At 41.3% G+C, this 121896-nt stretch overlaps 3 protein-coding genes across 3 annotated transcripts; 2 read left to right on the forward strand and 1 right to left on the reverse strand.

Moving 5' to 3' along the window:
- Window positions 1-2423: 2423 nt before the first annotated feature.
- CAP2 (cyclase associated actin cytoskeleton regulatory protein 2) lies at window positions 2424-65936 on the forward strand. The gene is made up of 13 exons (XM_032182958.1): window positions 2424-2533; window positions 13598-13722; window positions 17297-17397; window positions 32103-32180; window positions 44106-44249; window positions 44482-44567; window positions 46313-46418; window positions 56799-56988; window positions 57837-58012; window positions 59239-59362; window positions 59578-59660; window positions 62719-62859; window positions 64407-65936. Exons 2-13 carry the CDS (start codon window positions 13599-13601, stop codon window positions 64488-64490), a joined length of 1437 nt encoding a protein of 478 aa, XP_032038849.1. The 5' UTR covers window positions 2424-2533; window position 13598; the 3' UTR covers window positions 64491-65936.
- A 5684-nt stretch (window positions 65937-71620) lies between these two features.
- Window positions 71621-77656, forward strand: FAM8A1 (family with sequence similarity 8 member A1). Its single transcript, XM_032181057.1, has 6 exons — window positions 71621-71857; window positions 71978-72062; window positions 74382-74502; window positions 75731-75854; window positions 76074-76213; window positions 76537-77656. The coding sequence occupies exons 1-6, from the start codon at window positions 71621-71623 to the stop codon at window positions 76679-76681; spliced, it is 852 nt and encodes a 283-aa protein (XP_032036948.1). The 3' UTR covers window positions 76682-77656.
- Window positions 77657-79209: 1553 nt separating this feature from the next.
- On the reverse strand, window positions 79210-120926 carry NUP153 (nucleoporin 153). Its single transcript, XM_032181058.1, has 24 exons — window positions 120798-120926; window positions 108135-108348; window positions 105844-106092; window positions 104499-104638; window positions 104294-104416; window positions 102026-102136; window positions 101850-101888; window positions 101688-101741; window positions 99307-99465; window positions 98120-98172; window positions 95237-95402; window positions 93144-93603; window positions 92710-93038; window positions 92134-92274; window positions 91392-91484; window positions 91039-91126; window positions 90596-90730; window positions 88740-89351; window positions 87546-87740; window positions 86182-87027; window positions 84159-84524; window positions 82189-82461; window positions 80760-80919; window positions 79210-80292 (listed from the first exon to the last, which is right to left on the reverse strand). Exons 1-24 carry the CDS (start codon window positions 120855-120857, stop codon window positions 80208-80210), a joined length of 5151 nt encoding a protein of 1716 aa, XP_032036949.1. The 5' UTR covers window positions 120858-120926; the 3' UTR covers window positions 79210-80207.
- Between the last annotated feature and the right edge of the window lie 970 nt (window positions 120927-121896).

The following is a 121896-nucleotide window of genomic DNA, read 5'->3' on the forward strand; positions in this document are numbered from 1 at the left end:
AAATACTGGCATTAATTTATTTTCTACATATAAACCCAAGCCATTATACGAATGCATTGTTAGACTGAAGGAAAAGTACTCAGCACTGAAATCTGATATTCTAGGCTTCCCTTGCTGAGTGTTGCACTTGATGTCAACACCAAGCAGTTTTAAAACACGTTTTTATTGCTGTCCAAGCCTTTTTAAAAAAAAAATTTTTGGATGGGTTAGAGCAATAGCATGTCATCTACTCAGTATTTTTACACATTCAATGTTTTGCAAAGTCCGAAATTTGCACATCTCTCATTTTTTTGTTCTCTTTAGGGGGCTGTTGTTAGGCTAGAGTTAAGGCTACAAAGTTCTTTATAGAACAACTGCCTTTTGAGATTGCCCTTATTTATAGAGAAACTGAAGTGGGCAAGGCTCGCTTCTCTAATACCTTGTTTTCAGGACCTACATCTTACATCTCTACTTGCTGCTGTGTTTCCTCTGTATTATGAGGTCGTTTTACAATTACAGAAGCTCCTGCTTTTCCCTTCTTGCTAAATTTATTACTACTTGTGCTCCCTTTATCTTAGTCTTAGCCTTTGACATTTGCCAGCATTCCCCTGGGGAAGTGAAAAGAGCAAAAGAACTTGATTGTTTGGTGTAGCTCCTATGCTTGAAGAACGCACTAGAAGACGTCAGGAGGGAAGATGTGCTACAGGGAATTTACTTTAGATACGCAGGGCATTTGCCAGTTTGGTAGCCTCATAAACAGTTCCATCCAAAGAAAATGCCCAGTTGTTTTCCCCTCCTTTTTATGTGCATGTGATGTGGAAGAATGACGTAGAGTGCTTGACTGTGCTCTTACAGTAAGAACTTCTAAAACTTTTCTTAAGTTAATGACGTTTTCCTCAAATTAAATTGGTATTCTGCAGAAATCTGATGGCATTTACCATCCCAAACTTTCTGTTTATGACACTGACACTACACAGGTGTTGGGATGTGTTTTTTTTTTGTTGTTTTGTTTTTGTTTTTTTCCTCTGAGTACTATGGAATACGGACCTTGAGCTTTAATTCAGTCATTCCAATGTTTCTTTATCCTTTTGGGTTTCCTTTCCAGAAGGAGATCCCTGGGCTTGTTTATTGCTTCTGGGCTTGTTTATTGCTTCTCTTAAGCAGTTGCTGTGTTCTGTGCATTTCTGCGATCAGGTCTTCAGTTCCTGTGCTGTTCTGTTGATTTTGTCTGGCTTTCTATACATGCCAAGGAGAAGTAATTCCTCTTACTGCATGCAGGAGGCTGCAGCACCGATTTCTTCCAACTTCTGGTGCCAGTTACATTGTCCACACTAGTGAATTTTGATCCTAGATTGATCCTTGCAGTCATCTTGCTTTTGCTTATTGCTTTCTACGCATCTCATTTCTGTACAGATGTACTGAGGTCTACGAGTTGCTATGGCTATGGTGTCCTTGTTAAAATACAATCTTCTTCATTCCCTGTTTAACAGAGGCATAATTAGAACAAATGCTTACATTTCATATTTTACAGTGCTGTTGTCAAGTCATCATAAGTGAAACATACTTTTTTTTCTAAAATAAACTATGGATTTGATAGAGCAAATTGTCACCAATTTTTGCACAGCCACATGGTTGACTTGGGAAAATGCATGTGGTCTTTTTTTTAAAATTATTGACTAATGAGTCCTTTTCCATTGCAAGAGCAAACAGTTTCTTTAAAGGCTGTGAATTCATGGTCTTCTCCCCAGGCGTCTGTGCAGAAAGTCAGCTCAGCAGTACTCGGAGGTGAAGCAGCTTTCATTTCAGGTGGATGATCAGACGGCCCTTGGGACGGTGTGGTGATGAGCACCACCTAATTGCAAAACCCACGAGCTTCCGTTCGGCTTGCAGCCCACAGAGCCTGACAAACGAGGCCTAGGCACCGAGAAGCCCCAATTTGGTGGCTGTACCGAAGGCGACAGCCACCCCACCATGGGCACAGCTGTTGGGCTGGCCCAATGTGGCCAGGTTTGGAGAAGGCAGCGGATGGTCTCGGTGCACGCCTGGCTCACCAAGCGAGGGGTTCGTGGGTGCCCTTGCCCGGGGTGCCCGTGCCTGCTCCTCCGTGATGCTGCTCCGCTGCCATTTCCTCGCAGGCGCTGTGCCGCCGCCGAGAGACACCTCAGCCTTTCCCTCTCCCTCCATTTTCACACTCCACCCACTTCTTGCTTGCTTTCTCCATCTCTGTCACCGTCTCTCGCTCTGGACCTGTCTTTATTTGGCACTCCCGGAAGCCGCTGGGCATTTCTCTCGCTGCCTGCCCGGGCAGCTGATGTGCCTGACTGACTGACACCGGCTCCCGCTGAGGACGAGGAGGAGGAGGAGGAGAAGGAGGAGGAGAAGAAGGAGGAGGAGGAGGAGGAGGGAGAGCAGCGGCGAGGAGAGGCGAGGCGAGACGAGGCGAGGGAGGGGGGGAGCGAGTGACCGGCTACGGATTGTCATTGCAGAGAGGAGGGGAAAAAAAAAAAAAAAAAAAGAGAGAGAGAGAGAGAGGCTGCACGGGTCATCAAAACAGGTAATTGAAGAGCAGCGAGGGGCGGGATGCGGGGGGCCGGGCGGCGGCGGACATTTTGTGGGGCGAGGAGGGGACGCCCCGAGGCTGCGGCCGGGCTCGGGGCTGGGGCAGCGCCCTCGGGAGAGGCCTCGGCGGTGCCTCCGGCTCGGGCCCGAGCAGGCACAGCGAAGTCATGGCAGGGCGAGAAAACGCCGAGGAAAACGGCAGAGCCGCCCCCGGGGCTGTGCCCAGACCCCTCGGTCTTTGGGCAGCCTCGGGTGGCTCCCCGAGGGGTGCCCCTGACAGGCTGTGGAAACGCCCCTCTGCTCGTTGGTGTGGACCCGGCTGTGTCAAGTGATGCAGGGCTTTGAAGTCTCTTCGTCAGCGTAAGATGAGCTGATTTTGGTGGAGGCAGCTGGCGAGCGGGGCTCCGAAGTGCTTGCTCCTTGCACGCCCAAAGCCGGGGGTGTGTGGCGGGGGTGGCGGGGGAGGGAGCCCGCTGAGGAGCACCCAGGCGTCGCTCCGAGGAAAGCACGGGGTTAAACAGCATCCTAGGGAGAAAGAGCCGAAGAAATAACATATATACACTTATATTCATGTATGCACATGCATAAGGGATTCTGCAAATACAGAAGGACGTTCTGGGGGAGCAGGAGGAAGACAGAAATGAAGAATTGTGAAGCTGAGATGCTGCATTTTGCACTAAGTTGGCCTTTGGAAGGAGTACTCGCTCCCCCAGAGGCTCAGCCAGCACAAAGCCAAGAAGAACTTGTCGTGACCCCACCTAAAAATGCAAAATCTGCCTTTTGCTTTGAAGATTGCTAGTGCTCTGTGTCTTAGCAGATCGACAGTGATGATTTTCATCATGTAAAACTCAGATTTCATAATGAGTAGGGGCAATCTTAAAAACAAAGACTATTTGGGGAAAAAAAAAAAAAAAAAAAAAAAAAAGAAAAGAAAAAAGTGGCTTTATATGCATTACCTAAGTGTGGTTGTTTTCAAATGATGGAAAATATTTTCAGGAAAAAAAAAATCCTACAAAGAGGCCAGTCCATTGGGAAATGATTTGAAGGAGTCTGTTTTGCAGAGGAGCAGGGTGGAATCAATACTTCAGATTTTAATTATTTTTTTCTAAGTCTGACAAATGTGGCAATGGTTGATGGACTATTGTGTTTCATTGTTCTGTGAAGCTGCAGGCAGAAAAACAGGCCTACTTCGGAAATGTAACTTTAAAAATTATTTAGAATAGGAAAAGCATTAGGCAGAATGAGTTGAAACTCAACACAGAATTCTCAAAGCTGCCCTTTTAAGACTTAAATGATAGTTAGCTTTCCCAATTTTATGCAGATTTAATCCTATCATTTCCTTTTAGTTGCTTACTATGCAAATGATTATAAACTGTCTTCCGATTCTGTACATTTTCAAAACAAGGATTTCATAACACTGATTGGTTCTATTTCGAGCAAATCTGCACAAGAAGAAAAGCAATATACCTCCTGTAGCAAAGCCTGCTACATTGAATGATAGGACCTTTTCGGTCGTGGTCATAACAAAAATGTTAGTCTTCAGAATATTCTTAGGATTCCTCTGCTTCTTCCCTCCTAAATGAATGCTGCTGAGATGTGGAAGGTGGAGAGGCACAACTCCAAATGTAATGAATAAAATATGTTTTCTCAATTAAATAAAAATAAAGAGGATGTGCATTATTTACTATTACAGTAGAGCAAATGTATGACATGTTTTCATTATTCTTTGTCACCTATGGTGCTTGCCTCAGTGGAAAAAAATGATTCCTTATATGCCATAAAGAGGTACGTCAAGATATATATAATCTTAGCAAGAGTACTAAGATTACATATATTGAAAAAACTCTGTATCATTAGATTTTCTAATCTCAGTGTATAATCTATGTTAGCCATTTAAAATACCAAGGGGAGCCTAAACTAGAAGCAAACAAGCAAACAAACAAAAAACTATAGAATTAGCATTCCCACAGTACTAAAATTCATGGGAATTGGAATTAGCAGGTATTAGAAAAAGAAGTACAGTGCAGCAAGGAGGGCTGGAAGCAGAAGAGCTGTGTTCAGCTCCCAACCTTGACGTTGACTTGCAACATTACCTGGAGCAAGTCACACAATCTTTCCATGTTCCCATCTGTAGCCTGTCAGGGACAGTAACATTGTGAGAGGTTTGAACATGAGAGAGAAAAACAGCAAACAACCAAGTATCTTTAAAAATATTCCTTGTTGTCCTGCATGTGTTTTAACATTGTGTGCAACAGCAGCAAACTCAATAGTTGCAGTTGCTGTCTTCTAGAGCATCTGACTTGATGAAAGAGAAAATTCTTTAACATCATGCTTACAGGGCAAAAACAAACAAATGCCTCCAGTAAATCAGGTGTAAATTACTTCAGTTATTCAGACTGCTGTTTTATTATGAACTGGTTAAAAGATTTTGCTTGATTAAGCACTCTCAAAATATATTAAAAAAAATAATTCCTTTCTCAAAAAATTTAAGTACATCTTTTGAAATAGGGAGAGCAATTGGGAAATTGTCATCAGTGTCATTTTTGTGAGGTATACAGACAGCTCTAGTTGCTCTCATATTTTCAAAAAATGAGTAATTTTGGCAGATGCGGTTTACTGACTCTCCAAATAAGAAATGGTCTGAACTTGAAAGGCTCAAATATTCTTGGAGAGTGTTACTGATAGAACTATGTCAGAATATCAACACCTTCACTAAGCAGTGTACATTGAAATGACAAAACCACACATGAGCGCAACTGCATCTATGGCAGAGATTCTGCTGATTCAGCTAGTTCAGCAAGGGAAAGAGGTTTTGTTTTTGTTTTTGTTTTTTAAACCTCTCTAACTTTTGTCACCATGATAGCAAGACTGTATGGCACACTTATGGCCTCAGTCCGCGTTCTTAGTACTGTTGTCTTCGTTTCACCTGTGTAGGTTCAGGTATGCTATGTCAAACCTCGGGGTGTTTTTATTACCAAAAAAGGTGCCATTGAAACTTGCTGTGTCTGACCCACGTGTTTCAGAGAAGAACACAGTAGAGGAATGGCTTGTAAAATCCAAAACACCAGCAGCACTATGCTGGGAATCAAAGGCTTAATTATTTTTTGGGGGGTGTATATTAAGAAGACAGGTAAATGGTCAAGTCCCTAACTGCATAGTGTCTTATTTTTCCAAGAAGATGTGCTGAGATCTTGTTCGTGAAAGCTGTATCTTCTATTATTTTAAATAGTTAATTAATTGCTTTCTGGAAGGAATGCAGAGAATGATTTACATTTCCATGTGTAACCTGTCATTGTTTACAGAGAAGAAATAGTTGAATAACTCAGCTAACAGCTCTGGGTCCTCTAAAGCAACCAGCACAGAAGAGGCTAACATAAGCACCTAAGATGGGTCTAATTTGATCTTTCTGAGCTTCAGGATACCTCACACTAAACAGGAGGGATAAATAGCTGAATGTCTCGACTCTTGTGAGTGAGCAAGGTTGCATGGGCCTTATACTTAGGGCCTCTCAGTAGTAACCAGGTTAGAGCAGGAAATAGAAAGGTCTTTTTTAGTAGCAGGTGGCCCATTTCATCCTCAATCAGAAGCACAGGCACAATCCATTGTGTTGCTAACAGTGCTGCACAATCAGTGGCCTGAATTTTAGAATGGGAGATGGGCCAAGGCCTTGAGTTGTTGCAATCAGTGAAGATCACAGACGAAGCCACGGCAGCTGCAGAGCAAAGGGAGTATGCAGATGGCTCAAAGTTTGCTTCGGCCCTCAGGGCTGCTGTCGTGCTGGAAGAAGGGCCACGGGCTGCAGGCTGAGCCATGAGACCATCAGACCATAGTCCTGAGATCATAATTGCAGCAGGACATTCTGGTAGGAACAAGAACGGTAGCTAACCTGGCTGAAATTAAGCCCAACTATTCCGACATCTGACAGATGTCCACTGACATTTCAATTTGTAGTACTCTTTGCTGCTGTTGTTTCATTTCGCGTGATTGTTTGCATCAGAGTGACTTCCTTTGCACGGCCAGAGGAATGTTTCCTCTGACTTTCAAATTCAATCTGAGATACGCTCAAGTAATGGATGCGTTCCAGAGTTGACCTGTCACGCCTACTCTTGCAGGTATAAATGAGAAATACCTGTTGGATAGAAGGGATTATCCTTCAACATTGATGGTGAAGAAAATCCCTGATAATCAGAAAGTCAGAAGTTCAGGCTTTGGAGCAGTATGGATCTGCATGCAAACTAGGATGTGGTGGTGTTCCGAAAGGCCAGGCTGCCAGCAGACAAAACTGTTACTAACCCTGGCACTGAATAACTCAGCAGTCTCATTTTTTTCTGAAAAAAAACATTTCATAATTTGTGTTTTTAGTTTGAAACACTGCCTGTTTACTTTTAACTTTCTGCATTCGCTTTTCTCCTGCCACATCTCAGAAGTACGGCAAGACGATGCAAGGTTTTGTGCTTTGTGGAGTTTACCCTTTTGGGCAGTGCAAATTCAATTTGGTTGGAACCATAGCGTAAAGAATCTCACTGTTCAGTCATTATGAACTGAACTGAAGCACTTTAATAAAATCAATGCCTGCACGCAGTGTTTTCTCTGTTCAGCAAGGCAGTCTGCTTACATACAGTAATTGGACTTGTGACAGGTAATTAAATGGCTTGTAAGGTCTTTAGGATGCTTGATTACATGAAAAGCACTGTGCTAATACATAGTAAATGAGGTGGCTAAGAACACTGTGTATCTGTCGATTGGAGAGGCACAAAAAATTACACTTCATTGGAGGGAAAGAAGGAAATAAGACAAAGGACTATGAGCAGTGGAAACATGAAGAGGGAGCATAAAAAGAACAGGAGAATGTACTGAGAAACTGGGTTGCCTTGGTTATTTTAAGTCAATCATGCTTACACAGGCTGTCAAACCTTGACTGCTTCAGTCTATCATTAAATAATGAATTTGTTCTTTGTGATCACAAAATTGGTAAGACAGCCAGAATTATTCAGCAAGGGATGGGAGCTCTTCACAGAACTTACATATAATTAGCAGTGAACTGATATTCCAGGAGGTACTAAACACATACATGAACACATGACATATTTTAAAGAATTCATATTACATTATCAGAGGCCTAACCACGGTCCATGCTATTATTACATTGACTTGTAAGCACACAGCTTGACACGTGCAATTGCTCACCCGTAATTATGGGACTAAAATGGGTTGTGATAAGAAATATAAAGTACGTCAACAGTCTTAGGGGTACTTGTCAAAATAGAGATTATTTTACAAAGCAGTTCTGTAATATTTTTAAAATAGTGGGATACAAAAATGCTCCATTCCTCTCCTGCCTGTTTATTTTTGTAGACAACAGCTTGATCGCTGGGAGAGAGAGAAGCAGGGGAAGAGCCAGAAGATAAGCAGAAAAGTGTGTTTTGTGGTACCAATAGCATAAAGCCAAAGGAAAAACTTAGTTAAATGGAGGAGGGACAGCATGAACCTGCTTTTTCCTCTTCTACACAAAAATATTTTTTTGCTAACAAAAAATAATCCTTTAATAACACAAAGGGTATGCTAAAGACAGAAGTCTACAGACAAGGTAATGTAGGTAGCACACTTTTGCACATAGCAACAGACTCATTTCTAGTATATTAATGGTTTTAACACATACATTGAGCTACAGGCAGAAGTGTTTTATGATGAATATGCTAGAGCCAGCCAAGACTTCAAACCAACTAATCAGTCAAAATGGCACAACCAACCACAAAAGGCTGATGTCACCCGTTTTTGTCCACTCTTCCAGCTTTTGTCCCTTTTAACCGAAACCCAAAAGTTTTCAGAATTCTAAGAACCATTAAATATACAATATTATATCTTTTACTGGGAAAAAATAAGAGAAATTCAACCTATACGTGAGAGCTTTACAAAGGAGCTTGTAGCAGATCTAGGGACAAAACAAGAAAAAAGGGTCACCAAAAGCTCTAATTTGTCCCCTGAATCATTCTCCTCATGCAGGCCTTTTCTGAGAGGTCTTCTGGTTTAATACAATTTGACATCACTTTGACAAGCCTCTGTTTACATTCCTCCCATACAGCCAATGGGAAACAAAACACGAGCCATACAAGGTAACGTTTCTGTCTACCAACACACTTTCTTCTAGCCAATGCTCCCTTGCTCTGCAGTCTCCACCCAAAATCATTTATGGCAATAACCCAAATAGCTGGCCACGCAGCTGATAACAGGCTGCGTCTGAGTTCCTCCTGGGAATGAGCAGCCCCTGAGATGCCAAGCCCATAGGTTTTCATCGTTTGGACTAGAATGGTGTGCAGCAGGAATTTAGCTCTCATGCCCCAGGTAGCAAAAAGGCTGCCAGCTTAACTCGGCTTGGAGCTGGTACACACATTTGAATGACATTGCAGGAAAGCCAGCCAGCTGTGCCTCAAACTGCCTTTTTTTTTTTTTTCTTTCTACTTTTTCAGAAATAAAGTGCTGTAAGATGTTTTTGTTATCTGAGGGGATGTTCAAGAATGTGCATGCATTTCCCCTCCCTTGATACATATTGTGCAGAAGAACTGAGAGGAGACAGCATTTTGGATCTATAAGATACTCGAAACTGGCTTCAAGACAGTACCAGCTGGCAGTCTGGGGTTTCATATATTTTGTTTATTGCATATCTCAGTAGCAATTTATTAAGACTATGAGAGAAAGCACAAGTACTGGCTGCTGTACTTTCAAGAATAAGATTGTGTTTTTTCAAGCAGTGTAGGAATGCTAGATACAATAAAAATACCAAATTGCTGCCTGTGTAGGCAACTGCCCTTCTTTGGAATAGAGAAGAAACGCAAAATCTAACCTGTAGCATCTCGGATGATGAGAATGAGTCAGGTCAGGCTTCATTTTTTCAGATGCCAAGTGGATTTGAAAGGACTGGTTCTTAGAAAGAAAAAAAAAAAAAAAAGAAAAAAGAACAAATCACTTCTTTTTCTTCTAAATTGAAAGAATACTAGGAATAAAAACAAACAATGAAATCTCATACTATCTTTTGATGACGTTTGTCAGAATACCATACTTTACAGGGTGGCACCATTCCTGTGTTCAAACCTGTCATTTTTACATGCCTGACAAGTCATCATCTCTTTTGTTTATTTTTTTCCCTTATGCTTCTAGCCTGTTTTTCCCTTTGGGCTCATTACAGCTTGTATCTCCTTGACACAGAGCAATATGGTCTTCTGCCGTAAGTTACAAGCAGTGATAACAAGCATAGTACCTGTATGTTTTGGCTTCCAGTTTGACTGCTATTTGGGATGGATGTGTCAGGCAATTTAGTCTATTGACTAGTTTTTTCCCCTGATAATTGATAAATGGTGCTTTAAGACAGATGCCAAACTAGGGAGAAAAGCAGTGCTGTTCTCCCAGGGCCTGTCTATAAAAAGTCTGCTTTTTGGTCTTCATTGTGCTCCTCCTCACTTCTTGGGGGGGAAGAAATGACAGGTGGCTGTATTGCCACATGCCTGTAGCACCCCCAGAAAAGATACCACCAACAGTAAACTGGGCATTTCTACGGATCCTCCTTATTTTTTGTGTTCAAGAGACAGTTAGTAATGCCAACATTTAAGTAATTATCATTAGATGTGATTTAACACCTTTCCTAGCTCTTAGCCGACCTTATTTTCAGTGAAGAACATTGTGCTTCTCCACCCAGGATCACGCTGGAGTTGAAGCAGTGTTGTTCTTAACTCCTTACAGGTAGTCAGCATCAGCTCCATGGAAAGGTATATGATTAACCTTGATAATCCACATCAAGATCAAAGCTTTAACTAAAATCCTGGTGGAAACAAGATAGAGAATCTGTCCTGATGTAAAACTGTGCTTTATGGAAGTGGAGGCATCCCACAGATGTATTTACATCCTCTTTACTTTTTATTAACATGCAAAGATTTTATCTGGCACTGTAAATAGACTGGTCTTATTATTTATTTATAACATAAGCTCTGATGCTACATCACACAGACAGTATCTTCGCGGAGTCAAGCTGTACCAAATGTGTTCTGACTCCTTTTGAGCTGTGGGTTTGTAGTATCAGTTTCACCACGCATGGTGGAGTGGGGAATGATAACTAATCAGAGGGACTCTGAATACAGGCCAAGAAAATGCTGAAGGCTGTCCTAATATGAGTCAGATATGTGAATCCCCAAGTACAGGCAAAGATGTCAATGTTTAGGCTGAGAATGGCTCGAGAGATTTGTCATGCTATTGCTCAGTGGAGTCTTTATTTCAGATCAGTAACATTAATGTCAGTCTTGTTTGCAAGAAACCTAGCTGGCTGATGGTAAAGCAAAGTGTAAATGTAAGGTTATTGGATGTATGACCAATTTACTCTTTAAGTCTTATATATAGTAATGGCAAAAGTGTACTTGTACTTTATTCCTACACAGGATAACTGCACGTATCCTGCACACATGGATAAAAATGTCCATGGGGTTATTAAATCAAGTCATTCCCTTGAGCTTCTGACACCGTAACCCATATTTTCAGCATCTTACAGAGGGCACTTTCTTGGGTGGAGCATTACAAGTCTGATCCATTGCTGTTTGTTTGTAAGATTAGTCCAAGTGCATGTAGTCAAGTCAGAGTTGGATCCTTCGACAGGCAAAAGCAGGCTAAAGAGGCAAACAAGGAGCAGCTCTTCCAAAGAAGTTCTGTGCATGTCATCAATTAAACTTTTAGGGCAGATGGAAGCTAACATAGTTACCAGCCAGACCATGTCTTCAAGTAAAGACAAACAGGAAACGTACTGGAAATATACTTTGAAATACTAATGAAAAGAATTGACTGTTAGTATGCTTCATTAGACCAGCCTGACTTTAGACTGCTTTAAAACATAACTTTTAAAACAGGCATGTTTTTAAGCCTATACATAGTAGGGTACAATGTGAAAAGAATATGCCCATAATACTTTTGAGGAATAAGAGTGCTTTGTTTTAAGAAAAGGTTTAATAGTCTCAGAAAAGTTTACATGTTTCAGAAGCTCTCTTGACACCTTCATATCACCCCTTGCCAAGATACCTGCAACCTTACAAAAAGTTTTTTGTTGTTGTTGTTGTTGTTTGTTTGTTTGTTTTTTGAGAATTCATTGATTTTTCAAACAGAACAGAGTACATTTTCAATATAAGCAGAAGAGACCCCCCTCTGAATTTTGGACAGTGTTTATATGCACAATGCTTAATGTCATCCCCCTTTGGGGGTTTGCTTTTTTATTTAATGTAAATAGAAAAAAAAAAAAAAAAGCATAAACTCCAGACAAAACTTTCTCATGAGAATGGTTCTCCTGAGACTTTCTCATTGTAAAATCTTCTGTTCCGCTCTTAGGTCAAACTCACACCCCCTTATATTTATAGGGTAAAATCTGAAGGTCCCACCTCGTTTGACAGAGGGCATGACTCACTGAGAGAGCTCTGCATGTGTATCCAGAATCCTAGTAGCTTGTCTCACATTTAAATTTTCAAAATAAAAATGATTATTTATATTCTTTAGGATTATTAATACTGATTTGGAAAACAAAAGTCCTCTTTTTATATTACCCTACTTTAAATAATAACATTTAGATTTTCTCCCCAGGGTAAGGGGACGCTGAAGCAGCGTTGCTTGCTTTGGTTGCTAGTGCTGCGCAGCGTTGCACAGGTTATTGCAATCCAGTATTACCCTTGGCTACCTCAACAATACCATCACTTTTAACAGGCTGTTCATTAGCAGCTGATGCATTTACACATATATTCCAGGCATGCCTAACCTTTCTGACTGTACAAGCCAAACACCGATGTCCAGTGCCTGACAGCGACAGGGCAGGGACCACAGAGCTGCTACCTGCCAGCTTCCCCTGTCTGGGGATGCCGATTCCCCCGTGGTCCCCACTTCCACACCACCCTAGAGCTGGGCAGGGGACACAAGCCTTCATGTGGGAGCTCTGCTTGAGCTCCCACGAGGATCACGCTCATCAAGGTCACCACCAGCCCCTTGCTGCACGTCGCTCAGCAGAATAAAACACAACCTTAAGTGAGGAACATGGATGTTCAGCTCGCTATATGAAACACCGGGGGGGTTAAACATAGCTTTCTCTTCGCTTATGTAACTGTTTCTCAGTCTGTAGTGTGTAGAGCGCTGTGTTCCCTGAGATGCTGGCCGGTGTTCAAAAGTGTCAGTGCCTACACTTCCTGGCATGGAAGAAAACAGATAATCACATTGTGGGGCAATGTAAGGATGTGTGAGTTGTTCAAAATTTAGCCACGTTTCTGTTTCATTTTTCATCAAGAATTACTGTTGCAGCACTGCATAAGTAGGCCCTGGCTTTTCTTGGCTTTTTTTTTTTTTTTTTTTTTTTTTTTTTTTTCCCCAAAGGTTAATTAGTGCTCGATTTAAAAAGCTTGAGAAACACTGATTCATATCAGGTACTTTCATAAGGAAAAAAAAATTAAGTGATAGGAAATCACATCAGAAGAACAAAGAGGAAACCTTTGTGGCTTCTTGTGTAGTCATTTAATAAAGTGACTAAATCTTACGGCAAAACATGAAAGACCCAGACAAATTTCAGCACATACCTTTAGAAAAATCAGGAGGTATATGTTTAAGGTCTGGCTTCCAGTCAAGTATTAATTAAGTCTGTATTTTTGCCCCAGTAAATGGCTGATGCAAATCGCTGTAGGGATAAGTTTCTACCAAATACATTTATAAACAGTAGAGGCATCTCAGTACCTGATTAGGAGTATCCACGTATGTTTTGCACAAACTGCCCAAATGCAGGCTGCCCAGAGCTACACAGCAGTGGTTTGTATCTGCTATTTACAATGAAAACCATGGGATGACCACTGATCGTATCCCTTCTTGTCACAGGAGCAAGTCCCCCAATGTCAGCTGCTTCCCTGCAACTGTTTATAAGCCAGAAGGACAATATTTAAAACCCATGAGCTTTGCCATGAAAGCTGATAAAGCCACCAGATGAGCAGAACCGTGACATGAAGCGTGGATATTCCTCAAAGGGAGCTAACCCTGTTTTTGTCCTGAATGATTTTTTCAGAATGGCAGAGACTCATGGCTTGATGGAGAGACTGGAGAAGGCAGTGACTCGACTTGAATCACTATTTTCAGATTCACATAGCTCTGGTGGAATGGAGTGTGATGCCATTAACGGTGTCAATGGAAGTAAGTCTGCTTTTTTGAGGTACCACCTCCTTCTGTTGTTAAAAGTCAGCTTGTAAGAAGAGCAGGTGTTTTTCTTCTAAGCATGATTATAAATTGAAATAGCCTAGAAAATGCATGATTTGTCTCGTCTCTTAAATATACCCTCCATATTTCAAGCTTTATTGCACTTTCCATTTTAGCATTTATATTGTAGATAACTCACAAGATGAAAATGTCTGCTTGAGCCCAGTTAGCAGTAGAAATGAGACAACCCAAAAATTTACAGCATAAATATTCCTGAAGTCACTGATATAAACACCGAGTTTATTTTCCAACTCTCTGAATTTCACAGTGCAGACCAGCATCATTTAATTGATTAACATCCTTACTCAAATAGGAGTTTGTTCATAAGCACTTGCTCACTAAGGGCTGCTACACATCCTTGGCCTTACTTTGATCTCTCTTGAGCTGTCCCTTCTCAAGTGGATCTCCCAAGCACTGCATTGGAGATACATGAAAGAAATGTCTTCATTTATTCACGTCATACCACCAAATCATATTTTTTACTCCCTTTTTATTTTTGTTGTTCCTGCAACTAACAGGCTAAATAACCTTATAAATGCGTCAATTCTGATGTTGACTGAATAGATGTACCCTTTCCTTTCTCAAGAGCTGTTATTTTTTGGTTGTTTTGTTTTGTTTTTTTTTTTACCCACAGTCCCTGCATATATCCCTTTCTTAACTTCATGTCCTTCACTTTCCATATTCCTCAGCCCTTCCCTGCCTTCTCCAGAGCAGAGCGCATCCCAGTGTGGGCTCAGCTGCTGTACAAGTGGCTGACATCTTCTTTACTGGCAGAAGCAAGCTACTGGATGTCAGCTGCTTTATCACAACTGTATGCCAGCCCTCGCCCAGCAAGACATGTGAGGGACCTTCCCCCAGCTCCCTGTGCCGTAGGCCTACGTGCTGCCAGTTGCTGTGGAGCAGCTGACTTCAAGCAGTGCGTTTCTGTGGCAGCTTCCAGCAGGCTTCCCAGAGCAGATGAGCTGGCTGGTCAGAGTAAGCTTCAGTGATAAAATGTGTACAGTCTGGAGAACATCTAGACAGCTAGTAAACCTTAGCAAGCTCATGGAGAAACACAATCCATGTACAAGTTAACAAATAAATCAATCACCAGAGGGAAGCTCACATTTTCTTAAAAACATAGGCAATCCTATAATGAACCCGTTTGGGTGAATCTCTGTACTAATCCAGAGCTCAGAATTGCAGAATCAGGGCTGCTATTACAAAAAGAGATCAACTCACCATGTCAGGTGCCCTCATGAAAATTACTATATCCTTGCCCTAGCCTAAGGGCTGGATAAGGTGAAGAACTTCACCCCCCCCCCTCCCAAGGGGAGCAGAGCCTTAAATCCAGATCCTCAGAAGAAACTGACTGATGAATGTTGTAGGAATGAGATTATAAAACACACCCGCTGGGAGAAACAGCAGCAGAAACTGATATGAGCAGCACCACAGGGCACTTCCCAGCCTGTACCACATCTCCAGGCTGAGCTGGCTCACCTGGGGACTCGGGAACCAGCTGTTGCTGATGCAGGTAGGAAGGACAGCAGCAGTTCTTCAGTTTGGATGATGGATGCACACAGACTGCCACAAACGTAATTCTCTATGCCTGTATTACTGTGTCTCGGGAGAGGTTCAGTCAGTCTCCACAGCAATTGCAGAGCCATCAGTCTTACAGAACAGGTCGCTCTTTCTTTTCCTACTTTAAAACTGACTCTATGCCAAAGAGTGTGACATTTTTTAAGTTTGTAGAGGAAACAGATATGCTGCTTTCTTCTACCGTGCCCCCTCCCACCAAAAGACCATTCCATAACTGGAAGCATTACAAAAAGCAAGCTTGCCTTGTTTATTAATACGTTTTTGGAAACAACAAAATAGTGGGGAGCATGGGAGGAATGTACCTTTACTTGTTTCCTACAATGGCAAGATTGCAAACAAATCATTCAATTGCTCTGCGCAGCCCACTATAGTAAATTCTCCTGGGAGTTAGCTGTATTGAATAGCAAAAAACAGCACAGTTGCTTTCTAGTTTTGCATAGCACAATTGCCATTTGGTGAACTGCTATTTAGAAGTCTGACCTAAAGGAAAAGGTTACAATGATTCTCTTGGAGACACACACAGATTTTGACAAAGAAGGCAAATGGGCTTTGGAAAGCATCTCCACAACTAAAACCTTTTGTACGCTAGGTCATTCGAGGGGTTTACACACAAACACTTAATATGGAAGAAAGCCCAGAAATTCCTCAGAATTAAAGGTGAGTGACATCAAGGGAACAAAAGGAGCCTTGAAATCCCGCCTAGCTGTCTAACTACAGTGTGTTTTTTTTTCACACAGGCCATTGCAAACTCCAATTGCCAAAGCCTTTCTTTTTTCTGTCAAGGAGCCAGATGACTCTTATGAAATAAAGAGGGCTTTCAAGATTATGAATTTGGACACAATTGTCATATAGTGCCAAAAGGTTAAAGCAAACTCTCTGGAGAAAGCCTGGTACCTCTTCAGAGCAGCCTTTAGGCTTCATTAAGGAGGGAGAGAGGCTGGGAAGAATATTAACCTTGGTCTCTCAGATCCTACAGATGCCATAAATTCACACATGCATTGCTCATGCTGGACCTGGTACAGGTTCTGAGGCATAGACTTGACGATATGTCAGGGAGGAAGGAGTGGGCTGGAAAGCATCCAAGGAAAGATTATTTTGCTATCTTAAACATTATCACATAAAGCCATGTAGAAAGCTAGTTACGTAAGAAACTGAGTCTCATCCTAGTCTTCTGATTGTCCGCTCGATCAGGAAACTGCTCTGTATACCATACAGAACACAGCATCTTTACTCCTCCGTCAGTATATATAGCACATACATAATCAGGAGGATGTGCTAGCTACAAGAACTCTTTGAGCCTTCCTTCTTCGAGGACAGTTTTATAAGGTCACACAACAAAGTAAGGAAATTACAATACCACATCTCACTGCATCAATTGACTGTCAGTCGATTGACAAGGCTCTACCTTGCTGGCAATCAAATGACTTGTTAATGACTGCCAAACAATACAGTGAGTTGCAGGAATGGGTGGATGGTATAAAAATAGTTGTTCAGTAAAGAGCAAATTCTTTTTAGGGGATGGTATTTGTTTTATGTACAGTAATACGATTTTGTTATGACAATCACCCTTGTCGGGCCAGTAGGGCTTTGAAGGGCTGGGAAATATTTAGTATAGCACCTGTTATTTTAATACAAAAGAGGCTTCTTACTTACAGTATACAAAGACAATTCCCTTCATGCTCCTTGCCAGGTTATACCCTGGAGCAGGTGGTTTGTTTTTCTTTCTTTCTATTTAGAAAAACAATCATTATGCATCATTTTTCACTGATTTTCACCAATTGCACAAACCAACGAGTAAAGCAGAAATTAAGTCAAAGTAATTTTCCCTGGTTCTATGGTATTTCTCCTCCATGTACTACACAGGAAGAATATAGAAGCTGTATACATGATGTGCTTTTTGAGCCCATTCTAAGGGAATGCTCTTCTCCTGCAGGCATAGCACCCTATGTCGAAGCGTTTGATAGGCTGCTGAATGGAAGTGTTGCTGAGTTTCTCAGGTACAGCAAGATTCTTGAAGGTGATGTGAAGACACATGTGAGTATTACTCAAATTTTCCACCCACGGTATAAATGTACAAGTCTTGGAAACTGTGGGACCAGCCTTGATGGCTGAGTAGAGGAGAATTTTAACAGCAGTTCTCTGAATGATTAGTCCTTGAAAACACAGGCATAACACACTGAGGGCATTTGGTTGGGGAAGGACTTCTGGATTCATAAGAGGCTGCCCCTCTTCTACAGCACCAAAGGCTTAAGATTATAGCATGCAAAATATATCAATGTTCTCAGTTGCAAGCAATTTGAATTGTCCTGTTGGCTGCTAAGGTTCCTTTGCAGAACAGGAATGTAGTTAAGAACATGAGTCAGCAATTGAGCAACAAACAATAGGAAGAAATGATGAAATTAATTTTATTTTTTTTTTCATTTTATTTTTAAGCCTGCCTTCTGTAAACTTGGTGGTAGAAGGACAAATATGGACTCATTTTACCACAGTTCCCAAAGCTTACCAGTATAGGTTTTGCCAAAAAAACACCCATAAAAGATACCCACAGGGTCAGTTTGAGCTAGGTCTGAGTGTGAAGCTTTTGACATTATCTAATGGATCCCTGCAGTCAGGCCCATCTCCATGTGTGTTCATGATTTCCCAGTTCCTTGCAGCTGCTGCCCCGCGTAACAAGCAGTGCAGCCAGAAAAGCATGCAGCCCTGCAAGCTGCTGGGATTGAAAGGACAGCATAAGTACTTTGCAAGACAGCCAAAGCAACCAATTTGTTCACAGAGCAAGAGCTGTGAACTGTCTGAACTGTGTTTTGTCTATGGTGTTAAAAGTTCTTGTGAGTAGGGTAGAGATTCTGAGCTGGTTAGGCCTGAAGATCTAGAGGGAGTAAGGAGAATGGATGGTTCTAGAGGATCCCTGTGTTTTTAAGGAAATGCTGGATTTCCTTTTTTTTTGTAAAAGGAAATTATACGTAAAAAAGTCTTTTTACATTAACAGCTATTCTATAAGCTGCTATGTATGTACTTTGCTCTTAAAATAAATAAGAGGAAAATTAATAAACTGGGGAAACAATCCCTATACACCTAACAGAGCAGAGAACAGATCCCTGGAAGGATCTGTCCTAGCCTTGGTCATGAAGTTCATTAAGCACCATTATTTTGCAGTTGATTTCTCAACAGTTTAAAACCAATATACAGAAGTAGCCTTGGTACTGCACCCCAACACAAAGCAATGAAAAAGTTCACATTTAACATTGTAAATGACTAAACCCTCTGTAATTTACAGTATCTATAAATGTTTAAATCAGTAAATGTATTAATTTGCACATTTGTCACTATTTGACATTTATAATTGAGTCCATATAAAATAATATGTATAATTTATCTGCCATGTCTGTGGATAGTCCCCAGCATATTGTTGATGATAGTGTAATGCAAACCATAATAAGGAGCAAGTATTAGGACTACAAGATTATACATAAATGACTTTCCTTTACATAAAGGAACTGGTGATTCTGATTGCAGCCTATTAAATATTCTGAAATCTTAGATCCCGAATTTACAGCACGAAGCAGACCGTGGATGCCTTATGCTCATACTTATCACTGCAGCAACATCTGTGCTTTACCTTAACAAGTGGAACAAGGAGTATTTTTCTTCTGGGTGTCTTATAGACCATGTGTCCTCAGCATTATACTTGCAGCTGCTGTCTCTGCCACATAATTAGCTGAAGGGAAGGTTGTATTTTATTTCAGAAAACACCTGTTGCCTAGAAAACCTCACATACCTGACTGAGCAGAATGGTAATATGAGTGAAAGAGCGACTTTATATTATGCTACAGATATAAGGGATTTAACATGATGTGTTTCGTGCTGATTGCTGTAGGGATTGTGCGGTTTGTGTTTCTGATGAAAGGAAGAACACAGCCATAACTCGTATCTGTTGTGCGCCCCACGCCTGTTCTTTCAGCATGCTGAAATAGTCTATTGAAAGAGAACAAAAATAAAAAAGAAAACTAACAGCTAGCTCCTGGCTCCATGCAGCACAGTGGATTTTACAAAGATTAGTTTATCAAAGAAGTGTTCTGCTTAGACTCAGTCTTGAGAGCAACATATTTCTCATTCAAATTACAGTACAATGCTGAAGCTCTGAGGTCAACTGCATGAAAGAAACTAACCACTTTTTAAACGACAGATAAAATGGCTAGCCTTTTTACGTAGTCTACTGAAAACAAATTATCCTTAATGGCTAGGACGAGATCCCTTTCCTGTTCTATCACTGTGGGATAAAAATGTGGTGATTATATGGGTGTTTCTGTGGCATACAGAAATGCCCCTAGAGGCGCAGAGTTTATGAAGGACCTGTATACTGTCTGTGCCATAACAACAGAGCATGTGAAGTTGCTGAATAGTGAGCATGGCCAGGACTGCTGCCAACCAGCTGTCCTTGGCCTGACATACCAGTGCCTCGGAGGCTGTCACCAACTATTACAGGTTAGAACAGCCCTGAAGCTGATGGACCATGTGTGCCAACACTGGACCATTCTTCTCTCAAAATGAGGGAATTCAAAAGCAGTAAAACATAGACTGCGGGCCTACAGCATAGACAGTTCCCTCGTAACCAGCAGATATGATAGCAGTGGCTGATTGCTAGACCACAGAGATACAAGTCCTATCATTATTTGCCCTGATGCATCCACCGCTACAGAAAATGAGCTGAGGATGATGGCGAGCTGCCTGAGGAAGACAGTCTACCTTCAGATTGTGTCCCAGTGGGAACACTGGGCAGGCAGATTTGATGGGCTCTTTGGCATGACAAAGCATAGCAAGCAGGATTTCAGAAGAGTAAGAACAGGTTTTTGTGATGTGTTTATGATGAGCTTCTATGCATTGTTTTTGTTTTTGTGGTATCTCAAGTGATGGGACACTTTGGCTCGAGTTCGAACAATGTACCAGATGAGACATAATGATAAGAAGAGAATGTACTAGTTCTACAAGAAAAAGACAGATAACATAAAATTTCCATATTATAGTGTTGCATGTGATATGGAACAGAGAAGAATTACAGCCTCCCTGTCAAACACATGCACTAATACTTGCCTTTTTATTATTGTTTATTTGTAAGAATCTTCTAATCTCCAAACCCCAGCAGTTCAAAGAACAGATTGACTGGGTGATTCAGTTATACTCCCTTTTCTCTCATCCAAGCTATTTAGCTAGGAAAGGTAAACCAGAGAAACATTGACATCTTTCTCCTCCCCCCTACCATCAAATTCCAGCTGCTGAAATGCAGAGCTCAGACAGACAACCAACTACATCATGTAGCATAGATTGAAGCACTCAGGAATACAAAGGCTGTTGGTTAGCTTGTTCCTTACGGGGAGAGAGTGAAGATACAACTCAATTACCTGTATGACCATGCAAACAACATGCCAGGGGAGCAGCAATTAACAGAACTGTATCCCACCTGTAGGGATTCTCTGTGTACATCCACTGATCTGTTTCCATTGTGAGCAGAGGAAGCAGTGTTCACGCTATGGAAATGCTGTTTGTATGCACATACCCACAAAGGTTTCCTTTTCTTTATCTATTACTCAAACACTATGACATTCTCCTCTGCTCCTTCCAGGCACAGTCCATGTGAATACAGACAGACATCTGAAGGCAGGAGTTATCTTTAATGAGGTATCTTTTACAAGTTATCTTTATATTCGCACTCTGCAAAGTGCAGCTCCAGTTTGGCCCATCAGCAAAGTTAAAAAATTATAGCGTTCCCATTTCTTCCAAAGAGTAGTTATTACACATGCCATAGCTGTATCTTGCCTTTTCTTGTGAAAGATGCTGAAGAATTAGTCAATGACATTCACAGCCCTGAACTTCGAACCGGATATTCTGTCTGTGACATACCGAACAAACACTTTTGCGCTTCATATTACCTAATCAAAGCACAGACTATCAAACCCATTATTTGGCTGATTCCTCATTAACAAGGCAATTTGCTTACAGGGCAACAGAATGCACAAGTGTACTCTCCATGTTGTTCTTTTGTGCCCAGAGGCTGTGTGGTTTTAGGCATTGTGTTGAAAGTTGAATTAGAGCTCAGAGGAGAGGATGATGTCAACATGCCCAAAGAGAAGCTCGCTGTCAGCCTGCCTTTGCATTTCTGTGATAGCTATTTTCTGGTGGATGAAATAAACACCAAACCAAGTAGCTACCATAGGACCTGGAAATACAAAATTAAATAAATAAAAGAATAATGACAAATATTTTTTACAGTCTAGAAAATAATCTGCTGAAATAGACTAAACATAGAAAACAGTTCTGCCATCCATCAAAGTGAAAGCAAAAAGAACAACAGCAAATAATCAGCAATAAAAAAGCAACCTTGGAAATGTATCAATATTAGAATTTATTTTTAATGATAATTCAGTAATATTTCTCACCTTGCATGTCTAACATAAGATATTCATAGCATAAGCAATGAAGAATATTCGCTTTATTATGACAAGCAAGCTGGAAATACAATGTGCACAGTGTAGGCAAGTGGTTAATCCAGAACAAGTATCATTTTTAGGTGCTTTACAACTTTTGATTGGTCTTTTCCAAGGGATGACTTCACTCCTGGCCTAAGGGTTGGATCTGGCTTTAAAACAAGTGGGGTTTATTGGGTCAGGTGCAGTGGCGTGCAGACCTGGTTGCACTCATCTAACTGTAAGACACCTGGTTGGCAAGAAACATGGCTCTTAAGCATGAAGAACATGGCCATGGCTAGTATAGACCAACACCCCCTGGAAGAGTGGGAGTTTTTCCATTAATTTTGATGAAACCTGGATCAAGCTGTTTGTTTCTTGATACTGACATTGCACCAAATGCCACTTGCTTTTCCTCTTATTGAAAAAGGCCAGGAAGACACAAAATTCTCACAGACCCTTCTGAAAAATGTGTGATGGTGGCCAGTACTGTGCCTTTAGTAGTGTATTGCTGGCACAAGAAACACACACCTGGAAATTTAGGCTAGTGGTGGTGGGAATACATAACGAGAACAGTCCATATGGCATTTCCTCAGTCAGAAGCACAAGAAGTCAGAAACACAAACAGTCAAGGCTGTCAACAGTCTTCATAACCTGTTTTCATGGGGCTTGCTTCTTTGCACAGGGAATAGTTCAAATCTAAATCCAAATGTTTGTTTCAAAGTAGTGGAGTCGATCAGGGGCCGTTTTTTGGATAAGGCTCTAAAACCGTTGGCCCCTAAAGCGGGGATTACATCTGTATGTGGTTACCCAGTAAAACAGGAGGTTTTGATTCCAAAAAGAAATCAGAAGAAAAGGATCAGAATAGTATGACTGGGAAGCCTTAGATGCGATGGGAACCAAAAGAAAACTCCATCGTGTTTGCCCATGAAAATGTTGGATGATAACATGCACTTAAAAAAAAAAAAAAAAACAACTGATAGTGAAAGGCTCTTTAATCTCCCATATGGATTCAGAATGATACCCAATGTTCAGACTAGATTTAAGGTGCATCTTTTACCAATTAATTTAATTAATGATTGGAGCAATTTACCAAGGCACACAATGATTTTTCAGCCATTTTAAGTCTCTAAATAAGAACTGATCATATGCTCTAGCTCATGCTAATTTTGTTAGCCTCTAAAAATCTTTCAATGAAGCCCTTTATGAACAAATTTGAACCTACTGACATGAAACCTGTTTTTCTCAGTGGTTTTCCATGGATTCCTTACAAAAAGTCTACAGACCTAGAGGCATAAGTGCCCCACAGGTTGAAAAACACTGCCTCAGCTTAAGCTAAAATCATGAGGTGATACAATTACATGACTAAATTAGTTAGCTAAATAACAGGTATGGACCAGCTGCACTCACAGCCACACAGTGTGACTGTGTCTCAGTTAGGGATGATGTGAGACGTGGAGCTGGTGGAGATCCCAGGTTCATGAGGAAGTCTTCAGAAGCCTTGGTAAGATAATCACACTTTTATCTTTCTCTCTGATTCAAAAGCGGTCCACGTTTGTGAGTGCATAGGTGACGGTCATCTTAGCCACTCAACCTCTGAAAAGTGAGGTCTGGACTACTTACAATAGCAATTTCCAGTGAACCACTGGCAAATGAAACTATCTCGGTCCATCAGGAAAACTAAGACAGAGAAGCCAAGAGAAAACATTCCTGCTTTCAACATCAGGATGAACTCCTCATGACTGAAAACTCTTTACTGGTACCAGTGCTCATGGTTCTTATTTCTTTTATGAGGAATTATGATTTTTCTTGTTGGAGCTGTAACACTATTTAAGCCCATATATTTCAAGCTGAAAAATATGTATCCATGGATGTTTTTTGTTGTTGTTTTTTAAAAACAAAACCAACTTCATTTGAGTTTTGAGTACCACACCATGACACTTATCTCCCTTACTTGATTGACGTCATTTGTTGCTACAGGCTTTGAGCAAGTCTTTTATTAATTTTTGGTCCCATTCTTTCCGAAAAGCACATGCACAGTCTTTTCACTCATGCTGCCACCCCATCCCTGACCTGCTTTTATTTTGTTAGTTGGTGGTTGCAACTGTTTTGAGTGTATAGAAATGCTGGGATTGGAAACTGAGAAGGCTGTTCATTGTAGTCAGCAAAAAAACAAACAATGAGCTCAGAATCTGGCTCTTCAGTCAGTTTCTAGTAAAAAGGAGTTCAGTGGATAATGAGAATTAAGCCACAAGGGAAACCAATGCGCAGTTTGAATGTTGTTTTAAATAAGCTGGGAGTGCTGTCAGGAGTGATGAGGATAAAATGTGGCTAAAGATATGTATTGCCTCTTTACAGTTTGAATTGCATGATCAATACGGCAAGATTTCTGAATGCTGAAGAGCCCACTGGGAGAAATTAAACCATGTCACTGTCACTGCTCGCTTCTGTTAGTCTACTGACATCCATAAATTGAACTATATATTTCTACAATTAATCTGAACTGCAAAACAGCTCAATCTTTGCTATTTTGTCTCATCTATTTAACTGGGTTTTATTCTAAAGCTCAGAGCTACAATAAAAAGATTGGTTTAAAGATCTCAAAGTAGTTCTTCCAGGCTGCAATGTTTATTTTTTGTTGTTTCAGTACATGTCCTGTTTAAAGAACAACCTTAGGTCAGAGTAGCTTTTCAATCCCATCAACATGCATGTCGGTATCTACTTTGCCTTTCAAAGAGGCTGAGGCCCAACCTCCAAGTAAATCTGGCCTTTCGGTATTTAGCACCTCTGAAAAGCAAAGCATGCACCAGGTGAGAAGAAACCTTAATTATTGCTATAGAACTCCTTGTATAGTTCATATATATGAACTTCCTTCCATATTACTGCATTTTGGTCTGGGTCTGGGATTCTTCAAAGGCAATACAAGTGGAAGTGAATTACCAGGGGATGGATTCCGGCATTTTTAGCCTTTGAGGTGTTTTTAGGGAGCTCTGTGGGACTGTTTGCAGGAAGAGGTGGGTAATAATGTCAGAAGTTGTCCTGAAGTGTGCGAGAGGCAGAACATGCAAAACGCCATTTCAATACATGAGCCTGTTTCTCCAAGCTCTCTCGCTGAAGACGGTGCAATTTCTTAGAAAAGGATGAATCTCCAGTCTTTATATTCAGTATTTTTCAGACACAGAAAGTCAGGAAGTAAGGTCCTTTACAGAGTGCCAAGTGAACACTGCTAAAAGAATATTTATGAAGTGATGCCTAAACAAGTGATGTAGCTTTTTTAATTTACAGTGATAAGCATCTGGAGTTCCTAGAACTTTTATTTGTTAAAATGGGGACACGTGAATGCCATCCTAAAGCGTGTTAATCATAGCTTTTCAGATATTCCCTCAGCACGTATTTGGACCTCCACTGAGAAGAGCTTGTAAGGCCACTGCTGGGGATGGGGAGGGGGAATGCTTAGCAGCAGACTTCAGTGGCAAAACAGTCCATCAGAGAAATAACTGGGGTTCCTGCAGCTGGTGCAGGCAAAAGCACATGTCAACACATGTCAACAAGACGTGCAGATCCCTGAGATCTCTGTGAGACTCCCCTACATCTCTACAGCTTGTGTAATACAGAGAAATAAAATGACAAGTGAGTAACAGCTTAGCCCAAACAGTAACTATCCAACTGTCTTAGGTCATTAGCACTGAAAGATCTTTAAGACCAATACTGTCTGAGCTTCACCAGACATAAGAGCTGTGAGAGCCCTGAGTGTTTTATGTCACAGCCCCGCTCACTGAAAGGTCAAACCAGTGAACCTAGATGCAGATGCTACTCTGAAATAACAAATAAATAATGCTGGCTGGTGCTGCATGCAGTTAACATGACACAGCGTTTCGCACGCTGGCAGACAGAAACAGCTAGAGAGAGCGGCGCTGCTCTAACCTCAGCTTGGTACTGGACCGGCAGTAGCAATGCTGAGAAATTTTAGCAAAAATTCCCTAATATAGACATCGCTATGGAGGCTGCAAAATGCTACAAATAAATAAATAAATACATAAAAAACGCAGGACAGATGATTGGTGGTAGCCAAATGGGTCTGTCTGAAAATAGCAAGTATCTGAGGTGGAGGCTGGCTCCGTCAAAATCAATGGCAAATCTCCCACTGACTTCAATTTTTACGACAATTTCAACCCTGTTTTCTATATGGACCAGTAAGAGAAAGGTGACAGTTTTTTTTTTTCTTTCTTCCCTTTTTCTTTTCCAGTATAAAGTGCACTGTTTGGAGAGCTGCCACTGACTCGTCAGCATTTGGCCCAGTTTTAAATAAATCTATATCAGCCAATTAGCTGTACAAAATAAATGCTGTCTCTTCAGCTGGCCTGGATAGTTTCTATGGCAGCCCCATATTTAATCTAAACTCCATTCTTTTTCCATTTCTTGCCCTTAAAGCCAGCAGCCACTTCACCACTTCACTTTGAAGAGGCTGTTGGAAGCAGAATGTAAAGGCAGACTGTTTCTCTTCCCCTGGCAGTCCTGTTCCCTTTACAGAGAGATTGGGGTATTTGCTCACAGCAGTGAAGCTCTGTCTGTAGATGTCACTTGCCATCAGTCACTGTGTCTCTTAGACCCAAAGGACCCAAAATTATTTCTGCAGAAACTATGATTAAAACTCAGGATCACTAAATCCCCACTCTTTTCCCCCATGTCCTGTTTAATATTTTGTTTCAGAATAGAGTCAGTAAGTTTGTTTCAGAAATCCAAAACATATACATATCTGTGTTTTGATTTACAAATATCACTTGTAATGTCAGAGGGTATATATATGCACGTGTGTCATTCTCCACTAACAGAAGTTCAGTGGATTCTGATATTTACATTCTTCTTTTCAGTGCTGTGACTGAGGAAATACGTTATTAAATATAATTACCTTTGTCAAATTTAATATTATCGGGTCAATAGGTTAATTTTATTGACTAAATTTCATTAGGAAATCATTGGTCTGTTTCTCTTACTTCTATTTAGTTTTGATTTTTTTTTTCCAAAGACTGAATTTACTTGTAACTTGAGATCTGAATGCATGTGCCAGTCTTCCTCTTGTAGTTTGCCAAACTGCTGTCACATAAATAATGTTTGTATTCATTACTGCTTGGATACCAGAGTGATGGGCAACTTAGACTGAATAAAATGTTTAAAATGCGAAAGAGGCAGATCCTAAGATCATGTCTGCTCTGGAGAACTGAACTTTCCCAAACCAGGCTGGTAGCAGTTGAAGCTTCTGGTTCAGTGCAGCTATGTCAACACAGTCTGAAACGGTGCAAGTTGGGGTGGAATCCACCCTCATGCTGCTTTAAACGGGTTGGAGCATTGTGGCCCTTGGACATCTCTCACAGCCTCTGGCAATTTTTTGAGCTGTGGTTTCTGGGAGATATCAAAACCTAGCACCGTACTGTGACGGAGTAGGTTAAACATGTTGTCATTAAAAAGATGATTTCTAGATATGTATGATTCTTCCATTAACTTCTTCAGGCTTAACTGTAGAGAGGGCTGTCTGTGCTGTGACTGTGATGGGGATGGAGAGGTGACTACTCACTGCAGTCAGCCTCAGATTTCAACAGGAGTGGAACTGGGCTGACGTCGAACACGTCAAAATTCTCTTCTAACCATACCAACCACCTAAGGCAACTACCAAGCACACCTGAGTTCACTGATAGGGAATGGCATACCAGACAGCTGTGGCATTCAGGCCCGGTCACGGCCATCTTCTCCAGCCTTTAACGCAAGCAGCTAAAACAAAGCAGGAAAGGTTTTGAGGAATTTGCTTCCTTCGGTATGCTTACCTCAGCTGCAGAATCTGTCTGATGATTGCTGTATCCATGCACAATCCTAAGAAGCCCAAAAAGATTACGCAAAGTTTTTAGACGTCAAGTATCTGTTGCTCCTAAATATCCCATTTCTATCTGCAGATAAATGTGTGCAAGTTTGTGTTCCAGTCTACTCTGATAAATTTACTCATGATTCCCATGCATTTTTGACACTCGGGCCTCATTACTATCATTCATTATAGCTGAAAGAGTTTCAGCTGATTTATTCTGTGGCAATCTCTTGGCTAAGTATCACAAGCTGTTGAGAAAAATCCCCTCTGAAAATCCGTTTGAGTGAAATGAGTGAAATCCATTTTCACTCATTAGTCTTCAATGGATATGGGGGTCTAATGAAAGAGTCAGCTCCCTATAATAAAATAAAATAAAAAAAAGAATGCTGTCTGCTTAGTTACACAGCCTGCCTGCTAAATAGAAGGAAGTAGCAATGAAGTGTCACACTTCAAAGACTCAGAGAAAGGACTGGGACGGTGATAGACTGAGCTACTGCATCCATAATGAGAAGAAGCTCTTCTAATACTTCAGTGGGATGCATGGAAAGAAATACTGCGTGCTCGGAGGATGTAGTAAAACTCAGAATCCCATTTTCAATGTTGTTGAAGAAAGAAGGGAGTAACTGTGGCAGAAGTCCTCTAAAACTGTGCTTGTAAAAGCACACAGAATGTGTTAGTATTTTCATTAAAATTTAAATTCAAAGGTGTGAGATGTGAGTGCTTTGTTTTTCATACAGCTAAAAACCTTTGAGGCTGGATATACTTTGGGGATACAGTATCCACAGTCAGTAGTATGTAGTCCTCTGACCACTGCATGTTTCCAATGTCCTACAATAAATAGGGGGTAATAAAAAATGTGATACAATTTTAGTGTACCAGAGGAATAACTCAAGAGTGTTACTAATGTCATAGGTGCCCTTAACAGCAGGAGACTTCTAAGAGACACCTCCCAAACAATTTGAGAAAGTGGCCTTGATCACAGTCTGATAAATATAAAAGAGTGATACTTGTCTGGATGAGAAGTATATCCTGATGCCACATCCAACAATAGTTTCACGTTGGTCAGATGAGCAAGGCATGTGTATGAGGCAATGACGGTCCTTTAGGAACATCACTGTACATTTTCCAACAGTCTGTCTCTAGCTATGATCAAATTCCAGTGCTTTGGCAGAAAATAAGTAAAAGTCTGACAAGAAACCAGTTGTGACATTGTAATCTGAGTGGAGGTTGTAGTCTGAGTGGAGAAAAAAGTCCTACTCAGTCTCTAGGAGTTACCAGTGGGAACCCAAAAGCATGGATTTAATACAGCGTAAACAAAATGACAGACACATTTTTTTTCAAATCTCATTGATGTTACCAGCTCAGTATATGTTGAAGAATTCATAAAACAGGCTTAATTTTCTCTATCTAAGAGAACTTTGCTCTTGTTTTATACTCTGTTTTATCAGCTTGCAAAGTTCTGTCTTAAAATAACATTGGTTCTTTGAGGAATACCAGAAAATGTTTTGCCACGTACATTGCAGAAATGCATAAACACTTTTCACAAAGCTGGCTCCCTAGCTTTTCTACCTACATTTTCCAGTCTTCAGCATTTCTAATCAATCTGTTCCTCGTTTACACCCCAAATTTAGCATTGTTTTAAATTGCAGGGGGAGGAGGAGGATAGAACTGCTAAACTTTGTCCTGTTCATATTACCTGTGACAACAAAGTTATCTTACTCTTCTCAAGTGATGAGTAAGCCATTCTCAATAGTATTAAACCTCACAACTTTGTGTTGCCTCCAAATTTTATGAGTGTACATGTAATTTTTGCTCCTAGAACACTAACAAACATAGTGATGGTTCTTTAAACTAACCCTAAGAAACATGGCTAGCAACTTCCCTCCTCTCAGATAACACCTTCTGTAGTGTACCCTACTGTTGTCTCCATTTTTTCCAGCTTCTTCTCTAACCTAGAATTTTTATACTAATTTGCATTATTTTCACCTAAAGTAAGGATTTCCCCCGAGGATCAACAACATTTTATGTAATATCTCTATAGACTAGATCTGGTCCATTATCCTTGTCTAAGAAACTGACAGCTCAAAACAATCCCCAACAGTAATGATTTTAACCACAGAAAATAACACGTTGCAATTTCTCTCATTTTTAATTTGCATCTCTGTTTTTAATCACTCGTTTTGAATCTTTTCTCAATGTGTATGGTGCTGAAATCAAACTTATACCCATGAAAGCAGTTGGCACACTTTTTTTTCCTGTTTCTTGGGTATATTTGCCCAATCCATCGTTACATACTTCTTTCACCTGGTACTATCTGTAAATGATAGGTATTAAAAATCTTTTATACTTGTGCTTCCATCTAACAAGGTCTGCAGTAATGAACAAAGATGATATGGGCCCAATTATTCATATATTTGACTTCCCTTTCAACTGGGGCAATTCCCATTGACCTATCATCATTCTCCTTAGTTATCCTTTAATTATCCTCACGTATATCAAACTCCTTGAAGATTGGGGAAAAGTATTTATTCAACAGTAGCTAAGTTAAACATCAAGAACAACGTAAGGATGCCCAACTTACCCTTGAGGTCACTGTCATGGCCTCACTTCATCCCTTGATTTCTTTATTGTTCCAGTAGAATTAAAATACAAACAAAAAAACTATTGCTTTGTTTTACTTCTCTGTGCTAGACGTAGTTCAACAAGGCAGTTATCCTTCATCCCTTTGCTTCTTTATTTTATAATCCCTGAAACAAAGTTTTTCCTGATAATCAAGGCCTCTTCTCACTTTTTGTATGTTCTGTACTTATTCTTAGTATCTTGCTTCAGTCATTTATTCACCCAGAGAGTAGCCATTTCTCACAAATTCTCCCTCCTGCCCAGCATGCATAGATTATTTCCATTATTAATGCAAATCCATTCTTTCCTGCATTCAGTTCATTACGCTCCTCAGGCGAGTCATCTTCATTCAATTATTTTTCTATTTTCTAAAAGCTTGCCATTCTAAAATATCAATCTATAGATTTATTTTTGTCTGCCTTGCAATATAGGGAGAACTGAATCCATTCATAATCACTTCCTCCTAGAATATTATTTTTTGGTCAGCTGTTCTGCAAGATCCTCCTCACGCACAAAAACTAAGCTTAAAATAACCATGCATGTTGTTGTTTTAAAAATTTCTGTACCAAAAAGTCAGTCTCCTGAAATGTCTAAAAATACCTAAACCTTGCTATTATTGATGATATTTATGTCTGTGTCTGGAGAGGTTACGTCTCTTATGCTCATACAATTTCCCTTATAATTTATTTCTTTATCCATTTATAGAAATGATTGCCCTCTTCCAAATCTCAGCCTGTCAGATCATAACACCACCTTCTACCTAAATACTGTCCAAGTTGGGCCTCTTTTACTGTTCTTGCAGGGATTTTCATCCTAACAGATAATGTTTTATTCATGCCATCACATTTTAAGATGGATAAACACAATTTGGCTGTTTTACTTTGCTGCAACTTTGGATTTCCTGACTTTTATGTATTTTAAGTTGCATCCACATAGGCCTGTATATAAAATTTACTTGTTTTCTTTTTAGATTGAAGAAACCCCAAAGAAAAACAGCATGAACTTCCCCACCCTTTCACAAAGTGGTTATAAATATACCCATTCATATTAGATTAACTTAACTGCATTTGGTTTGGCTTGGTTTTATTTAGCAATATACACTACTTATGAATAGTTCTCTTCTGTGCCGCTAATGCTTTGTTCTAGTCACTACTCACCCACTTGCGTGAGGTGATATTGGAATACTGATTGGATTCAAATCAATATACATCATTCATAATATACAGAAAATGTGTATTGCTCAAAAAAAACTGTCAGACGCAGCTTTAACACAAATTCTGGAGTTCTGTTGGAGGAGATTGCCCCAAAATCTTCAACCACCATCTCTCATAGTCATTGATATTTGGGTCTTCACAGAAACACAGGCAAGGAATGAATTACAGCACAGTCCCTCAGCAAATATGCCAAGCTCAATTCTTCTTAAACATCACTACAGGCTAGACTACAGTGCAATAGAAAGTTTGCAGGTTAGAAGTTTCAGCACTAGTAAGTTGTTATCATGCACTCAGAGCAAAAATATTGCCATTAAAATGCCTAGACATTCTCTAAAGTGTTAAAGGTAAGTCCTCCCATGACTAATCTCATACATGTTAAGCCTGAGACTGCCTATCAACTCATTTTATTTCCTATCTGAAGAAGATAGGAAACCTAACCTTAGATTTCCAAAAAAATATATAGCTAAGCTAGTATTTTAAATGAGAAGCAGCAAGAAAGATTTGAGCTGTCACACTTGACTTTGAGCTGCCAAAAAGAGGTACTGAAGGTTACAGGCTAAGGTTTAATGTATATTTCTCCTTTCCTTACAGGCAGAGATGGTACGTGCTGCTTTCCAAGCACAAAGATCTTTCCTGGTGTTAGCATCTCAGTGTCAAGAGCCTCAAGAGGTAAGAAAACTAACCTAGAGTTTCAAGAGGCACTGTATTAAAAAGGCCGTGTTCCTTTATGTTTTGTATCAGTCCCTGAATTTGCTTTTATTTGTTACTGTATTTATGTAGTGCACTTAGAGGCTCGCTTTCAGTGTTATTAGCATGATACTGCTGTAATCAGAAAGACATGGTTCAGAGTTAAGAACCTTTTCTGTACCAATACATATAAGATCACTGCAGAAACCAAAAGAGGTTTTCTTTATAGGGCTGTAAGTGGGATCAGTTTTTCTCTAGAAGCTGGAAATGCTATGCAATACAATGGCTTTTTGCTAGCTCCACAGGGTTGCTGTGTGATCGACTCTGAAGTGAGGGAATAAGCTATTGAGAGAAAAAGAATCAATACTAGCTCCTAGACTGCATATTCTCCAGGCTGAGGTCCAGGTTAGGCTAATTTTGGAAGAGAGTCAGGGCTTTCTGTCAACAAAAGAAAAAAGCATTTTATATCAAGTTGATTTATTTACTTTTGCGGTAACCCCTCACAACTAGAAAGCTCACGGAAGCTGTGGAGTTGTTACGGTATGGCATTTGTGGTTTCAGTAGGGCCCAGTAGCACTGTATCATTCCTGGGAATGGTGATCCGGTAGCCCTTCTGTGGGATTACCCTTGACCCTTCCTTCTAGGAGTGTGCAGAGGATCAAGTCTTCACTTGCACAGGCTCACTATGTCCTCCACTTCTGTCTTTTTCTCAGGTCCCTGCTCCATAGTTCATTAAAAATTCTCAAATCAGAACTCCCTGCTACTCGTACGAATTATTGAAACCTCACTGTCATTGGGGATCTTTGAGACACAGATTGAAAGTTTTTCCAATCAGTACATTTTAATGACAAGTATACTCAAGGAAAAAAAGAAAAAAAGAAGAAAAAAAAAAAACACAGATATTCCAGGTGAGACTTCAGATTTGTAGAGTTTCAAGTAAGAAGGGATCAGTTGTTTTTGCAGCTGTCCCTGATCTCAGAGAGTAGAAGTGGGTCATGACTCACAGAGAACAGGCAAAATTCCCACTGGTGCAGGCCTCAAGCAGTCATTTATATTGGCTGTGAATACAATTGCACCCAGTGGCCCACAAAACTCTTCGTGCTCATAGGTAAAATATTTGCCAATGAACAGTTTCCAGTGGCCCATAATGTAATGCAGTGTTCTGAATTGCTGGTGTCCCTGCTCTGGTGACCGAAAAAGCTACGGCTCGCTATTTATGTGGCCTCCTGTGATAACATGGTGTCAGTGTGATTTTCTCTGCTTTCATTTAACTATCTTTTAGCACAGAGGAAGTGCCACAATACATGTGTGTGCACATCATTTCAAAGGTAAAATACCAGGAATATTACAGGTTAAGGTTCCTTCCTCAGTGACAACAAACCCAGTCCAATTACTGTTTTTTTTTTTATTTTTTTTTTTAACATAAAGACTGCTAGGTATACTTTTTGATAGGCATCCAAAACCAGGTTGTTAATTCTTTTCTCCTTTTTGCACAAATTTTCTTCTGTTCAGATTTAGATTTGGCTATACTATAGACAGCCTGAAACTAATTGAAGGCTGCCTTTTCTGTGCAATTTGAATAGTATTTTCCACTGCAGAGAGTGACAGTTCCAGGCATCAGGCTCTTTATATCTGCATCTCACTGACAAAAAAAAGATCCTTTTGCAAAGCCATATTGGTTAACAGTTTTGAAAAAGCTGTTTAGCACCAGATAACCCTATGGAGGGAAAGCAGTGGGGGTCTTACCCCCCAGGACTTTATTGGTGTGATGTCCTCTGGGCTCGGGTTGTATTTACAGCCTAGAGCCACAGAGTCAGTGTGGAATCCAAACAGGAAAGCTAGTCATTAGTGTATCAGAATGCACAGAGTAGAGAAAAGCAAATGAAGATGACAGCATATCTATAAATGCAACAGAAAAGAGAGTAATTCTGTCATTCAGCTGTCTAGACTGTTTGCTTTATAATGTAAAGCTGTGAATGAGCCAGCGAGTTGCGATTATGGCATAGTAGCTTTGCAGACATTCAGAGACAGCGGTGTGGAGACTGAGGGGATTTACTGAGTTCCTGTCATGTTGGGATGTCATACATGGTGCCTTTAAAAAAAAAAAATGGGAGGGGAAAATGCCCTGGAAAAATAAATTAGCTCAGCTCTTGCAGCTTACAAACTAATGAACAAGGAATTCAAACACAAAGAAAGCTCCTATATGTATAATAATCCTTAGATTTTTTTTTTTGCTTAGCGAAGGGAGAAGAGAAATACCTATCATACAAAAAGCAGTATTTTTTCCCCTCTATGAAAATGTTGAAGGCTCTAGTATTCATTTTGTTTTTTTAACTCCTTCTGTGAGTCACCAGCAAAAATTTTCAAACAGTTAAGCCTGTTTAAGTTGCTATTGCAGAGTTTTGCTTCTTGATAATGATGCTGATATTTTCTCACTTGGAATCTGCTGCAGTGCACAGCCTTTATTATCTGTATATGTGAAAATAGTAGGAGCCGAGAAGGTAATTCCAGCTGGCATACCGATCTAGCATCAACTGCAATAAATTACTTAGCAGAGAGCATGTTCTGTTACTTTTTATGGTCATGTTCTATATTTGTGTGTGCAGGGGAAGAGATCACATGACAAAACCACTGTTTGATATTCCTGTTTGTGTATGTCCCAGCTAATGGCTGCGGGATGCAGGCTCATTCAGCAGGATGGAATTCTTGAGTTTATCCACTTCTTAGAAATTATTTGCTGACGCCAAACTTCAAATGTTAAAACTAAAAAACTTATAAGTTGTTTATTATAGAGAGATGGCAGAAAGAAGATGGTGAATTGGAAAGAAATTAGACTATTGTTATATTCTGGGAGAAGTTGTTTAAAAGGCATTTTGAGAACATATTGCCTGGGCAATTCAGAATATAACATGTTAAAGAAACCTTTCACATAAACCTTCACAAAACAATATGATATAGCCTGGTTCTCAATTTTCTTCTCCCTGTAGTCTAAGTCAAATACAACTTGGACTGTAAAATTATTATATTATATTGCATAATAGTTTAAAAGTTATTAGTCTTACTGAACAACTTTATCTGTTTATCAAGTTGTTTGTTTTTTTTTAATGATCTTGAATACTAACATATGAGATCACTGCTCAAAGGCATGGCACTGAATTCATTGTGAATGGTGATTTATATATCATCTCTTTATGAGTTGTTTCATTTCACTTTGTGTTCAAAATTTTAATTATTAATTTTATATGTTGATAACTATATGTTATATGCAATATATAAATGTATTTATGTGTTATTTTAAATATTAATTATGTGTATTAATATTAATTACCAATTATAAAGCTCACAGCAATAAATAGTTCTAGAATAAGGTAACTTGCTGCTGTGTTTATCAGGAGCTACTCACATTCACTTTATTCCTCAGACTTGTTACGTGAAGAGGGTGAGGTTTTTGTTAATGAAGTCATGGTATGTATGTTGACATTGTTGACTTGAGGCCTTATTTAAGTGTGTTTGAAGTTAAGTCTTCCTACAAACAGAAAAATGCCCTTGTAAGTAGGCAAAACTGAATGAAAGCAACTCATGATAACAAGTACTGCAAACAGATTTAAATTACAGATGCAGTTCAGACTGCAATTTATTATGTAATTTCTCATTAAACTAAAATGCTGACTTCATATGACTGACAGAACTCATGGATTTAATTACTAACATTGTGCAGACACATTCCAATTAAATACCTTGCTTGAATATCTGGAGTCTATACATTAGAAAGTGAGAGATAAGGGAGGGCTTTTTCTTTTTCTTTTTCTTTTTCTTTTTCTTTTTCTTTTTCTTTTTCTTTTTCTTTTTCTTTTTCTTTTTCTTTTTCTTTTTCTTTTTCTTTTTCTTTTTCTTTTTCTTTTTCTTTTTCTTTTTCTTTTTCTTTTTCTTTTTCTTTTTTCCACTTAGAAAATGGGAAAAAATTAAACCCAGGAAACTGTTTTTTGAAATTATATTGAGAACCATAAGAACAAATCCTAAAGTTTTTGATTTCTTCATAGTCAAGCAAAAAATGCATTGTAGAAACAGAATAGTTCTGTAATTTCTTTGAGGAGAGTCATTCTCAGAATTTTTATATAGAAATTAAAGATGGAGATTTACAGTTCCCTACTCTCTGTTAGTTTGGGTTTGCTCTTTTTTTTCTCTCTTCTATTTTTAAATTACTCCAGTAACAGGACTCGTGGGATTTCTTATTTTGCATCCTAGCAGGATTTGTTTTCGTATTACCTTGACTTTTTTTTTTTTTTTTTTTTTTTGGCTTACATCAGTCCATTTCCCACTCCTTTTCCTCATATATACTGGAGTCACCCTTACTGTTTTCCAAAAATATAAAGACTAGGATACTCCCTGTCTTGTTAACTCATTACTTACTTACGCAAAAAAGAGTTTGAGACAAGTTTTGCTGCCATTCTACTTAAGTTAGCTGACTGCTGCAAACCTGCACCTTCGTATCTAGAAATAGCTTAAGGAAGAATTTGGTTCAGTCCTTTTAAGGTCCTCAGGTCTCCAATTTACAGAGGGGGCCAAAGAGTGACATGGACAGAGCCTGAGAATCCTGAGCTCCAAAGGGAACCCCTTCCCCCCTCCTGTCCTCTGAAATCTTGCCAAGCTGTTGACATATTTTTGTTATCAGCACGCCTACAACTGCATGCGACGCGTGGTCACAGCCTCAGTGATGGACCAACTGACAGTGTTCAATTGCTGCCTTGCAGTGTTCACAGGCTCATTTTTGGATATTGTTGCAAACTCTTACCTAGTTTCAGGTCCACTTTAGTCCTTGATTACTGCATCACTGGAAGCGTATTGTCAGTCTCCAGATAGCCCCCTGGCACCTGTTACCTCGTAATTTTGTCTCAGAGGTGTTAGATGGCATTTAACCAGCCTCAGGCTCATGACATTTTCTGATTGTGTAGGTCTGCTTGCACCATTTCTCCTTCCTCATTTGTGTTTGCCAGAACACCCAGGTTGATAGCCCCTGCAATGAAGAGAGTGAGGCATCTGAGACTGGGTTCTGCCCTGAGGGCAGCGCACTAGGATGTAAGAAGGCCCAGAGACCCCTCAGGATCCAGGAATACAGAAGGACCAGATCGTCTCCCAGCCTGTGCAGAAGAGAAACAGAGGCAGAGAGGCACATTAGCACCTACGTCTAGACTGGCTCACATAGTGCCACCAGGCAGAGATTTTCCAGGACTTCATGGTCCGTGTAAGAAGCAGTCTCCAGTAAGCAAGGGCTCCTTGCACTATTTTAGCCCAGTACACCTGTACTTGGACTAAGAACAGAATCACCCTGTAAGGAAGACATTATCCAAGATGGCACTCTGTGTGTTGTCCAGCATACACATCTGACATAACCTGCTGGGGATCCCATAGGCTCTTACTGGAGTTCTCCTGTGCCCTAAAATAACATCCTAAAATCACCAGACTACTTTTCAATCCCTATAGCAATGTTCATGTTCATAGTGTGCCATGTGAGAACCCACTGAACTATGCTGATGGGACACTCCTTTTCCCATTAAGCATCATGTTCTTTATTTCTGCTAAACACGAATCCAAACCAGTATGCTCCTTTCTCTGTGCTACCCAATTGTTTCCCAGGATTTTTGGACTGTGTGTGATCTGCTAAAAGGGAAAGCACCGGGGCTACAGCTGACTAAAAAGCAGAGCTTTTCAAGTTGACATTTTATTCCAAATTTTTTCTGGTTTTATTTTGGTCTGAATCAGACCAAAACCACTCCGAGGCTTCTTACTGAACTGAAAATAGTCTTACAGTTTTTCACTGGGGAGATCCCAGGTGAACCACTTGAGTGTCCAGGGCTGGAAGCCCAAGACATCCCTGTCCTGGGACATGTCCATGTGAAACCTAGATGCCCTTAACAAAAACTTGTCAGATCTCACAAGTGGTGCACAAAACACGTGTGGCTCCACAGAACACCATTTTCTGACAGAACTTTGTTACTTCAGATTCTCAGGGGTACACTGGCATGGACTACAATCACAACAGCAATGGTTGAGGAGTAAATCAAAAGGCTGAAAAAGTTCATTTGTGTAGTTGTTGTTGAGGTGTGGGATGTTTGTAGGCTTGTGTTCCTCAAGCAGGAGAACCCCTCCTTGTTGAATGTGCTGCCCATGGGGAGCTGTAGTGGAAAGGAAAACAATAGGTAGAGCATTCAAGTCCTTTTAAAGAACAGCCAAACAGTCCTGGCCAAAAGTATTGGAGTGATTTGGCACTGCTGGAAACTGATGCACACAGTTCATACCAGGCCCTGGAGTTCTCCACTGGTCAGCAGCTATGTGCCTTTCACGTTCCTCTCCATCTGTTCTCTGTAAGAGTCAGCGTTTCAAAACAAACCCGTGAACGACTAAATTAATAATTCGTCGTGTGGGGTTTGGGGTTGGTGTTCCCGTTTTTTTTTTTCACAAGCACAAAACTGCTACAGCTAATGTTAGATTGAGGGTTTATGTGCGATCTAAGAGGAATAAATGCCAAATACCAACTAAGTCACTTTGGAAGCACACAAATGCATGTAAGCTTCTGTGTTGATGACGCTGACCAGACGTTTCTGCAGATCTGTCTCCCTGCGCCATGGTCCTGCTGTTGCATGGCAGTGAGTTGACATGGCCAAACCCGTGCTACTGACAAATTGTTGTTACACCCCTGTGTTCGGATTTACAGCCTAAGAAGATGAGAATGGAATAAATTCCTGTCTCTCTGTAGTTAGTTAGGAGACCTCTGAACCCTGGAAATATCAGAGGACTACAGGGATGTGAATGTGGTCATCATGCAGAAAGATCTCACTGATGGCCTCTGCCCGCCGTTAGTGCTTCCAGAGAAAGCAACACATCAGGGTGCAGGAGGCTAGACTGCAATCGTAAGAGCAAAACCCAGGTACCAGATGTGGAATACCTCCTGCTGGGAGAGATGGGGATGAGCAGTGCAAAAAGAAGTTTGGCAACTGCCAACAAAGAAGTGGTAGTGCTTCACTGGGGGAGAATTAAGGAAAGTTAAAAGAGGTAAGGGTCTGAGAAGTCCAGATTTTCACCACGAGCAGCGTGATTTGGAGGCTAACTAGCTTAGTTACTAGCTAGCTTAGATTCGCATCTGAAAAAAAAATATTTCCTATATACCTCATAGAAAGATTATTCCTCAGCCTAATCTGAACACTGATTCCATTCAAACTGACACACAGCTGCAATAAAAGAGACAAGCCCTTCTTATACCACACATATGGAAAAAAAATCAACTCCAATTTTAAAGACTTATTTGCAGATTTACAGACACAGAATAGGATTGCGCTTTTCAGCTTTAATTGTCAAGGCATAAGGTGTCGTTCTGGGCTCTCTTTACACTTAATGGCAACATATCTTGAGTGCAGTCTTCATACCGTATCATCTATTAAAGATGGAAAGGATTCCTCAGGGGCATCTTTTCCTTCATTTACAATAGAGGGAATTAAGTCTCAGCTGAGAGCGGATGCTCACCCTTGAAGTTGTTAGAACTGAGTGTGGTGGATGCCATCCATGATATCTTTCACCCCTTAAAAGTGTGGGATGGAGCCGCACCAGGCTGTTGCAGATGTAATGACTGTGTCTCCATTAAGTGGTTTAGTTCATAGGGGGGCAATGTTTTTTCTGGGTTTGTACCCCCAAACATGTGTAGCATGAATGTCAGGTCCTCAGCACCAACCGTTCTGCACTGCAGAAGCATTCCCATTAGACTTGCCAACGTACACAAAGACAGCTGATTCAAATCAACTCTGTATTTCAAACTTGCCTGCGAAAAATATAATGCAAGTATGATGGAGATTTTGAACTGATGGAAGAAAAGAAAACAACAGAACTGTAGACCGGGGACAACATGGACTGAAGGTTGTAGTTATGCTGTTCTGGCTGCAGCTGAGTAAAATAAAGGGGCTGCTGATCCCAAATGCTCTCAGTTTTCTTTTTCTGCTCCTACACCAAAGGTTGCCACCCCCTCGTTTAGCATAACTTGAAAGTGCATTTGTTCTCTCACCGTGATTTTTCATAATAGGCCAGGTTGGCTTAAACACTCTAATAGCGAGGTCTGAATTGTGTTGCCACCCATCAACATAAAAGTTCTTCAGTTAACAATCTTCACCCCTCAAAACCCTATAAGATTAGCTTCAAATGCATAACATCTTTAAAAGCTGTATTTTTATTTACCTGCTGGGTTTTGCGCCTTGCTGGTAGGTTTCTGAACAACAGTGGTCCTGAGAAAAAAAGTTTTCCCAAATGAAGGCTGAGATTTTCAAGTAGTCACTTGCTCAAGCACCAAAGTTTAAGCAAGCCACTCCGTTTTAGTGTGCCACAATAGGCAAACCACACCAAAAAAAAAAACACCACTCAACAGTTTGCCCATTCTATGAATTAAATCCAAGTGCCCCGGTCCTGTTAAACCTGTCATCAGGGGAATTTCTCCTGGGAGTACTGTGAAAATGTGGAAAAAAAAAAGGCTGTTCATTGGGGTTTGTTGGAACACTGGTATGCCAGGCCTTTTTATAAAGTTAGCTCTACACTGCTAAATCTCTGAAGCCCAAGGCAGTTCTTGTTGCATGCTCTAACTTTTTTTTTTTTTTTTTGAGTGCTTTTGCTCCTCAGTGCAGTAGTCTTCCTCTTGATTTTAGGATAAGAATTATAAGACATGGGTCAGAGTTGACTGGTTGTTTAGGTATTAATATTTAAAAAGACAACCTGTTTTTAATAATAACGTAAAAGGGACGTGGGCACACTGGGAATTACTTCTGATATTTTCAAGTTGTGTCATTTCTGCATTTTTAAACATTTCAGCAAAAGTGATATTAAAATAGGAATGGTGTTTATACAAAGACGTTAAATTTCTGTTAAACAACTGTGCTGTGTCTTAAATGACAAGAAATCTTATCTAGCACATGCCAAAGGCATGCTGGAGATTTTTCCAACAGCTCTGATTCATCTCCTTGAATTCGTTTTTTCTTGGAGATACAGCATAGACAATCATTTTATTAACAACCAGCTGTTTTAATATTCATTGCAATAAAGAGATTATTCTTCTAGAACCCTCAGCACAACTGGTTCTGTATTGTGGAGCCAAACAAGACTGATTAGTGCCAGAATTAATGAGCCTCTCCCTATCCAGATGCCATATACACCATAACTCATCTGCAGTTTAATCACTAACTAAAAATGTAGAACTGACTGGAGGGAGACAAGGCTCAGTGAAGTGACTCCTTGCAGGCCTCTATTCCTTTGTGTCTGACCGTGACACAGAAGTTGGGATCACAAGAAGTTTGTGTACACACACACACGTTACGTGCAGCCATCCAGACAAGCAGCAACTATTGCAGCATAAAACAAATGCAGAGTGGAAGGCAGACAGGCTAGATAGCTCTTACGGTGCAAAGCTGACAGAATGGAGTTGAACATATCCTCAAGCCATTTGTGGATTGTTTTGGTGTAAGTACAGTGCCAAGTGAATAGTTGCTTTGAGCTACTTCCCTTAGTGACATCTCTTTCACCTTTAAACCTCTCACAGTGGACTTACTTTGTGGAATTACTTAAATTCACTATAGTTTTATAAACAGTTGATTCACTGGACACGTTAAGTCCTGTGGTCTGAGGGACAGAAATTCTGCCTGTACCAGTAACAGGAATCCCTCACAAAAGTGGTTGGGAGTTTTTCCACCAATGCAAGTGAAGGAGGAGGAGGAGCAGGTCTTGTGTAACCATCAGGGCAAGTGTTCGGCCCTGATTTTGCCTTCCTATCTGACGATATCGATGTGTTCTACAAAGAAAACCAGAAAACATTAACATTGTTTCATACAGAGGAAGCTAGAGGACATGGAGGTAGCACAGCTTTCCTAAAACCGAGCGGTAATTTGGCGGGAGAGCTGCAAACAGAAGCCCCATTTACGGACACCCACTTGTGTGCCCCATCCGCAGAAACATGCTGCCTCCCAGCGCTGTCTGGATACACCAGGCATCTGCCGAGCTGTATTTTTAGCCCTGATAGTCTCTTTGGCTGGAACTGGGCCATGAAGATTCACAGTAAGCTAAAGACTGTAAATATCCCTTAGACGGTATAGGAGGAAAACTGGCATCATATCAAAGCAGAACGAGCACTTTCTTAAATTTCAGTTTTGCTAACTACTGTCACACTTAGAAGATTTCCCGGAAAAATAAGAAAGAACCAACCAGCTGCAGTGTGCTGTAAACAAGCAGAAATGAGAAGGGAGAGTTCCTGCAGACTATACCATGTTGTGGCAACAAAATCAGTTTTCCAGAGCTACCAATCATGGAGGTTTCAGGGGTTTTTCAGAAATGATGACTTATGCTGGTCATTAAGCCATAAACAAAAACTAGTTTCATCCCCTAATAATACTGCAAACATTCATTTTCTCCCAGCCCGCTTTGTTGCAGGAGGAGGCCAAGTATCCCCTGCATGTCAGATGCCCAAAGATGCCTTCCTCAAAATTACATTATCTCTAAAATATTAAGGCTCCATTCATTGCTGGATCAAATTTTGTTTCAAAAGCTCAGAACCTATTTTTGTCCTTTTTTCGGGGGGCATCTTTTGAGCTGCGTTGATCCAGAGCAAACATGCCCATTTTAAGGTGACACAATATTCTGTAAAGCCGAGGTCTCGTGGGAGCCTGGAAAGAAATATTGTGCTGAGATCAAGTAGCATATACACACACATTGCTTTGTGTGTGTCACAACAGCATTTGTCCTTCAGAATATGAGGATTGCTTTTCCCCTGCAAGCACTTAATTCCACTGAAGAAGTAGGGCTGAGAAAAGGGGAGTAAAAATATGGAGTCCTGCCACGTGGTCAGGGAAATACCTAAGTATGCCGAGTGACTTCTGAGTAAAGTGCCGGGGAAAATCAGACTGGTGCACTCTCCTTGGTGGGACATAGCATGGCTTCTGCAGGCATAGATTGGCAATAAAGAATTAGTCTGTTTTTACAGAAACATTTTATGAAGTTGCAACATTCAGCATACAGCAGTTCCTCTGCATGTAAGCTGATGGCTGCTTCTCCCTCGATGTGCTGTTTCTGCGTGGAAGAATTTTTCTCAGCAAGTTAATGCTCTACATTAGTTTTTCTGTGACACTGGATCCATGTGATTAACATTCACTTTGCAGAGGAGAAGAGCTTGGATAGCCTCAACATTCATTCTGCTGCTCTCTTCACTCCAGACACTATTCCTTCCGCTCAGCAGTCATTCCCCTGGATACCATTCCTTTCTGATGAACACAGGGGAATTTCCCCAAGCCATGCTTTGCAGGCACTGTGTTTCCCATGAAATGTTCCCACATTACTCGCGGACGAAGGAAATTTAAACATTAAAACTTACCAAAAGGGAAAGCTAAACTGGATATTGCCTTCAGCGTACTACTTTCTCAGTCTTGTTGCCAGATGATAAGAGGCCATAAATCTAACAAGTAGTTTGTTTCCTATGGAAAGAACAGCTTGGTTAATAACATGAAAAACTCAAGGCAGTGTAAAGACTCCTAAAAAAAAATAATCCAGGAGTATCACATGAAAAACACAAACATCCTGCGAACTCCAAGATACAGGGTCTCTGTGGTTCTCAACCAGGACAGCACGTAAATGTGCTGCCAGTGCTGAGAACAATTTTTGCTGCAACACGTTATTAATAACTGCATTTTGCTGCTACAACCAGAGCAGGGTAATTAAATTGTTACTTTAATGTGGAGAATATGCTGACCTTTCCTTCCAAGTGTTAAAACAATAGGCAGGGAGGACAACGTTAAACCGCAGGGTGTTTTTGGACTGTCCATTGTTAACAGCAGTGTCTCTTCTTTTTCTTTTTCCTTTTCTTTTTTTTTTTTTTTCTTTTTCTTTTTTCAGAATGAGGTGGCGATGCTTCTCAAGCCAATATCAGAGAAGATTCAGGAAATCCAGAACTTCAGAGAAAGAAACAGAGGAAGTAAAATGTTCAACCACCTCTCGGCCGTCAGCGAAAGCATACCTGCACTTGGTTGGATAGCAGTGGTAAGTTATGCCCAGGGCAGTCGGGAGGGCTCTAAATCTACTTCTGGATGGTGTGGCCCAGAATAGGTCCAAATCTTGCAGAACTTTGTAGTCTCCTCTGCATAGTTCTTCAGTCTACTGCACCCAATAAGGTGTTTATAATATACCTAATATATCAGGGAAGGTGTCTGACTAATGTTTTACCTCCTTTCTCCTTCTGTTGTTTCCTGCTACCATGGGTTGATGGTCCTAGTCTCCTAAACCAGGCCCTTATGTCAAGGAGATGAATGATGCTGCTACCTTTTATACTAACAGGGTATTAAAGGACTACAAGCACAGGTATGTTGCCAAGCCCCAGTGTCTACTAGCCACAGTGAGGATGAGAGCATTAACTATACTAATAGGGTTCACAACACCACCACAAAAAGAATTTTGTAAACAAAAGAGCATTTGATACGATCTGGTCGCAGTGGTTTATTTTCCCCTCCTCATCTTTGACCTGCGGCGTGTTGCAGCACGAATGGCAGCAGCACTAGCAATGCTGGTTTTCACTCTGTGCCAGTTGTAAGACTATATTTAACTTTCTGGGGTGCCATAAAATTGGCTAGCTAGCTTCTGTGTGTCCTTGTCTCACTTGTGTACTCATATTGTTGCTGTTCTTGCTCTCTGCTTGAAAACACATGTTTTAGGCAAGAGGTGTGTACAACTGAGCATCTACTTCCATAGTTTCCAAAGTGATTTTTTTTTTCTGTAACACTGAATTGTTCTTAAAGAGCACAAGGAATTCATAGAACAATCCCATGAGTGAGATCTGTGAGCTGACAGAGAAAGAGAAAAAATACAGGTCCTTCCTATGCCTCCTAAAAATAAGGCATGTATAAATCCTATTGGTGTGGTACTTGGAGGCCAGATTTTGGCTTTTTATTTTTATATCCTCAATGAAAAATAGTACTTGCAGTTGAGTTTTTCCTCTTTAGTGAGGAAAACTTTATATAAATATATATATATATAAATATATATAAATCTTATGTATACATTTCTATTTATTTTACATGTATATCATATTAGATACATTTATCTATGAAATATGCATTATGTATTATTCTTGAAGCCTTAGTTTACCTGCTTGAGGTAACTGAAGATTTTTACAATGGAGCTTTGGAAGTACTTATTTTGAAGCAAAAAAGTCTCACAAAAAGGTATAAACAGGTTGCATTAGTTAGGTATAAAGTTAGTTCCTCTCCTAATAAGGATTTCTTTTCCTGTTTTTTCACTGAATATTCGACCAGATCACAATGTCTTCCAAAGCAGCGAAAGGCTGTCTCTTGACTTCTGTAGGCTTTGGGTTAAACCCATTGACCCAGATCCTTATCACTATTAAACATCAGGCTCCAAGGGAAATAAATAGAGGGTAAGCACCCAAGCCCCTGTGAGCATCCAGTCCATAGCAGTCACGGTTCAGTAACTATTCGTATTTGGAGCTTCATAAGTAAGGACACATCTTACAAGCAGTTCCTCTTTCTTTACATATTTCTTGTTCTCACTTACTCCCCCACTAGAAGACTGAAGCTTCCCAAAGAATCATTCCAGAGCCAGCTTTTGATTTGTACTTTTGAAATCCTTGATGTATAAATATTTTAGTCAGATGACTATTACATGATCCAGCATTATGCTGGCTACATGTGAACTTGGCAGCTAGAATATTTTACAGAACCCACAGGTATTTCACTTTCTAAGATTCAGGACTCCAAGATGGAGTGTGAGTAGCTGCTACAGAGCTCCAAATAGCTTTTAGTGCTTCCTCAGTTGATGGTGAGCCTGAGCAGGATGATGACAAGCCTTCCTGCAAGAAGCAGTCTGTGCTAGAGACACCTTTGCCCTTGTTTGTTCTCTGCAAGGGCCCAAAAGCTCTCCAGCATAGTGGGCCTCAGCATCTTCAGCGCTGGGCTGGCTTGCTGCCTGCTAACTGATTTGTCCATGGCTGTAGAGCAGACACTGGGCTTCACCTGCTTTAAGCATGAATAGCAGTGCTTTCTGCTTTACGTGCAAACATTCACACGTACAAATAATGTCTCTTTTTACAGTGATGCACGCCATGTTGACTGGGTGAAGTCGTATCTGAACATCTGGTCTGAGCTTCAAGCTTATATCAAAGAGCATCATACCACGGGGCTTACCTGGAGCAAAACTGTAAGTACCCTTCACTTGCTCATGAAGAACCATGAAATGGTCATTACCTCCACATCTAGGCCAGGAAGAGAAGTCATGCTCAATGAACCCAACTGATAAAAGCTTGAGAGTCAGGCGGAGAAGATGTATTAGGCCACTGTGGTACAGGTTTTGAGGAAGAGAGAAGAATGATTTGAGATGATTACAGCCATAATCCCCAGCTGCAGAGGGTGAGGAAAGGCACAGTTCTCTGGGTCTGATACGGTAGAATGTAGGAACAAAAGCAAAACCAAAGAATTTAAAGGGCACGTCAGAATGAAGGAAAATTAGGTGAGTGTGATGGGGGAAGGAAAAGGATGGTGTAAAAAGTCTGAACAAAGAGATAGGTTTAATAACAGGGAAGAGAAACACAAGGAATTTGCACTGAGTTCTTACTCCTTAGATAGTCATCTTTATAAAACTATTTTATACATACAGAGATAATTTCTGAAATGCATGCTTCATATATATATATATACAGAGAGTTAATATATATGACTGTGTGCTATTTATGCTCTCTTTATAAACATCTGTGTGTTACATCTGGGATGCATAGCAAGATGATGGCAATGAATATTGTTCTTAAAAAGAGGTATAAACACGAAGAATATATTTTCTGTCGGGTGTAAATGTAAGAGTTTATGTCTGCTGTCTACATTAATGCAATGTTCTACATGGGATTGGAATAATGTGCTCGTGTTTATTATCAAGTTACGAGAATTGCTGGAGTGTGTTAAAAATACAATCAGCCAACTCTTTGCTGTCATTTCCTAAACTTACCAGTGCACACAGACTTGCACATGCAGTCATTCACACCAAGACTATAACTTCTTCTCTATAGGCAAATAAAATTTTTAAAAATTGAAGGACTGCTAAGAGGACTGATGCAGACCACCAGATAATTTAATTCCCAGACCACTGTAACAGCTCCTAAGGAAGTGAAACAGACAGTATCTTAACAAGGTATCTGGAGAAGTTACTTTGTCTCCCCTCCGTGGAGGGGATAATCATGTGAAAGAATGTCTAGCACTTGTGTTCAGCAACAGGCTTCACACCTTCCTCTGCACTACTGTCTCTACACATTGTACAAGGCCTTACAGTATTCAAGGGCAAGTTCAAACACAGGAGACACTACAATCTGTGTGTATATTTTAGTTTGAAGCAATGCAAAAATGTTGAAACCTGATAAATGGAAGGACCGGAATTATCTGCTACTCTGTAGGTTTCTGTAGGGAAAATGTTAAATATTAATTATGATTCCCTTTCTTAATTTAGTACTAAATTTCACACTTGCTACATTCTACTCTATTTTAATTAAAGAATGTGAGAACAAGTGATGATTTTTAAATGATTATTAGAAAAGGAAAAGAAATTGTAGCACCCTGTTAGCAGAATTAGCCTAAGAATCTGGAACAAATTTAGTTTTGTTCATACAGAGCAAGATACATGTATATGAATATATCTTCACTTTATTGGAACTTTACAGGTATGGAAGTAGCATTACAGAGATTTGTTATATTTGTTATATGATATAGGAGGAAACCTCAGTGCTTTGAGCACTGGTACTCTCATACAGATGTGTAGCTATTGCAGATTATATTTGACTGGTTTTAGAAGCATCTCAGCCATCACAGCTCTCTATTTCCCTTGCTTTAGCTGTGCAGGAAATTGCTGAATACACACTTAGGTGTGACTTGTTTATTCATATTAAACATAGTTTACTGCAAACAGGGCTTATTACATCTTGAGTGATGAGTCTATTACTGCCTCTGAAGTATTGATTTCACTCAGTTTGGGTATCACTTTGATTTGAAAGAAGTTGTGTTGGAAATATGGCTCATTTAAATTATCATTCATGTAATGTGTGCCAGAAAGATTAAGTTACAAACACATTTCCTATGGATGTATAATATTTTCAAGTTTTACTTCATGAGACTGTATGGAAATTTGAATCCAGTAAGTTAGCAAGTTGTTTAAATGGCTTCCTTAAATATTTTTATGAAGCTTGGTAACAAATACATTCCAGAAAGCAGTAAGTTACTAAAGCGATAATTTGATTTTTGTTATACATTTTAAGGTGAGAATGAAAGTCACAGATTAGTGCTGAATGAAGTTAAGCATAAAGGTTTGCAGAATCAGGGCCTAAACAGAAATATGATATATAAGAGCTGTAAAAGTATTCCAGACACTGTTGTTAATCACGGCACACAGCAGCTTCCACTTACATGCATAAAAGGAGAAAGCAGTAGTTTGGCAAGGCATTAAGGAAGTGGTACATTTATGAAAGGCAGACGATACAGAAAAGCTATTTTATTACAGATGGAAATAGAAAAAGTCTTTGGCCAATGTAAGTACACATTTATAAGTACACTGTACCAATAATTTAGCCTCCGTATCTGTCGAAGTCAACAAAGCAATGCTGGAAGCATTATACAAAAAGCTGTTAAGTGACATATTCGGGTATTTCTAAAGAGACTAAAGATTCAGGGAGAACATTAACAACTGCATTTCTTAGAGCTGTATTCTCCTAACTTGAACTGAAACACCCCGATAGCATCAGCCTGATCAGATTAAGCCTGGGTTCCCAAAAAAGAGGGGAGAGTGTTTTTAATGGGCAGTTGGCCCCTTTTTCTGTAGGTGCTGCATAGCATGGCACGCACGTTTCTGGCCGTGCTCCATGGCCATGCCACAAAGCCGGGCAGTTTCCAGCCCCCATGTACCCGTCCATCAAGCTGCATGGGGCAGCTGCAGCCAGCCTTGGAGCAGCTCATTAGTGCATGCAGTACTGTTCCTGGCTCTGCCGACAGCACACGGGCAGACACTTTAGGGGAAAGTGAAAGAAATGTCTTAAGAAATTACAAGACAGATACTAAAACTGGTGCACAACGTTGGAATAATGGCTAAGCAGTGAGCTCTGAGAATAACAGGTACTTCTATCAGCTTTGTAATAAATTGGTGATAAAAACTGATGCTTACAGATTTTCACATCTGCCACAGTTCTCTCTCCTTACTCACTTTGACTCCGATTCTGCCAAGATGTGTACCAATAGCTCACTCCTTCAGGCCATCCTATTGAAATGCATGGGACTGTCTGAGGAGAAAGCCTAGAAATAGCAGAGCTTAGCACCATAAGGCCTTTATCTGAGCCTCTTCTGCTATCCATGGAGAATGGTGGTACAAAACCAGACCCTGCATAAATCACAGGCATTTCTAGACATCAGAGGTACAGGTAGGATATTTGTTGGCTTTGTGCTCTCAGAAGAAATTACGTTTTAGAATGTGTGTGTTTGTGAGCAGGATCATCCCGGGGAATAAAACGTGTCACTCTATACTTCCATCATAATCTGAAGTTTTCTTTTTAATTAATGTTAACTAGATTGTGCATATGTCAGGGAAAACATTCCTGTCAGTGGATGTCAGATGGATCTACAGGATTTCATTAAAAGTGTAATTCTGGAGTTCATTATTTTGACTGTAAAGTATGTGCCTCCGTCTGCCACAAATATACCCTGTGGTGAGGAGCAGTTCACTCTACTCACTTATCTCAATTATGCCATCTTGATAATGGGAACGATAGTAATTACCAACCTAATGGAGGCTTGCAAGTTTTAATTTGCCACTGGATACGACATTCTCAGATGTCAATGAGTTTATGCAAGAAGTGTTATTGTAACAAAATGTTTTGCATGTCCAGTGCTGCATTTTTCCCATGCAGCAACTGTCAGGCTTGCTTGCTACAACTTTCTGACTTCAACATGAAATCTACAGCTCTACCAGGGAGCTATGTCTTTTTTTAGTTTGTTACTGATAAATAGAAAATGCTTTTTTTTTTTTTTTTTTTTTTTTCTTCCCTAAAGAAGGGATTCTACTGAAGCATAGCTCTTTCTTTCCTCCCTGCTCTTTTTTTTGGTGGTGCAAAGAAATGAACAGCTGTAATATAAGCACACAAAAATGCCTCATAAAAGCTTGTTTGCTACAAGGACTGCATGAGTAAGCTGGGGGAAGTGAAACTTCTGCTCTTATTTCTGCAGGTTAACTATGCAGCAAGAAAACAACCAGCAATAAGGAGAGATTGCTGTAGTTTCCTGCACATCAAATAAGTGTTAAGAAACAAATCTTACGCAGGGATAATTGTCCTAAATTTTCTTCTCCCTTGCAAGTAGAGCTGCAGTAAGTTTTCCCTCTTTGTATAAAGTTGTCATTTAGGACAAATTTTGCCAGCAGGATTTGAAGAAATACGAGGAAAATAGAGGTGAACTTCTTTACAGTGTTTGGTTTAATAGAGAATTTCACTCAAGTGATGAATATTATGCCCCTCTCCCCACCCCCATTTACAAATCAAAATAAACTCTTAAGAGGAAGCCTGCATCCGTGCAGCAGTTGATGCAGTTGAAGCAGTTGAGATTTATTTATATCCTGTTCTCATTGAAGCCAATACTGTACCTTCAAGTCTTTTTTCCTTCCATTTAAATATATATATATTTATAACTAATTATATAGTATTCTAAAAACACTCTTTAAAAGTTGAAATTCTCCACAGGTTGCACAAATGGCTCGGAACCACTGAGAAGAGTCATCGTAATTCCTCCATTAGCCCGTCTGAGTGCAATTATACTAGTCTCAGTACAGACCTTGGCCATTTCATGCTTGTCTAAAATAATAACCTCCACACATTTTCATATAAAATAGCTCTGCCTCTCTCCTGTGCTATCAAAATACTTTTCTGCAAGGTATCACCTCTCTTTGCACTGCGGTGAACAAGCTGAAAAGACCAGCTTCTGCCAGCAAAAGCCTCCTGTTATCAATTTAGAAGACCTTGGCTGGGTAAAACGTTTTTGATTGGGTACCTGTGAAGATGTAAGCACCATTTTAAACCCTGAACAGGTGACAAGTGGCAGAAGTGTATTAAAAGGGGCTTCCAAGTTTGCAAGCTCAACAGATAAGTAATTCTGCTGAGCCCCAGTAACAAGCAAAAAGAGCCTCGTCTGTTTTTTGTTGTTTTGTATTCTAACTCTCAAAGATTACAGGCCCTGCAAGTCAGCTGTTTCGTCTGGTAAATTTGAGGGCAGCATAACCCCGTGCAGACAGGTGGCTTAAATACAGGAGGTAATGGAACTGTGGTGCTAAGCTACTTTTACACAAAACACACCTTAACGAGAGCTCTGTGCCCCTAAGTCACAGCCCACCTGTTCCCAGAGGTGGATACATGATATTTTGAGCTTTGTGATTCTTGTCTTCGTCTGTACATATGTATAGGAAAAACAATACAGAATGCTGTAATCATTTTAGGTGTGAAACCAGGATTACTAAAAAGGGGGAGAGATGGAAAACAGAGATACCTTATTTTTAAGGAGAATGCAGTCCCTGTTAGGATTTCTGCTTACCTGCTGCCTTGAAAATGAGGCTTTTCAATAAATTAAGGAAGGGATTTTATACCTCTATCTAATCCACCTTTTGCCTCAGCCACAAATAGATACCTGCATCTTAACATGAATGACTAATAACATAGGTACTTTATGTTATATACAGGCAGTATATATATATTATATATAATTTATTTATATGCATTGTATAAGTATTTGGAATTTGTTTGTCCTCCATAAAAATGACAAGAGACAAGAGATGGGTGTCCACTCAGATACTCCACAGTAGGTTCCTACCACAAGAGCTTTATTCCCCTGTTCCCTGTGCTGCACTGTGTCAGCCTAAAACTAGATAACCCCAGAGAAACACTGGGGCTGTTCATATAGGGCCTGGCACATAAGCCCCTCTCGTCCCCCAGTACAATACAACACCAGTGATATGGAAGGCTTCATTTTGTTTCCCTAACAAGAGTGGCTATTGCTCTGTGCTCCAGAGGAGAAATGTACAATAGGCAAGACCCAGAGCAAAGAGTTTCATTAATCCCTACTGTAACTTCAAGGGAATTAACTGGGATTTGACACAGGTGAATTTTATCTAGCCACCTGCCTCAACAGAAACAGTCATTTCTTTATGCCACTGAGGCAGCTAGGTTGAGAGCAAGGTGAAAAAGAGAAGTGCTAGTCCTTCTGCCAGTCCTACAAGACACAGGCAGAAACACAACATCCTTTGAGGTGGTGCTGCAATCCTGCACACCCTTGCACCGTGACAAGAGGCCTTCATCAGAGCCAGGCCTGTGGGCAGCTTCAGTCGGTGTGCGCAGGGGAAGCCGCTGAGGCGCAGTCAAGGGAGGTGGCTCTGGGCCATCCAGCAAGGAGCAAACCCCGACCCTTTCCTGTCACCCCCTTCAGATCAGCATTTAGTAGGAGGCTGAAGACAATTTTTTTTCCCTGAGATAAAATTTCTGGACTATTCTGTCCTCTACAGAGCTATTACTGCATGGCTGTAGGGCCTGCATCGTCTGTTCTTGATAGCGTTTTACTCAGAAAATTACATTTTCCCCCCATTTTAGAAAGCCCTGGGAACAAGATTTATACCCCGTCAAGTTCACTGTGATGCAAAGCTAAGAGGTTAAACATTAATGGCTTCGCTTTGGGTTACATTTCCACCAGCCGAGGCTGAAGCTCTCTATTCCCCACACAACTCTTACACGGGGCCTGTGTGCCAATGGTGAAGAAATGACCACACCAACGTGGTGATGAGAGCAGTCGGCTCACGGAAGAACTTGACGTGATGGCTGCAGACCCCACAGCACTGAGAGCAGCAGCTGTCACCGGGGCAAACAGCTGAAATAAAAGAGGAAGAAAGGCGGCTTGCAAATAACCGCCCTCGCTGGTCCAAATGGCTCTTAATGCTCTTTGTATAAAGATGCACTGTTGTTAACATCTGCTTGAGGCTAATCTGAAGAGTTGTTTGCAAATAGCAAAGCTGGTAAGCACCTGCTGCGTTAGGAAAGATGAACTTATTGCGGGCATATAACGTGCTATTTTATTCCCAGCAGCTCGCACAAACGCCACCCTATACAGAAAAGAAATGAATGGACTTTGTGAAGGGCACTTTAGCTGAAATTGGATAGGACTATATACAAGTACTGCCAGATACCAGAACAGTTTAAGAGTCTGGTTCAGAAATATTCTAGAGCCTGAGGATCTAAGTGGTTTTAGAAAGGCGACTAAGAAAAGGAAACCACTTGCCTGTGACTTAGGTAGATAACGTGGAGGTTTATGAATTAATCAGGGTCAAAGCTAATCAGAGAAGAAAGTTCCTGGAGCCACTCCTCTAATCTGGTTTTAAAACCGCCCTTTGCATCAGCACATTTGAGCACAGCGCAGATGCCATCTCCCTGGCATGCAGGGAATGCCAGAAGTGCAAAGCGTTTGCTGCATTTCCAGTTCACTCCTGTGCCTTCTGTGCCACTGTGACAGCTTCCCCGAGCCACTCTTCTAGTACTGCTCTAGAAGGAAAACATGCTTCTAATTGCCCAGATCCTTTTCCCTCTCTGCCCCTTCTCGAAAAGTAAATGAGGCACAAAACCACGTCCAGATTTATTGATGTATTTAAAATCTGTTTTGTTTGTGTTTTCACTAGGTAGTTCTCTTGGGTTCTGGGAGAGAGATCATCCACTCCTCACAATTAAATACCCTCAATTTCCTTCCACTTTTGTTACTAGCTATTCCAATACTTTTGTTGCCATTTGGGAAACTGCCCTTTGATACACTGCTCAGCAGCAGCATCTGAGCCTGAAGTCTACTGCATGGATTAGTGATGGCCTTCAGCTTGCCACCTGAAGCAAAGAGATTGGTGGAGTGACCCACCATTCTGTGCTGTATGCTGAGTACCCAGATAATTCCTGCTGCTGCTTCTTTTTTTTATTTATTGTTTTTATTTTTCTCTAATGCATCTTTGCAGCCTTTGCAGAATTTATTTGGTGTTAATTACAAAAGAGCATCAGCTGCTTCTGCTTCCAGGTGACACTTGCTCCTCAAACAGTGACTCTTTCTGCAAAATGACAGCGCTGTACTGATGCATACGGATGATACTGAAGTCATAAAGTGTCTTTCAGAGATGAGAAGTCCAAATTTTTATCTCAAGCCACAAGTTATTAGCCACTCCTGCCAGTACCACCATTAATCTACTCACACAGAGCATACATAGTTCACAGCTGCATGTTCACACTGCAGTGTGAAAGGTGAGTGCCATTTCTAGATAGCTGAGTATTTCAAAAAACCCTGTGAATGCACTGTTCATAATTCTGGATAACCAGGACACAGTGAATACAGTTGCTATGGTTGCAGGCAACAGACAGGGAAGATCTCTACTGCACCTCAGGCAGCAATAACTGATTGTGCCGCTAAATCCACTTACGTTCATTTTTTACTATAGTAATTCACAGTTGTGCTGATTCTGCTGCAGGTAACGTTACTGGTATGAGCACCAGCAGGAAGACAGGCACCGTAGATCGAGGGTCCAGTGGGGAAGATGTCCCCAGTCTAAAATAATAAGCTTTAATTACTAGGTATGTATGCAGAAATGCTCTAACGTATCCATGAAACAATGGCATGTCTCTAAGAGACATCAGCATCTGGTTCTGATACATCTTGACAATAAATGGTAATCCATTCCTAAAGGGGATTCTTCTCCTTTGTTTACATTTGGTTAAAAACATTTAATAGCAGAGAACTCATTACTGTAAGAGATCACGGATCCATTCAGGAACAATCAGACTGTGCTACTACATCAGCTTCACCGCTCACCTGAGTACCAGCAATTCAACGAGTCTTCTTGTACAGTACAATTTTAATGCCACTAACATGACAAACAATCTTGCAATGTATTCATCACTAACAAATTCCATAAACAGCTCCTTCAAATGCAACAGTACCTAAATCCTGAAGACCCATGTGCCAAGAGAAGGGTTACATTAAGACATTAATTAATGATATTATTATCTCTCTGTGCTACTCCAGCTAGGGTCATACTGACTGAGAGGGGTGCATGCCGTTAGGTATTCAAATGTGCCAAGTGTTTTTATTTAAATTATGTTGAAGAATAAAAAGCATGTGCAACTCAGCTCCTTTCCCACCACCAGTTTGGGACCACAGGCTAAAACTAGTCTACTTTTTAAAAAATAGCTACACTTTTCACTCCTGTGAGATGCATAAACTGGATGAATACTCTGATGTTTCAGTTTAGAGGGAAGCAGAAAGGGGTGGCATCATAAAAAATTGATAAAACTCTCTGAGTCCTGCTAAGCAATATCTATTCCCAGTATTGATTACCAGGGATGCATTTTTAACAACCTGTATCTCTTAACAAAGGTGGCCAATTAGAGGAGCTGTGACTCTGTAAGCCCCTGTCATTTTTCCATTGTATCTGCCCCCCTAATAAATATGTATTAGTGCAATGCACGACACCTGTACAGGTAGCTGAATTCATCAGAACCAATCTAATTTTTCACAAGGGTTCTTCTGAAACAGTCTCTGCTCTGCTGCAGAGATGCTGTCTAGATGAGCAGTTTTTGGAATCAGAGTGACACTTAGTGGCAGGATGGAAAAAGTGACTCTCAGTTTCTCAGATTCATTCTGTCTTTTCTATTAGTAGGGCGCATAAAATTTTAATCAGCTCATTATCAGTATTTCCTGTTTGTGTGATAATATTGTAAATGAGCATTACAATGCAAACCAAAACATGTACTTTTGATTATGCAAACTAATAGAATGATTGGTTTGCTTACTTTATTAAGGCCCCTCACTCATAATTCATGTGCTGCTGTGATCTTCTGCAACTGAAGAAAAAAAGAAAAAAGAATTTGAGACATCAAAACAATACTGAATTTCATAAATAAATTACTTGAATGACCATAGCTTTGCACTCTTCTACAATCTGAATCTTTGCAGATTATTTGAACAGTCTGAAGAACAGCAGTTTACATCTTTTATACAGTTTAGCACCTTTCTTATGTGTAACTGACAGCTCGTGATCCTCCCAGTTATTTGTTGGACAGAACATTTTCTGTGTGTTTCTGAATGCACATCGATTTATGCTTTACTGAGTATGGTCTCTGAAAAGAAGAGGACATTTTCACTTTTGCGTATGGTAAGCGTTTGTGTATCACTTACCTTATGTAAGTATAATAAATTATGGAATCTTTACAGTTAAAGATATTTAACAATAGTCTTCACAAGCATTTTGTAGAAACATTTTAGGTGCGGGGGTTCTGCAGCAGAGTAGCAGTGTGGTCTATCAGCCTTTCTGGCCCTGTTTGCATTGCTGCAGGGAAGATTCACAGCATTAAGTTCAGTGATGGTGCCAGACCTTCTGAGCCTGTGGCTGTCTGGAGTCACTGAAACCCACAGTTACCCTCAGACATTAATAAGAGCTATCATAATAGAGTGTTCCTTGAAAAGCTGATTAAAAATTATTTCCATCCATGTGACACAGGGCCCTGTTGCATCCCACATGTCCCTGCGATCCGTTCTAAGCAGTGGGCCGTGCCTCTCTCCACCACCTCCGCCGCCGCCGCCACCTGGACCTCCTCCCATCTTCGATGCAGAAACCACGAAGGATGAAGGAACAGCATCTCGCTCAGCCCTGTTTGCACAGCTTAACCAAGGAGAGGCAATTACCAAAGGTCAGGAGGAAAGAAAACAAACGGTGACCCTTGAGTCAAACTACATCAACAGCTGCTATATGTACTGCCCCAAATTGCACCAGCGTTTTTAAGTTACGTTTAGGCAACTCAGATCTTTCCGAGGCTTGCACTGAGCCTGCATATCAAAACCTCCTTTAGAAGTAACAGCGCTCAAACTTGTTCAGCATTCCTGACATTCATACCATTTACTTAGAAGTCTCCATATAATTTTAAGGCAACCAAGCCAGACATCTTCAATCCCCAGCAGCTGGTGAATCTCAGAGCTGCAATTGTGAGCAGAGTTTATTCTCATTTCTAATTCACAGTCAGTGCACCAACCTGTGTCAAAATGTGTTACATGTTAAGTGAGAAGGTACAGCTCACCGCAGTGTGGTAACACTTTCTGTATTAATACTGGACAGTTGTAATTAAAGCGGATGGCTGTGAGTTTAAATACATACAACTGGTAAATCAGCCTTTAATGCGGTACGGATAGGACAGATTAGAAAGCGAATCTCGCTTTTATGGATGTAAAATTATGCAATAGCAAGCTTGCAGAGCTCTCTGCAGACAGGGAAGGACTAGAAGACATTGCTGCATTTCCTGTGAAAGCTTTTAAGAGAGCCATCCACGGGCTTTAAATAGGTTTTATGTGAATTGCTAAAAATATGTGTGCAGTTACATTTTAGGTGGTTACCTAGGCAAATCTTGAGGAAATCAAAAATGTAAATTCATAGGATAATTTAACCCAATTGCAAATGATTTAGATAGTATCATTCTTATTTAAATATGAATACCCTTAGGACAAGAAAACAGACTCTTTTACAAGCACCTTTTTTTTTTTTAAGGGCTTCGACATGTCTCTGATGACCAGAAGACTCACAAGAACCCCAGCCTACGCGCCCAAGGCCCACCTGTTCGTTCTCCCACGAAAAGCCATACTCCCAGTCCCACCTCCCCCAAGAACTCCCCGCAGCAGAGCCATGCCCCTGTCTTGGAGCTAGAGGGAAAGAAATGGAGAGTGGTGAGTTCCAGCCACACCGCTGAATTGCAACCCCTCAACACTGCCAAGCAGCTTGAGCAGTGGACGTCTTGCAAAAGGTTGTCCGTGATCAAGATGCAACTAATGAAAGTTGCAGCTAAAAATGGGCTAATTCTGTATTGCTCAGCCTTGCTGCAGTTTAGCCATTAGTGCTCTCTAGGATCTGAAGTTAATTCATCGGTCTCTGAGAATCTGAGACAATTCATCTGAACTGGAGAATGTCAAAAGGCACAGAATCACAGAATGGGCAGGGTTGGAAGGGAGCTCTGGAGACCTCCAGTCCAAGCCCCTGCCAAAGGTCACCCCGAGCACATTGCATAGGATGGCATCTAGGCAGGTATTGAGTATCTCCAGAGAAGGAGACTCCACAGCCTCTCTGGGCAACCCATTCAGTGCTCTGTCACCCCACAGTGAAGAAGTGTTATCTCATATTCAGCCAGAACTTCCTGCTGTTCAGTTTGTGCCTGCTGCCTCTCGTCCAGTTGCTGGGCACCAAAGAAAAGAACCTGGCCCCATATTCTCAACACTCTCCCTTCAGATATTTATACACATCAGTAAGATCCCCTCTCTGTTCTCTCCAAGCTAAACGGGCCCAGCTCTCTCAGCCCCTCCTCCTTTGACAGATGCTCTAGCCCCTAATCGCCTTAGTAGCCCTCTGCTGGACTCCCTCCAGTAGCTCCATGCCAAAATCAGACAGTCCCCCAGAAACAAATCCAGTGGAGAATTCAATTAAAACCCCTTCTTGCAGGCCACCCTTGTGAGAGAACAGTATTATCACAGAGTACTTTCTCCATCTTTGTTAACCACTAGAATTAGAGATTTATTTTCATCGCCCGTTCCATGCAAGCACCTCTCCCGTGCTTAAAAGTACAGACAGAAGTGTTTCCCTTTTGCTCAGTCTTCTGATGGAAAAAGATAGATTTGTTTGTGATACCAAAGCACCTGAGTGAAAAGTCACGTTGCTGTGTTGGTTAAAAGAGGGAGGGAACAGCCCGCAGTGTAGTCATGCAGAAGTTTACGCAGCTGGATGGGAGCCAAGCAACACTTTTGCGAGTGCATTTTTAAATTGCTGGCAGCAATTTAAAAAATTAAGCCACTGGCAGGATATTGTTCTGTTGTAATGGTGTGATGACTTGAGGATACATTGTGCTGAACGCTGACTGTTAGCCAGTTAAAGAACCAAATAAATCACCTTTCTTTTGAAACAGGAATATCAAGAGGATAAGAATGACCTGGTCATTACCAACACTGAACTCAAGCAAGTGGCCTACATTTTCAAGTGTAACAAATCTACACTTCAGATAAAAGGAAAAATCAATTCAATTACTATTGGTGAGTGGATAGCTCAGCTGGGCTATAAATGCCAATCTTGAAAAAACTGACTTATGTGATTCCTAATGCATCTGAGTCATTCCCTTCATTTCAATAGACTGATCACCATGCTCAGCTAAGCAGTACAAGACTGGGAATGTTTGTAGTTGATGCAGCAGGTGTGCATATGTTTGCTCCTATCTCACCTTTCCTATTTATGATTGTTTTTATTTTAGACAACTGTAAAAAGTTTGGCCTTGTGTTTGACAACGTTGTGGGAATCGTGGAAGTGATCAATTCCAGGGATATTCAGATTCAGGTAAATATCTATTTGAAAAACAAAGATGGGATGAGAAAGAGAGCAAGCAGAAAGAAAAAGCCCAACGTGTAGCTACAAGAGATTATTAAAAACCCCTATGAGCACACCAAGAATAAAAGACTGATGCACCTAAACCTATCTTCGTATGCACTAAATTCTGCCGAGGTATTTAGAAAGTGCTTGTGAAAACTATTGAGCATTACTGAATAAACCTCATTTAGTCCAGCACCTTCTGGTTCCAGCGAAGCTGAGAGATCTATACACTAGACGTGTTATTACTTCTGGCCCTAATTTTGCTGCTTTCATGGTAAACAGCTCCTGGCACTTGAAAGTTTAGTGGTGCTTCACAGAACAAATGCTGGCAGTTAGCTAATTGCTTTTTAAGCCTAGAAGCTGGTTATTTTTCTTTTTTTTTTTTTTATTCTCTCAAGGAAAATGTTTGAATAGACTGTTAAAGGACAGCTAAATGACAGAAAGTGGAAGTAGGCACTGGGATTTTGAAGATCTCCCCTGCTAGCAACATGACACATTACAGGAGTAGATAATGTAGACACTTGCCTAGAAATGGGCTGTGAGCCTCTACTGATCTCATCTTTGACAACCAGTGAGCAAAGCTTCATCAGAGATCATCTTCCTTGGTGGTTCTTGTGAAATGAAAATACACAGATTTTTAATCCATCTATTGCCCTCTCTGTAGGGGACATTGCCCCATGCAATACAGAATCACAGAATTGTAGGGGCTGGAAGGGACCTCAAGAGCTCATCAGGTCCAGTCCCCCTGCCCAAGCAGGTTCCTTAGAGCAGGCTGCCCAGGTAGGCACCCAGACAGGCCATGATTATCTCCAGAGAAGGAGACTCCACAACCTCCCTTGTTGCCTGTCCCAGTGCTCCGCCACCCTCACCGTGAAGAAGTTCTTTCGCATGTTGGTGAGGAACTTCCTGGGCTCCATCTTGTGGCCATTGCCCCTTGTCCTGCCCCCACAAACCACAAAAAGAGGTTGGCCAAATCCCTCTGCCTCCCCCAGTTAAGGTATTTATTGCCAGGCAGCCTGCCTGACATTTATGGCACTTCACTCATTCAGTTCCAGGGGACTGACCGTACATGATCTGATACTGGGCTGTGTCCAACCAACACAAGCAAGTCTCAGGAAAGGCCTTTGGGATGTATTAAGCAAAGTACATCTTTCGGATGTATTTCACTTAACTGGGATGTATTTTAAGCGAAAAGGGAATGAAATATGAATTAAATTACATTAAAATGCCAGTCTTGATGAAAGGTGAGGTCTTTTGCTTAAAAGGCCGTGCCTGCTGTATGACTTTCAAAGTAGACAACCCCGCTCCATGCCTCACAAATGCTGGTCACAGCCACCATGGTAAAAAATAGCAAGTTTTGTTTTGTTTTTTTTTTTAATATTTTGAAACTCTTGCAAGTGATTGACATTGCTACCAGCTGTGCATCATTTTCTGAACTGGCACAAGCAGTTTTATTCATGATCACTACATGTCTTCTCATGGCACAGGCGGTTAAAGATCCCACGCATTTGAGTGCTTTTAAAAAAATAAATAATTTTTATCATTACCGCCAGAACTATTCATGAGAGATGAAAAATTCATATGTAATGAATAGCAAAAACACAGCTTGTTAATATTCAAACAAAGGGGAAATATCTTTTCTAAGAACAAAAATTCTTTTGATTAAGCAGGTTCTATGAATATTGCATAAGGCTTCTACGCCACGGAGCAGAGTGGAGTTCCACTTAAAAGTCTGGCTATAAGCTGCTTGAAGCAGGCAGCTTCTGCAGGGTTTGAGCATGCCAAGTGCTCAGAACCTCAATTTTCTCAGTATTTTGAAGACCCGAGCTCATAAATTGCAAATACGTGATACATTAATGCAACAAATTTCAGTAAATTCACCCTACAGATTTTGTTATAGTTACTTCAATGCCATTCTACTTCAATCCCCTTTTTCCCAGAGGCTTTTTTTTTTCTTGCCTGATGTTTGCAAAAACTGTTACACTACACACACCCTCCTTTTGCTCTGTGTTGCATGACATCCTGTTGAAGAAAAGAAAGATCAGTTTAGGATGCATTAAAACATAGAACAGACTTTGGGATCCAGGTGGGATGCAAAGGACAGACAACTTGCTCTTTGCTGCCACTTTGAGGAACTGAAGCTGAAATTATATTCTTAATTTGAATGATGAGAGACACACTTTTTTTAATTATTTTTTTGTGTGTTTGCAAGTATGTGATTATCACATGCTATTCCTGCTTTATGGCTCAAAATAAGCTTTGCCCTTTTGATACACTGTCCAGAGTGTACTGCTGTCCCTGGCTCCTGCCAGAGAGGGCAGGAGGAGGAGGAATTTTTACTGACAAACATCAGGCCAGGTGGAGATCTTTTAATCTGCAGAACTGTAAACAAGGGAAGATTTATTTCCCTTTCTCCCCTCAAGTAAATCCTTTGCTTGCTTTTCAGGTGACATAAGAAGCATCTTTAAAGATTTAATTAAATTGATCTCCGTACTTTTTTTAGAACTGAATCTTGCCTGAAGGGGATAAAGACCCTTTGTGTGCTCAAAAACTCTTTGTGTGCTGTAAAACCTGGAAGAGCTTTGAAGTCTTTAGAACGCATCACAAAACACTTGCGAGTGGTGCTGTAGGCTGGGATCTTTCATTTGCCCAGAATGGGTTGGAGTTGACGCGTTTGGTTTCTTACCAGTCTCACTGATGAACAAGGTGAACACTGCGTAAGCTTCAGCACAAAAATGTCACTGGAAGTAGAGAGAATGGAGAAAGCACTTTCATCCAACCGTATATTAAAAGTTTGCTGCATATTATAAGTTTGCTATTGCATATAGATCTTTGTCACCACCGCCAGGAACTTCAGTGGCTAACAAACAGACAGCTTCCATCCCAAATATAAGCACCGTGCAGGCAGCTAAGATCCAAATGAGACGCTGGTGGCCAAAACTAGACCTGCAGGCAGTAAGGATTTTATGAATAGTATCTCTGTTTGCTTTTCAAGATTTGATAATAAGTATATTTCCTTCTGCAGGTGATGGGGAAAGTGCCAACCATTTCTATTAACAAAACAGAAGGCTGCCACATCTACCTCAGTGAGGAATCGTTAGATTGTGAGATTGTGAGTGCCAAGTCCTCTGAGATGAACGTCCTCATCCCCCAAGATGGTGATTATGTGAGTGAGATTATTTTGGATTTTCTCCCCCACCCAACTTGTCTTGGTAGCTAAAACTGCTAGGAAAGTAAAAGCTAACATTCCTCATGTATTAGCCTCACCAAAAAACATTCAAAACAATTGAATTTCTATGTACCAGTATCTCAGTGATCAGTGCAGAAAACACTTTTTTTTTTTTTTTTTTTTTTTTCTGGATTACAAAGTAGTTTTAAAGATTGGACACTATTTCTTCCCATTTTGACAGGTGATGGCTTCATCTCCTGTCCATTTAATTTTATTTTTTAAATTGGTAACTAAACATAATCTCTGAAAGAAACTCACTTCACAACATTATATGAGAGCACTCAGGCCTGAAGAGGATGATGCTAAAGCTTGGCTAAATATATTGCTACTACAGTATTATATACTCGTTTTTTTCTAAAGCTGCTATATGGGTAGCATTTGTCCTACTTTTTCTAGAATTTTCCAAAAGGTTGTTCTCAAAAGTCACCAAAACATGAGGATTGCATTTGCCGATGCAAAGGCTCCTTCCTCGTTCTAGTGAGACTTTCCTCCTTGGCCCTCCAGCATTTCTAAGAAAAGTCATGCTCTGTCGCTTCACACACCAGCAAGGGATCATGGAGGTGAAGTGCACTCGTAACAGTTCAACAAGAGAGTTTTAAAATTGCACTGGATGGCTGTAGACAGAATTTCTCACAGACCTTTCACTCTGGAATATTTATGGTAGAAGAGTTTAGGCTTTATGAAAGAAAATACATGATGAGAATTTGGATGCTCCACATTTCCAAAAGTGACTATTGGATGCCCATCTTCAGACAGCTAAGAGAACAATTTTTGGTGGGTTCATATTCACCTACTCCTTAAATAGAAAAAAGGTCTCTTTGATGAGTTTCTCCCCCAAACACCAGTAATATCTGAATTTACTGGCTATCAAAACACTGCGAGATCTGAAAGAAAAAGTCCTTCCCTCCACACTTCTGTTTACTGGGATCTGAGGAAGACCCACGGATCTCTTCTGCTTTTACTGCATGCACAGAATGGACAAAGACCTTCCTCAAAGTTCTGCTTTGTGTTGTGTATCCCACAAAGCATCTCTTGAAGTATATCACATGTAAAATGATAGGATGTTTTTATCAGATTTTTTTCTTCTGTATCGTATTATTGTTTTCCTCCTTAAAATTAAGTCTCCTCGCTAAATCTCCATGCTGAAATCCTTTCTGCTGTCTTCCAGGCCAATCACTGATGGAGTCTAAAGTCATTTCTGGCGTGAGGTTTATTTAGTTAGTTGTTCCAAATAATTGTGTGAGAGGGCTTACGACAAAGCTGCACCATCCCAAGGCTAGTTGAAACTGGGTAGCAACAAGGCCTTTTCCTGTGTGGCATTGTGAAATAGCTTCCTAGGGTAATGAGGAAAGCCTCTCTGTAATCCCGGCGTGTCTGAGCTATCAATGCTTTGCCAGTCATGTAGCACTAACGGGTATTCCGTCAGTTTTCAGGAGGTACCCACTGTTTATCTAACCATCGCTGCTGCTTTTGTTTCTTACCAGAAAGAATTTCCGGTTCCTGAACAGTTCAAGACAGCGTGGGATGGATCCAAGCTGGTCACCGAACCTGCAGAGATTGTGGGTTAACTTCCTGACACCACGCAGCGCTTGCTGACCGTGATCAGACCATAGCCAGCATAAGCAAAGCAGTAATGTAAAGAACTAGGAGCAGCAGTAGTTACTACTGCTGTGATAGGCCTTCAAGCATTAGCTCTGCATGCTAGGAACAATAACTCATCTGGCACGCTTTTGTTAGGCATCCCAGTATTTTTCAGGTTTCCACAGTTTGCCTTCACTTCCAATTTTAACTCTAAATGATGTCATGTGAATGCAACGCAGTAACGCCCCCACCCTCCAGGCACACCATGGGTTTGAAATACTTTATACATAGAGCCGAAATGCTGCATGATCCATTTCGTCATCATATGGCTTCAGTGCATTCTTTTTCATGTTTTTGCTAATCAAAAACAGCATTAAGACTCTACGACATTTATTTTTACCTTCTAAGCTATTCCTGTACAATGCAGTAAGAATGCACCCCTAGAGGCAACTACTGGCTCCACGTAGTGCTGTGGCAATCATAATGGGGTTTTGGTTTGTTTTTTAAGCAAGCAAAAAAAGAACAACCTTCAGCAATACATTTTGCTAGTGGAAGATGAAAAAACATGATATTTTAATCAAACACTTTTCTAATATGTATATTTAGAAGATCCCTATGTTTTCAATGAAGACAGGTTTTATTATGGTCCACACAGACTTGCTGTTGCCCTCTCATTTCTTGCCAATCAGTAATTCTTTCTAAACTAAAACCTCATCTAAGTTAAAACCTTGCAGCAAATCACTTGAAAGTTTTTTGATACTCATATCTTCTTTCTTTTGTTTCTGAGACAGTCTCTCATTCTTCAAAATCTGACAGCGTATCTCGCATCCTCTTCAGAAAACTGAGAGAGGCATACGTCAGATACCACTTAATTTGCTTGCTGATAATCTTCCTTTAAAATGTTGCTGTTGTGGCTCCTATCCACCAAAATATCCTTCTGTTTCTTCCCTGCATTTGTAAGCCTTACTCAGTTTCAAAAATGGCCATAAAGCAAAGCCAGGAATTTATGCCATTAGTTGAGCCCTGATACAGGCCCTGTTTAGCCCTCTGACTCTACTTTATAGTCCCTATTGTACATGCTTTTTTAACAAAGGTGGAGTGTTGTATACATTTGTACTATTTCAGCACATAGTACCAATAAAATTTTAAAAATTTAAAGTCAGCACATGTTTTTGATCACTTGTAATACTTTGTAATGGTGAAATCACCGTGAGATGCTTGCAGAGCTAGTTACAAGCTAATTTTGTGCCTAATTTACCTTGAAAGTACATTAATCCTTGAAGGTTTTTCAGTATCTTTGACTGTCAGCCCAATATAACGCAACAACCAGTAGTGCACAGTCTGCAAGGTTTTGCTATCTGATGTCGAATCTATGTGTATAAGGTGTTTGCTTTAGTACATACCATTTTTTCAACAGTAAACTTCTTATGAAATAAAAAGGAAAATGTACTTGTTTAAATACAAAGTTGTTTGGAGCTTGCTGTATCATACTCTTTCTCCTCTATGCTTTCCCCTTCTTAAACGCTGCCTCAAAGGCTGAACCAAGAACGAGCAGCTCCTCCTCCCATCTCAGTGAGCATTGTCACTTCTGCTGCCACAATCCAGCGGGCAGTGGACGGTGGGCATTCTGCAGGCTAGCAGAGAAACCTGGTATTTTGTGCTTATGACTTCAGCGGCAACCACAGGATCCAGCTTTTCATGAATCTCACTTTTAGCTACACCTGTATTTTCCAGATATTATGTCTAGGGAGATGATCATGACCCGGTGCAAGTTTATCGGGTTTGCATTCTGGTTTTTGCTTTTCAAAAAATAGAATAGGGACGGAGTCATCGCAAAGACAGGAAGCCACATGCTGCTTTGCAGGAGATCACACAGTGTTAGACACCAGGAAAGTGGAATGGGAGACAGACGTTGTAAATATGCAAATACCTGTTATCCAGTTTGCATGGTCAGCCACGGGACACAAATCTGTGACCGTGTTCTGCCAGCTCCGATCCTCACGAAAAATATTTGTCTCACGTTTTCAGTAGATTGGACTGTTCTCTGAAGCCTGCCTTCAAAAATACAAAGGAATGCCACGCGAACAAAATAAACCCAAGACTGATTCCTCCCTACATGAATTTGTGTACAACTAAACTTTAAAAACAGTACTTTTGGTGCATATATTGTTACGGAACCAATGTGTCTGGTGTAATCAGCCCAGTGGTGTAATTCATTTTAATAAGCCTGCTTGGGTCAGATATTTACCAGGCTGTGAATCAGCAGTAAAATACAGGAGATTTTAACTGTGTTCAAATGTAGAAAGCATTTTCCCTCTGAGAAGCTTCCACAGATCTCATGCTTTCCGAAATGGAGCCTTAAACAGAGCCTCATGGAGTGCAACAAGGGGAAGTGCCAAGTAAGAGCCTGGGCGAGGTGGCCCTGCCTGAGGTCCAGGTGGCCTCCAGAGGTCCCTTCCCTCCGCAGCCAGCCTGGGGGTCTGTGACAGTACTTTAGCAGATCAGAATATCGCTTGCTGAGGATTAGCAGAAGTTAGAGGCACTGAGGTAGTGACTCCGTGCATCCACCAGATGGCAGAAACCAGCTGAGGCCCTGGCAATCGCAAACTCTTACCGACAATGAAAAAATGCTGGACCACAGCATCTGCAGGGGCTGTGTACGCCGTGCCTCAAGGGGCTGGGAAACCCTACTCTCCAAAAGTCACTGTTAAGACATGGAAAGACTACTCTGATTTTAAAATGATCATCTCGGTACAAGGAGGAGGCTTGAGTGGGATGAATAAGGAAGAAGAAAAAAGCATTTACTCGTTATGAAAGATTAATCTCAGCTTGTTTCTGAACACCACTAAGCATATTCCCACTAAAAGCACATCTCATTAAAAATACCGGATTGAACTTAAAACTAATATTTAGCAGAGCTGTTAATGATTAAAAGGTAAGTTATTTCAAGTCTGCATTTGAAAACCAGAAATCTTGTCAGTGTCCTAGGGAATTTGGTATTTGTTAAGGCTTCCCAGTGCCATAGCTGTTACTCATAGTTCTTAACTAGTTTTGAGTCCCCAGTGTTTCTGGATCTGCGCAAGTTCCTTCAGTGTTACTGTACTGAATGCATCTTCATAGATCTGTGTGTCGTATTTCCTTCCCAAAGACACCTGTTCATCTGAAATCCTTCAGGGTCTCAACTCAGTGTTCACTCCTTCCATGTTACTCGAAAATGTGCAAGGGGCGGCCACTTTTTTCACAGACAACTGGAGCTTAGGTGCACCTGTCTACACGACGTGCTAGCAAGCAGAGCAGTTATCAAGCACATCTCAGATGGGTTCACTGCCCCTGCTGGAGGTGGTCTGGGCCCATTCCTGTGAGAATATCACCCCTAGGTAGCTACTGCCCTCAGAAGGTGTCCATAACCAGGCACCTGATGCATGAAGCAGTCATTAGATGAAAATCACAAGTATCACACCCCAAAGAATGTCCTGGCTACCAGAAAACGAGAGCCTGCTCCCTCCTTCTGGTTGAAATAATCCTGAAAAAAAATCTGTTTGGGTGCCAAATTTTCATAGAGTAGACAACACTCTACCTCTCTGCCCCACACTCTGTGGTGACTTCCTAGGCTTAACCCTTCTTGCCAAACTCTTGCTGTCTACCATGGGCCCAACCTGAGTACCACCAGCCACCAGAGACTTTTCTTCTCCAGACCTCTAGCTCCACCCAGCCAGTGCTGCTGCAGTGGAGGCAGGCTCATACTTCCTCACTGGGCACAGTAAAGAACGTGCTGTTAGGTAATGAGGCAACTGATAAGGCTTCCTGGTGGCACAGATATTACTTTTCCCAGACTCCTGAGTAAAGCATTTTTCTGACTGTTCTTCATTCAAACCAGGTCAAATAAAAGAATCTGCACACAACTCTTAAAACAGACAATACTGCTAAATACAGGCAACCACACTAGAAACCTACATACCCCAAGATGAAGGTGGAAAAGTTCCTTTTTTTTCTCTGCCTAATTTGCCATGTCTTTTTATTAAATGTGACCACGGGGATACTGGTATCTGTATGTATCACACCTGAAGCTGCATGTTAGAAAGAAAATGTCTCAGCAGACCATGGTAGCTTGAGAGCCAATCTCCCCTCCAAAATCCTCAGCTGGACGCGACAGCCTGGTTTCACACTGAAAGGCTAAACTGATTCAATTCAGGGGACAGCTGTGCAGTAGATTCCTCTACAATTAAATATATCATGCTTTACTTTCTACTTAGGTAAATGCATACGCTTGTTTTTCTGCTCAAGTTCAGTGTTTTGTACTTGGCTTGACCCAACAAGGGGTAGAGTTCTCACTCCGTGGTGACCCTGCAGTTTCAGTGGCGAAGAATCTCTATAACCAAGGTTTGTGTTTCATTTTACTGTATACATAAATATACAAATAAATAAATACACAAATGCTTACATAGCATGCATGTATGCAAGTTGCTCTTCACAGCAATTAGCTGCTTTGTAGTACAAGAGGCTGCTGCTGATTAATGGCCACCAGTTCTCACCCAAGGACTCTTTTAAAATAGAGTCCTGTTACTCTCCTATTAGTTGAACACTTTAGAGTGAGGCAGATGTGATCTGAATCCCCCAGGCAAGGAAGGAATTGAACTTTTCATACAGCCAGATGAATGCTTCAGCAAACCCTTGGTTTTAAAAACTGGTTAAGACCTTGCCCTGAGAACAGGATGCTTTGTTCAAAAATGAACAAAGAAGCACTGCTGTAGCTCCTAATAGCCAGATTTAAAGCAAACCAGTGCTCTGTTACTTCTTGTTGATTATAAAAGGCTTCCCACTCAAAAGTGATAGATTTGGTTTTTCAGCACTTACCCACACAGAAAGAGTTTAAGATTCCTTTCCAGATTCCTCCTAAAAGCTGCAATATCTCCTTTTAGGTGTTTACCTCCCTTTCAAAAGGTTTCCTCTTGCCTAAATCTCTTTTCAAGACAAGAGGATATTTAACTGTCAAGGCACTCAACCACTTATTTTCATCAACCAGTACAATGAACTACCCAAGATCATTCCCCTTTCTGACTCTGCTCACAAGAGAAGGCACACTAAACTAGGGAGATGTGGGAAAGGAATTTGCAGGTGGCTTCACACTTTCACACGTCCCTGAATTAGAGATAATGAGGAAACAAGCGCTAGAAACAAAAACTTGAGGAAGGTTGAGATAAAGTAAATTGGCTACAGTGTTAAAGATGAGCTTTGGGCAGTGGCCAATTGCTGTCTGGCTCAAGGCACGTGTCTAAAGGTCTCTAAACAACTGTATGACAGGTTTGGGCACGTGGACAGTGCGTGGGACTACGGGGAAAGTATATGTAGTAGTGAAAAAGGGCAATAAACGCCTCCTGTTCAAGAGCCATCAGGAGTCTGTGTCTTGCATCCCTTCAGGGAGAAAAGAGTGATACAGAAGGTCATGCACACTCCCATCATGTGTGGCAATCACACAGCAGTGAAACTAGACTTTTTGTGCTCAGAAAGGCAGTGAGTTCCCCATCACTTGCATGCCTTGTTGTTATGGCACCTCTTTATCATATACAGCATAGAATAATCTGAACACCTGCATTACAAAGAATTTTGGAATTTGTGGGCTGTTTTTTGAAGGCAGAAGAACTAAACACTACTGACTGAAAAAAATGGGAATGAAGAAATACTGTATTGTTTGTCTACCTTTTAATTCCCTTCTCCCTCTCATCAGTCATTCAGTTTCACCTTGAATACCCAACATAACTACACAGTAAATCCCAACTGGTTATGGGATTACCTAAATGGTATGGGGTTACCCTAAAATTTACATGTGACTGGCAACATTATGTGAAGCCTGTGAGACCTTGTAATTGTATCTACAGATCTGATCTGGTTTGAGAGAACCATGACAATGCGTGTGGACACACACACACATACACACAACGGCCAGCCACTTTCATCTTGATGGGTTTGTGGTGAAAACCCAATTTAAAAACAGTGAAATTATTTTCATCACCATAGCTTTTTCATTTTCATTCATCACTATAGCTGATGAAGGACAAGGTGAAATATTACAAAGGAGGAAGCTCTGCTATGTTATTGCTATCTTTTCCAAGCTAGATTGTCATCAGCAGTTAATAGCCATGTTAAGATAATGTATTTTGGGGTATCTTACATGTGATCTTGGGACTGTGGGAGGTATTATTTCTTTTTTTCATAAATCCACACTCCTTGCCCTTGTCTTTCATCAGATGGTCACTTCTAAGCTACCACAGTGCATGGTTTTCTTTTGTATACTTCTCTATCTTCTTTCCATTTCTTCCTTCCTTACTCTCATTCTGCACTGTTTGTTCATCATAATTGTGCTAAAACTCACTATATTTCCCAAATCAGCTACCCATATTGGTTTTGCCCAGGTCTCACGTTATAACACACATGCCATCGGAACCCTAGCTACAAAATGGGCGCAGAACGTGTGATTTCATTTAATTAAGGTGGCACAGGCCAAGCACTTTGTCAATTCACCTCAGCTTGCCTATACCAGAGACTCCCACCACAGAAACTACTTCAGCTCTTAAATGAGTTGGGGTTGCATGGGGATCTACTCTGAGAGAGGGTGCTCTTTGATTTTTTTCTGGTCAGTTGTCCTATGTGCAGTGTTAAAAATGGGAAACTCTCTGTGACTACAGCCTGTGTCACTATCATAGAATCACAGAATCATTAAGGTTGGAAAAGACCTCCAAGATCATCTGGTCTAACCATCACCCTGCTACCAGTGTCACCCGCTGAACCATGTCCCCAAGCACCACGTCCAAGCTTTCCTTGAACACCCCAAGGGATGGTGACTCCACCACCTCCCTGGGCAACCCGTCCCAGTGCCTGACTGCTCTTTCTGAGCAGAAATGTCTCCTAACTTCCACCCTGAACCTCCCCTGGCACAACTGGAGGCCATTCCCTCTACTCCTATCTCTGGTTATCTGTGAGGAGAGGCCAACCCCCATCTCCTCACAACCCGCCCGGCCCGGCGGGTTGACCTGTCCGCCCTCCGCGCTGGGTCGGGCGCGGTGCTGCCTTGGCGCCTGCGCGGCGGGCGGGGCGCTGAGTGCGGGAGGGGGCGGACAAGATGGCGGAGGCCGGCGGCGGCGGCCCGGCGGGCGGCTGCGAGAGGAGCCCCGCGGAGCCCCCCCCTCCTTCTCCTCCTCCTCCTCCCCCTCAGTCCCCTCCGGCAGAAGGGAAGGCTCTGAGCGCGGCCGAGTACGCTCGGCGGGTGCACCAGTGGCTGTGGGACTCGTACTGCGGCTACCTCAGCTGGCAGAGCGGGCTGCCCGCCCTCCTCGCCGCCTCCGCCGCGGCCAGCGCCGCCCCGCAGCCCCCGGCCCCCGCCGCCCCGGGGGGAGCCGCGGCCACCGCCGCCGCCTCCAGCGCCTCCACCGCCGCCTACTACAGCCCCTTCTACCTCCTGGCCCCCGCCTGGCCGCAGGCAGCGGGCAGCAGGCCCGGCCCCACGCCCCGGGCTGCCCCCGGCAGCGGCACGGCCCCCAGGGAGCCGGCGGGGCGGCCGGCAGGTGAGTGGGGGCTGCGCGCAAAGAGGCGTTGTTTTGTTTTTATTTTTTATTATTTCTCGGTTTCGGTGTTATTAAGTGCGTAGGCACGCTCGGCAGGGCCTGGGGTGTGAGTGTTTGGGGAGCAGGGAGGTGTCTGGGGGAGCTGTGCTGTGTGGCGGAGCGGGGGGTCTCCTCAGGAGGCTGTGGAGGGACGGTGAGCATCGCCCTGAGAAATGGGGAAAAAATAAAAAATAAAACATCCAGGATGGGCTGCGGGCGGGCTCTGGGTTAAAGGCAGGTTGCTGCTCCGCGGGGCAAAGTGCGGCGTGACAGAGCAGCTGCGTTTGTATAAGCTCAGCCTCAGAGCAAGGGGGAGAGCACCTTGATGTGCATCTCCTCCCTGTGACAGGGAAGGGAGCCTGGCTTTTATTTAAGGGTATCCCACAAAGGAGTGGTTTCCTTAGTGGTGCCCTGAGTTGGAACTACAGGGTGCTTGCGAACAGATCGTGCCAGTCATCGAAGTGGGCGCTGATACGGGGCAAAGTCTAGCCTGAAGCGCTCCTTGCTATTTTACTGCTGTCTTATGTTGTTCTTCAGCAACAAATTCTGTGTGCTAAAGGCGTTTGGGGGCACAAAGAGCCCCGTTAAGAGCATTAAGCAGTCTTAATGCTGCTGAGCAGAGCTGTGGGGAGTGCTCAATGCTAGGAGAAGTCTCTGTGTGGTGCAGTGATAGCCGTGCGATTACACGGGTGCCCTGGCTCCAGATTGCAAACGGGTGGTGTATCTGCAACAGCTGAAGTGATTACATCTCCTCTTCTGCTGCGGATTACTGTCCCCGCAGCAGGCTGGGCCGGACAGGACGCGTTTCCACGCTGGTGCCCCTGCAGGTGACAGCCCGGCGTGCTTACCTAAGCTGCAATACGTGACAGCTTGTTAATGTTGCAGATCTTAAACGGGGCTGGCAAAAAGTGGAGCTGATGACTGCCTCGCCCAGCCCCATCTGGGTGTCAGAGCACCAGTATTGCACTCTGGGCAGCAGCAAGCTTTGTTCGGGTTAAGGCGCTTTGTCCCCTTGCCCCTCCCTGCCCTACTGTAGGAGATTACTGCTCTTACGCTGGGAACAGCAGGATAAAAAGTGCGCTGGCGCCTCGGCTGCCCTGACACGCTGCCTGCTTACTACTGTAGCCCCCCTTAATGACTAGCTTAATACAGAGTCGCTGTGGTGGACGTGTGCCAGAGTCAAGGGCTGCCGAGGTTTCTCAGCCTAATGGAGTTTGACAGGGTCTGAGTCCTTCCTTCCTTCCGTGCCCCAGACACTCAGCTTCCTCCTTATTCAGCTGTTGAGCCTGGTGCCTCCAAGTGACAGCGTGCCCCTGGCTTCAGCCTTACCCAGCTGGGCGGCCCTGTGCTGCCTGCTGCTGCCTGCTGGCTCTGGCGCTGAGCAGGCTGCGTGAAGGAAACCCCAGTCAGAACCGAGTTGACACCCAGGGCGTGCTCTGACCATGAGCAGTGCATCTATTTTAGCCTTGTTTACGTGAGGAAATTACTATGCAACAGCATCAACGCAGAGTTACCAGGATTTGGGAGATACTGAATGGTGGATGGGTCCGGATAAAGTTAGTTTTTAATTATTTAATGAGTGCAACATTACTCTTTGGAAACTGGTGAAGATAAACCTTGTTTCCTCTGCTTTAGCCTTCTGAGGTGGTGTTAGCAGCAACAGCTTGTTACTGTGAATACTTCTTTTGCCCCAACCTGCCCTTGGCCAATTACGCTGAGAAATGGGTTACATTTTCTGGCTGATCACAGGGCAGCTGCTGTGTTTCGTCCTAATAAGCAGTCTGTAGGAATGTTTATGGTCAGGTGTGACTAATACACTAATTGGCTGCTGTTCCTGGGTCCGACATGAGACAAAGCAGGATGCATTTTTCGTTGAGAGCTGCTATTTGGTACAGGCTGAGGGCTTGCTAAGGAGTTATATGAATCTTCCTTAGATCTAGACTCTCAGACTTAGTGAAATTGGTTCTGTGTGAGGCTCTTTTAAATGAAAGAATGCAAAAATGGATACATCTCCAGTGTGCCTCAGCTCTTCAGAGGGGTGGGATTTTGCTGGTAATCCTCATTATAAGGGGACTCTGAGCTCGGAAAGAGTTTAATTGAATTTCAGAAGGCTCTTGTAAGCCAAATAATTCAGGTAATTTCTCGTTGATAGATTTTGTAGAAGATTTTCTTAGTGTGACCCAGGATGACAATCGTGGTTTAGTGAGAGTCAGCCAACAGGCAATAAACTCTTCGTTTAGAGCACTCCAATCTGGGTCACGTTAACTGTTTCTCTTACAGGTCGCGAGTTCGTTATCCCTTCACTGGCCCACAGGTTCATAGCAGAGATGGTGGATTTCTTTATTCTCTTCTTCATCAAAGCGACCATTGTTTTAAGTATTATGCACCTCAGTGGGATAAAGTAAGTAGAATAACTCAATGGTTTGTTACACGCAGCCTTAAGCTCTTTGAGGTGTCGTGGTGTGGTTGTGTATGTGGTGTGGTTGGCACTGAAAGTCTGCGTGTGTAAGGTCAGAAACAATTGCTTACCTCTAAGACTATCTGCTTCTTTAATGGTAGGTGTCACATAGCTCACTAAGCTCCTCTACTTAGGCTGGTGTAAATCAAATATTTGTGCCTGGTTAGGGGACCAGAGGTTGGAGTACGAGTACAGTTACATTTCTGAATCCAAGTTTTCTGCTAAAAGAGCCTTCCCCATGGTGACCAAATGTAAGCTGATAGTGTATGGAAAACATCTTTCACCTAGGTTGAACTGATGCTTGAAAAGTGCGTGGAAGAGGGTTAAAACCCAAGCAATCACTGTGTCAGTGTATATTATTAGTGTTGGTTGTTCAAATAAACACGCAAATAAAATGCCGACCTCTCAGTGCTATTCAGTTGCCAAAATCTCCAACTCCTACCTGATGGCTTGTATTTCTAATTTGATTTTAGTAGGCTGAAAATGATGCAAAATGAAGTCCTGGGAAGTTGGAGAACTGTGTGCACTGCTTCTGCCAAGTAGTGGAGGTGATGGAAAGAGAAGGCATCTCTTACTTTCCGAATTAACTTAGAATATGTTCAAAGCCTTATCTTTTTTGATCCTGAAGTTTGACAAGTCCTTGTCTAACTGCATCGAAAGCATGTCCATGCCACTGCTGGGTCATAATGTTAAATCTGTAGGGCTGTGAAAATACACAGTTGACTCCAAATGGATGCTTTGCGTAGCTTTGTTAGGGTAAATAGCTGAAGGCTGCAATTGCTAAAGTTGAAACCTTCCAGTTGTATGTCCGCGTGCCTGCATCTAGGAGCACACAGTGGAAGCTGTAGGGACTGGAGAGTGACAATCAGTCTTGGTCATGCAACAGGAGATAAAGCTCCATTGCTTTCCTAGGGTGACTTGCAAATTCTCCCAGGCATTTATGAATGCTTTTTTTTTTTTTTCCTCCCTGTAAAGAAGTGACTTGCATCCATTCCATTTGTGCGGTTAGATTATTGCAGAACCCTTGTGTACCTTGCAAGAAGTTGAAGAGCTTTTTAATATGAGAACTGAAGGAGTAAATTCTAATATTAAACACCAGTAGTGGGAGCAGGGTCAAATAAGCTCAGTTTGTTGTTGTGTTTTTTCACTCAAGTTGTCTTATTTTGAACAGGGACATCTCTAAATTTGCTATGCATTACATAATAGAAGAAATAGATGAAGATACATCCATGGAAGACTTGCAGAAAATGATGGTAGTAGCTCTCATCTACAGGTTATTAGTCTGCTTCTATGAGGTAATTACTCACAAATAGTAGTGTCTGTAACTAACAGTTGTCAGTTCTTGAATAAGGTAAAAAATAAAATTCTGTCATCGTTGTCTGATGAAGTAAGTCCTCTTTATTTTGGGTTTCGTGAAGCTGTGTAGCTTTTATGCAGTTGTGATGAAGACCAAGTTTGCCAAACCCATTGACATCACCGTGCTGTGTGGGATTGAACGAACTTTTCTTTTGCAGATAATCTGTATTTGGGGAGCAGGAGGAGCTACCCCAGGGAAGTTCTTGCTCGGACTGCGAGTTGTGACGTGTGACACATCTGTACTCGTTGCTCCCAGCCGTGTGCTAGTCATTCCTTCCTCAAATGTCAGCATGACAACGTAAGTGCGCTTAGCCTACGCTGCTTTCGGGGTAATGTTACAGAAAGCACCCGATTTACAAAGGAAATGCCTATTTTCTTTCTTTATTATTGGCTTTTGCAGTAACTGGACTGAGTGATTTTTAAATCACAAAACCTGAGAATTGTTTTGGCAATCATGAATATTCTCCAAGTTTGGTGGTAAAACAATCTCTTCTAAATTCTGCAGGTTTTTTGTCTTTTTAATGCTATACAAAAACCAAGGCACTAAACTGAAGGCTGGCTAACTACTAACCTAAGCAGAAAAGTCAAAGTACGACAACGAATGTTTTATTTTCATTTCAGGTCTACAATAAGAGCTTTGATCAAGAATTTTTCTATTGCTTCCTTTTTTCCTGCATTCATTACACTGCTGTTTTTTCAGCATAACAGAACAGCCTATGATATTGTAGCAGGAACTATTGTGGTAAGAAGAAATGGAATCAGATGATGCCAAAAGGTGATGGATTTCCAGACTGTTTTTTGAGCACCACCCCCAAATGAAACAAAGACCTACCCCAAAACTGAAATTGAGATGACCATCGGAATCTTTTGCCCAAATTAAAGCAGAATGATTCAGAAGATAAAGGAAATGGGTTGCTCCAGTATGGTGCCAGCAGCTACCTTCAAAGTATTGGAGTTTTCACAAATGCCAAAGAAGTTTGAGAGAAACAAGACGCAGTAAATCTGAAGTATTAACCTTAGATTGACAGGGAAGTAAGCGGCTGTACTGTTAACTGCAGCTAGGTGCTGTTCCGTTTGTCAGTCTAGGGAAAGCAGATTCAGAGAAATACTCCACCTCAAAAGAAACGTTCCTACAGTTTTGGGTGTTGGCAGGTAACTCGAAAATGTTGTTTTCCAAGCAGTTGCCCAAGCTGTATCGCTAACTGTCTGAGGGGAAGGGAACTGCAGTATTAGACAGTGAGGCAAATCATGTTAATTAAATTGCCAGATGTGCAGTGTTTATTACTTCACAGGGCACATTTCCTCACCTCTTAAAGTATTTTATCTATCTGAACATTGATGTGACAAGTTTTTTTGCATGATTCTCGTAAGCATTGTCATTATTTCACGTGTCAGAGCTCATGAAGAGGTGAAACACTAGCTGCTTTTTCTTTGGGAAGGCTGCGTTACACTGCAGTGTTAGTGACTTGGCATGTACATAATTCTGGAGCTGTGAACAGTACACATCATCTGCTTCTGGTCGGAATGAAAGCGCTCGTCTCTTTCTTGCACAGAATAATACCAAGCAAAACAATTGAATGAGTTTCAGGAGCATGCAGAAAATAATAACTGAAATGCGTGTCATGGGTATAAATCCACAGAAGTACAAATACTGGTTATGTTCACTTTATGTTCTGGCTAATTGTTTGTATATTCAGAATAACAACTACTGAATAAAAAAGCCTAATATTTTGCATGATTATATAGCTCTGGTAATTTGTTCTTATGTCATTTAGTGTCTTGGAAAGGACTGCACACCACAATGCTGATGTTTTATTCCTCTCTTAGTAAGAGCTTGGAATTCTTCCAACACCCAGTTTTTGTCTGTCCCTCCCTGAGGCTGTTGGCTCTAACCCTACCTTCAATCTTGGAGGCTGGTGGTAGAATTATTTTTACGGGTTCTTGTTTCTATTTCTTTAGGTGAAATAAACTAAAAAAAATGCAGAATATTAATGTTACTCTTTCTGAGCTAACAAACGGTGTTGTTCATTAAGGCAACTTCTGCATCTATCTTCATTTCCCATGCTATTGTAAAGACCAGTGTTGCTGCTTAATTGACCCCTCAAAGTGCATGCAGCTGAAATAGAACCCAAGAGAGCTTATTTCACTGTTCTTTCAAAGAATTGCACCCTTGACATGAGTGTTAACATTAAAAGTTGAGGAACAGCTATCACCCTGACGAGCTAAAGCTGTCAGAACTGACTAAAGCTGACGTTAAGGTGCGTATTGCCTACTTACACTCTCGGTATGAATGCCAAAGGAAGTTTTAGGCCACTTCCTGTAGTGGTGACCTAGAAACTAGGCTTTAAGATGGGCCTGGGGAGCAAAACAGTTGCACAGAGGTTATTGCTAACATTTCAGGTTTAAGGGACAGTTATCTCCTTACCCTGTTAGAAAATACTACCGCTTCCATAGCAGGTAAAGAAAAACATCAGACTTGCCTAGGACAAGATGTATACGCTGTACTGTCATAAACTTCAACTTTTAGTTTGACTCATGTGTGTGTACGTATTCCCTTGAAAAGACTCCAGTTTTCTAGTGGTAGGCTGAGTATGTGGTAGGTAAAAGTGCTAGAGAAAAACACTTATCATAGAAATACTGATTTGAGGTCTATGCATTTCCCAAAAGTGAAGATTAAAGTTTGTCTTCCTGTCAAGTCTAGTACAGGGTTAGAAAAGTACCTTATTTTGTAACACTGGCAGCTGTAGAAATACAAAGCAGCATTAGGGGAAGATGCTTAAAGCTTATGCAACTACTTTAAGGCCTTTCTCCCTTTTGTGGTACTAGAGGGAAGGGGAGCTTTCGGTTCTAGCTGCAGCAAGTGTCAGGATCTCAACCATAAACCATGTGCTGTGGCTTACTTAAAGTTCAGCTGTAGTCCTCAGAAAAACGAGCATTCTCTCTCCCTTCACCAGAATGTCTGTTCTCTGAGAAGCTTTTCTCACTCCTATACCAGTGCAGAAAACACATTATCTATTTACAATGAGGTATGCTTCATCTTTCTCAATTAGAATGCCGGTAAACATTTGTAAGATCACTTTTTTGTTTGTGTGGTTGTGAGAAACTGTAAAGATTAGCTGCAACCATTGTAGCGAGACAAAACTCTTTACTTAAAGACAGCTTGAGACTGTCAGAAAGCAGAGGTTGCAGAAAGCATGTACCACCACCCAACTCAGGCTGCGTGCATTGCCTTGTGCAGTTCTAACTGCAGATGTTGTCATTGGGAATTCAAACTGCCAGACAATATTTTATAGTTTTTATTGATGGCATTTATCCCATGAATTAACATGTTAATTATACTGTAATAAACATGGCTTTAATATTAAACTTTTCCTTATTATCCAAAGTCACCACAGTCCATTTCAGTAAATATAAAAATATATACTTAATACTTTGTACAATACTGGTTTTTGGTCCAAACAAAAATGGATCAGAAAAGCCAATAAACTTACTTTAAGAATTCCCAATTTTAAAGATTTTCTAAATGGATTTAGGCAACTTTGAATAATGGGATTTACATAAAATCTGAGACAATACTAAACAAAAATGGCCGTAACACACAAAATTAAAATTTCAATTTCACAGATTTGTTATGCCAAAAAAGTACATAGAGAAACAAAATTATTTACACGTTTCAATAATAAAATAACAAAGGTGAGACGTGGTAAAGGGCTGTAAGAATGAAAATATAGAAATAGCATATATAGTTATTAAATGGAGAACTACAGATCTAACAAGTCCTTAGCATGAATCATTCTTAATTCAGTCTTTCTCTATCAGAAAATCTTAGTGCACAATACACCCAAACTCACTCACTTCACACATACACCAGCACAAACTCAGCATAGAAATCATTCATTAAAACATTCTCTACTCTATACAGAATCCCTCACTAATATAATTACAATTTGGAGGCGTCAGTAAACGCGGATGAGCGCACATAGTGGTGCAGATGAAGAGGTATTGTACAAGCCATTCGCTGTGCAGGCTATACTCATGTCTATAGCCGGACCATGCCGAGTCCGTGAAAGAGATAACTTGCCGGATTCTAGAATAGTTTCGCTTGAGAAGGGCTCTGTTGCCAACTCTACTCATTACAAAAGAACTAAATGAGGGAGGGTAGGAAGGGGCAGCAGAGTTTTACAGTCCTTGAAGCAGATCTGACTTCAGCTATCCCAGCATGAGGTATGATCCCAACAATCGAACAATGCAGGGTAGCAGCTGCTTTGAAAGTTGCTTTACGTATCAGCCGGTTATTTTCTACGTCTAAATGCAGTCTTTATCTTCCGACCAGAAACTGAAGATCCAGATGCAGAGAAAATATTTTTTCCATTAGTCCTATCAAAAGAAATTAGTAGTTCAGAGTTTAGGACAGTGTAGCTGAAAATTCAGTAGCAGCACTGAGTAGATATTCCAGAACAATTGTTCTATCGTCTGGCTCTCTAGTTAGCAGCTGGCAACAAACAGCGTATGACGAACAGGAGGAGAGTTCCAGAAACCAAAAGCAATTAAATCTCTCTTATTCAGCAGGTAAGTAGCAGCCCAATGGCTAAATACGGATTTTATTTTTCAAGAACAAGAAAATTGCACGTGTTGATGCGTGGTATTTCTGAGAACTAGTCTCCTTTACAACTACCGTCGCTTAGTTAGCCAGTCACGCTAACACATCAAGGAAGGATCCCAAATTTACACCAAATTCCAAGGTTCATTTGAATACCTCACGACTTAACAGCAGTAGAGGCTGCACACAGTCAGTCCACCGACATTACCCAAAGCTCAAGCGAAATTCTGATACGGTCTCTTACCCCACTGTAAATGCCGGAGGTTGGCTGAATGAAAATCCCGAAGAGCCAGAAGGCTGTGCCGATGCTGTTGGTGCAGTAGGATTTGCACCAAAAGTAAAGACTCCCGGGTTATTTGGAAAATTGAAATTAGAAGTGTTACTTCCAAACTGGAACACAGGACCTGGGAAGGTGGGGTGGAAGCAGAAGAGAACAAGAAAGTTGTCATTTGAGTTCATCCTTTCCATCCTCGTGTTCCTGCTATTATATCTAACAGATGTTTCTTTAAACTCACTCAAGATGACAAAGTTCAGGGTGGGAGGCAGGTTTACCAGAAATGCTAGATTACAACAGGAACAATGCTTAGAAAAAAATCATTCACTTCAGTAGAGAATCATAAAAGGATTCTTAACCAACATTGCTAGGACGCAGCTAATGAATTGCTTGCTAATTGCTGCACAGCTTATACCTGTGTACACTGCAGTTTATTAATGAAGCCTTAAGTTATAGTATTGAATCATGTAGATTTGCTGTTTAAACAAACTGCTGTGTTAATGTCATGAATCTGGGAGACACAGCACCTAATCTTAAAAAAAGATTCCTATTAAAGTAACACAGACAAAACATGTGGATTTTTATCTTTAAACTCTTAATTAACAAAATACTAATACATTGTGCCAACTTATTACTCATCAGTACAAATGTAGGTTACTTGTAATGGAGGCTATTTTGTAGAACTTCTGAGAGGAACGAGGCTTTTTCCCCTTTTTGTGCCTGATGTTATGCTATTAGATACGCATATTCTGGCACTGTGGTGGTGGTTTTATTATTTTAATCTTTAATAATTCCTAGTGTGGAACAACACCTTCTTATGCTCACAAGGATCATTCTCCCCAGCATGTATATCATATTTCATTAGTAAAAGTAACATTAAATACAGCCTGAACCCACACATGCTTAGGACTAATTCTGGCAACGTATTTCCCACAAGAAAGCCCCTGATCCAAATAAGTCGCCAAAGCCTGTTAACAAAGCCAAAAAAATAAGAACTTTTCTGTAGCAAATCCAAAAAGAACCCGTTTGCAGTGCTTCTGCTATTCTGGCTTGTACAACCTGATCAGCGAATACTCCACGTTTTGGCACTTAATTTTATTTGCTATTTTTTGTCAAGAAAATAAAAGCCAATAATTAGCGGTGGGGTTGCAAGCTCTGCGTTCGCTCAGTCTCTTGTGGGACTTACGGTGAAGTTGGCACACCTACAGCACATCTTCAGGAGTGAGACGCAAATTACTCAGCCCTGTGCCCATTATTTTTATAGAGGTTAATTCTTACAGCTAAGCACACACAGAAGGCAGAAGTCTTCTTACTCCACAGTTAGGATGCACTTCATGGAAACAAACAAACAAACAAACGACTCCGAGACCAAAATAGTTAGAGAATGGTCAGCACTCACCAGCGCTGGAGGTACCAGAGCCAAAACCTGGCTGTTGGCTCGCCTGCTGTCCGAACACAGGGGGCTGAGTACTGCTCGTCACAGAGCCGAAGGCTGGAGGAGCAGGCTGAGAGCCCGCTGAAAACAATGTTGTCGACAGCGATCCAAAACTCGGAGTGTTTGGCTGGCTGGACCCCTGGCTCTGGCCAAATGCTGGTGGCTGACTGGCACCAAATGCTGGGCCAGCAGCAGGTGCTGAAGACCCAGAGCCAAACACAAACGAAGAGGACAACCCTCAGGGAACAGAAGAGAAATTTCAGTATACGCAGGGCTTTTTTTTTTGTTTGTTTGTTTGTTTTTGTTGCAGAATGACTCTACGCATCACATTTTCCAAGTCTGGTAAATGAATACTTCAAATATTTGAGATAGATCTTAATGTTTACAGGCAAGTATGTAAAACAACAAACTACCTCAGTCCTATCCCGGCTCGCTGCTTTTCATGTTACTTACAAGAAAAGGTGCATGTTAACAAGTCGGACAACATTCATCTCAAACACATGGGCTGTCTAGGCTGAAATTACTGTCTTAGGCATTCATGTTCTAGAAACAAACTCCCACAAACAGTACATGTTAATTTATATTTACTAAGAGCTGCTTATATCACTTATAAAGAATATATATACATAGAATATTAAAATACATAAATTAGCATATATATATATTATATATATATATATAAAGGTTCAAAATACAGCTCCTGATCTATTAGGAGCTGTATTTCATTCTTGTCAGCAGCTGCACCCCTCCCCTGTCCAAGTGTTTACCATTATCAGTTCTGGAGGCCAAATCATGCCTGCAGGAATCTAACTATACTCAAAAACTCAGTTTAGTAGAGTAATTCTGTCCCTTCCCATAACAGATAACAAGCTCATTCAATTAGCTGTTTCGGTTCTTCAAGGCCAGCAGAAATAATGAAACAATAATACGTGACTGAACAATGACTCTGAACATACAGCACATCTGATGAGCAAAAAGGGACATTTTCAACAGCACTATTAATTGGAATGTAATGTAAGCAGCCATCGTGCAACAGAAAACACCATCTACTGCACCATAACTTGGAACGGCTGGCTGCTTTTCTTTCCAAGAAGAAAAACATAAATGGTAGCAGTTAACACAGACTTGGAGGCTTCTGCATTGGAACAACAACAACAAAAAAATCTTTTGTGAAGATTTTTGAAAGATGGCTTAATCTGCAGGTTCAGTTGATCTGCTTATGGCTGTAATTTAGTATGGCTCTTTCTCTGCATGTGGTATACAAAAATGAATGTAAATTTAATTTCCATGAATGACAAGATTAAGCCCTCGGATCAAAATAAAATTGAACCTGTAAGGAAGATACTACATCTATCTCCAAGGACTGCTAAGCTAGCAGGAATACCCATTCCATTATTTAGCCATTTCAGCCGTGTTACACGGCTAAATTCATGCCGGACTTCAGTGGGAGTAATGCATTTCGAACATGAAGAAAAACTTTACATTCTCATTTCTGCCTTCAGTGACTGGGCAGACACCTGAAACACTTGCTACTGTGCTCATTAGAAGCCACTCCTTAGGAAGTAGCAATTGCGTGTACAGATACTATGTTTATATGTACTTGTAAAGGACTGACCTGGCAAATCTTGATGTTATTTACAACACTTGAGAGGTTTAGGTATGGGAAGGAAAAATTAGGGAAGCTGTAATTAATTGACTTCTAATCTTAAATACTGGACCGATACTGAGAAGAGGGAAACCATACTTCTCACGGGGAAAAGTGCCCAAATAAATTAAAAGCCAGTAAGGGGCTGTCCATCGCACAAAACAATACCAGTTCATTTCTAACCTGTATTTCCCAGACCATCTGTGAAAACCTGAGCCCCAAGCGTTAACGTTTTTCTTTGGTCTGCTATCTAATGGCAAAAATGAGAAAAACATCTTTTTAAATGTACCTGTTGAACTTGATGTGGTTGTGGCTCCAAAGGTAAATCCAGGGTTTGCATTGCTACTACTGGCTCCTGAACCGAAGACAAACGGAGCAACGGCTACACCAGTGCTGGAAGATGTGGTTGCTGGTTTGTTTTCTTGGGAGAAGCCAAATGACTGAGATGTCGTAGATTCTGCAGAGTTGCCAAACGTGGAGCTGCTCACAGTGTTGCTGGCTTGTCCAAACACAAAGGGTGCAGGGACCGGTGCAGGGTTGGAGGAAGAGGTGACGCTGCCAAACACGCTGCTGCTGTTGGCTGAAGTGGTGGGTATGGCTGCGCTGGAAGAAGCAGAGCTCAAAAAGCTGAAGGATGGTTTTGCTGCTCCTTGATCTGAGAGGAAGAACACGACATGAGCCACTGCAAAACGCCAAAGGAAGTACAGCAGACTCCGTTTCAATCCCTGTACAAAGAGCAATCCTGAACGACACCTCAGTTACGCTCCAGGTACTGGTGATTCTGTCAGATCCAGATTTAACATGCTGATTGCTGCCATCCACAAATCAAGGAGTGGAAGACTTGTGATGAGCAAGGACGCCCCGCTGCAGTCTCGAGGCTTTATTTATTGGTCACAAACACCAAGAGTTGGCTGTAATTATCTGAACCAGTATTAACCAGTACCTCTGACCTCTTCAAACAAAAATATCTTTCAGGTACTCTTATAAGAACAACATCAATTGCCTGCAACAGTTTTATGGCCTTGCTAAAGGGAGCACTGAAAAGCACAGTGGTACAGTTTCTTTTGTAGCCTGTTCAGAAATTACAGCCCTGTGCCTACAGCTTCAGATCAGGCCAAGCTTACCAGCCCAACTCTTACAGCTAAGTTCACTGCACCTGAATGCCTTCAAGACGTGCTTTTAGGAGCCATAGAAAAGAACCTGCTGGTAAGACCACCGTTATAAAGTACTGAGTGTTGTTTTACACTTAAAATAGAACTATCTGCTATAAGCCATTCACTTGTATCTGATATAAGTCATTTATAAGTCATTCATCAGCTTTCCCTAAGCTGCTGCTCTCTCATTACTGAATGTGTTCCTGCTCTCAATTTCCCACTAACTTTTTCCCCCAGCATTTATGGCCCCTTTTCATCTATGCCACTTTTAAGGGACTACATCATGTTGAAAAATGCTGGTTAACACTTCCTTTTACACAAGGTGCCTCATTAAATTTTCCTGACTAAACCAAACCCCTGAACTTTAACTAGAAGGGGAAGCAAACACACCTCCCCTGCCACCAAATCTCCCCAAAACAGATCTGTTCAGTAACAGATCAACTATAAGAATACTGCGATTAAAATCAGTATAGCCCTAAACACTGCTTTTGTTCAGGATTACTAGCCAATGTCCTTTCCCTTACCACTTCTGGAATTAATACTGAATTCCATACTCTAAAGCATGGCTGATAAGTCATACGAATGACATCTAGCAATCAGGATTTTTCCAGGCAGTGATCATCAATAAGAACTCCAATCTTCTACTGCAGTCTTTTAACAAAGTAAAGGAATACAGAACTGTGTAGTAACTGTTGAGTGATTTTTGGACTTTCGTAGTAGTAGAGAAACAGCAGTACACTCTGTAGCACAGGCACAAGTACATGGGAGTAAGATCCTCGCCCTCATCTCTTTTTTCTCTGAAAAATGCTTGTGTGAGGCCTCTATTTCACCATACTAATGATTTTACCACCTACTGTGCTGCTAGCATTGAGACAGTCCAACTTCTGTGCTTGTACAAGACGCAGTTCCTTAAGTTCCTTAAGGTGTCACAATTTTTTTTATGAGTGTCAAAACTCATTGAGATCAAAAAAGGAATTGCTGCTCATTGTGTACATATCAATAACTAGGGCAGAAAACACACAATGCATGAATTAAACTTTTTCTAAAGCTCTAGTACACGAACATATCAAATCTCAGCAATTTTTTTCTAGTATAGTTTCAGAGTTCTTATTTGATGGACATAAGCAGACAAGCGAAGACAAAAGATATTCTGTTTACCTGAAGTACTGGTTTGGACCCCAAATGAAAAAGCTGGCTTTGCTTGCTCAGGTTCCTTCTCTGATGGTTTAACGAAACTGAAGTTGAATATGGGTTTTGCTGTGCTCTCTTCTTTTGTATGCTCGGACTTCCCAACTGAAAAGATAGGCTGTGCCTTTGACTCTTCAGTGTCAGCTTTCTTTCCAAACACTAATGGAGCAGCAGAAGTGACAGAATCCTGCTTCTCTTCTGTCCTTCCCAAAATAAACTGTGAGGCAGCTGCAGACTCTGCACTGCCAAAGGAGAAGCCTCCTTTTGTTGAAGGAGCTTCATCCTTCTTCTCATCTGGCTTCTTAAATGCAAAAGAAGCTGATACAACCTCCTTGTCTCCAACAGTTCCAAACGTGAAGCCACTGACTCCAGTTTTATTTTCGTTGGCAGCCATGGCAGTAGCAGAACTTGTACCAAAAGCAAAACCTCCCAATACTGGTTCCTCTTTCTTTTCCTGCTGTCCCAGGCTCGCGGCCCCAAACCGAAACGTTGAAGTAGCCTGACTACTTGTAGATGGAAGGCCAAAGGTAAAACTGTTACTTTTTCCTTCTTTTTTACTCTCTTCTGATTTAGATAGCGAGGATGAAACTCCAAATTTGAAGTCCCCTGGAGTACTAGGAAACTTAAATCCCCCAACCACATTGTTGGAGGATGCAGATTCAGAGGCAATGCCAAACTTGAAGCCCCCTTGTTCTCCAAATTTGAAACTTCCCGCGCTATCTAATGTATGAGAAGACTCAGAGGATGATGACGACTGAACACCAAATGTAAATGATGGCAAGGCAGCATTTGTGGACACAGTAGCAGTACCAAAACCTGCAGAAATAAGTGAACATCAGGTTTGTAAACCATGGTGTACCTGCAGTACATGAAGGTTTTAACAACACTCTAGTCCTGATCTTTCCAGTCAAAACTGTTTAAAAAACAACCCACCAAACAGTTAAACAAGAAAACCCCATGCTTCCTCTCTACATCAACCTTTTCACAATTGTGTTTTCTGTCTACCACCTGGCTTTAAAAAGTACACGAACTTCTTTGAAAGATCATGTTTTTAGTCTGCACTCCAAATGAACAACATGTAGGGCATGTAAAGAACAAGCATGTCATTAATGAAAGCTTTTCTCTAAAAAGGATAAATTTATTCTTGGGGAAAAGTGTGGAAACAGATGTTATCTTATCGAGGCAATATTCCTATAGGAAAAATGAACAATTACACCACACCTCAAAGGAAAAAATAATTGTGCTTAAAAAGTAAGAAAATTAAAAAAAAAATCAGAGCAAAACAAAAAATAAATCTCAGAACATGCATCCTCGTTTTAATCATTATGTATTACCTTTGAGATCTGCTTTGGTGCCTGGCTTTGCATTTTCACAGGCTACACACTTTGTGGCCTCTGCTTTGTTTCGAACCAAGCAGGTCTCACAATCCCAGCTTCCTTCAGGCTTCTTAAATTTGTCTAAATCCAGAAATTCTCCAGAAGGAGCAGAAAATGACGATGCACTGCTACTGGTCACAGGTGTTAGACCCTCTACAAGAAAAACAAGACAGTTAACCATCCTGTTTGAACATGAACTATAAAATTAACATTAACTTTTAAATTTGGTTTATCAGACCCCACAGAAATGTTCAAAACAGCTCTGAGACGCCCCCCTCCACCCCAGAAAAATTAAAAGCCATCAAAAACCCACAAAGAAGTCCAAGAGAATCAACTCTGTCTGAAATCCATTATCTTACCTCACAAAATTTCAGTCTTACTGTACAGGATGATTACAAAAGCCCAATCTAGTCCATCTCAATTTTTCATCCCAGATATATTTGCAAAGGTGTTTTTTGATGTAATGGCATATTAAGTGACGTTTAGAGTCAAAGTTAAAATCAGAATCGTATTTTAAAAACAATACAACCACGCTCAAAATCAATTACAGTCATGCACAATGGGAAACAACCCAGTACTGCCCTGAACAAGTTACCCAGCGGGTCACTCACTTTCTTGAAGCCTATCACTGACCTTCATAGGCATCTCTCTGCTTTAGCTTAAGACTAGTTAAGACTACACTGTCTTGAAATCTGGCTTTGCCTCAATTACATACAAATGGTGAGTAGAGGCATTTTGGCCATATTTTGTAATTATTTTTTACTTATTTTTTGAAAGAGAAAAAACACAGTAATTTTTAACTCTTTCTACGGAGTTCTCATTTTCGCCAGTGAAAAATCAGTATGTTGTTTTTAAATTAAGTCACCCAGTCCAGCCATCTTCCCTCACCAGCTGCAGAGCAGGGCATATTTGCATTGATCCAGCTCCGTACTGATACGTTTCACAATCGGTTCAATTTATGCGACAGGCTGGAACCTGGACTGAGACCTCTGAAGTGCCTGTAAACCAATCCTGCAGACAGCCTCTAATCCATCAACTGTATCTGGGAATCACGTTGCTTAAAATATTCCATAAATGCAACATACTTTTATTCTGTACAAGATTCACAGAGGCTAAGATGGAAACAACAGGAAAAAAAAAAAAGGACCATACCTGGTTTCTCAGACTGACAAGCTACACATTTGTTATCTTCTGCCTTATTTAATACAAGACATATTGCACAGTCCCAAGAGCCTTTCGGCTTCTTAAATTTGTCTCCAAAGTCCAGAGTGACTGTCGTGTCAGTGCTGCTCGAGGAGGATGTCACTGTCACTGAGCTGTCTGTAACCACTGGTAATGTCAGAGCAGGCATTACTCCCGTTCCAGGTTTTGGTGTCTCACATGCTATACATTTTGTCGCTTCCGGTTTGTTTTGGACAAGACATGTATCACAATCCCACGTTCCAGGTACTGTTTTGAATTTGTCTCCAAAGCCCAGCATCTCTGCTGGGGGCGCTGTTGGCTTTGAGGTGTCACATTGACTTGAACTTATTGTCTGTTTCGTAGTCTCAACTGTCGATGCTTTAGTCGCTTGACAAGTTACACATTTGTTGTCTATGTCTTTGTTTTGCAGAAAAGGGTCACATGTATCAGATTGCCAGTATGATGCTTGTTTAGAAGTCTCTTTACCTGCAGAAAAAGTTGTTATTGCAGGCCTAGTATAAATCACTGTGCTTGTTGTAGGTTGTGCAGATGTAGAAGAGTGTGTTTTCAAAAATCCAAAGTCTAGGGAGCAAGAAAAAATAAGTCAGACTGTTAGCGCAGTACCTCACTACATGCAACTAAGTGACTTTACTAGGGGACAAAAATTTAAACTCAGGTGCCAATGGTTACAACTAGACATTCAGACCCAACGCAATAGGAAGTCCCCAGAAATCTTATCTTAACGGATGAAATTTCATATGCTGCACTGGCTCACAACAGAACATTTATTTAAAGCTTCATTTAACTCTTTGTTTCCGAGGAAGTTTCAAATCAAAATTTTCACTGGTTGATACAAGTACGAACAAACAGCAGACAGTTTTGACAGCCCAACGTGGAATGGAAATAATACAATTTCATTTAGATGCGATGCCCAATCGAATCAAATTTCTAGAGCTCCTCCTTCCTTAACAGATGACTCAAATTTACTTTAGTAAATGTACCGAAGTTTGTACTTGAAGCAGCAATCCATGCAGTACTTTCCCACAGATGCTGAATATTAATTAAATAATAAAACCTCGAGACAATTGAACAACTGTCTAATTTTCTACAATATTTGTTCAAAATGCATCGGACACAGGACAACTCCTGATTCAGAGGTGGCAATTTTAACAGAAAAGACAAGCTACTAATACAGAAACACTAAAGGAAACGCATCTTGAATAGCAGCTCAAGTTGCTTGTAAATCTACATTGAACATAGTTGTTTTGTGTTTTTTTTTGTTTTGTTTTGTTTTTTTGCTGTTTTGTTTTTAAATCAGAAGTGAAGTTTTTGAACAATGTGGATTTAGATTCTGCTTCTTTTAAACTGATAAAGTGACTGTCACAGATTTGCAGCTTTTGCAATATCTTTAGAACTGAAACTCTACTATTCTTTCTTCACCTGGGCTGAAGGTGGGACAGGAGTGTTGAGTTTTACAAACATTTCCTTTTCAATTCCACAAATTGTATTTACTTAAAATGAAACATTGATCATCTAGCTAGTTCTCTTAGTACCTCATTTACAGTTACATCCTAACACATAAAGGAGATGCAACCCATCTGGTTTTCAACTCGCAGTTTTACTTCCAGCAACAAAGACAACTTCACTTAGAATAGAAGGGGCAGATGCACCCTAGCAAACGCAGCGCTTAATGTAATGCTCTCCTATGTTCATATTTATAGAAAATACTCTATTAACCATAAGTTTGTTGTTTGTTTGTTTGTTTTAAATAAAAAATGCTAGCGTATTTTTTGCAGCATCTTTTTAAAAGGAGTTCATTATCTCACCAGGGTTTTTTAGAACGTCTAAGACGCTTCCTTCCTTTAATACTCGTCCATGTTTAAGGGGAACTCTGAGGGGAACAGCAACAAAACCTTCGTTCTCCTCTTGCTCATTGTTGGTGGATGCGGATGAGCTAGTTTCTTTTGAAACAAAAGAAAACAAACAGCTGTCACAATGCGACCTACTTAGAGCAGATTATACTCACTTTTGTTAGAAACAAGAATTTCCAACTTTCATGCTTCTCACGTAAGAACCTTCACCAATTCTACTTACTTTATAATGGTTTATAATTACAAGCAATAAAAACAGATCTGTCACTGGAAAAATACTGCAGAAGTCCAACACTGCCCGGAATTGCTAGCATGCACAGACAGGACAGATTTAAGATTTAATAAAGAAAAAAAGAAAAATCAGCACTTCAGATGTGAAGTGCTAAAATTTCAGTTACCTAGGGTAAGAAAGGACGTCACGGGCGTATCACTGGATCCAGAAAGTTCTGCTGATTTTACAACAGGAACACTAAATGTAAACCCAATCTGCTACGAACAAGAGAGGTTTTTCAGAGCCACAGGAACGTCAATCAAATGCACACACAAAACCAAATCCGAAAGCTGGTCTTCACATTTGTAGCATGCATGCTGAGTGACAAATTATAAGCCAGAAGCCTACATAGTTTTCTCCATCAAGGCAGATTCTGCTTTAGTGTTCTGCAACAGCCTACTAAATACCTAAGAAAACTAAATGCCTAAGAAAACTAAATGCCTAAGAAAAAAAGTCTAGCTTCTTTATTAGTTTACTTACAGGAAATGTAGATAGCACTTCTGCCTCAGTAGACTTCACAATTGGAGATGAAAATGCAAACGCAGGACTGCTAACATTACTTGTTGGCTGTATCTGTATTTTCAAAAGAATTAAAGGTTTATATTTAAGAGCAACAACTACCTGAATTCATTACCCAACAGAAGTCCTGCAGTGATGTTGAAAAGCTTGATGTTTCAGTTATTTTGCAGATAGAAGTAGTAATAAAACAAAGTTTCCTAGTGGGTATAGGACAATATCTTCAAAACCAAATTACAGAAACCGAGAGGAAAAGCTGGAGATGCTACTTAGGTCTAAATGCATGGAAAAGCAAACCAGGAAGCTGAAGAACGGTAAACTCAGCCCAATGATACTCCAAGAACTTCAGCAAACACCTCAACATATTACATCAGCTATCTACTTCAAACCATACAAAAATATTTCAAGTGCTCTGGAACAGGTTGATGTTTATTTTATTGCAATAATATGCCAATTATTGCACCCTAGGCTCATTCTATGTGAGGCTTATATGACCACATTACCTCTAATTTAATAACTTAAATAAAGTTGTGGTTTAACCATTGTAGGCAACTAAGCACCACACAGCCACTCGCTCACTCCCTTCAAGTGGAACAGGGAAAAGAACTGGAAACAAAGAAGTTAAGTTGTTAAATTTGAGGTACCATTAATGACTCATCACAGTAACGGCTACCTGGAAAGACAAATGCCATAACCCTGTACATACCCCCAGCTCCTTCCCCTTCTTTCCCCCAGCATTTATTGCTGGGAATGATGCTAAATGGTGTGGAATATCCCTTTGGTCCTCTGGGGTCGGTTGTCCTGGCTGGGTCCCCTCCCAGCCTCTTGTGCATACCCAACCTCCTCGCTGGCAGGGCAGTGTGAGAAACAGAAAAGGACTTGTCACTGTGCAAGCACAGCTCAGCAACAGCTAAAACACCAGTGCCTTACCAACACTGTTTTGGTCACAAATCTGCAACACAGCACCATCTACTATGAAGAAAATTAACTCTACCCCCGCCAAAATCAGTATAAATAACTTGCCATAAAATCCACACCCCATTCCCCCCCAGAATCCCGCAGCATTTGAAGCAGTTACACAATCGCATTAAACAGAAGTTTGCAAGGTCTAAGACTGAGAGAAGCAGAATCAAAACATTTGTGCGTTTTTCCCCAAACTGGCATGCGACCCCAATTTATTCAGCCGAGCGCAAACTAACATTCATTAGCTTCACGAGCACCACACAACTCGCAACAAAGCGGCATACTCACCCGAAGAAGTACTGACAGCAAAAAGACTTACCTGGCCCGCCGCCGCGTTTGCCATGTCTCCCGCCGCCATTGAATTTGTCATGCTCGTCATAGTCGTCGCCGCTGAATTTGTCTTGCTCTTTGCCAGTGTTAGATATGGTATGCCCGTCGCCACTGCTGGGTATGTCACGCCTGCCGACACCGTTGGATATGTCACGCTCCCCCCTGCCATCGAGTATGTCATTTCTTCCACCTCCTCCTCCTCTTCTAGGTATGTCATGTTCGCCTCCGCTGCTGATGGATTGCCCGCCCCCGGCGCTGCAGCTGGATTTCCCACCCCCAGCGCTACTGCTGGGTTTCCCTCGCCTGCCGCCGCCGCTGCTGCATTTCCTGCAGCCGCCGCAGCTGCTGCTGGATTTCCTGCGCCCGCTGCTGCTGCTTTTGGATTTCCTGCGCCCGCTGCTGCTGCTTTTGGATTTCCTGCGCCCGCTGCTGCTGCTTTTGGATTTCCTGCAACCCCATCTGCTTTACGGCTTCCCATATCTCCCGCTGCTTCTCCATGGCCCATGCCCGTCGCTCCCACTCTTCTTGAAATTCCTGTTTTCGCCGCTCGATTATCCAGGCCAGCTCCTTCTGCAGGGCTTCCCATGCCTTTTGCTTCTGCTGGATTCGCTCTTCCCGTTGCTGCTGCTGGCGTTGCCATGCCCATCGCTGCAGCAGGCGTTGCAATGCCCATTGCTGCTGCCGGAGTGGCAACGCCCTTTGCTGCTGCTGGATTTGCCATGCCCGTCGCAGCTGCTGGAGTTGCCATGCTCGTTGCAGCTGTTGAAACAGTGCTTGGTGACGCCGAGACAGCACTACTACTTATAAAACTAAAATTGAACTGAGGCAGCGACGCAGTACCGATGGGTAGGGGGATTTTCGGGAGCACTGGTTCCTCCACTTCCTAAAGTTGTAAATTTCAATTTTTCTTTTACAAGACGCACTACTTTCTCACATCGTCCCGCCCAATTTATTAACAAAATGAAATAAAACAAAAACCCATGCAAATTCAGAGAAAGCAAGTTTCCAGAAGAAAGCCTGATCTCCCCACCTCTGTCTACTAGGTCATTTTAATTTATGGCAGGCCTGCTTCCACATTATACTCTGTTCAACAACTGTACAGCAAGAACACTGAAAGCTAACTCAAAACCTGTGCAGAACAAAGAGGCACAGATCAGATTTTTCTTTTTCTTTCCTATACTTTGGTCATCAAAGCTCTAGAGAAGCATCATCCTTTCTAACTACCCTCACATCTCTCAAGACAAATGAGAAAGCGTTCCTCTTGCAAAATTAGGCAGGAGGGTTGCCAAAGTTTCTAAAGTTACTACAGCAGTGAACGTGGAAAAAGGTAATGTTTAAAGAAGCAGGTAGGTTCAACAACCAACCTAAACACAAAAAGAACCAAAGAAAGTCAGACTAGCAGCACTGAAGACTGTATTCTGGTAAGTACAGTCCATACCACGTATCAGGACACAAATGCAAAAATCACAAAACGCTATTTTCAAAACTTCCATTTTTATCCTTTCCACTTACTTTATTTGATTACTAAGATTGGATGAGTTATGTTTTAAATGACATAGACAATCTGATCAAAATTTGAACAGTACTATCATGATCTACTTAGAAATGACTAGGCAGGGATGTAAGGGGGTACTACTGATATTCAGTGCATCCTGCAGCTTACATCTGTTTCACTGTTTTGATTTGAAAAATTTATGGAACTTACTATATTTGGATCATGTTTGGACCATTTAATGTCTCTAAACTTAAATTAAATACTTAATATTAAATATTTAATATTAAATGTTTTAATTAATAAATAAAATTTAAATTAAAACTATTTGATTTTAAATACCTTAAATTAAATACTTAGTATCAACTTAATATTAACTTAATATTAATTAAATATTTACGTTGCTATTAAGTATTTAAACTAACTTACAGGCACCTCACATAACATCCAATAAAAGAAAAAATAATCTGAATATTCACGGTCATAGTTTTATGGAATAGATTTTTCTTATTAAAATAAGAAAAAACTCTCACAAGGAGTTTAGTGATTATCAAAAATTGAGTCATCATTAGCAGACATGCAGAATGCTGTCTTCTACTACTCTTTTTCAAACTCTTGGCCTGTATCTTTTTATATGACTTAAATATGAAACCAAAAATTAAACTTTTTTTTTCTTTTTATACTTGGCACTCATTTCAAGTATCATTCCAGTATAAAAACTACACAAACCTTCACCAAAACATTACTTCTGTTCTTAGGATTCACTCATTCAATTGCTAATGAGAAATGTTATAGTTCGAAGAATCTCCAAAGTAGCAGAACTAAAAATTTCAAAATTATGTAAGCAAAGTTCAGGTATTCAAACACAGTAAATCAATTGAGCCTGCTCTGAAACCCACAGGAAAACAAACAATGCAAAACTAAAGAGGTATTATTATAATGTACTATGATGCAATAAAACTGACACACTTAGCTACTTACTTCAGCACTCTCAGTCACAGCAATTAATTTAAGAGTCACTTACCTGTCCTTGTACAGATCTTGATAAATAGTGTGCTCCTCGTTCCCTTTTCATTTTGCCGCCTCCACTACTCATTCCTGAGGACAGACCATTGGATGCGGCAGTACCGAAGTTGTAGCTGGTCACATTTCTAGTAGTTTCACATTTCACACCGGTCACATTCCTGTAGCTGGTCACACAACAGTACAGAAGTTGGGAGAAAAAAAAAGAGGAAAAAAAACTTAGACAATTTTTTTCAAGACATTGTAGCTGTTATTAGTCCTAGAATTGAAACCTGCTAATCAGAAAAAACTAAAGCTGTCTCACAAGTTGCTAAACGCTGGTAAATACTTGATGTTCTAAATAGGAAAATCTTTATTAACAGCAGCAATGAAAAGGACATACATAAGCGCACCATTCATATGGGAACAATGACTAAGCCAGAAGACCTGAAATAGAAGAGCTGATTTAGATTGTTATTTTCCAATGCTTCCTTTAAATAGGACTGGTTCTCTGATTCTGCGATGAACATGCATCTTTGCAGGGATATAAAAGAACAACTCACGAAAATATAGAAAGAGTGCTCATATGCATACACACATGGGACACACTGTCAACAGCTATGATAGAACAGAGAGGCCGTAGACTTGTGTGGCAAGGTAATACAGCATAAGCTTCAGAAGCAGCTCTGGCTTTCATGTGGCCATCAGCAGGAACAGCAGAGGTGTTGGGGTGTGCCAACATTCCAGTCTTTTCAGACATGAATAGAGATCCCTTTTGTAAGGCACACAAAGGCATTTTTCTGTTACTTAGAAAAGCCTAGATCAAAACCAGATAGATTTCCTAATCTACGTGGAAATAGGGAAAAAAAATATCCCAAACCAGAAGTGAAATAGGGAATAGCACTAATAAAAGCACTATGGCAAGAAAATGAAGTATGCCTGGAAAAACTGTGACATCAAAGCTTATCTTGCAGCCAATCAGTAAGTACAAAAGTGCATTAGATCACACTGGAAGACACCAGGTCAAACTTCCAGAAGACTGAGGAGGAGAACTGGTCTAAACTTGTCAAATACTTGACAACAGCCTGCTTAGCACTCTAACTGCATAGAGGAAGACAGATCCCTAAGGCATATGCTCAGACTTTTCTCTAATCCAAACTGTCAATCAATTAGAACACTGAAAAAAGTCTTACATCAAAATAGGTCTTTATTCAGACAAGTATCGTTTGCCCATAATAGCCCATATTCCTCTTTCTGTTAACACCTGTCAGCTTCAAGGGGGCAAAGACAGTTGTCAGCCTTCAAGCAAGTCTAATCTACAATTGGACTCAGGCTTAAAAAAAAAATATATACATATATACACACACACACACACACATATAGCATTGGTGGGCCAGAGATTTACTGAATATTCCAACTCAGCTGTCCAAAGGGACTCTTGCCAGCAGATCATTGTGGTGCTCCTGCTCCAGAACATGGCACCCAACAGACACCAGCACCACAAAAAACACTACCACCACTACCTACTCTACAAACAAAAGGTAGGGCACTGCAATGAACTTTGTGAACAAAATCAAAAGCAGTATGAGTTTTCTGGATCTCCTTCCTAAATGGAGAAGTAGAAAGGAGTTCTAACAAAGATAATTCAGAACAGTTTGAAAAAAACATAATTAAAACCCAGCACCTGTTTGCACCTGTACCAGAACCTTAAAGCCAGTCGCTTCCACCCCTAAAAAGGTGGTGGTTGTGAAGTCGAACTTTTAGATGCCAAAACAAAAACGTTGAGTTCTTTCTGCAAGCCAAACAATGCCCACGGTCACATAAGAATTGCTTGGCAGATGAGCAGAGTCAGCAAAATTCCCTGCTACTGTTCTTTGAAAAGAGCAACCCCCTAAAAAGGCAGGGTGCAAAATGTCCTAACTCAAGCGTTATTACCCCAAACACCATTTGCCCAGAAGGGAAAGCCATCAATATTATCTGGAGGATACCTCATCCTAACCCTAACCAACTAACTAACTAATTAACATCCTAAACCAAGAAAGCAGTATAACACAAAGCAGTCTCCTCAAGAAGAAATTCAATTAATTCTTCCGGATTTTTTTTTTTTTTTTATTTTAGAGATGAGTTAGCATTTGGCCTCAAATGATTCTAAAGAACACATGGTCTTCATGTGAACTCAGAGCAAACGATTAACTTCATCATGAAAGGAGCATTAAAAAAATAAATAAATACTAATAAATCTTCTTCCAGGTTTTTGCTTAAAAAATAAAGAAAAAAAACCTGTGACTCACTTCGCCTACTTTACCTTCTAAAGAATACTTCAGAAAGAATCATTCCATGAGGACAGAGCTTTCAAACTCCAAGCAATTAAATAGCTAAAACTAATAGCTTTTCCCCTAGGGAACATTAAGAGGGACAAATTGTTTTGTTATAAATAAACTGACATATAAACTATGAAATATCTGTCAGAGCAAAATTTGTAACACTAAAGATTTAGTTAAACTACAAAACGATCCATATTTCCTATAGAAGGAAAAAATTAGGCCTCCAAAAGCACAGATCCTTTCCATGGATACAGCATTATAGCACGCCTTGTTTCCCATCTTCATATCCTACTCAGAAGATAAACTTGGGATAAAAAGTGGTGTATCAGTGATGTATCAGTCACTTTATTATTGTTCATCTTCATTCTTTTCATAAAAGCAACAATTTTCTCAAAGTTACACTGATCTTCAAACACAATCTGGACTTTGCTGTTCCCTCAAAATACAAAATTTTCATTGCATTTCCCATTCCTTTTACTGAGAACTGTCACCACCTTTCCAAAAAGGCAAGCATCTAGACTGTACTGAAAAGGAGATTTCTTTCTTCCTTCAAGTAAGTTTTAAATGAATACATGTCATACCTTCCAGATTGTTCTGCTTGCTGTTTCACAGGCAAAGTCTTCTCTCTCATCCCCTGCAAGTTAAATTTATTTCAAGATTTAGCTGAATATATACAGAATACACAAAGTACCCAAAACCATTTGTTTTTTTTTTTTTTAATTATTATTTATTTTTAATTTTATAACACTGAATACGCCTCACCTACTTAACCTTGTTCCCTAATTCAGCATTGTGGGTACAGTTCAGTTAAACTTTGGGGCTAAAGTGAGCATCACTGCTTCACTCAGCACTGAGGACAAACTGATAGAACACTAAATCAAATTTGTCAAATTCTCTACCAAAGAAAGTAATTATTTTAAACAACATGACAAAAATTGTGTACATGTGGGGCCAAGTTTTCATCAAAACTTCTGTTTACCAACCCCGTAAAAGGGACATACTTTTCTGTTTTCTATCATTTATCAACAAACAAGCAAAAAAAAACAAACAAACAAACCTCTACCTCCCCTAAAAACTAAGCAGTTGCTGCTACATGTGGTCTAGAACTTCACCAATGGAGATTGTGCTGGCTAAACAATACAGAGATGGAAAGATTTAAAAGCAGTAAGTAACCAGTATTACTGTTCACTTTGATTTCCTGCCTAAAAAGCCCATACATTTAACACATCATCATTTGTACACTCAGACTGATACTGGAAACATGGGTGTTTTCGCAGAAGGAGATGCCAATTTAATTTTATGGAAAATTTATCAGACTCCATCTACACCAAAGCAATCAAAAACGATAACTCAGTGCATTGTCAGCTCTCACTTGGAGCACATAGCTCACCTGAAATAGTTTACACAGAACATGAGCATGTTTCATCAGTGACAGCTTTGTGTTCATGAGAATACAAAAGGAAAACATTTCTGTCTTTTAATATTCTTTCACTGAGCACAGGATGACTCAATAGCACATCATGATATTGTGAAAACAACAAGACACTGAGCATTCCAAAACCAGAATTAAATCCATAAAAGCTCAATCTATTTCACAATGGTTCCCACTGCCTTAAAGCTCGCCTCAAACATACTATCGGTACTTTTTGCAAAGATAGTATAATAATTGGTTTGAGAAACATTCCAAGATTGTAAAAAAAAAAAAAAAAAAAAAAAAAAAAAAAAAAAAAAAAAAAACAGGCACATAAGGACTCGAAAATGTACTTACTTGGTACTTTGTGTCTACTCTGTTGCAAATTTTGCTGGAATCAGGAGTTGAAGTCTTTGATGGTTTAGAATACTGGACCCGATGCATTGAATGAGGGTTTACCCTTGGTGTCACAAGTCTCTTTACAGGTGGATGCTGGGACTCATTCTGGGAGTCCAGCTTTGAAAGGGAAACAGCAATCAATTTATCCTTACATCTACCCAAAATAATTCCAATATTTATTGATGAAAACAAATTACAGAACTATAAAGCTCCCATCGGTCTTGGCACTCTGTGAATACAATTTGAAAATTCTAAAAACCATTCAACCTATAGAGGGAAATCACCAGAAAACCAGTAACAAAATCCATAAAGCTATATTTAAGTAGCCAAAGTCTGACTGAATTCCATTTCAAAATTTGGCAGTCAGCTTCGTAGACAAAATAATTCATGCTACCATAATTAAAATAACTCATGTTCCTATATGTTCCTATCTTTTCCTCTGCCCTCACTGATTTTTTTTTTAATAGCTTAATTCATTAATTTAACATTCAAAGCGTTAAGCAACTAATTATACAGGCTTCTGAGCTTCACATTCCCTACATTTTCCCCCTTCAAAGTTACACAAACAATAGAACACATTCAAAAAAAAGTTGTCAATCTTACAATAATCTCATTCATTAGAATATGATCCAATGCTTTAGATGTGCATTTAGATGCACATCAAGTAGTGGGTTTGACTTCATTTTTCAACACATTTTCACAGACCAGAGTTAATTTTTAACACAGACCACTGCATGTTCTGCAGAACTGACTTAACTGAACTGTCAAACAGAAAACAAACCCTGAAGGCTAAAAGATTTACCAATGGCTCCACCTGCAGTCTTAAGGATCAGAAGATACAGTCTTAGGAAGTATGTTATTGTTCAAATCAATACCAACAGAAAATTGCTTACATTGCAGCTTTAGTTTCACAGTATCTCCCAACTCTTAGTAACAGAATTCACACTATCTATGAAGTGTATAAAAATATATCTTTCTAAAAATTATTACATTCATTTTGAAACCTTGAATAAAATACGTTTTATGTAAGCTCACAAATCTGCTTCGAGTGAACGATGGTTCACCGCTGGTTTAAAGGTAAAAAAGAAAAATATTAATTCCCCCAGTTAGGCATTTAATACACCAAGAGCTATTCTGCCTGGTACAGTTCCTTGAAATAAGAAAAATACCACATCACTGCTACCCACTGCAGAAGTTTAGCCTGAGTGCACAAGTGTTCTGTCAACCACACGTTCACTTCAGCAGGAAAACACACAATCATCTCCTTCGCAAATAATTGCTTCTCATCAAGGGCTACCCTTCTCCTGCCAAGCATTATGAATAGACAATCTATCTCCTTCTACCCAGTGACAGCTGCGTGCAACATTCATTTAGTGGCTGACAACTTCAGGCTTTCTGTTGCAAATCTGGCAGATCTTTCTTAATGCCTTATCACAGGTGTATTTCTATAATATAGCTGAGAGTTCACACCAGATTTGTTTTTAGTTATTTGGATAATATTTATAATATACTTCACTTCTCAATGCCTTTGTAATTTGGCATATGGTGAAAAGATGGCACAGGGAATCTGAGATGTTTGCAAACTCTGAAGTGATTGTAAACTTAATTATACATCCAATCAAGGAATTAGCACAGAAACTTCTTGAGACATTGTCCCTTTTCTCATTAGAACAGAAGATGAAGAGCGTGCACATCCTGTTCTTTCCTTCAGTCACCTAATCTTAAAGCGGTCATTTCAGGGTTTTGCAATTTAATAAACCCAATGATACCCCTTAATTAAAGTCACCAAAAAAAGATGACTGGTTTTCATTTTTTAAACAAAATGAAAGGAAATCATGCTTTACCACAGCATTATCACCAATTCTGTGCTACCTCCAAATAGGAATTCAGGAGCATAAGATTTATAGTGTCAGAAATTAACAATTTCCCTTGTTTTTACCTTGAATGGTGATAAAAAGCAGAAAAATAGTTTGCTGTGCCCAAATGAACACCAAAGTCCGTACAAAGTCTATATGACCAGTCAATCAGTATTTTTCTGTTTGTGATCATTTCTTCAAGAGAAAAAATTTCCTCAACAGGAATTTTAATATGCAGCTTCACCCCAAACTGGGGGACAAGATACAACTACTTTGTGTGTTCTAGAGTCGTTGCTCTCAACTTACAAAGATAACAAATCTTAATGTGAGTAATCTTTACAGCCCTTCATCTCTTGTAGATAGATGCCAATATTAACTTGATTAGATGCGTATGTTGTCATTGAGGTTTGAGAAAATTTTTCTAATAGTGATAAAGCATTAGAAAAGTTATCTACCTCATCTTAAGACATTATTGGTTCTTACCTTTCTTCGTTTGGGCTGGAGGTCAGGAATATTCAGTTCATCTATGTCTGGAGGCTAAGGGAAAAAATAAAGCCTAAATGTTAGAGGGCTTTTTTTTTTTTTTTTTTTCCTGAGAGAGGGGGTTCCCTGCAATAAAAATATGGAGGTTCATGGTCAACTTACAGAACTCAGCGGCAAAAGAGGTGGCATTCTTTTAGCATCCTGTTGAAAAAATAGTGCAATAAATTAAACTCGACACAACATAAAGAAGAACAGTTTTATCTGTATCCTTTGATGGCACATTTACTAAGTTTTATAAACACATGAAGCAAAAACGGATTAAAAGAAGTGTTATTTACCATCAAAGGGCTTGACAGCTTCTCCATTGCCTCCAAGATGCACCGTGCTGCGGTACTTAAGGTAGCGTGGGACTGCACTTTTTCTTGTCTAGCTCTCACTCTCATTTGTACCTGGAAAATTAGCATTTTAAGTGTTACAATGGTCAATTCTGAGTTAAGGAGGCATGTATTTTATGTTCCAAGGCTACACTGATGATATAACCAATATATTCTGATGACAGAGAAAAATGCAGTCACTGGGAGTTCAAGCCGTAAAGAAGAGTACGTTCTGAGTACAACGAAGTTTACCTTGGGCCTCAGTGCATCTTGCATGTGCTTGTTGCACGAGTAATAAAAGAAATCCATACTTGTAAAAGGTCAAGATGGATGATGCTAGGACTGCTAAGGCCTCCAAAGCAGTAATCAGGGAAACAGAACTCAAGAAAAGGCTTGTGGTACAGAAAGTACTTTCGGTAACAACACAGACCTCAGAGTTTCACGATGGTGTAAGTGTACCATCTTAAAATCAGTGTATACAATCATAACCAGGAACTAGTTTTACTTCTCTCTTGCTTCCTCCCTTCCCCCAAGATTAAAGTTGGCTGCAAATCTTTGTTTTAAAAGATAAAGATCCGCTTTAAACTGTAACAGATCTAAATATTACACTGAAAAAGTAAACTGTTTATTTGCACCACCCAACTTCAAATATCATTCAAAAACTTCCCTTGGTGTGACTTTTTTCTTCCCATGTTAAACCCCTCTGTGCTTATCACACGATGTGAAGACAGGAAGCAGACCATGCAGCATATAAAAACACAAGTGAGACTCACAGAACCACAGAATGGTTACGGTTGGAAGTGACCTCTGGAGATCACCTGGTCTACCCCCTGCTCAAGCAGGGCCACCCCAAGCAGGTTGCCCAGGACCATGTCAAGTCAGCTCTTGAAGATCTCCAAAGAGGGAGACTCCACAGCCTCTCTGGGCAGCCTGTGCCAGGGCTCCATCACCCGCACAGTAGAAAAGCATTTCCTGATGTTCAGACAGAACCTCATTTTGTTTGTGCCTGTTGCCTCCTGACCTGGCACTGGGCACTGCTGAAAACAGAATGGCTCTCTATGCTCTTTGCACCATCCCTTCAGGTATTTACATACATCAGTAAGTTCCCCCCCCCGAACCTCCTCTCCTCCATGCTGAACAGTCCCAGCAGTCTCGGCCTCTCCTCAGAGGAGAGGTGCTCCCAGACCCTTGATCATCTTGGTGGCCTTTCGCTGGACTCTCTAGTACATCGCTGTAATCCACAGCAAGCAGCAATAAGCAAGCTTCTCTCTCCTTTAAAAGCCTAGTATTTTGGTTCCTCTTTTTACCATAATCCAGTAATATTGTTAGAAAACAAAAATAGCTGACCAAAGAGGGTTCCCAGCTTTAAACCACAAGTTTTCAAGGTTTCCCGTAAGTGAGGTACTGCCCTTGTTCCATTGCAGAACTGGACTGTCAGAACAGATCCAGCAAACCCATGTTTTCATTTCCTTAAAATTCCTTTTGATTTACTGATAAAAGTCAAATTGATTTAAATACATTCCTACCAAACCCGATTTGACTTTCCTTTTCGATTCAGCTCTAGCTAATCAGAGTTGTCAGCAGTTTTTATTTGCTATTTCCAAGAACTCTTGGGGGCAAATAACTCTCTTCAAGAACTATATGAATCATTCAAAATAGAAAGCATGTTACTGCTTATCTTGGGACTGCATTTAGTCCTGCATGCCTCTACGTAACAGAAGAGCAAAGGATCAGCAAAGTTAATTTTAGATATTTTTAAAGAGCGCAGTTTTATACAACATATCCATAGCATGAGTGCAGGCATGCTTGGAAAAAAAGATCCACAGATAAATATTAGCCAGGTTTGACTACTGTAGCTTTTGCTACTATAAACACAAGTTTTCAAAGTTAGGCTGCCATTGTTTTTATTTACATTAAAATAACATGATGCAATGTAGTCAGAGGCAGACAATGGCACTCAAATGGAACTTCTTGAAAGAAATAACAACAGAGGAAACCCTGACTATCAACAACTAGCCTAAATTGTCATTCTTGTTCTTTCTGACAAGTATTACCTGTGGTAAAAACTGTTAAAAAAAGAACTTAACCCGAAATCAATCTGTTCTATTTTTGTAGACAAAGAGGGCAGAATAGCAACTGTTACCACATATTCAGCTCCCTGCTCAAAGCTCCTTTGGCAGTGCTGCTTTTTTGTTTCCATCACTATTTCCCATTACCCTACTTTTCTCATACCCGATAAGGTTGTACCATCGGCGGCTTTGATTTTACAGCTGCACCACCATAGGCCGTCTTTCCAGGGTAAAATGGAGAATACCCAGGCTGGTTTTTCTTACAGTCAGATGTGCTTCCGCGTGCCTACAGAAACACAGTACGGTAAGTGGATAGAAAAACAGGTACACATTCAAACTGATTAAAAGAAAGACTGTGCAGTACTTACAGAACACACTCCTCCAAAAACAGATAAACTGAATGCAGGTTTCTTAGAGCTAGCTGCAGAATGCTGCGAGAGGGAATGAGTTCTGTCAGCTTCTGTGGTCCAGAGCAGTGATGAAGAAGTATTTTTTAAAACTCCAACATCTGCCAAAGTGACATATGTTAGATGTAAACGTCTCTAGTACATACAGAACTTTAACAATAAAGATCATACTAATTCAAGTTCTTCAATACAGAAAAATAAACGTGGCTTCAGCTTCTTTAAACAGCTTCATGTACAGACTGAAAATCAAGTATCAGCTACAAAATTGAAAACTGTTCACTGAGCTGCAAGTAGTTTTCAGCAATCTTAACAAGTTAATACTGTGCTTCCAATGCAGAAGATTTTTTTTTCCTTTTGTGCTAAAATAAAAGAGAACTGCATAAACATCAGTGCATTTGTACAGACAAAGCTTTTTTCTATGTTGGTAAAAGGCTGGAGGCCAGCACAGATCATAATTGCACAGGTTTTACACCTGGAAGATTCCTAGAAGGCTGCTCTAAGAGTTAACGATCTTCTTCCCATGTATGTTTTACGACGACACACCAGAAAGTTGTAGTGCACTCAGGTTATACTGCGAAAGCCCAGCAACTCTACTCTCAACCATACAGAAGTTCTCTGAAAAACCTGCTGAGGACACTTCAGTCCCTGTCTATCTGGGGGACTAGAAAAAGCTGCAAACCTGCTGTTTGCCCTTTCAGTGAGAAGACCTAGGTACCAATCTACATCAACACAATGCTTATTTTTTATTTTAAAATGGTGTGCCTTCCTTAATGAATTTGGCAAAAGACATTAAAGTATTGACAGCTGAAGCCTTCTGCCAAGAAAGGTCAAAAAAACAGCCCATAACTTGTTATGTCAGAGTAGTTTTCTTATCTTCTCCTACTAAAACACAGGAAAACATCTTGTGATTCTATTTGTCACCTACAGTTATTCACATTTAACCAGCTGTCTGTTAGATATTCTGAGTCACTCTTCCTTCCAGACAATCATCCTAGTTGTCAAGCTACAGCAAGTCAGCCTGATTTCCTACCATCCCAGTTCAAAATTTACATATAACCTAGCTGAAAGTGTGTATTTCAGCATCGACTCTTTGTAACATCAGGGTATCACAAACGTATTCCAAAGCAGGCTTCTATTAAAAAGGTGATAGGATTATATACTTCTAAAACACTAAAACTTAAATTTAATTCTTGCATCCAAAGCTGACATTCTCCTATTTTGTTTACTAAGGTGATGTGGAATATTAAAGAACGCAAAGTACTTCACATTAAAAAAAAGTCAATTAAACAGGGAACAGAAAAATCACCTTTGTCAGATGCTCTAGAGGAGAAGCCACTGGTTGTTGACATGTTGTCATCGTCTTGTTGAGAGGTAGAATCTTTGATTTCTTTTATGAAAGAGAGTCCAGGACTGCCAATGCCAAATATTGAAGATGTCGAGGGCTGAGAAGGTGAGACAGAAGAATCCGACATGGTATAATTCAAATGGCTCCGATGAAGAGCGGGCCTTGTTAAGGCAACTGGGTAGTTCAGTGCTGATCTACTTGTGGATGGTTCTAGACAAGAAAAGGGAGATAATTAGCTTTGCTATAGACAAGCTCACAGAAGCCAAAACCTGTTTCCTATCAACAGCCATGCTATTGCCAAGTTCTAAGCGCAAAAATAGAGAAGCCAAATTTAACTTCTTCCTCACCCAGATACAGTTTCATCTAACTGTCTGGCTACAACAACAACACTGCTTGCAATACTGAGTATTAATGTTGCATTCAGAAGAAGTTAACTATGAGGTTTCACAACACCAGATTCCGACCTCGTGTTCAAATGCTCTAACACTGACTTGGCCTTTCACTAAGTCAAACACACATACTCCTCCTCGCACGTACAGCTTGCAATAAGCTTTACAAAATTTGAGATTACATGCTAAGTCACAGATAACACTGCAGCTTATATAATGTTGGAACAAAGGTCATTAATCTGAATACACAGCATGAAAATGAACATTTGCAGTACTTTTTTTCCCAAGTTCTACCATATCAGCTCATGTTAGAGGCAAAACAGTATCTCCTACCCATTAACTACTGGGATTTTGACCCAAGGGACAAGTACGTTGACCCAAGTAACCAGATGAGCATTTTTTCCTCTTGAAGCAAAGGGTCTGCAAACAATGCCAGTGGCCTGATAAAAGCCTACAGTCTCCCCCAGGAATCTGGGCAATTAAAATGACTTTGCGCCACTATCCTCTTGATGCTCGCACTCAAGCTTAAACTAGTTAGTTCAATCTTCATAACCACTGCAGTACCACTAATTAGTTCTCCAAACCATGAGCAGATTTTTAGAACAGTACCGTTTGAGATACAGAAAGTTATTCGGGCTGAAGGCCACCTAAGCAAGGAATATAGGCTCCAGCACATTGATACCTCAGAGCTGAAGAAACACATTTGTTTAAAAATGAAGTAATAATTTAAAAAAAATATCTTATTCTTAAGCATAGCAAGTAACACTCACAGACAGCTACATAAGCTACAAAAGGTTCTAGGATGTCCACCTGCTCCTGATCTCCTGGAGTTAGTAAGCTTCCAGTGCAGCTGTTCTTACTGAAAGCTCCTTTCACACAGTTACATAGAAAAGCCAACATGTGTTCCTCAGTCATGAAGACCTTCTCTATTCTTCTATCCAAACTTATTCCCAAGCTATAGCTACACAGAAAGCAATCAATCTCCTTGTTTACAATTAGATGAGATTGGAGGCAAAGATATTACCTCATTATTTTTTGATTCTGCCAACAACAGAAGCAACTGACTTTCCAGTTTACCTATGGTTATCTACGCACACTCAGACAAAACTTCTTTACTTATTAAAAGCTGAGTTCCCCAAAACAGCTAATTTAAGAGAAACTCAAGTAAGAGTATGTGCAGATTTATACAATAAGACTACAGTAACAGTGAGAGGCATCGGATATAAGACAAATTAATCTTTTATGCAGTAAAGGGGTTACAAACCTCGTTGCCAACGGTCCAAATACCTTTTCAAAGACACCCCTTCCCCCCATGTAGACCTTAAGGTTATTGAATATTTTAAGGATAATAATGTCATAAACCACATCCATGCACAAGTTCCCTAGTTCTCCATTAAGTTAACAAGGAACTTTACTACATTGATCAAAGCCCAAAACAAAAAAAGTCAGGACTCGAGATGGAATTTTCCTGTGCCGTTCTAGCATCTATTATTTTGTTTTGAAGACTGCAAAACAAATTAATTTTTTAATTGCCTTACGCAATTAGATTTTCATTCCGTATCTTTTAAAATATGGAAAATGCAACCTAGCACACTTGCAAATGAGTTATTTTCAGCATTTAGCACCCGGCTAATAGAGTACGTAAAGTTAACTGATGCCTTCCAAGAGCATAAGATGTATGCTTCGTAATTGTGCGTGCAGTTTAAAGTTAAGACAGTTTCACAAACAGTTGTTTCGACTTTCTTGTTTGTTTTTTCATTCTGTCAAAACCCTCTTTCCAATTTCCTTTTGATATTCGGATTCAAAACTAGAAATCTGTGAATAAATACAGATGGCCAGAATTCCAAATGATTTTTCACGTACCTTGTCTATTAAGTCTCGCTCGTTCAGGCGTGTATCTCCCATCATTTATGGTACCTCCGTCTGCGTAATTATGATGATAGTTTACTGGAGTCGCCGCCTGCTTTGCAGATTTATTTGCATCTACACACTCATTCTCACGCTTATTGAAATACTTCTGCAGCCACGCCGGTACAATACTTTTCACCGTTTCTGTCACTCTGCTAATTATTCCCTGCTTGAAAGAAAAAACACTTGTTTAATTACAGAAACACAGTCAACGGCATATGCTGGGATACAACTTTCCACGGACCTTGAAGACAGATATTATATAGCAAATACTCAGAAGACGACGACAAGGTTGATCCTTAGCATAGGATCGCTATACTTCTGGTACACCTAAAATTCAGCTAAGATTGATTTACGACTACTTATCAGTTTCTGCACTTCCAAGTGACCTTGGCAAAGTTCAAAATTTTGGAACTTCTGCCGAAATTCACCAGCAGGTTGTCAATTCGCAAGGGCATCAGGAAACTCTGTGCCTAAATACCTCCTGACCTACAGACTTGTTCCAGGACTCTTCCTCTTCGCACTCTCACGTGAAAACCAACTAAACCTGCCTACAGCCACACGACGGGCTGCTCGCCTCCCTGGTGCGAGCAAACACGAAAGCTAACTCAGCAACCCCAACGCAATGAGAAGTGGCAGGAGGTGATGAAGTTGAGCAAAAATTTGTTCATCAGTTGCTAACGCACGTATCGCGGGGTCTGGCTGGGTCTGCACCAACAGCCCTGCTCGCCTGCTTCTCTGGTGTCAGGCAACAGGATTGTGTAGTCTAAACTATTATTTGGGTGTCGAAAACTGATAATGTAGTTTGAACATGCAGAAGTTACAGTCTAATCATTCTGAAACAAGAACTGTGCTGTATTCAACTCTTAAAAAAAATAGCGTAGAAGCCAAAATAAAAACCTGAATCATTTAGGTTTTCCATACATGATAACGCAAACTATGGAAAATAAGACAACCAGACAGCCCTGAATCTGGGGTTAAGAGAGAGGCATGGGAAGAGGAAGAAAGGAAGACAGAAAACACAAAGCCTTTCTCCAGAAAGCCATCTTAATTCACAATTTGACATTTTTCCTAATGATCTGTAATTTCATCGTGTACTTGCACGAAGACAGAATAAATATCCAAGGACAGTTAAAACCACGCAAGACACCACCAAATAAACACATCCACCACGGTTAATACATTAAAACACACACAAGTACAAAATGCTCTGGATGTTGCTATTCTTCTCCAAAAATTCTAAGCCTCAGCTTCCCTACAAAAACCATTAAACGCACGTAATGCCATAGCTGACACACAGTCCGACACGCGGTACCAGGGGAGGCAGCCCCTTCCTCCTCCCCAGCCCCTCATTTCCACGTTCCCCTTTTATTGGGGCCAATATTCCTCTCCGATGAATGGAAGCGTATCAGGGAATCATATGGGTTCAAGTTTGCAAAAACAGACATTAGGATAGGCCTGTAGGATTTTGTTGCTGTGGAAATCCTCCCTGTACAGAAAGTGGCCCGAGACTCAAGACGGAAGAAGTCACAGGCACTCAGAAGAGCAAACACCCGGTCACCTATAATAACCTAAATGAATAACTACAGAGCCTAGCTAGACGAATAATTAACCAAGATGACATTTTACCATCCAAACCTAAAGCCAGACTGCTTTGACCCTTTCTTGCATATGGCAGCCTGGCTGCTGCTCCCCGCATCAGTGGCATTTGAAGAAAGAACTGAACCCCGAATAATTTCTCCAGCCCTTTCAGGAGCCAGAAGTGGGAAGTACTGACAGCCTGCTCCATCCAACCCGTGCATGGTGTAAAACAAGAAGCTTTGTCAATGACAAAGCAAGGAAAAGTAAAATATGCTGAAACATACCTCCAATTTCCTACTGCATAGCAAAAATGTTGATTAAAGGACTGCACAAGAACGAGGCAGGCGCTGTGAATGAGCCAGCGCCTGCCATCTAACATCGATATTGCTAAAAAAAGAAACAAACGCTCCCCCCAGAAGTAAAACACACCCTGCAGACGTGCCCATTCACAAAAAGATTCAAGAAATTGAGAACTTCCCAGTGGTGTCTCCTACCTGCCCGTCACAGCTGCAAACCAAGAAATAAAGCACCACATCCCAGGTTCCCTACTGCCATCATTAATCCCTCTAGGGTTTAACACCCAACAGGCTGCTGCACAAACCCCCTGCTTTCAGAGGAGGGAGCTGCTCTGGGGGCTCCCCATTGCCACAGGACAGGCAGTTTCACCCCAGCCGCATGTAGCAGCGCTTCAGCCGGTGACTGTGCTCCCGTCCTTCAGCAGACTCAGCATTAGCCCACTGATTTCAGCAGTCTGAGAGCTGCCGTCAGTCTCAACAGTTGCCTGCTCGTCTGAAACGCACTCACACGCTATTCTCATCCTAAAATAGCAGCAGGAAAGGAGAACAACACAGCACATGAAAAAATAACCACTGAAAAGGCCCGATAGCTTACTAATAGGTATTTACAGCAGCTCCTCAAATGCTGCGCATCCCAAGAGCCCGCAGCCCTGCTAGATACCTCTCTGTCAATGTATACACACACCAAGCAACAGTAGCCACAGCTACAGTTACCAGAGGCAAGCTGCCTTCAGATGCATCCCTAAACAAAAGATACAGAGGGGGAAATACCAGTAAACAAACAGGTGTCGTAGTTTACTACTTCGAAACACCATTTCTTTAAATGGTTTATATAAAGAGAAAAAATAATGTTACAGTTTAACTTCCGAACTTAAAAGCGGGCTATTTCTTGGCAAAAAATACTTAAGGAATAGGACAGTTTTCCCAGCTTGCCAGGGGTCTCTCACACAGCAATGGGGGCAAAAGTATTGGCAGGAATACTTGGAAACGATGCCTTACTGGAAAACATCTATTTTTGTAACAGAGTTGATGTCAGTATGAGAGACTTAAGTAAATCCCACTATTTGACAAAGGATGGACTAAAACAATTATCCAGAAAGGCAACACACTAACACAAATTCTTCAGAGATGCAAAAAGCACAACCCGATAAAAGAGCTAATTCATTAGATGCACTCCTCTATAAGCATCAACTTTTTACCTCCAGCTGAACTCTGATTATTGTATTTTAATTTTCTCTTCCAATTTCAGAAGGCTCAGTTCTTAAAACATACGAATCAGTAAATCCTCAAAAAGAAAGCCTGCACCTGAGGGTGAAGATTAGCGAGCGGCCACGGATCGGAGGAAGCACTTCCCACCCCCAAAAAGGGCTTCCAGGCTCTCTCCATCCCCCACAGTTACCTTGTGCCAGCTCTGGCGCACAGCAGGCTGCCCTCCCTGCTGGCTGCATTCGTTAAGCTGGCAAAACGCACGTGTTTCCCTGCTGGACTAATGAATTCAGCTGGCGTGGTGCAACGCAAACGGCCCAGGAGGGAGAGCAAGATCAAGCAGCCAGCACAGGAGAAGGAAGAAACGAGACCTCTCCCTCCTTTTGATTGAGTGTGCGCACACCATGCGGATTGTATCAAACCGACCCAGACAAACATTCACCTGTGGGCTGTGATGTATTTTGGGGGCAGCCCCGGGTCCAGCTCACTGTGTGCTTACACAGGCGCTGGTGCCAATGCAGAGACAGGAGTGGAAACCCGACGTGATCCCCTCTCTTGTGCAGCAGCACGGGCTCAGGCTGCCTGCAGACTAACCAAGCTCTTGCTGTCTAGGGAGTGGTTTCGGTTTGGATGCAGGACAGCAGAGTTTTTCAGTTAGAAGAAAAAGACAATAAAACTTACGACTTAATATGAACAGTATGTTACAGGAATGTCATTAATTACGTGACAGTGGAAAAACCAACTACTTTATTTAAAGTAACTGGACTAGTTCAAATTTATTTCTAAAAATCGTGAAGAAGGGATTATGCTTCCCCATGCCAAAGTCAGCCTCATTTTCCTTACTGTAGCTAGCTTGAGAAGGAACCTCCCAGGGAAATTCTGGTGCTGCTTTACATTTCAGCGCTGCTTGATGATTTCTCCCATGAAGACACAGCCCACTGTTACCATTTCCACCCGAGTGCAAAAGGCCAGTAGATGCTCTGACAGGTAAATCAGTGTCTAACTCGCTAGGTTAAATCCTTGTGGCGCTGAACAGCCTTATCTCAAGTTTGGTCCACACCTTCAGCTGACAACATTTCAAAAGAGGGTGCAAAGTACAAGACACCTTCCTTCTTGGTAAAAAGCACTACTTTAGGCTGTCGCTAATCCTCAGCAGAGATCAGTGGTGGTGCTGTAGATCTCTGAGCGCACGTTTTGTGCTACACTTTGAGATAGTCACCTATCAGCACCAAAACCAAACATTTAAGACCCAGGAGACAAATTTCACTTACAACTTCACAAGCAGTCTTAGGTGAGTCTGTTCTTAAACCCAAGAAGGGACGCGTAAGTACGGTCAATATTCTTTACTGAAAGACTGCTTCACAGATGCAGCGTGTCTGCAGCTAAGTTTCAAAGCCAGTCTATAGAACTGCACTAACAAAACACAGTTCAGATTTGTTTTTCCCTTACCACACAGTCTAAACCAATTATTTTTACTCAACTAGCACAACAACAACTAAAACAATACCTGGTATGAGGATAACAGACTCTGGCATAACCCAATAGACAAGAAGTTTAAAGTTTTCAGAATTAAAATGATCAAGAAATACACTTCCCATAGCACCAGATGGTCTTTACAGGGCCATTAGCAGTTACCAGATTTAGCAAGATGTATGGTAACATACATTTATATATTTAGGATTTAAATAGACAATGTTATGCCTAAACTGCCTATCTTATTTATAGGTATTCTCCATTAAGTAAAACACAATTCACTGCAGTAGTTCACCACCACCAAACATATTTGCCAAAAGAAACAGCAAACTCCCTATTCCCCCCATTTATTCTAAGTAAATCTGTGCATACAAAGGCACACCACATGCTACAGATCTGCTACCTCCAACAACATACTTGACTCCCAGCAATGAATTAAACAATATTTTCAGTGCCACTTTGCCTAAAAGCACTCGCAAGCTACAGCTCGCAGTCGGGAGGACACGTTATGCAGGTAAAACACAAGCAGGGGCAGGCCAAGTCCCACAACAGCTTCTAAAAGGTGGTTAAATGCCACTCAAGGGCAGCTCACTGCTTGATGCTCATCGTCCCCGTGCCCAACACTTTCTAGTGCAGAAGAGACATTACAGGTAACCTGAAACACATCTCACAAATTGAAGTACTTCCTGACACAAAATGTAAGTCCTGGCACTTCGCAGTAGCACTCCAAAGTAAATCACCATTTTGTAACAAGAGAAATGGAATTATATTTTTTAAATAACCATGGTGTATATAAAAGATGTCAGAGTACTCTTACGCTCCTTCTGAACGACCTTTCCTATCCATGCTGATCTACAAACAGAGCTGACAACAGGTTATGCGGGTTTGCAAAACGCTATTATGTCAAGTCTGTCGTACATTCAGTACTTTTTCTTATAAACTATCTCAAACATGCAAGCTAAAACCAAGTAACCAAAGAGTCACCTTCAGGTATTTTCTACGCTTGCATTAGATTTCAGCAAAACTAAAACTTTCCTACTTTTAAAGCATCATACACAGACGTTGCCTAGCGTGTAAGTTATACCACACAATTTAACCGAATCAGCAGACCCTGCAATTAACTAGGGCATGAGACTTTTTTAAATCATGTTACAATTGCCCCTGCTGCATGCACTCCCTAACAAGATTTAAGAGAAGCTAAAATGCTGAGTCTCAGACACAGCTGCGTTAGCTGCAGCAGCAGCTAGGGTTACATTTGTTGACATTCACAGCTAACCTTCTGAAGCTGCAAAGGTGATGCAGGCTCACCTCAGCTGCAGGGCCGTAACCTCCAGTCACCGGAGGCAGCAACATCCTTCCGGCCACGTGCTTTCACCACAGCTCAGCTGACAGAACCAAGAGCAACTCACAAACATAAGCCATGTCCCTAAATACTTTTCTCTTATGGGTAACCAAATTGCTGTTGCACAGAGATTTTTTTTTAGTGACCCCAGGTTACGACATCTGCATATCTGTATATAATCCACAGCTTTGTAAGGTAAGTTTAATAACAAATACTAAACAATTGCAGTGTTAGAATTATCATGCATCTGGCACAGTTGAACAGCTTGCATCTTTGGCTGGTCTTTGAGATCACCAGACCTGCACCTCTAACAGAGGAAGGAGCCCTGAGACCCAATTGCTTCAGGAAAAGTTTGATTCAAAACACAGCTATAGCTTAAAAGCAAAGTCAGCGAGCTTTCAGGACACACTCGCACAACTCCTTCCAACAGCAGAGCTGTGGAGACAGTAATAAACAACCTTGGCAAGGAGAATGAAAATTTTCTGCTGGCACAGGTATTTGCAAAGCCAGCACATGTGTTAAAACCATAGCTGTAGGACCTTAGTGCATGCTGCTCGTACATTAGCATGCACTTTTTTTGCAGCAAAGGTAAAGCTTATTATGAATTTATGCTTACTTTAAAAAAACAGCTGGTGAATCGCAACCAAGCCAAACACACACAATGACACTGTAAGTAAATGCAAAGTGCAGTTGTAAGTTACAGAATCTCAAAGGAAACTGCCCCCCAGAACGTCAGTGTTACTGCCCTAACAAAACCACTTTAGTGCTGTGCTAATTCCTAGACAGTGAGCAGAATAAATATTTAAAATCTCTGCTTGTCAAAAGAAGGGCAATGTATTTGTAACCTCGCCCACAACAACAAAGAAAAGCAAATATAGTTGAGAGGCTCTTTTAATTAATAAGTATTTTTGTAAAGCAATCTAGAATACCACAATGACAAATACTGTATCAGCAAGTTGCAAAACGACTTACGCTTCAGGCAAAGTCAAACAAGCCAGTTCATACTCACCTTGGCTCAATTTTAAGATGACCCAACCGACTTGGCTTGAAAGGGTTCAGAGAGTACTCACCCAGTCCCTAACAGAGCTGAAGGAGTACCAGCCTTCCTCCAGACGTGGTGACAAACAGCTGTGAAGAACGCTAGCTTCAAGTGGCTAGCAAAATTAGTATCTCTTTGGTTTATAGAAGTGTATTTAAATCCTACCTTCACTAAAAAGGTAGATAAGACCTGGAGGGCCTAGGCATAAGGAGAAAGCAGGTCAAGGCTTTTAAGAAGCACTGTAAAAAAAATACAGAATGTGGTAGCACAAAGGGAAAATACCTGGGCACAAGGGAACTGTACAAGGGAAAATAATAAACACGCCCAAATGTAGGGCCATTGTTCATGAAACTGAATAGCTGAATTACTTAATAGATAAAAAGTAATAAAATTTTTGCCTAATTGCTAAAAAAAAAAAATCTTAATTAGAAAAATATTACAGACACTAATTCTTGAGCTTCAGACATGTATTTTATGTTACAAAAAGCACAGAGGAGTTTTTGTTATGTTCTCTTAGCAGCATGTACCACGAGAGGTACATTGGGGAACATCTCCCGGCTTCTATCATGACTGTATAAATATGACTACCCAACGTTTCCTAGTTGCACAATAGCTACACAATAAATATTGGATTGACTAAACAGAACATCAAAAAGATGGCAAAAAACGTAGGATTTTTGCAGTTCAACAAGAGTAAAATGGAAAATTGTACCACATTAACAAAAGAGATGACTTGTTAAAAAGTGGTTTGGAAATAGCAAGCTCAGAGAAAAGTCTCTTAGCTGTGATCTCGAGGGCAACCTTGCCATTTACAAAAACTAAAAAACTTTTTTTTCGGCAAGCAAAAAGAGATGTTGCACTCTATCCTCGCAGTCTTCTGAATCAGCAGCTCAGCTCCTCCACAGCAGGGGAGCAAGAACCAGCGCTAATTACCGGCTGGAGGAATAAATAACGCAGAGGAAGTGATGTGCCGCCAGCAGATGAAGGCAACGTGCGGTGTCCCAGCTTACACAGACATTTATTTCATCTGCTTTAAAGTCTTCTGTCCTGAGACAACGCTCACTGCTATTGTTTTTCCCCAACACTTCACAGCCCCCAAGGCTGTCATGACAGCAACAAAAATATTAATAAAACGGTATAGCAGTCACATTCTGCAGTTTGTGGTACCGCTGACAGGACTGCTAGCCTAAATGAGAGAAAACCGTCAGTATCCCAGTTTAGAAAGTTCTTCCCCACCAGGATACATTTTTTGCTTTGGGTGGCAGTAAAAAGCCAAGCAGTATCTTTCAACATCTGTTCCGCCGATACAATTTGATATTGCTGGGACAGAGACAAAACCTCTGAAGTCAGTTACCAGCCCGTTCATTTAAAAGAATCTTTACATACATTTTAAGCAATTCTTAACATCTACAAATACTTAGCTCAAAGTGCTAACTTATTCCTACACCAGAAGGAGCAGGGAGATGCATATAAATATTAACACAATCACCTCAGCAGATTTCAAGATGTAATTCTGTCAATAAGAATTAAACCCATAAAGTCATACTTGCATAGCTAGCTCCCTATGGATGTTGTTTAATAGATTTAAGATTTTTATAAATTAGTATTTCCCTGCTTCAGGTTAACATGAACTAATTTACATTACTCAATAGGATATTCTAGGAACTCTTCAGCATGAGTTTCAAGATTTCCTCCCAAAATAAACCCGGCAGCTTGCAAGACTCCTTCTGCCCACTGCCTGCAGTCACTGCACGCCAAGAAAATCCCAGGCATAAATCAAACAATCATTTAAAACTGGCCCACCTTCAAGACAGAAGCAGGTGATAATGTAATGATTTAGGCATTGCTGCATTTAGTTTAAATTCCTGATCCTGCAACTGCTCTGCCTGGGCAGAATCTTACATGACATCTCACATGACTCTGTAAAACTCGCCCATCAGACAGAGGTGCTATCTGATCGGGACGTTAAATGAGTGGCTTTATGGTAACATCCAAAGTATAAGACCAATTAGAAGTATGTAGCAACTTATGCTGGTTTCTTCAAGGAAAATGTTTGGATTGTTTTCTTTTATACCAGCGTAGCACATCTACGTTACGAGTGTGCACTGGCATATGCACGTGTAAGAAAAATAAAAAAGCCAGCAGAAATTTCAATCTACAAATCTGACAGCCAATATGAAAAAGCTCTGATGTGAAGCTTAACATGAACATACAGGACAGTTAAAGAAACATTTCAGGTAGAACTAATTATTGATTTCTCATGCCTGAATCTGCCTGCACAAGTTTAAGAGTCCAAGAGAGTCAAGCTTCTCTGACATTTTCATTTGAATGATTAATTATCAAATAAAAAAAATAACCCCCAAAGTTATGCTAGCCTCTTCTCCTCCTGTAGGGAAGCTGGTTAATAAGTTAACAATGCGAACAGTCATCCCAATCATGCATCCACGCGAGTAACGCCTACCTAAATGACTGGGGCAACCCAGCACTTAGGAGCACTTCTGGCCACATCCTGCAGATGAAAGCCCGGCGTTGGACACAGCAGCTCCCTCGCCCTCACGTGCTCGGCTCTCAGGGCACAGATGCAATTTTAACCCAGGTGCCCAGGCTCCTTACACGATACAGAAGCAGGATGGATATTTCAGCATGAAATGGCTGAGGAAATGGGTAGCACGCCAAGCCCAGCATTATCTCAAGTCAATGCAATCAGCACGGGGCTGTCAGCACAGAGCCATTAAGAAAGCTGTCCAGAGGAAGGACTCCTAAATTCTACTCCCAGACTGCCTAACCCAGAAATGCAGAAAGCTTTTTGTTTCTGAGGATTCCCAGCCCAGAAACCTTTGGGGTGGGTGAGCCTATACTATCTTTACCTAGCAGCGCTGTTACTTGTTGTCAGTTTAATAATATAGCTGCTGATAGTGCCCTTTTTATAAGGCAGGATGGTAGCCCTAAAGGGAAAATACCACGGTTTAGTTCCTTCATTGGTGGGGCAATCTGTATCCATATCTCCATCTCCTAGGACAGTACGCAAGCTGCAAGTCACGAGTGCTCTCTTCCAGACAGCATCTGTTCACCTCTCCTATTTCATCCGGTTTAAAAAAAGGCACTAGATTTAAAAACAAACAAACAAAAACATAATGAAGCGGGGCTCTAAAGTTTAGTCATCAGGCATACGGGCAGAAAAGGGCAGGAAATGATAGGCTTTGGATGCTTGCTGTAAGGAACATCTAACATTAAACGAGCACGAAATTCTGAAACCAAAGGCCAGAACCTGCACGTCTCCATTCTTGGAGGGCAACGTTTTCTTATCCATCCTCTTTCTGGCTCAGTGAATCATGCGTTCTTTTTCTGGATAGTAACACGGCCTCAACCAGGAGAACTGAAGATAACACACAGCTTGACGACTGGGATATTTGCCTGGGAAGTGGAAGATGTAGGTTGATCGCTCCAGGCAAAAAAGGAAGCTGAAGTAGGGTCTACCACATTCTGAACAACCGCTTTAACTAATAGTTTTTAAAAAGCAGCAGCACCTCCTCTTGCAAGAGCCTCCTAAAGCTGTTGCTGTATTTTGTAGGAGACTGACTCTGCAGCTCACATCGGGTACGATCAGAGAATTCCCACCTGACCAAAACCCCAGGACCTACGGTTAAATAATATTCAGCAAGCTGACAATCATGAGCTAGGCATCCTGCTAATCATCCCTCCTGCAGGTAGGAGGAAAAAAAAAAGTAAATTAGATATCCCAGGAACTTCAAAGCTGTTAACTATACTGTCTAGTGCCCAGGCACCTTCAGAGCTTAGTGATAAGAGACGGAGGGTTTGGTGGGCTGTAATTTTGATCACAAGCACACAAAACAGATCTATTTCAGTATTTCTACAAACTGACTTATTGACAAAAGTTGTAGGGGGAAGGATGAGAAAAACAGCGGGGTAGGGATCAGAATCAGAAGTATAACCTCATGTTAAAATCGCATCGATCGCTTTCGTGTCTCCCCAACTGCGTCACAGAGAGACAATTAACATTAAAGCACAGAGACTTCTGCAGTGTGGGCATTACATTGAAAACAAACTGAAATTAATTGACAAATGCTCTAAGCAAGCTATTTACCCAAAGTTCATCCTGTTATGTTACGGGCATTTGCACGATTCATATGGCTACAAAGTTATCAGCTATAATAAATGCACACGTACAACATCGATCAGTTTGCCTATTTATCAAATCATTACATTTTTTCCCCGATAAGTTGCTGTTAATTTGATCTGCGTTGGATGTGCAGCATCCGTTCTCTGTGCAGAATCCCCCAGACATCCCCAAGCACGTGTTTGCTCTGGCACACTGTTTCAATAAACCTACTGGAAAACACCCAGAGATAACAGACAATAGCAAAGTTGGAAAACCATCTCCGCTGATTATTAATTCACCTGTAAGGTTTATCAGTTATCTACGCAGTGTCGGCACACGCGAGATACGACACTTTCAACGTTAATGTGTTGTTGAAGCCCGAGGTTTCAATGTTTGCTCTGTAAGCGTGGGGAATGTTTTATTGCCCTTCCAGGCCAGCTTTAGATGGACTAGACTGATTGTCAATATATGGTGTAAGGGACTTGGCATTTCTGTGAGTGATAAAAACCTAACTGAGCAGCTATCCATGCATAGTGCTCCCTCGGTTTTGCATATGATACTCAGTTACGCTGCTGATTTAATAGCGGAGAGGTTTTGGCTGAACGAACACGTGCAGAGGGCGTCTGCAGAGCACCTCTCTGGGCGCCTGACATTTCTTAGCAATGAGCTGCTGGGAGGGATCTCAGCGTGTCCCCCCTCCAGCACGGGGATTTTCACACCCTGAATTTACAGACCGCATTCACTGTCAACCTACCGTACCCTACCACACGAAGGAGAAGTAAAGCCTGGCAGGTAACATGCAGAGAATCTACGAGGGGGCGAGGAGGGGTGCAGGGAGCGGGGAAAGCCCTGGAGGTCCTGAGGGCAGTGGGCTGGGGGTGAAAGGGAGGGTGAGGAGGGGGGTAAAAGGCTGGGTAAAGGGGTAAGGGGGATAGTGAGGGGCTGAGGGGGTAACTAGGGGGGGCAACTAGGCAGTTGAGGGGGCAACTAGGCAGTTGACTAGGCAGTTGAGGGGGTAACTAGGGGGGTAACTAAGTGTCTGAGGGGGTAACTAGGGACAGTAACTATGTGCTTGAGGGGGTAACTAGGGGGGTACAGGGGGGGGCTAGAGAGTGATTAAGGGAATAAAGGGGGAAAGTAAGGCGCTGAAGGGGTAACTAAGGGGGTAAGGAGGTGGCTAGGGGGTGATTAAGGGGATCAGTAAGGGGCCAAGGGGATAACTAAGGGGGTTAGTAAGGGGTTGAGGGGGTAACTAGGCAGGTGAAGGAGTAATTAAGGGGATAAGGAGGTGGGTAGGGGGTGATTAAGGGAATAAAGAGGAAGTTGAGGGGGTCAGTAAGGGGCTGAAGGGGTAACTAAGGGCGGTTAGTAAGGGGTTGAGGGGGTAACTAAGGGGGTAATTAGGCAGTTGAAGGAGTAATTAAGGGGGTAAAGAGGTGGGTGCAGGGCGATTAAAGGGATAAAGGGGCGGGTGAAGGGGTCAGCAAGGGGCTGAGGGGTAAGCACAGGGGTAACCGAGGCGCTACGGGGCAGGGCCCGCTGCGTGGGGGCCGCTCCTCACCTGCCTACACCTGGGGTAGGGGGCCCTCGCGGCGCCCCAATGGTGGCGCCGACCCTTCATCTTGCCGCCAGCCGCAGCGACTCCTCCTTCTCCTCCTCCTTCTCCTCCTCCTCCTTCTCCAAGCGCTCCGGATCCGGCCTCGGCGCTGCCGCCCGGCGGCACAGCCGCCCGGCCGCCGCCGCCCGCGCCGCAACTGCCGCACCCGCCGCCGGCCGAGCCCTCCGCGGCCGTTGCGCCGCCGGCCGTTGCGCCGCCCGAGGCCATGCCGCCGCGCGCCGCGCTCCGCTCTGTGCCGTCACACGCCCCCCGCCACGCGCCGCGCCGCGCGGCCTGCCCTGCCCCTCCCCCTACCCCCCCTCCCGCGCGCGCGCCCCCTCCCCTCACGGGAGCGCGCACTCCCCCCTCCTTCCTCCCCCTCCCCCTCCTCTTCCTCTCTCCCTCTCCCGCTCCTCGCCCCGCCGCCCCCCTCCTCCTCCTCCTCCCGTTCCCGGTCCCGGTCCCGGTCCCGGTCCCGTCCCGTCCCTCGCCCTCCCCGCTCCGCCGCTCGCCTCACGCGGCCAATTGGGGCAGGCGATGGCGGCTCGCGTCAGCGCGGCGCGCGCCGTGCGTCACCCGCCCGCGACGGCCCCGGCCCCGGCCCCGGCCTCGCGAGAGGGGAGGGAGGGGGGGGAGGAGGGGGAGGAGGCGGGGCCGCGCGGGAAAGCGCGGAGTGAGGGGACGGGGGGGGGAGGGGAGGGGAGCGGGGCTGCCTCAGGGATGGCGGCCTCGGGGAGCGGCCGCCATAATAAAAGCCGGCCCGGACAGCACAAGAACGGGGCTAAAAGACAGCCACGGAGCCTCCCCGCCCCGTGGTGCCGAACGCTGGGGTGCAGCAGCACCGCGCCGGGTGTGGGACAGCGCCACAACCCCACAGTGCTAGTCAAAAAAAGCCCCACACCGATAACCAGTGACCCCCACACCAATAACCCCCACACCAGTAACCCATAACCACACCAGTAACAAAAAAAAAAAAAAAAACACACCAGTAGCCCCCACACTGTTAACCCAAGCACACGCAGTGTTTGAGGTTGGGTTGGTGGCCGCCTTGGTCCAGGAAGCG

This window comes from Aythya fuligula, chromosome 2 (genome assembly GCF_009819795.1).
Source record: "Aythya fuligula isolate bAytFul2 chromosome 2, bAytFul2.pri, whole genome shotgun sequence".
Lineage (NCBI taxonomy): Eukaryota > Metazoa > Chordata > Aves > Anseriformes > Anatidae > Aythya > Aythya fuligula.

Bases quoted from the DNA above. Each gene is read 5' to 3' on its own strand.
- CAP2 (XM_032182958.1), top strand. From the start codon at position 13,599: ATGGCAGAGACTCATGGCTTGATGGAGAGACTGGAGAAGGCAGTGACT. The intron at 59,661-62,718 runs GTAAATATCTAT...TTCCTTCTGCAG, and splicing joins CCAGGGATATTCAGATTCAG to GTGATGGGGAAAGTGCCAAC. The intron at 62,860-64,406 runs GTGAGTGAGATT...GTTTCTTACCAG, and splicing joins TCCCCCAAGATGGTGATTAT to AAAGAATTTCCGGTTCCTGA.
- FAM8A1 (XM_032181057.1), top strand. From the start codon at position 71,621: ATGGCGGAGGCCGGCGGCGGCGGCCCGGCGGGCGGCTGCGAGAGGAGC. The intron at 72,063-74,381 runs GTGAGTGGGGGC...TTTCTCTTACAG, and splicing joins GCCGGCGGGGCGGCCGGCAG to GTCGCGAGTTCGTTATCCCT. The intron at 74,503-75,730 runs GTAAGTAGAATA...TATTTTGAACAG, and splicing joins ATGCACCTCAGTGGGATAAA to GGACATCTCTAAATTTGCTA.
- NUP153 (XM_032181058.1), bottom strand. From the start codon at position 120,857: ATGAAGGGTCGGCGCCACCATTGGGGCGCCGCGAGGGCCCCCTACCCC. The intron at 108,349-120,797 runs GTGAGGAGCGGC...TTTTCTTTCAAG, and splicing joins CCTACCCCAGGTGTAGGCAG to CAGGGAATAATTAGCAGAGT. The intron at 98,173-99,306 runs GTAAGTACATTT...TTTAACTTGCAG, and splicing joins GAGTAGACACAAAGTACCAA to GGGATGAGAGAGAAGACTTT.